At 43.8% G+C, this 142,343-nt stretch overlaps 9 protein-coding genes across 13 annotated transcripts in view; 6 read left to right on the plus strand and 3 right to left on the minus strand.

Annotated features, from left to right (window-relative positions):
• The window catches only part of arid1b (AT-rich interactive domain 1B), a gene marked incomplete at its 5' end in the record, with an annotated part of 158,745 nt that extends 109,723 nt beyond the window's left edge, over positions 1 to 49,022 (plus strand). Inside the window, 17 exons of the mRNA XM_079287339.1 lie at positions 11,794 to 11,880; positions 14,933 to 15,112; positions 22,033 to 22,345; positions 23,345 to 23,506; positions 30,054 to 30,184; positions 32,564 to 32,667; positions 34,503 to 34,697; positions 35,456 to 35,671; positions 36,845 to 37,067; positions 41,215 to 41,356; positions 42,551 to 42,720; positions 43,516 to 43,648; positions 43,822 to 43,941; positions 44,078 to 44,153; positions 44,449 to 45,193; positions 45,475 to 45,605; positions 45,875 to 49,022. Coding sequence (XP_079143465.1) covers positions 11,794 to 11,880; positions 14,933 to 15,112; positions 22,033 to 22,345; positions 23,345 to 23,506; positions 30,054 to 30,184; positions 32,564 to 32,667; positions 34,503 to 34,697; positions 35,456 to 35,671; positions 36,845 to 37,067; positions 41,215 to 41,356; positions 42,551 to 42,720; positions 43,516 to 43,648; positions 43,822 to 43,941; positions 44,078 to 44,153; positions 44,449 to 45,193; positions 45,475 to 45,605; positions 45,875 to 47,695 — 4,949 coding nt within the window. The 3' untranslated portion in view covers positions 47,696 to 49,022. The remainder of the gene's footprint in view (positions 1 to 11,793; positions 11,881 to 14,932; positions 15,113 to 22,032; positions 22,346 to 23,344; positions 23,507 to 30,053; positions 30,185 to 32,563; positions 32,668 to 34,502; positions 34,698 to 35,455; positions 35,672 to 36,844; positions 37,068 to 41,214; positions 41,357 to 42,550; positions 42,721 to 43,515; positions 43,649 to 43,821; positions 43,942 to 44,077; positions 44,154 to 44,448; positions 45,194 to 45,474; positions 45,606 to 45,874) is intronic.
• A 5,403-nt stretch (positions 49,023 to 54,425) lies between these two features.
• On the plus strand, positions 54,426 to 88,884 carry zdhhc14 (zDHHC palmitoyltransferase 14). Of its 3 annotated transcripts, none has more exons than XM_079286967.1 (10): positions 54,426 to 54,841; positions 55,472 to 55,766; positions 66,282 to 66,442; positions 73,360 to 73,512; positions 78,311 to 78,448; positions 79,797 to 79,848; positions 81,301 to 81,403; positions 81,640 to 81,749; positions 83,447 to 83,552; positions 87,043 to 88,881. In XM_079286967.1, exons 2-10 carry the CDS (start codon positions 55,525 to 55,527, stop codon positions 87,490 to 87,492), a joined length of 1,515 nt encoding a protein of 504 aa, XP_079143093.1. In that variant the 5' UTR covers positions 54,426 to 54,841; positions 55,472 to 55,524; the 3' UTR covers positions 87,493 to 88,881. The 3 variants fall into 3 exon arrangements, with proteins under 3 accessions (XP_079143093.1, XP_079143095.1, XP_079143094.1); XM_079286969.1 differs by having other exon boundaries at positions 87,088 to 88,881; XM_079286968.1 differs by lacking the exon at positions 54,426 to 54,841 and adding an exon at positions 54,936 to 55,029 and having other exon boundaries at positions 87,043 to 88,884.
• Positions 88,885 to 89,123: 239 nt separating this feature from the next.
• Positions 89,124 to 93,265, minus strand: LOC306790593 (galectin-8-like; the record flags this gene model as incomplete). The annotated part of the gene is given in 9 exon segments (XM_079286972.1): positions 89,124 to 90,180; positions 90,295 to 90,460; positions 90,552 to 90,640; positions 91,477 to 91,503; positions 91,629 to 91,748; positions 91,839 to 92,049; positions 92,697 to 92,785; positions 93,076 to 93,231; positions 93,233 to 93,265. Coding segments are annotated over 9 exon segments (1,041 nt in total). The 3' UTR covers positions 89,124 to 90,030.
• A 438-nt stretch (positions 93,266 to 93,703) lies between these two features.
• LOC306790009 (interferon alpha-inducible protein 27-like protein 2B) lies at positions 93,704 to 97,944 on the plus strand. Its single transcript, XM_079286114.1, has 10 exons — positions 93,704 to 93,768; positions 93,847 to 93,888; positions 94,034 to 94,195; positions 94,355 to 94,422; positions 95,598 to 95,611; positions 95,733 to 95,764; positions 96,372 to 96,452; positions 96,573 to 96,602; positions 96,789 to 96,950; positions 97,769 to 97,944. Exons 1-10 carry the CDS (start codon positions 93,759 to 93,761, stop codon positions 97,852 to 97,854), a joined length of 687 nt encoding a protein of 228 aa, XP_079142240.1. The 5' UTR covers positions 93,704 to 93,758; the 3' UTR covers positions 97,855 to 97,944.
• A 2,414-nt stretch (positions 97,945 to 100,358) lies between these two features.
• Positions 100,359 to 110,053, plus strand: LOC306790011 (uncharacterized protein). Its single transcript, XM_079286116.1, has 6 exons — positions 100,359 to 100,832; positions 101,006 to 101,029; positions 101,199 to 101,366; positions 109,238 to 109,267; positions 109,450 to 109,590; positions 109,827 to 110,053. The coding sequence occupies exons 1-6, from the start codon at positions 100,823 to 100,825 to the stop codon at positions 109,919 to 109,921; spliced, it is 468 nt and encodes a 155-aa protein (XP_079142242.1). The 5' UTR covers positions 100,359 to 100,822; the 3' UTR covers positions 109,922 to 110,053.
• On the plus strand, positions 104,879 to 107,195 carry ifi27.2 (interferon alpha inducible protein 27.2). Of its 2 annotated transcripts, none has more exons than XM_079286561.1 (5): positions 104,879 to 104,994; positions 105,606 to 105,686; positions 105,817 to 105,846; positions 106,033 to 106,194; positions 107,026 to 107,195. In XM_079286561.1, exons 2-5 carry the CDS (start codon positions 105,674 to 105,676, stop codon positions 107,109 to 107,111), a joined length of 291 nt encoding a protein of 96 aa, XP_079142687.1. In that variant the 5' UTR covers positions 104,879 to 104,994; positions 105,606 to 105,673; the 3' UTR covers positions 107,112 to 107,195. The 2 variants fall into 2 exon arrangements, with proteins under 2 accessions (XP_079142687.1, XP_079142688.1); XM_079286562.1 differs by lacking the exon at positions 107,026 to 107,195 and adding an exon at positions 106,354 to 106,388.
• A 3,054-nt stretch (positions 110,054 to 113,107) lies between the features above and the next one.
• On the plus strand, positions 113,108 to 114,156 carry LOC306790361 (uncharacterized protein). The gene is made up of 4 exons (XM_079286560.1): positions 113,108 to 113,222; positions 113,324 to 113,353; positions 113,536 to 113,697; positions 113,924 to 114,156. The coding sequence occupies exons 1-4, from the start codon at positions 113,213 to 113,215 to the stop codon at positions 114,016 to 114,018; spliced, it is 297 nt and encodes a 98-aa protein (XP_079142686.1). The 5' UTR covers positions 113,108 to 113,212; the 3' UTR covers positions 114,019 to 114,156.
• Positions 114,157 to 115,912: 1,756 nt separating this feature from the next.
• Positions 115,913 to 121,050, minus strand: LOC306790848 (cytosolic 5'-nucleotidase 1A-like). The gene is made up of 6 exons (XM_079287365.1): positions 120,861 to 121,050; positions 119,524 to 119,691; positions 119,183 to 119,312; positions 117,983 to 118,105; positions 117,696 to 117,880; positions 115,913 to 117,037 (listed from the first exon to the last, which is right to left on the minus strand). The coding sequence occupies exons 1-6, from the start codon at positions 120,981 to 120,983 to the stop codon at positions 116,666 to 116,668; spliced, it is 1,101 nt and encodes a 366-aa protein (XP_079143491.1). The 5' UTR covers positions 120,984 to 121,050; the 3' UTR covers positions 115,913 to 116,665.
• A 10,240-nt stretch (positions 121,051 to 131,290) lies between these two features.
• LOC306790574 (protein L-Myc-1b-like) lies at positions 131,291 to 134,694 on the minus strand. Of its 2 annotated transcripts, none has more exons than XM_079286946.1 (3): positions 134,458 to 134,694; positions 133,314 to 133,948; positions 131,291 to 132,632 (listed from the first exon to the last, which is right to left on the minus strand). In XM_079286946.1, exons 2-3 carry the CDS (start codon positions 133,858 to 133,860, stop codon positions 131,986 to 131,988), a joined length of 1,194 nt encoding a protein of 397 aa, XP_079143072.1. In that variant the 5' UTR covers positions 133,861 to 133,948; positions 134,458 to 134,694; the 3' UTR covers positions 131,291 to 131,985. The 2 variants fall into 2 exon arrangements, with proteins under 2 accessions (XP_079143072.1, XP_079143073.1); XM_079286947.1 differs by having other exon boundaries at positions 133,314 to 133,983.
• Positions 134,695 to 142,343: the final 7,649 nt, after the last annotated feature.

Genomic DNA, 142,343 nt, shown 5'->3' on the forward strand with positions numbered 1-142,343 from the left:
TTTCTATGTAAATCTATACACCGAGGGGTGAATTCAAAAAGGGATTGCGCAACTTTGGCTAAACCTGCACAAATAAGACAAAAATAAAACCGTGGAATTTTCAAAGCACCCGCGGAAGGTGAAATGCACCCTAACTGTGCTGCCAAGCACATCGAGTCTCGGTGCGCCGCTGCTATTTGCACATGTTGGATTGAAGTAATATGCATATATTTGGTGCAAAATTGGCTCCTTTCTATGCAAATTACCCTCATTTCAAAAATAGTTGAATTCACAAAGATCAGTGCAAATAGCCACACTCAGTTAGAGTGACATTATTAGCGTCTTCAGAGAGTTGGTGGTAACTGAAGCACATTTGTACTGTGGGACTGGAATGTTAAATCCCAAAATACGGTTTCTCTCGTTTAAACTATTCACATGAAGTTTTGAGGCGTCTGCAACTCGTCGGTCAGGACCTCCAGCTCACAATCTGAAAATTATATTTTTCTTTATTTATTTTGGTGCCATTGTTATGCCTCCTGTGTTCTTGGCAGAGAAGCAACATTCATACTTTGCCACATGGATATTTGAACTCAGCTGAAAAACTTCATGGTTTGCGCTGTAATATTATTGGCACAATATTTTTTGTGAATCACACCTTGAGACGCGGCAGATAGCGGTCGCAAGTGATGCACAGTTCTTGGTGGTATCAGTGGCCGTAATCCATTCTCTGTATATTCGCTGGTGAGACTTTGCTTGAGTGTTATGTGAACAGGGTTCTGGACTGCTCTTCTTAGAGCAGTCCAGATGACCCATAAAGGTGACAACATCCTGGTTTAAATAGCATGTCTTTTCTCTCAACTCCAACTCACCGTATAGAACAATTTTCATTCTGACAGTTTGGACAGAGGATGAAGCTGAGTGCACACAGAAGCAGAAGACCAAATAATATCAATCCAGCATGTCTCGACTTTGATATATCTGGTACATTTGAAATCCTAATTCAGACCGCTGAAGAATATTACAGCTTAGCGGAGAGCACTTCATGTCTCATTCATTTTCTTCTCACAGTTTTTGTCCTTGCATCGTTTTAGACTTGTTAACTCCTCAATCACGCCGTTGTACGAACACATTCCTACATGGCAGTGGAATTTTGATGAAGCCCATCTCCCCCGTGGATCGCACGAGTATTTCCAACATTCGTGTCCGGACAATATTTCCTCACACCTCTGAGTGTGAATGAATTGAGACTGACTGGTAGTGGAGGACCTCCCATCTGATTTGTTTCCTTATCTAAGATATGGAATGCCAAACAAGACACCAACAGGATTACCAGACAATGCACGGTGTGTCAGTCTGTCTCCTGAGGCCACAGCAGAGCGCATAACCATTTAGATAAACATTGAGCATTATAAACGAGTGTGGATTTGATTTGCTTCAGACAGGCGTGTGAGTGTGTGTGTGTGTATACACACACTGTTTTCGCCTGGCCTCCCCGTCATCGCACCACCTCTCTGCCCGACTGCGTGGCCAACCGGCGCATCAGCATGTCTCAGACCTGTCAGTCACTCTGACGAGGCGGGGCAAAATGTCTTGAGTGAGATCCCGACGCCAGCTCCTCCTCCTCCTCCCCTCCTCGAAGCCGCTTACCAGAGTGATTGACGCTAATGAAAAACTAGGACACTGGTTTTCCAGGCGCTCGTGCCAATAATCATGACGAGAATCCGGAATGAGGCGGCAAAGACGGGAAGCGAAACCGATCGCTGGGACATGATTAATAAGAAAATATTTAAAAATATTCCCCGTGCCAAATAAATGGTGATAAAGCGTGGAGCAGTGAGTAACATCTGGCATGTTTTAGGGGCTGTACTACAATCAGTTTGAATTAGATCAAGGAGCAGCCCGCCTAAGAGAGACACAGGAGAACTAATGTGGTTAGTGCACATCTGATTACGAACGCTCCACTTTCTAACACTTCATCACAAGTTAGGACACTTTGGTTAATGTTGTCGTTTTAGTTTGGTACAAGTCAGTGAGGAGAGGAGAGGGCAGGAGAGCGAGCGTGTGTGTGTGTGTGTGTGTGTGTGTGTGTGTGTGTGTGTGTGTGTTTGTTTGTTGTTTTCTGAGGCTTGTCTTCCACACTTCCACTTCTTTCCTTCTGCAGCCATAAAAACAACACGTTCTTTATTATTCCGGTGTAACAGTGTCCTCTGAATAAACAAAATAGCACAAAAACTTGAATACGCTCATTAATTGGTGTGAAAAATTACACCTGTTTTTATCTGTAGTAGTTTGAACTCCTGTCAAGAAAAAGTCAAAACAACACAATTTCTTGTGGCTGCATTGCATTCTGGTTCATTAAGACGACGGCCACTGGAGAAATTGTAATTGCAGTTCTTCAATAATGCATTCTGCCCCTCCACTGCCGTCAAAATCTGTTGTTTGGGATGATCTATGTTATTCATGGCTTTATTCTCTTCTCCTATTAAACTCCATTGCCACCATATGATGGTCATATTGTGAGTTTTATAGGAAAATATACACATAAATACAAAGCAAATACAAAGAAGACTTGTAGTTTCTAAATTCCTAATGCGTGTTAGTGTGAGTTTTTCCTTTAAATACAAATAAAAAATCTGTATTTGTGGTGCCAAAGCGTGTGTTCGAGTGTGTGTCCACCTGCGTATGTTTGCAGACTTTGCACGCATGTCAACCATATTTAATTATGCAAAGAGTGGTGTCGAGGTAAAGGGTAAGAAATGAACCAGTCATTTTGTATACGACTGTGCATATGTATGCGTTTGTGTGTCAGTCTGTCACTGGTCAGCCTCACTCGGTAGACGGATGCGACATGTCACGCGGCTGAGCACTCACGGGGCACGCGTTACCCTTGACAGCGGTCAGAGCAGAGCCATGTCATCATGTCATCCTTTCACCTGCCTGTCAAACACACACACACACACACCAATAAGTAACACCGGAGGCATACAGCCAGTCGGCAACCTGCGGATCTGAACATTAAAGCTGATGTGGAAGTGCCTCAAACTTACATTCTTTCTAATGGCCATCAGGGGGCGACTCCTCGGGCTGCAAAAAGAAGACAGATTGTATAGAGGTCTATGAGAAAATGACTCTACTTCTCACTTGATTTATTACCTCAGTAGACATTGTAACCATGAGTTTATGGTCTCTATCAATCAATTCTCCAATACTGCATGATGTTCATTGAGTAAATGATGGTCCCGTTTAGAGTAAAATAGACCATAAAGCGGGGTATGCTTTAGGGGGGGGGGGGGGGGCTACCTTGTCATTGACAGCTCGCTGCCACGGCTGGATGTTGTCCGTGTTTTCGTCTTAGATCTTTCAGTTCATGGAAGTTGATTAACTTAGCTCCGCCCTCTCGTGTCACTTGTGGTTCCAAAAACACAAGACGGCGACGGTCAAAAACCAAGATGGCGTCGACCAACGTGTCAAACTCGAGGCTTCAAAACCGTTGTTCACAAACTAATGGGTGACGACACGGTGACTATGTCATGTGACATGAGGACATACCTGTGAACGGTTTAGTTCATGGTTTCATGTGATACAAATATGGCATAAACATCTATATATGCTTGCTTGCTTGGATGAGTGAGTGTTGTGTGTGTGTGATTGTGTGTGTGAGAAAGAGAGAGAGAGAGAGAGAGAGAGAGAGAAGGGAGACTGACAGATTGCCAGCCTATCATAGACCCATACACTTGCACAAATCTATCTTGTCGGAGCTCCACGACACGCCTGTAATTCCCTCGTCTCTTCACTTTTCCTCTTCTTCCTCCCTTCTCTCTCTCTCTGTCTCCCTCTTTCTCTCCCTCTCTCCATGAAGCAAATCCAATACACTGTAACATTATCCGGGCCTCGTCTTGCTATTTGGATTCTCTCCCAGAGCCAAAAAGGCACACACAGGGCCAAATTGATTTTCCTGTTGCGCTAGATTTGTGACAGTCGAGCAGAAATCACATTGCTCAACCGCCAACCTCCCCCTCCTCTTCCTCCACCTCATATGCACACACACACAAACACTGTCGCACACAAACACCACCCTCCTCCCAGTGCCTCTGAAGTAATTCAGAGCGTCCTCGGAATATTTTTCTCCTTCCGTGAGACATTGGGGACGAGGCAAGCAGACATTCGTCTTTCATCGGCTGGATGTGGGGCTGAATGGGGCCACCGTCGTCAGGAAGTGCAGAACTCAAGATCCTGAAAAGTTCAGTCCCAAATATGTTGATTTGTGTGTTTTGCTTTTCAAAACTCTGCATTTCCTGGATACTTCTAGACATACTTAGTGTTTGCTTGGGCTGTGTTTATATGGGCTGATTCGACAAGTTGTCAGCAGGTCAGTGTACTTGTCAGTATGGCGAGGAGGACCCATATCCATGAACAGACTCAACCTGCTGCAAACTTAACTACACTCAGTTGAACACAAAAGTGCTCTTGGAGACTGTTGCTCCATAATCGCCTATGGATGTACAGTTGTCTTGAGATGTAACTGCAAAGGCCATTCGTTGACCCTGCGTGCTCTTTAAAGAAGCATTTGTTTGCCAAACGGGCTGCAATGTAATCGCTCGGGGCAACTCCTCACTGGCAATTAGCTTCCACCGAAAGTGCTTCTTTTTGCCGCTGACAGGCACAGATTGTTACTATAAGTGTCTGACAACATAATGGAAGAGAAATGAAAAGTTTTCTCTTCACCTTTATCTTTCTGTTGTTGTGTCATCTGACTTGTTGCCGGAAGACAACAGTGGAAACGTGAGTGAGAGTTGGAGAGAGGAGTGCCACGGGACACCTGCGTTGTCAGAGTTTTGTTGTGCAGGAGTACAGAAAGCGTAGCTTCGTGTTATCTAAAAGATGTTTAATGTCAAGGCTGTCAGACACTTCTAACAACAACCGGAGCTTGTTAGTGGTAAAAAAAAACAAGCACTTTTAGTGGACGAACACTGACTGTGTGTGCAATTGCCTCGAGTGATTACCTTCCAGCCTGCTTAGCGGCTGCCGTCTGCATTGGTCTGTGTGTTCCTGTGTTTATACATTTGTGTCATTTGTGAGGACCACACAGCACAAGGTTTCCACATCGCGCGGCTACTAATTGACACAGAAAACATCCACACTCCTCCAGCTCGCTCTGTCTGCTGCAGAAAATCACAAAAATCCCTCCCTCTTCTATTTTTCTCCCTTCTTTGTCTCTCTCCACCAAGGTCCTCCGAGGTCCAGTTAACAGCGCCTGCCTACCCTCCCTCCTTCCTCCTCTCCTCTCCGCCTCCCCCCCCCCCCCACCCCTCCAACTTTTTATTTTCTTCTGAAGAGGTGATTGGAGCTCGTGGGCGAGTGCTCGGGAGAGTTTAATCTGTGTATCTGCGCTCGCTTCAAGTGCTTCCAGGGCCGAGAAAAGGACAGAGAGGTCAGGGCGAGTGGAGGAGGCAGAGGGGAAGGAGGGATAGATAGAGGGTGGGAGACAGAGTGGGTGAGAAGGCCAGGCTTGTCCAGTTTGTTAGCTTAAGGGTCCTTCCCAATGAATCTCTTCAGTGACTCTCCTCCAAGCCGTTTACATCGGCGCTTGTCCTTTACATTGTCCCCCAGCGTAGCCTGTGGTTTCAGGCATTTAGTTTTTCATTTCAGGAAATATATTTCTGTCTCTAATTGTGGTAATAAGAACCACGGATGGAAAAAAAAACAAGTTTCCAATGGTGCTGTCCCCCCCCCCCCCCCACACTGAGATCAAAGGTCAAACACAGATGCCTGCAAGGAGCCAGAGTGATGACCTCAGAACAGAATTGCTTGCATAAATACGGCCTTTTTAAAAAAAGAAATGATGTCAGTAAACGACAGGAAAGAAAGACAAATTCACAGGCTGCAAAATATCGGACCAGAAAAGAAGCCGCAGGGGTGTTCAACTAAAACTTATATTTTCCCTCTGTTAGTGGTGGAAGTTATTATAAGAAAGTGGTGGAAGAGGGTACAGGGGGGGTTGAGTTTTTATGCAAGCGTGGAGTGTGTGTGGAGCGAGTTTTCCAGTCACACCACTCCCTAAGAGGCTGCGTGGTGGGAACACTGCCTCTGGCTGTCCCTGTCCCTCTCTTTTTCTCTCATTATTTTTTATCGCGCTGGCTTTCTCTTCTGTTCCCTCTTGTGTCTCACGTTCCCTCGTCCCCACCCTTTCCTCCCCATCTCTGTTTGTCTCTGCTGCTTTCTCCGCTCAGAGCGTTGCTGTGGTGCAGGCCTCCCACTGAGGAACAAGGCTGAATTTTCCGTCCCTCTTATTTCTCCACATCTCTCCTCCAGCTCTCTTTCCCCACTTCCTTTTTCCCCCACTTCTTTATCCCCATCCACACATCAACCCCCCTCCCCTCGTCGACTCAACTCTTTCCCACACTCCCACATGCCTCTGTTCCTCCTCCTCCTGATGGCTGCTCGTGTTTCGGAGTGAAACAGCAAAATGCCCTCCCCGCAGACATTATATTCACAAATCACACCGTCCGCCAAAACCTGGGGAGAAAAAGAAGAAGAATATGCTGCCGGCTTGCTGCGTTAGCCATTTAGAGAAATCCCATTCTAACTCCGTCTGACTGGAAAACCTTAACAGGAGCACAGTGCGCAATTATTTTCCCTCCCCAACACTTATTTTCTTGCTTTCTCTCACTCCGTCGCTCTCTCTCCCCCGCATCCCGCTCGCTGTTTTTTAGCTTAAGCTGCAAGTTTTGCTTTACATACAGTTGCTACTCAGCATTGGAAGTAATGAGGATCTTGGGAGCGCTTGTTTTGTGAGCCACCGCAGGCCTGCGCTCGTCCCCTACAGGGAAAGTTAACTGGCATTGGCCCCCGGCTTGGAGAGGCATTGACTCGCACCCATTGAGATGTAAACCACCATTATTGGAGCCTGCTGTTTATCTGCCTGTTTCCCCTAAAGACACGGCAAGAAGGGGATATTACCTTGGTGTGTGTCTATGTGTATGTGTGGTGTGTTTGTGTGTGTGTTTCAGCCTAAGGGTTGTATTAAGAGATGCTGCTGAAGCAGCCCTTTCACTCTACCCTACACCAGTCAATTAGTGCTCACCGGCGGTACTTCACTTTAGCAAAAATGGCCCCTGCTGCTCCAGGGGTCTTTATTTGTGAGAAACAGTTGGGGAGTGTGTGTGTGCGTGCAGAGGCAAGCAGAGGCATCTTGGTGTATACATCTACCTTCACACACTTGCAAGCATGTACACACATGTCTGCTAATGCACACCAGCACCCTCCTTTCATCAGCAATTAATAAAAAGCTTTTGATTGACCCTCTGGTTGACTTTTCTTCATTGCCATCGCTCATATACACACACACACACACACGCAGTAGCTCCTCAGCTTAATATTACCAGGTCCCTGAAACAAAACAGAAATGGCCACAAATACTCTCCCTCGGCTTTGAACTTCCCCGGCATTTGCGTTTGGAAAAAAAAGCTTCAAAGACCAAACTCCCTCTCTTCAAAGGAGACTCAGGGTTGCCTCGACAGTTCTCGCGGAAGAGAAATTTTAAATGTGTATTGGGTTTTTAGCAAGGAGCATTATCTCCAAAAATGCAATGAACTCCCATTACTTTTGGCCCCGCTGCCTTGTAGCATGAGCGAATAGTAGAAAATGGATCTGCTTGCTCAGTGTCTTTTTTTTTTTACAAAAAGGAAATTACAGTTGTTTGACTTTTCAGCACAATTCCAAAAGAGCATTTTCGTTCTGGATATCTTCCTGTTTGCTCTTGTCCTTTTTAATGCAGCAGGCGCCGTCTCTCTAAAACAAGATCAACACGCTCAAAACATCACATCTGTTCATCTTTGAAGCCTAGCGGTCTCTGCTAGGTCAGTGCTAATGAGTCGTGTTTGAAGACCTACCATCAGAAATCACAGATTGGAAGGATACTTAAGTTCTTTCAGGATAAAATCATCGAGTTAATATAGTTTAATTACAATTAATTAAAAGCAAAAGAACCTTGCTTCTGCACCGCTGCTCCCATTAAAACCTAATGCGAGCGGCAGGGATTTTTTTCATGTTAATTTGCATGCATTTTTTGTATGCGTGTGCTCAGCTGGGCGCTTGTGAAGGTGTAAATTGCCAGTGGTAATGACAGTGGGTGAAGATGCAGGCTGAGGGACAGCGATGTATTGCCGCGCCACTGATGGCCACATGTGTTAATTGTGTAATAGAGCACCTATGGGAACACTGGCACTATAAAGGACAAACACAAAGAGATCCAAACCCAGAAACAAAGACACATTCAAGCACATACGCATGAAAACATGATTAGTCATAGACTTAAAAGTTCAAACAATATACGAGAATGTTCAGCAATATATAAACACAGTGCCTGTTGCTCTTAAAAGCCCTCAAACCTACTTCAAATGTACAAACACTGAAACTGATCCGATCGAAACTGATCTAAAGCCTCAGAAAGAAAGAAAACATTTCAGATTTTTAATTTACTAAATGAAACATATTTACATGTAGTTTAAGGCAGACTTACCAGCCATCTTACAAAGGTGCAAAGCAAATATTAACTCGCACTCATTTGTTTTACATTTCCATTCATAGCAAGCAAAGATGGCCTTTTTTTCTTTGGACAGGGAAAGATGTACAGTCAGCTCCGGCTGACATTTAGCTCTCCTCGCTCTCTCTCTCTTCTCTCTCTCATCAGCACGTGGAGAAGAACTGCACGGCAAAGATTCAGCGTATGAATTATTAATGGTACGGCTTAAACGTGCCAGGGCTCACTGTTTGTTTTATTTGGACGTAATTATTAAATGGCACCTTGTTAAAAGTGATCGTAAGGAGAGGAGGAAGGCACGGTAGGAAAGGAAGAGGAGACAATGTGGGAAGAAGCTCTGTTTGGACGGTAATTGGTAGTGAAATAATTACGTAGTGCTCCAAGCTTCACTCGTTCACTGCAGAGACAGAGGGAAGGCGGGGTGAGGCCTTGTTACACTCAACTATACTTCCACTCCTCTCTCATCTGTTCTTCAATTCCCTCTTTTTCCACAAGGATCTCTTGTTTCTTGTCGTTCTTCTTTTCCCCTCTTCGTCTTCTCTCTCTCTTCTCTCTCTTCTCTCTCTCTTATCTCGTTCTTCGTCTTCTCTCTCTCTTCTCTCTCCCTCACACACCCACATTGCACAGAGGCAAACTCGTATGTTTTTGCATTAATCTCGTCTCTGGTGACAATTTACATGGGTTTGTGGAGAGAGTATTGGAGCATGGAGGGCACCGTTCCCTATTTGTACCTTTGATGTGGCTCGCACACACACACACACACACACACACACACACACACACACACACACACACACACACACACACACACACACACACATATACAGCCCAAGCTGCTGCCACCAGCACTCTGCCATCCAAACAAACAGAGTCTGACAGCATAGCCGGTGCCTGGCATGCATCCCTGCTCACACACAAACACACACATACACACTCACACACACAAGGGCTAGCTTTTATTGTGGGGTCGACATCCATTGTTCAAGGGTTCAGTAAACTCCTGCTCGCAGACTTTATCCTCGGTACCCATTCACCCATCTAGACTTGTGCTGCAGCTAAATCTGTCCCTCCGGCAACAAGTGGCCATGACCCTACACAAGGCTTCAGGCCCCTCCAGTCAGACACGTAATCACATAAACAGCACAACAACGTGTTCATGGACGCAGCTGCATACATATTAGTGGTGGAAAGTAACTAAGTGCCTTTAATAGAGTGCTGTGCATAGGTATAGTTTGAGGTACTTGTACAACATTTTTATTATTACAAACTACTTTATCCTTCTATTGCGCTACATTTTAGGGGGAAATGTATGTACTTCGGAATCATTGGTTCATTTTTCAGTCTAAGTACTTTGCAGACTTATTTATTTTTAAAAGATGCCAATAAAACCTACACACTGTCCCTTTAATACATGATTAATAATAATCCCAAAACACATATGTATCATAATAATCATTCTGAAATGGACCATTTTGCACAATGAGTACTTTAAAAAAAGAATGTCCTGCTTCCTTTGTGTTATTTACTTTTTAACTTGTAATGGAGTATTTACATTTGTTGTTGTATTGCTACCTTTACTTCAGTAAAGAAGCGCTTCTTTCACCACTGGTACAAGCACACAGAGAGGAACCTACAGTAGCTAGTGCTCGTGTTATCTCAGGGTTTCTTCAATGTTTGCACTCTGACGTTTCCCCTTCCCTCCACCGCATGGTGACAGACTAATCCAATATTCCCTCTTTGAAGCAGCGCAGTTGGATCTATTCATGGGTGAGGCAGGGGGTCTGTGTGTGTGTGTGTGTGTGTGTGAGAGAGAGAATATTTCAACACGTATTCATGCACCTTTGTGCTCTTACGTGTGTTTGAGTGTGTTTATTGACACTTATTTGTCCCATTACTGTTACATCTGTGTGTGTGTATGCGTGTGTTAGCGTGTAGGCAGCCTGGTGTATGTAAATGTTGTTTATGCAGTTTTATGCAAAGCAATTATGTTGACTTAATTGGGTTTGTTTATGTGGAGAGTGTGCCACCTCCAGTCATGTTTTACTGCTACTGTGGACAGACACATTACACACACACACACACACACACTCTTCTTGAAACAGCACACTTTCTACTGCGTGATTGAATAATGCGAAGTGTTTTCTTTATAATACGGGATGTCTATTCACTGTGAGTTTGAGGGACACTGTAGCAGACACATTTTAGTAATACGTCACTCGAGCAGCCCTTCATAATGTGGCATCATGAGCAAAAGATTACTTTTGGCACATAATCCGATTTCAATAGAAGTAAAATCTTTTCCCGTAATCGTACAAATATGTGGTGACAATCATCACTGAACATGTACAGCTGAATTACGTCAATGTTCTGTGTACGTTCGGGCATGCTGCATTTCACATACATGATATATAACCACTGGATTTTTCATCCACAGCAAAGCACAACCAGTGCAGTTTGACAAAACAAACCACTTTCCCCCTCGTCTTTCCCTCTGCTCATTGCCGCAGGTCTGAATCCAATGATGAAAGGTTAATTTGCCATCTCTCTCCGTCCTCTGGGCCAAATCAATCCACCATAGTCTCTGTCTGCCTTTGTCCTAATCAGACCCTCAACTCACTATTGGATTTCAATGGAACAGGCGCAGCCCAAAGACCTGCACAACCACCGAATCAATGAACCTCAAATGGCTCTGGTTTTCTATAGGGGATTGCTCTTAATGCTTACACAAGGAAGTGGCACAGGGTCCAATGACTTGATATGTCCTCTGGAAGTGCATTTGTCATTTAGCTAATAGTGAATCGCAAACAACTTCATGTATAGTGATTGCGCAGAGCGCTCGGTGTGCCGATACATTTGGCGTTGAACCTTTAACTCTATTGCTTGAAGCTAAAGACACACATCCAGGGCAGCCTCATTGTTTTTCTTTTGTCATTCAAACTGCAGAAAACCTTTTTTTATTTGAGCCAGGTTCTGTCTGTGTCATGAAAGAAATGCAGAAAGAAAGACAAAAGTGGTCCTTCAGTGCTCTATTGTTACAGCCGTTCCTGCAGTTTCCTTCCATTTTCAGATGCAAATATAGAAACATAAATCCATTTTCTATTGTCCTCGCTTTCAGCCAAAGAAGGGAATGCGATTCATGCAAAACATTTTCTTTTAACGTGACAGCTTTTGTTACAGCCCGTTGAACCTTTGTCACTTTAAAATGTGTCACGTCAGTGCAGCATCAAGTGGATATCTGAATCTTCATGTCTTGACTTCATGTTGTTCTTCAGGTTCTGCAATGGCCCCACAGAGCTCTGGGAATGGACCAGAAGGAGCCCACCCGCCAATCACCCGCTCACCTATGGCTCAGCAGAAAGGTATGTGTGTATGTGTGTTTTACCCACTGGCCAGCATTTGGCGTTTGTCTGGTCTGAAGAATAGTGACAGATCATCAGTTTTTGACAGTTTAAAGTCTCCGAGGAGTACAGAGGTTGATGTCTGTACAGTGGAATGCTGTGTGTTCGCGTTCACGTGTGTTTATGACATGGGTTTTGTTTTAGTGAAACTTCGTGGCTAGCCCAAACAGAAGACCAAATGCATACATTGAAGTCTCTGTATGTGTGCAACAGAAACCGTTTCCATAAGGAATCCAGTTCGTACATCACACTCACATTAAAAGAGTCCGTGGAAGTCAAGCTTGTGTTTTTCTTGTCTCTTGTTTTTTTTACATTCCACACTAGGGGGGCATGAAGAGTAGAGATCATAAGAAAAAACAACTGAAATGTTGATGTGAGCAAAGCTCAGAGAATAGCACCAACAAGGGTTGTAATGAAAGGTTTTCTGAGGGAGCCAAAGATGTTAGCACAACTATCTAAACCAAAAATATGGCTGGTTTGGCCCAATGCAGGGCTTTGTTCTTCTTTCGTCTGCTGTTCCAAAGTGACTTCCTTCAGCAAGCGTACCACGCATTTTGCGCCTTCCATATTTCTCTGCATTGTTGACAGCATGTGTCTGAAACTAACTTTTTACTGGATGATAGTTGTTGTAGTTGAGGCTGAGCAGGTGCTCTCACAAAAGAAACATGCACTGACACAAGGTTTTACCATCATGCATCATTTTCCAACATAGCGTGGCGTGGGGAACCGTGGTTTGGTAAATATGTAAACATAAACAACTTATCCTTGACTTGGTTCAAGTCAGAGTGTGTGTTCATTTGATAAAGCCACTTCAGTTTTGCCCACAACTTGTTGCCAGAGGCTTATAAAATGATTGCTAACCCGCAAGCCACATGTCCCTGCCAAATCGGAAATTGTTTCCAGCAATTATGGCCACTTCTCGAGTATTACTACAAACAACAGAATTGCTCATTTAAAAAAATAAAATAAAATTGCATCCATACAACATTGCAAAAAAAACAACAACCTGAAAGAGTGGGATGTAACCTTAATGGAATGACTGTGAGGCTCCCTCTCTATCACCCACCCAAGAGAAGTTAACATGGAGTGAGTGGATGGATGAAGAGAGAGAGAGAGAGAGAGAGAGAGAGAGAGAGAGAGAGTGCAGCACTATAAGAGGTTATTTCTCAACATGATGAAGTCAAGCCAGAGATTTAATGCTGTTCTCTAATGCCTGTAAACCCAGAACCCTCCCCTGCCCAGTCTAGAAAAACGCTGTGCAGGTTAACAGGGCTCCTAGTTGTTTTTGCTGTTTTTCCTAGCAAGGATTACCCACCCAGCCCCCACCAAGCAACACACGCCCCACTTTGCTCAAGTGCCGGCCTCCCTAAGAGCATCTCTCCACTCTTCATTTCCATAAATCTGCTGAATGTCCCCCCCCCCACCCCCCCCACTGTCTCCCGCGTGCTTCGCTGGCTGCCTGTTGTTGTTGTCCGGCTGAGAGCTTCATTCGCTTTGCCAGAAAGAAAGAATGGTTTGTGTGTGTGTGTGTGTGTGTGAGTGTGTGTGTAGAGAGGGAATGAAGCAGAGAGAGAAATCCTTGAATGTGTTATTTGCTTTTAGCACTGTCTGCACAATGTTCCTCTCCCCATCCATTTTCCAGGCAATTTAAAGTGCGATATTACACACTGTAATTTTTTTCTCCTCCTCTCCAGAATCCCCTTACCCTAATGGAAGCAAAACATTACAATAATGTCCTCGCTCCTTAAACCCAGCACTCGCAGCCTAAGCACTTTCAGGCCCCAATCGCTCTTTCCCTCTGTTGCTCTGTCTTTCCCTCCCACACTCACTTTCTCTCTCACTGCCTCTCTCTCTCTCTCTCACTGCCTCTCTCTCTCTCTTTCTCTCTGTCTTAGCCTCCGTCTCTTTCCTGCACACACTCACACACACAGATATAGAGCGTTTATTGCCCACACACTCAGAAACACAAATATGTGCACACATGTATGTGCACACAGGCATATAGTGAAAAACACACACAGCGTTTTTAAACCTTTATCTCTCTCCTCACAGTTTTTACTCGCTCTCTGAGCAGAAACAAGGAATTATACAAGTGTCAACTTGCACTTTCCAACTCCGTCGTTTCCCTAAACCCCAAACTCGCTAAAGAGCCGGTCTGTGCACGTCCATTCAACAGAGCGGATAGCTATCAAAGTTTACAGTCGAGCAGACCCAATCCATTTACACCTAATCATTAAAACTGAATACCCCCCCTTACACAAACACACGCCCTCATGTTTTTCCCTCAATGGCCGTCCAGCGACCTTTCCCCATTCGTTGTGGATTAGGAGACCTTTCTGTGGGTTTTTTAAAAAATGAAAGGGGCCGTCTTGAAAGAGCGAAGCCCGGGCGAGGATCGCTCCAAATGTCAATTTGAATGGTGGAGGCGAGTTTGGGCCTGAGAGGCTTTGACACATCCATTGACAGAAGGTCTTAGAATAACATAGTAGTCATGGTCAGATCACCATCTTATTCTGTGGAGATAATTGACACACATTTGGCCCTTTTTTTCTCCTTCTTTTTATTCACGCACTGACCCCTGCACAGACATGCATGGCCCCAGCTTTTGCACGTGTACAAACACCTTTAAGGTCAGGGATACACTTGACCTGTGCTTTCACCACTGATAAAGCTCACTAAACATTCTGTGTGTGTGTTTATTTCTGCTCAGGGTTCCTTTTACATGTCAGCCTGTCCTTTGTGTGCATGTTTTGTCTAATACCTGCTCCATGCTGTGTTACTTACTGATGTGTATCTACGAGTAACGGGAGCCAATGCCAAGGTAGAAGATTATAAAAGGCAAGGTCTCTTTACACAAGGAAATTGAATGGATATCCCGGTTTAGAAAAATAATCAGTCAACATTTTGATTTCACTGAGCAGGTACATTCACTGCACCAAGGACTCATTGGGTTTTTGGCATTTTATCAGCAAAGTGTTGACATTGCTTTTGTATGTTTATTCATGTGTTTCAGGGTTCATGTCCAACATGCAGAGGAACCAGGGTAGCTCTCAGTTTGCCTCTCCTCAGTCCGGACCTCCTATGTCCCCCCATCCCTCACCTGGGGGCCCGTTGTACTCTGTGGTGGGACCCTACTCCCAGAGCGGCCCTCCCGGCCCTTATGGATCTCAAGGATCACAGTATGGACAACAAGGTCGGAGCTGGTTTGCCCAAATTGCCATTACAACAAACTTGTTTTCATTGGTGCACTTTCATTTAGGAATCAAAGTTTTCCGGAAGGTCGGCCCGCTGATTGTCCATAAACGGAAACTCCTATTGAAGACCTGGCCTTTAGATCCATTGAGGTTTGGTGACATATCGACCACTTGCAGGACTAGTTAGTAAACTACTGTAGCCGACGAGCTAATCGCTAACATGGCTAACACAAACATTTTTGGACTATTCAGGTGAGAAAATTACACAATTAATCACACACGTACACACACGTTGTTAATGGGACAAAGCTCCAATAAGAAATTGAGTCCTGATTCATTGAAAGACTATTCAAAACCAAAAAAAGATCGAATTTGATTTTGCACAAGCTGTGACTCCTTTCAAACTTAACGATGAATTATTAATCATGAAAAACACGAACAGGCCCCGTGTTGACTTCCTCCGTTGACTTTTACCTGACTTCAGTTTTGCGGAACAGCTTCTGCTTTCTGACTTGTCTTATTGGAGCGATGAATACACACACATCGCTCATTCAGATGGAGTCTGGCCTCAGATGGGGAAGCCACATTTAGTCTTTTTTGATGACTCTTGACCCCCATTTCACAGTGACATTGGGCCTTGACATCAGTGTCATTGGTTTCAAAGAGAGTTTGCTAATGAGGAATACAAAAGGACTAATTTTGAAAGACATCCTCAATTTCTGTCTCTCACTCTATCTGTCTCTCTCTAACACTCCCACACACACACACACACAGATATAGTCTTCACTAGTCCTGTGTGGTGGGTCTCCCTGCGGGCATTAAAAACCCAGCTTCCTGAGGGTGTGACTCTCAGAATATTCATGAGACACTTGAACTCTGGACGGACCTCTTGGCCCTCCTCATGATAAGCTTATGAGATAGCTTGAGAATGACACGTCGTTAGGTTTATCCGCTGAATGATGATATCCAGTGGTTTACTTACTTTCGTAAAAGTACTAAATTATTACCATTTAAATATACTTAAAAGTGCCAACAGTAAAAGTACTCATTTCAGAATAACGTGAATAAATCGACAGACTCTGAGACTTTTAAAAAGAAAAGAATCTTATGCCTTTAAAAGTATACTGTTTAGCATTTCAATATATGTGGCTAACTAACACAATTGAAATGAGGTTTTAAGCCGAGCTAACTACTCTGCTAATTTGCTGCAGTTGTTCCAGATCGCGTTAACTCATTTTAAATGATTAGGTTAAAGTCCTTTACGTGATCAATGTGGGAACAACATTTTCGACTGTTCTTGAATAATCATTGTAATATACAGTTCAGTTTACTACAGTAAATACTGTAGGCCAGTTTGATAAGACATTTGGTAAATCAGGCACATCAATCCAAGCCTTTTGTGATACTTGAGAAAAAAACGAATAAAAAAATCAAAAGATTCCCTGAAATTTGGGGGGAAAACTTTGGATCGCTCTCTGTAATCGAGCATTCTCCGCTCACTTGTTTCCTCCAACGTACGACTCCTGGCAATCCAGCAAACGTTGACATCTGCTGTTGTACTTAGATTTCCGCCATTGGCGACACACCAGATGAAACATTATGGTATTTCTTTGGTAAATGTGTGTTTCAACGTGTCCCCTTGATAAATGTGCCCATCCGTGCGTGTGTTTTTCCTGAAGTTGCGTCCTCTCCCTCTCATTTGTTAATGTTGATTAATAGCCCTAATGCATTTGGTATTTGGTCTCCCTTTCTCCACCCACTCGTATCTCTTAATGTGACTTTGGCTGGGCTGACAGCCCAGTAAGCAGACAGAACTAAATAAAGAAATAAAGTAAGCAGAGAGCGACAGCGAGGCGGACTAGCCCGAAGAGGCTCTGGAGGCAGATGAGCGTGAAATCTCACTCGGATGACAGGAGAGATGTTCCCATCAGAAATGCAAAGAACAGCTCAGGCTCGCTCTCTTCTCATCACACACACACACACACACAGTATATACATACTGATGTATGTGTACTCTCATTCAAATTGAATACACTTGCAACTGACCTGCATCTGTCCTGTATTAGTACTCTTGGATATTTTCAGACAGCAGTGCAGAAAGTACCCCAAACCCGTCAGGGACCCGTTTAGGTTGGACAGGGCGGACAGCTGCTGGTCATTGTTCGTAATGACAGCTCCATCTGCTTCCCTTCCTTCTCCTAAGCACACTAGCTAATTAGCCAGCCATTAGCCAACGCAGAAACGCGCTCCAACTTTCTGAACTCTGCTCTGCTGTTTGTCTTGGCCTGCATGCCAATGCTAGGAGAACCCAACTCTTAAGTTGTGTGTGTTTGGTGTGCGACCCAAAATTTCCGGCAATCTCGCTCGCCACACACACGCAGCACTAACGGTTTGAAGCTCGCCAAAGAGCATGTCTGGTGTTATGTAAGGGAAGGCTGCAGCACTGCTCTTTTATCAGCGGCTAATGACTGCAGTAGAGCTTGTGTAATCGACTACGTTAGCCCTTCCAACATACGGTTACGGTGATGCATGAGTTTGCAGGAGGATATGGCCCTTCTACAAACAACACTAAAATATTTAGTGCTTTTTTCCAGAGAACTTTGATTCCATGAGGCTGCTTCCTAGACTGTAGCCAAAGCTTTTCTTCCAGATTTATGCGCAGTGGAACCCTGCCAAAGCTTTCCCTCCCTTTTGCTGTTTTCTAATGAGGAGCTCTTAAAGTGACTGCCCAATATTTCCCCAAAAAAATATGTATGGCTCTTTATGTTCATGGCTGTCGTTTGAAAGCCCTCTTTATCCAAAGTTAAACTGATCTCGTACTGTGTGCTGACATCGGGCTTCTCAGGACTCAAATAACTCCAACAGCTGTTTTCAAGACATGCACTTGGACATGGTACAGAGCCAGCATGTTGACAACAGTGGACACATCGACAGACGGGGGAGGAGGATCTCAGGCCATTACAGCAGAGAGATTTGGAGTCCCCCCCCCCTTGCGGGGTTAAGCACTCGCTGGTAATGACCATGCCTCAGACAGCACTTTTAAGCCTTAGTGCCTTCTTGGAGCGGCAGTGTAATTCAGCCAAAAAAGGCAGCGCCTGGGGGAGGGAGTGGAGTTTTTCGGAGGAAATTGACAGTGTGTGGAGCTCGGCGGCCCCAAGGCGCCCCCCCCCCCCCCCCCCCCCCCCATCCCTGCTTAGGGCTTAGGCTCAGACGCCCTGCCGGGGAAGGTGCTGAGGTGGCTGGGAGAGGACGTGGGAGCCTCAGGCAAGAGAAGACGCCGCAACAAAACTATCCATCCCAGCAAGTCATACATGTGTACTGCAAGAGAAACAGTTAGAATTAGGTTTTCAGCAAAGTAATGTTATTGTTACTGAACAGTACTGAATGACACTTTAATTTGCATCACAAGGGAAAAATAGAGGAGACGGTGTACCATAGCAACCACACTGACGGTTTAGAAAATGTAACTCTGAGTAAGATGGAACGAAATGAGTACCAGGGTGTCTTATTCTTGTCAACACACTGCATTTCTCTCCCCAACCAAATCCGTCTTCCTCCAACCACTACCACATCGGCAAAAAAAAAGAAGTAAAATGGAAAAAAAATGCTGTTATTTTATTTGTGTTCATCCACATGTGGACACGGACAGCCTGACCTGCTGCTGTCCTTGGCAGCTCAAGCGTGCAGCCATGTAATCTGCGTTTCACTCCTTATTGATGGAGTTCACAGATCCGGAGGGCTCGCTGGCGCACCATCATACCTTACTCCACTGTAGCTGGGAGAATGACTGCCTCGGCTGTTAGCATTGGACGGTCCAGTCTGCTGAGGAAGCAGTAGACGGTAATCTGCTTGGTCACACTCCAGCTCTCCCGCAGGACTGCAAGGATTAAACCCGGCGCAGGATATAGCGTCCACCGAAGGCGTGACTGTGCCGGGAATTTCCATGTAATTGTGAACGAAGCACCATGAGCTCTCTTTCTCCTCCCCTCCACCATGCTATAAATACCAGCAAGACTCCCCGAAGGCACCAAGTGCTCGAGAAGCAGGCAGGAAACCGAGACTGAGCCAGAAGGACGTGAGAAGGGACAAAAAAAGGAATGACGTCCTCCTTGTCCTCTTTTCCTCTTGTCCCTCCTTGATTGGTTTCCAGAGTAATATGAGTTATAAGCTAACACTGAAAATATCTTTGAGCAACAGGAAGTGGGATTTCTGAGCATTTAGATTGTGTGTTTTTCTCTTAAAGAAGCCACCAACTGCTCACAACTCGTAATACTCTATATGAAGGGTTATGACTAAAAAAAGACACACTTTTGTATTCACTTCCTGTCAGAAGTTAACTTGAAGTTCAAAGTTAGGAGAGACATTAAAAAACTGAACTACTCTGACTCTTGCCTCGCAGAAACTTGCTGACTTCTATCTGGTTCTACACAAAACTCCCATGACTTCCATATTGTCTTTTACAGCTAAAAATGCAGCTAATACATATTTTCAGTTCTATGAATTTAACACCATAGCGTGTCAATTTAGTCATGGACTAGGTTTACAATAATACTAGGGATTTTGTCAATTGATGTTATATTACATGTGTTGTGATTGTAGATAAATATATTCTGTGCTATCTGTTTTTTGGATCATTTGCCTCCGCAATGATCCAACTTTCTCATCTGATGAAATCTGAATGGCATCGCCAAAGCCTTTAGAAAGCATAAATGGCTCTTATGAAAACACTTAGAATTTCAGGGTTGAGCTCTCACTCATTTTACTCTCACAGGAAAGCTTAACATTAACCCAGTCCCACGGCCACTCTGTCTTTCCTTTGTCAGCCGAGGGAAACGTAGCCCACAACTAGAACATTTGGAACGGTAGTACGTCACGGCTGATAAGTTCTCTCGATGTAGCACACAAACCTCTTCAGTTAGATTTGGCTTGGCATCTCACACCCCTCCCTCCTGCTAAAGTCAAATACATTCTCATGGAAACTTCCAGTAACTCCCATCTTTGGGGCTTTTAGCTCGTCCGTCGAATTGGGGAAAAGAATGCAGATTGTCCAAGTGGGACTTCTTGTTCTAAACCACTCCCCGGGAGGTGTGCTGAAGCCTCAGTCTGTCACAAGGGCCAAAAAAACCACAGTGTCCGCCCAGGCTATTGAGAATGTATGGCAGACGGCCATGACACGGGGCTCAACAGCTGTCCAAAAAGGGCTGAGAGAGGTCGCTGACCTTGTTCATCTGTAGCAAACTGAGCCGAGAGGAAGGAAGCTGCAGGACACCGTTCCCAGGATTCTTTCCACAGCGTTGTAGGCGGTCGCTTGTGAGAGGAAGAAACATGGAAATGTGTCTTTCACTGGTTGCAAGGTCTCAGAAGTATTATATATGCGTTCACACACACACATACACACATGTACTGTGCACCATACGTATCCTCCTGTGTTCATTAGCAGACATCCTTTCTTCCTGAACGCTTCCCTATTATAGCCCCAAAACCCTTGACAGGTGTCAGCCGAACTCAGCTCACCGACTCACCAAAGCCTGCCCAGAAATAATCCTCTCCTTCTTTTCCCATCTCCCGCAGTAGATTTCATCACAATTTCTGGACAAATTCAACCGAAGCTGCTGACTTTTATGGGAAAGACTTTTTTTGATTCAATATAAATCCTATCTCGGGGCTTCGGGGGGAGGGGGGTGGGGGGGGGGGGGGGGTCATGAGTTCTTTCCCGCTGACTTCTGTCTGTATTGTTTCCCCCCCCCCCACCCTCTGCTGCTTCCTCTCGCTCCCTCCCACTGTTGGACTTGCAGGCTTATGTCATGTGGAAAGTGTCACTGAAGCAGCTCGAGGACACTGAGAAGCCATTTCCATTTTGGTAGACGTCCCGCCCCCCCCCCCCCCCCCCCCCTCTCTTGTGGAATATTGTCATTCAACTTTCCCTCGTCTGAGCATTGCAGAAAAGCCTTCAGGTTTTAAAGGGACTTGATCCCCTTTTCCAGACATTCACAGAGGATTAAGCAGTGAGGCCCAACTAAAGCACCCTTAATCAAATCAAAATAAATAGCCCCCTCCACAATATAGGATGCCACATTTTCCTTTCTATCTTGCGGGGGGGGGGGGGGGGGGGGGATTTGTCCCAGGGAGGGAATCTCACAGTCAAAAGGCCCGGCGCCTGCAGAGGGAATACAATGCGATGTGCTCTGTGTGTGGGGCTGCACTGCCTTTACATGTGCAGTAGGTGTGTTTTAGTGGGCCTACGTGTGTGTACATGTGGTCTTTGACAGCACGGTGATTCTCTCTCAGCTCTTACTGCAGCTGGCGTTGGAGTCGAGCTTTGCTCTTCGAGCCAGAATGGAGCGGTTTAAGTGTGCCTTAGGAAAGCTCCTGGCATCGCGGCCATGTGGCCCTCCAGGGCAGCAAGAAAGCATTTACTGCAGATTAGAGCTCCTTTCAAGTGTTTCACAAAGTCAGCCTTAAGATTGACAATTGCTCCCATGGCCATCCAGCAAACCTGCAGCTGTGGAAAATGTCGGCACACGCCACCACCATATAGTTTTTACGGCCTCCTCAGGAGGTTAAAGAGCTTATGAATCAGAATTTATTTTTGCTCTTTACATTCCACGTCTGTCACACGATTATTTTCTTGAGGGATGGAATTGTTGTGTGTATCACTGTTGCAGGTATAACGGTAACAGCTGACAAGCGCTTGATGAACTCCATTTCCCTCAAATGAAGTGATTCATAGCACCCTTCTGAGACTGCTGTATTTCACAGCAGCCATTTTGTGTCATTCTCGTAAGCAATCTATCAAATTCAAGTGAGATGTTGACAGTCTCAAGTGACAACCAGTCATCTTTTACGTTTTAAATGACAGTCTGTGTAATACCTACATTTTCAATGATTTTAGGCTCATTCCCATGTTGTCTTCTTCCAGGCAACTATCCTCGGCCCTCCAACTATGGTGGGCCCGCCAGCACCAGCTACAGCGGCCCCGGCATGACCAACAGCCAGGGGATGAACGCAAGCAGCCCCATGCACGGCCAGGGGCCCGGCCAGCCCATACCTGTAGGGCGCAGCCACGGCCCGGGCAGCCAGAACAGGGCGTACCCGCCCATGGCTCCCAGCTCCCCCAGCATGCCCCAGCCAGCTGGGCCCGGGATGGGCCCTCCTTCTTTGGGTAATTCTAACCGCAAGGCCCAGGAGGCAGCAGCTGCCATGCCGGGATCTGCCAACTCAACACACAACAGGTGAGAGAGCACAGCATGGACTCAGCTCTAATGCCTTTAGTAAATCATGTTTTTTTTTTTTTTTCTCACCTAAGTTTGTATATAGATAGCATAGATACAAACGTGTGTGTGTATTTGCATATAATTCATTGCTGCTGCTCCTGTGCCATAATTGTCCTAAAGTGATTATTGTGTAAATATTATATTACAGCGCCATTCAAACAGAAATGGCCTGAACTTCTTTGTGGGACTAAGCCTTTTTTTTTATTTCACCTGGAAATAGTGCAATGCTGGCACGCTCCTCTATCTCACATCAGGGTCATCTGTGGGGAGGTGTGCTGAAAAGCACCACAGAGAGTTTCTGCGCCACAGCAGTCTTTTCAGATGTGAAGGCAAGAGTCGTTCTCAGGGGCTCCACGCTTCTATGAGCCGTTTGCGGAGCTATCCCTATTTTCACACATCTCATAAAGTGCCTGACATGTTGATAGCTGGCACTATACACCAAGTGCCATTTGTTGCAGGAGGAGAGATATTGGTCTGTGAGCAGACTGTATGGGTTGAATACTGCACTGTCAAAACATAAAAGAGGAAAAAGCAAACCTTAGGTTTAACTGTGAAAACACCAGAGACAGAGGTGACACCAAACACCTTATCACAAATACAAAGCGCTTTGATGCTATAATGGTAGGCTATATGAGTTCAGGGATATTATTGTTCCGTCAGGGCTGGAGCTGTGAATATATCAGTGGTAGCGTCGGAGACCAGGGCTGTTGTGGGATTGTGTGGGCAGTAAACTTTTCCTGAACCCTGCCGGGGGAACTTGTTTATGCGCTTCCTCCAATCGGTGCGGGTTTCGCCTCTCCAGGCGTTCTCCGGGCCGAGGTGGCGCTTTAACGTTTGTCAATGTTCGTTCCCCATTTCTGATGGTGCATGAGGCAGACGGGAGACTGTGAGCTTGTGATGATATTTCAAGTGAAGTGTCTCTTTTTGTCGGGGGGGTCCGTTGACGCCGATCTACAGGCGGCCTCCGTATGCAAGGTCCCCAGTCCAGATGCAGCCACCCCGACCCACCTCCACCCACTGGCCCTCACCCCAACCCGCCTCTGCCCGTCCACCACCTTCCCCTCCACTCAGACCTCACCATCCACCCATCCCACCACCCTCACATTCACAGCACTATAGGTAGGTCCACCACCCTCATAACACGTGTATCTGCACGCCTTATATACCGTCTATATGTGTTTGTGTGTCGTGTGACTAAACTGAAGGGACCTCTTTCAGGCTAAACAGACCTGAAAGGGATCATGGTGATATTTCTCACGAGCTCCCTCTCGGAGCAAATCAAGAGGAGTCATCATTGTAATTGCCATCATCACCTTCAGCATCATCACTGTAGTCATCATTATCATCATCAGCACGTCTTAGTCACTCTAACAGACAGTATGATGCATGGTCACACACACAGACACACTCACTGAGCTTCAGATTGTCGTGTGCACTGCGTTGGCATTTTGCGGTGTAGCTGACAGTGTGTGTGATTAATTACGTGCATCAGGGGGGCCCAGTGCACACACACACACACACACACACAGCAATGCAAATGCTGGCCCAGCCATTAAGGGATGGCTGGGCTGTCAATAAGAAGTGGCATGACATGATCCCCACTGCTGGGACCAATCAGACTGACTGTCAGTCTCTCCTCACATTCACCGAGACACCGGAGAGCTGGCTGTGTCGCTGCTGGAGGAGAGGTCTCTCTCTCTTTTTCTCTCTCTCTCTTTCTCTCTCTCTCTTTCTCTCTCGCTCTCTTTCTTTCTCTTTCTCTCTCTTTTTCTCTTTCTCTTTCTCCTTCTCTTTCTCTTTCTCTCGCTCGCTCTCTCTTTCTCTTTCTCTTTCTCTTTCTCTCTCTCTCTATTTCTCTCTCTCTTTCTCTCTCTCTCTTTCTCTTTCTCTCTCTCTCGCTCTCTTTCTCTCTCTCTCTTTCTCTCTCGCTCTCTTTCTTTCTCTTTCTCTCTCTCTCTCTCTCTTTCTCTTTCTCTCTCTCTCTCTCTCTCTCTCTCTCTCTCTCTCTCTCTCTCTCTCTCTCTCTCTCTCTCTCTCTCTCTCTCCTGTGCTGTTTCTTTACATATCTGTCTCAAAAGAGTGTTTTGTGTCTTCATGTGTTTCTCCTCTCAGTGATCCATTTTGATTCGCTGCCGACTGTGAAAACATCCCTGGGTTTCTTGTCTTTGTTCGGTGTGCTATCTTCATCTTTGGCACGTTGTGTGTGTTTTACTGCATTGCAAAGGTCATATTTGAAGCAAAACGTCCAGCACAATGGCGGCTTTTTCTTTTGATTTTCCTTTGGAAATCTGTCTTTTCCCTCAGCTACATTGGCTGTTGCTGCAGATGCTCACGCTAACGTCCAAATGTGTTCATTCAAAACAAACATTGCTTTCATTGTAGTTAAGGAAAAAATATTCAGACGGTTGATTTTTATAACAACAAAAGACTTTCATAAACTAACTGCCAACTTGGTGAGACTATTTGTTTTCAAAGCATATCAGTGTTCACAGATCTGAATTATTTGTCATTTTGCTATACTATACGTCTTCTTTATTCGGAATACAGATTTTTCTTCTTCTTCCTACAATTAGGAATTAGTCTGGCAGACAGTTGTTTTGACTGATTTTAAACAAAAACAGAACCTAACTGGTTGTTAAGATGGACATTTTTGGAGAATACTCCCGTTTCTGTGCTGCCCTCGGAGTTGTTCCTGTCTGCTGTCGCTCATTCTACCTCTTTCATCCCTCCCCGTCTGCATCTGTTCTCTCTCCTCCCACCTGTTTCACTCTTTTTACCAACTCTCCCAACTGTATCGCCCTCTCCGTCTCCATGCAGCTCTGTTATCCTACCCAGACTGTTTTATCTCCCTCAGTCTTTCTTCCTCCCAATTTGCTTTTTGTTCTCCGCTGTCTCCAGCACAGCCTTGTTATGTTTTTCTTCCTCAGATCCCACTTTAGAACATCTGAGGGAGATCAGGAGAAAATTGGCCTCCGAAAACCTGCAGTTAAAGGCTCCAGTTCCCCGTTTGCTCTCCAGATCTCAGTGCAACATTCTGAAACATTCAGCCCTAGTTCTTCTCTGTCTGAGGAACAAGTTGTTAGTCGTAGCACGTGTCTAGTTTCACTCTTTGATGCACCAACCTGAGTGAACTGCCACAGCCGCCCGCTCCCAACCTTCCAAATCAGGGGCTAGTTAGCACCGATGTCATTGGCTGGTCTCTTCTTTTCTTCATTTTCTTGAACACGTCCCTTTATTAGGTCTCCACCAATAATCCCTCTCCATCTCCACGTCTCATCCCCAATCTCCATCCAACCCTGACTCACACACACCCTCACACGCTAGTAGACACACTCCGGCTTCATTATGCTGAGTGAAAAGAATGCCAAATGAGCAGAGGAGGGCCACTTCTGGTCTCCCACTGCTGCAGGCGTGGGTCGTGATTAAATCTTCAGAAAGTGTGGCAAAAGTGGGTTTTTTCGACTGGATTATTGGTCAATCGGTTGGATCGGTGGTTTAGGAGAAACAGTGTTGGCCTAGAGAGTTTTGGGCACCCTGTTGCTCTACTAAAAGTTAACGTGAGCTGTGAAATACGTCTTTTATTTTAACGACAAACTCAGAAAATCTTGCAGAATTTTTTTAATCTAGGTTAATTCCTAATTTCAGAAATAGATGGTGGTCTTTCTTGAAATTACATTTGAGGGAAAATGGCATCAGTTTTATGAAAAGTTGACTCTTTGGGCGTTCTAGGCTGCCAGTTGTCAGTATGATGAGCGTAAAAAGTCTGACATGTCATGTTCCAATAACACGGACGGTGTCAAGCCTGTCAGTGGAGGTACACGTTTGTTTGGAAGAAAGGTGCGGTACAGCATTTTTTTTTAAGAGGCTGTGGATTGATGTTACGGGAATTATTTTTGGAAAAGAGAAGAGAACTGAAAGTATTAAAAGGTATAAGCTTTTCTTGGCAGCAGCTTCTGAGGACAGAATTGGCTTTTCAAATGACTTTCCAGCGCTGCCGGCGACACTCCACAAAAAGTTCCTGGAGCTATAGGAACGGGCTCTGTCGACAAAATAAGCACTTAGTAGAAGAAGAGCAAAGCTCGAGAGAAAAAAAAAAAAAGAGCCGTAAATCAAAGGGAAATTGAAGGGAGAAAAATGTTGGAAGAAGGAAGAGGAGAGGAGAGTGCTCCAAGGCAAATCCTCGCCAAATCATTCATTTCTGACCTCCTTAGTAAGTAAATTTGCTAAATAAATAAGAGTAACGCTTGAATGTCAAGAACGAGTGATGCTGCCCGTGGTCCTTTGTCGCTCGCAGTCTTGGCAGTGTTGCGCAGCGCTCTGCTTTCATTAGATGGGCAAAATAAATGGCTTCTCCTCCATCCATCCTGAGCTGTTTGATGTTTGGGAAGGAGGGGAGGGAGAAGCGAAGAGTAGCTTTTCTCTGGATTAAATATGTTAAAAGCTGTCCTTTTATTTTTTTTGTGAGGGGGGGCTATTCTGCCCCCCCCCCCCTCCTGTGTACAATTTTGTATGTGTGGTGGTGAGTTGAGTCAGGAGTTTGGAGGAGCTATGAGCCCAAGCTGCCCTGAGAACAGATTGGGTCCATATATAATTCATGGCCTCCAGCCGATCCACTCCATCCTTCCATCCAGCAGCCTCTCTCTGGCTCTTTTTTCTCTCACTTTCTTCTTCACACTCTTACACACACACACACACAATGCCAAGGGATCGATAGCGAGGGACGCTCAGCCATCACACACACTCCTGCAGTCCCAGCGCTTCTGCTGTCTCGTCCAGTTAGCAGCGCTGGGAGGCGTCAGCGCGGCCTGTCACCACGAATGAAGGACAAAGGCGCTACCACTTCTAGAGAGACACACCGTCAGCTGGTTGGCTGGCACCTCGTAACCATGGCATCCCCTTGGCAACAGCGCCCACCCCGCGCATGAACACAAGGACACGCTCAAACACACACTGTCACACACGCACGCACACACACTCTGCCCACGGTGCGAAAGTGGCCTTCTCCGATGCCCTTCACACATGTGGACTCAATAGCAAAAAGAGAGAGGTGTGTGTGTGTGTGTGTGTGTGTGTGTGTGTCTTTAGAATTAGGGAAAAAAACAAGGGGGAGAGTGAAGGACAGCCAGGGTAGAGTATTTAGATAGAATGAATAGAAAAACAATGGTAGTTGTCACTTTGAAGTGATAAAAAAAAATGACAATGTCTGTTTGTATTTATGCATTTCAGCTGTGAGAGGTGGTCGCCTTTCTGCCCCAACGATGTCTGGACCGGCCGAACAAACCAGAGTCCCAAAGCAGAGTTTTCTTACATCTTCCCTGTATTGTGGTGTCTCACGCAAACTTTTCAAAAAAAAAAAAAAAAAGGCAGAAAACTCTGAGAGAGTGCTGTTTCTATCTGTCTCCCTCCTCAGGCAACTCCTAAACAACAAACAGAGTGCACTGGCCTGATGCTGTTAGTATAGATGTTTCCATGTTTCTTACTGTGTGTGTGTCTGAGTGTGTGTGTGTGTGTGCGTGTGTGTGTTCCCTCGGCTCAGTCTCATGGAACAGCGATTACCTTCAGCTCTGGGGCCCTGAGCTGAAGATACGCCCCCCCATCGGTCCACCAGGGACACATACACACACCACTCAGGCTTCCTCTTGCCTTAATTTCCCTCCCTGCTTCTCTCTTTCCCTCCACCTCCCTTCTTTCTCTCCCTCTACATCTATCCCTCCTTCACTCACTCTTTCTCTCTCTCTGCGGCAACAGGATGGGGTTGTTTTTTCCCCGGCACCAAGGTGCCTGAGAGCAAGATGAATGCCTTTTTTTTTTTTTTTTCTCCCCCCTTACGATAGCGGCACATGCATATATTACGTGTGATTAAACGCTGTGCAATGCCTCCATCAAGTGCTTTCTAATGGGCTTTTTTATGACATGAATTTGTCATAATGGGAGAGTGCCACAGTTGAAAACCTCAAACCACTGTGTTGTTGTTGTTGTTGTTTTGGGTATTTCACCATTCACACGAGAGCTTCTGCTTATATTGCTGGGTGAGGGGTGTTTTTACAGTGTGGATAAGTGAGGTTCTCTGGCATTTTCCAAACTTTTTTTGCCTTTCTGGCTGAACAGCGCTCTCTTTTGTGGGAGTTTGCGTGCGGCGTACATTTTCACTTGCGGGGAAAGTTGCAACGATCAAAAGGTACATTTATTTCTGTGTCTTGACTCACACACAGCTTTTTAGGTAACACGTACGCAGCAACCGAAGGAGTCTATATTTCCCCCATTATATGGAAATGGGGCCAGATGAGCGTGGATTTGGTGTGAGCTTGTTTCTTTGCCATGGAGCTCCCCTGTGCACCTCGGCCCCCATAGAGGGATTACATATGTATCATCAGCCGTGCTCTATGACTACTTACATCTGTGAGATGAGATTATGGGGAGGTTTACCAAGCCAATCCCTCCTCTTAGGCTATGTGTATCGGTTCCAACATGAGGTATTACACTATGTGTCTGTGTGAGTGTGTGAAAGAGAGAAAGATGCCAGTTAGGAGGGAATTGACTGGCATAAATCTGGATAGAATTTTGCTTTTCGTCCACATAAAACATTGTTGCATTTTGGGCCAAATACACCTCCTTGTGGTCTGCCGTTGCCTAACATTGTCTCTCTGATGTCTTCCTTCCTTCCTGCTTTCCTTTCATCCTGTCTCCCTTTAAATCCACCCTTGCTAGTACCATTCATCTCCTTAGATGTCTGCCCTTCCCACCTCTCCTTTTACTGTCTTCCTTTCTTTTTGTTTCATCCCGCATTCTCAGTCCGCCTTCCTTTCCTCTCTTATGTGTTCAGTCGGTTAGGCCTCTGTCTCGCTTCATCTCACATGTTTGTTTGTTTTTCTCCCAGGCTCTCTCAACCCTTTTCTCCCAGCGGCCTTTTATATGGTTGTCCAGGCGATAATCTTGAGACAGCAGGAGACAGACCAAATTGTTCCAAACACGGTGTTCCCTTTCAGCCCCCATGTCACTGGCTTTGGCCTGCCTGGCATGCAACGATAGATGTTGCCTTCAGTCAGACACACACACACACACACACACACACACACACACACACACACACACACATGGATGGATGGCCAGCATTCAGCAGGTTGCAGATAAGCCCCTCTGATGTCACTTGCAACACCATGTGATGAGCCGCCTGAGAGCGAGAGAGAGAGAAGGGAGGCTTAGGGAGGGAGATTGACTTCTGCTGGCACCATGGCAACAAATAACATGATCCTCTCCAAAAGCACACCTTAATTAGTTAAATTATGACTTGTGGGAGAGGGAGGAAGAGAGGGGAAGAGGTAGGGTAGGGGGATTTGTAGAGGAGAAGAGCAAAGAGCGGATGGGAGTTTTTCTCTTTTGATGCTGCGTGCTCATCTTCAACCTTTCAGAAGAGCGGCTTGTTTGATCAGGGATATGTTGTGTACGGTGCTTTCATTGTGACTTTCAGATATACATGCTGCTCAGTTTTTACGACAACAAATAAAGCAGTAAGGCAGTGACAGATTGACAATTTTGTGACTTCTGTTCTTCGGCAGCTTTCACTGTGACCCACTTATCTCTTCCACAGCCTGTCATTACATTGTGAATCAAAACTGGATTCATCCCTACCGCCTCTACTAACATCATTCTCCTCTTTCTGTGGTAGGCAGGGCAGCTATCAAGGCCCCGGCCTGAGCCAGGCGAGCCCCATGGCTACCACTGTCCCCAACAGCCAGCCAACGGGAAACAACAGCTCAGGCAATGCACAAGGTCCAGCCTACAACATGCCGCCTTCAGGTATACTTGCTGAATGCCGACCAGCAGAGTAATGGGTCTTTGTTGTCTCAGGGTTTGAATACTTCCACGCAGGTTCTGACATTAGCCAAACATATAACAGGATTCAAACCACCCCATGTTCACTGAGAAATCGCAAGATGAACCTAGGGACTCATTCAGAGGCAGGTGGAGAGAGGGAGGACTAAAAGGGGCAAAAGATTCTGAAAGGCGAAGAATTCAAGAGTTACTTTCTGAGCTCTTACTTTCTCTGCTCCAGTGAGGAAAGATGAATGCGGTGCATCCTAGGGCTGGGCGATAAATCGATTTAATCGATTAATTCGAATGTGTGCTTTAAGGCGATGTGTTTTATTGAAAATCGAGAAAATCGCCCCCACCCCTCCCCCCCGTTGGGTTCCCGTAGTAGAGTGCGCGCGCATTGTTTACAAACTAAAACAATGGCGGCCAGCAGCTTCACTGCTGGCCGCCGCCGCCGCCACCTCACAACAACAACCCAGCATTTTGGAGACATTCACCAACTGTACTCCGCATGAGAAGAAGAGTGCCCGGTGGAAAGCCATCACGGATGCAGTCGCGATGTATATCGCAAAAGATATGGTGCCCATATACACCGTGGAAAAGCCGGGGTTTATTCACCGTCTCAAAGCTTTGGACCCCAGGTACGTGCTACCAAGCCGTAAACATTTTTCTGACGTTGCCTTGCCTCGGCTGTACAATAGTACACGCCAAAGGATCTCTGCGGAGCTGGAGGGGATGTCATTCTACTCCGCAACAACTGACCTGTGGTCCAGCAGGTTGACCCAGACACCGATCCACTTGACTGGTGGAAGCGTCACCAACTTAACTTTCCAAGGCTAAGTACTTTAGCAAAGAAATACCTCTCTGTGCCAGCTACAAGTGCCCCCTCTGAGAGGCTTTTCAGTGTGTGGGGGGGGGGCATTGTTACATGCCACCGTGCATGCCTGAAGCCAGAGGTAGTAGACAGGCTTGTCTTCCTGGCAAAAAATATTTAGAAAAAACATGCACTACTGTTTAATACTGTTGGTTATGTTGTGAATGCACTTGATTTTGTTTACATGCACTTATTTACTGTGCAAAATATGTTATGTTGATGTTAGATCAGATGTTGCACTTTTGAAAATGTGAATGTTAAAGGGTCATATACATTTTATTTCATGCTGTGTTTGTATCAGTGTATTCAGTTAGAAAAGCTTACTGTAAAAAGTTACATTTGCACAGTTGTTTACAATGGAAGGCTACTATTTAATGCCATTTAATGTTATGTTTAATTTAATTTTATATTTAAATGATTCAGGCAAACAAAAGAGTGACCAAATACTTTTTGTATACTACAGGCACCTTTCTACAATGTTCAGGTTTTGTTTGCACTTTATTTTTATCAACCTACTTGGGAAAATCATCACAAAATAAAAGAAAAAATTGTTTTCAACAGCTTCTGTCATCTGCAAAAAATTTTGGGGGGAAAAAATCGATTTAAATCGTGAATCGGATTTTTTGTAAAAAAATCGGAGATTTTTTTTTTAGGCCATATCGCCCAGCCCTAGTGCATCCCTTTTTCTTTCAGCCCTTCACCCAGCTTCATTGTTGCTAAATGCATCTCGGCTCTGTGGCTCCCGAAGTGAAAGGCACCTTTTATTCAAACACAAACATCAGAATGCGTGACATTTGGAAAACTTCAAACGAATTAGAGCGCCATGGTTCCTCAAAACTCATCTGGTTTGCCCCTGGGCACGGTAAAAAGCCATTAGTTTTCCCACTGTGCCGCAGCACACAAGGGAAAAATAAAGAGGGGAGCCTCGTATTCAAGGAGCACTTCTTTCTGTTCATGAGAAATATGCAGCTGGCACTATGAAAATCAGTCTTTAAGGACCTCAGCTCTTCTTCAATTAGAAACTTCGTGAAGGTATTCAAATGTCTTTGAAAGCAGGAACAAGTCAGCCAACATCTCCTTCCCATTCTGTCGCCACTTTGAATACGTGAGGTATTCTAAGTGGTAAAAAATGCTTTTTAAGTTTCTTTCACAATCTTCTCTTGGAGATGAATGGCTGGACAGACTTTAGAGGCCCCTTGAGAACACAGAAAGAAGAACATAATATGTAAACCATTTTACATGTCTGACTTTGCCTGTGACATCAAACAAACAATTATCGAGCAGCTTTTAGCACAAACAAAGAGGGCACTGTTCATTTTAGGGAGTTCAATCACATTGAATTGACTCTAATACAAAAACATGGCAAGTAAACATCTTCATTACATTGTGGTCAAAGCATACCGGCTGGGAGAAAGCTTTATTATCTTATATATTCATACTATTTATGGCCAAAGGACAAGTTTTTTAATGTTTCCTCATTCTTGTTGAAGGAGCCATGGGAATGTCGGGAGACGGGATGATGAGCCCAGATGGGAAATCGAAAACGGACGTAAAAGACGACAGCGGCCCGGCCAACGAGCCTCACAAACCAAAGGTAGCTCCTTGACCTTTTTCCTCTCGCCATCCTTCTTTGCAATTCCCTCTCTTCCTCTCTTTCTTGATCTTGCTCTCCTAATGAAGCAAACCGAATCGGATCAACATAAGCTGCCTCAGCACAGTGGGCTGTTTCTCTGTTGTTTTCGCACCATATTTAATGATTTGTTTAACATTTACCATTTCTAATGTTTTCCTCGCTTTGTTTTTTGCCCCCAGCCCTCTCTTCTTGCTGATGTTTTGGCAGCCCGAGCTGCAAAAAAAAAGAGAGAGAGAGAGAGAGAGGGCTGGGCATCTGCAGTACACACACATGCGTGTACACACTTTCAAACACAACACAGAAATGCAGTGCATGTATACACACACAAACACACACAACACATGCATATTTATTCATTTATTTTATTTTACAAAAAGTCAAGAAGCCACGCACTGGCCTCTCCAGCAAGTCCACACACACACACACACACACACATAGACACATGCACCATCCTTCTCCTAAACAGTACTTCCTCAGTGCCTCACACATACACACAAACACACACACGTCCCAATACACAATGCTGACTTCTCACTTTGCCCTACAATTGCAGCTCAGCTTGGCTCAGCACAGCAACAACAGAACTCTGCTCTTTGCTCTTTTCTACCCCCTCCCCTTGTTTTTGCTTAACAGCCCCTCTCACACACACACACACACACACACACACAGGTGTGCACAAACAGACTCACACGCCTCCATCACATCCACTACACGTCTTTTCCCTCCAAATCCCTGTCTTTTCTTTTGCTGATTGCGATAGTAGGGCCTTTTGAATTATTTAAGTCAGTCAGAGCAGCCAGAAAGACCCCGAGTGCTCCCAAAAGAGATGATCTGTCTGCCAGGAGAGGGCGGGAGAGTAAGAAAGAGAGAGGGAGAGGGAGAAAGATAAGGTTTTGCTGACATGAGCATTCTGTACACAGACCAGAAGCACTTGTCAAGCTGTTGTTCTCTCTTTCGCAGTCTCTTTTACACACACACACACACACACACCCACACACACACACACACACACATGTATGCGCACCTACACAAGACTCACACACTAATGTGAGCTAACGTGGAGTGATTTACACAAAGTGAAGCGCACACACATTTATAGACACAGACTCGTCATACTGATCTGCATGCATTTTATATCTCTCGCATGTAAACGCATGCATTTATGCATGCAGACACAATAGCAGTAACACGTGCTAAATCTTTCACACACACACTTGCCGTACTTTGGCTATAGGGCTATTTTAGACAAAAAGTAACTAAGTACATGCAAGTATGCAAGTACTGCACTTAAGTATCATTTTAAGGTGCTTGTACTTTACATGAGTAATTCCATTTTATGCTACGATACATTTATAATCCACACATGCAGGAAAAAATTGACCAGCCACAAATACATGAATAATTATAACATAATAATATGCGTAAAAAGTACAATATTCCCCTTTAAAATGTAGTGAGGTACAAGTATAAATAAAAAATACTCATGTGGAATGGAAATACCTCAAAATTATACTTAAGTACTCTGTGTACTTTATGTACTTTCCACCTCTGGTTCCAAACTCATGCATATCAACACAAACACACACACACACCTCCGTATGTTGGTGCACACACACACACACATATGGACTCATTTTGGGTCATCTACTGTTGCAAACTTGAGCTATGACCACATTCGTGTTGTGTGGGCAGCAGTAGAACACACCGCTGTGCTATACTGATAGCAAGGAGGTGGGTGATGGATGCCTTTTTACAAAGAAAATGAAAGTCCTCTTCTTCTCTCCACTCCTCACCAGCTACAGGACGGCTACAGCAACAATAACAGCAGCAGTAGCTCCCAGCAGTGTGTGTCCCAGCCAGCCACGCCAGGCAGTGCCCTGCCCGTGCCCTCTCCCCTCTCACCCAGCCCAGCCAGCCTGTCCTCGTACCACGGAGACGACAGCGACAGCATCAGCAGCCCCCCCTGGCCCCTCAAGACCCCCTCCAGTCCTGTAAGCACGAGAAGCTCAAACACGATTGGATGGGTGGATGCGTGCATTTACTGAATAAGTACAGGAATTACATGAATACATATAGACACAGAAACCAAACCAAGCGACTTAACGATCAGTTAAACAATGTGAATTTCCCTTTATGGACAATATCGTCCGCTTAAGCTGTTAGTTTGATTGATTAATGTATGACTGAAGGATTATTGTGTAATTACATGATCAAAAGCTGGTTCTTAGACCACAGAAGTCTATCGGAACCTGGATTGAAGCCAGACATGACTGCGAGAGATTAAACTTTGTCCTCCAATTTGAATTTGAGGGCTACGAATGTGCTGTGAATGAACTTTGAAGTAAACACAGGCTGCACACTGAACAGAGTGCTCTAAAGAAGTGTTTGTTTTTGCTTGGTCATTCAACCAAGGGCCTACTTCAGGATGTGTAAATATGGGATGGAACTTTAATGATCCTCATGGGGAGAGTGAGTTGTTGTAGCAGAAAACAGCAAAGAAAAATAATTGTCAGAATAAACTCTGTATATCAGAATGTGTAGCATATACTGAGCAGGAATTCCTCAAATTTGCATTTTTAGAGTGAAGTAAATTATGTGTCCACAGAACATGAATGAACATTTTTGGAAAAAAACACATATAGTTTACATTTTATATATATGTGATAAAAATGTGTATAACAAGAATGTAGTGTATAAAAGGTCACTTTCTTACATTTATTTACCGTAAGTCATCTGCATCTCTCACCAGAAAGCCAACCCGAACTCCTCCTCCGTCAGTGGGGAGCGAATCACGCGGCTGTTTGAGCTGGGTGTGGAGCCGGAGAGGCGGGTTTGGGTAGAGCGATACCTGACCTTCATGGAGGAAAGGGGCTCGCCGGTCACCCAGCTTCCCGCTGTGGGCAAGAAGCCGCTGGACCTCTGGAAGCTCTACATAGCTGTTCGGGAGATTGGAGGCCTCGCCATGGTAACGTTTAAGGAAGTCAATGTCGTTGAGAAAATGTTAGATCAGATTCTACTTCACTGCCATTGGACAGGAGTACAGATACTGAGATAACAGACAAAGATGAAGAAATATTCTGTGCAGGAACCTCTACAGGAAACTTGTATGATTCTGCCCTTGTGCATCATCAACTTAATATTCTCCAGCAATGTGCAGTGAAGCAGCATGGCATATGGTGAGCTTGTAAAATGTTGAGAGACGTACTCAAGAGAATGACATACTTCTCGGGGGAACCCGTATTCCTGAAAATATCACAATACTTGTGTTCTGGGAGGACTCCACGTGTCAAACCGCGCGTGATAAAAATGTACAACGTATATAAAGCTTTACATACTAACGGTAGCAGGATTTACAGGAAACGGCAAACACTACATTACCAAAAGAATGTGGACAACATTACACCTTTTTATTCCAAAGCCGTGGGCATTTTTATGCTGCTGGAATAGCTTCCACACTTGGAACCCTTCACAGCTTTGCTCTCATTCAGCCACAATAGTGAGGCGAGTGAGGTCGATCTCTTATGTTGGGAAATAAGGCCTGACTCGCAGTCAGTGTTCCAGTTGAGCTGGATGAATGGGCTTGAGGTCAGGGCACTCTGCAGGCCAGTCTTGTTATCCACACTGACATCTGGTATGAACATTTCTTTATCGACCTTGCTTCATGCCTTAGACGTTGTCATGCTCAAACAGGAAATTAGCTTCCCCAAACTCTGCTGCAAAACTGGAAGTGTACTTCTGTCTGAAATATTTTTTTATGTTGTAGTATTGGGTTTTTCCCCCTAATTGGAACTGAGCACCGATTAGCTGTGGTCAGGGGTGTCCACATACTTGTGGCCGTATAATGTCGTACTTTTTTGCTTCTGGTATGTGCAATCCTCAAGATTGACCTACAACTCTGTGGTTGTACAGTAAGTCGAAAAATATTAAGTGCACAGCCTTGGAATTAATTCGATTAAATTCAGCAGGCTGCGGTCTACCATACTCCAGGCAAAATGACAAGTGTGTGGCTGATGCTACGGGGATCCATTACTAAATAAAGAAAGGGCATGAGCACAGTTGTGCACAATCGTTGTGATCAGTGATCCTCATTTGACTAATTCATGTCTTGTCTGCCCCCTCCCGACCCTCAACCGCTCAGGTAAACAAGAATAAGAAGTGGCGCGAGCTGTCCACCACCTTGAACGTGGGTACATCCAGCACCTCCGCCAGCTCGCTCAAGAAGCAGTACATCCAGTATCTGTTTGCCTACGAGTGTAAGATGGAGAGGGGAGAAGAGCCGCCGGCAGACAGCAGCAGCAGTGGCAGCAGCGTGGCTGGAGGGGACAGCAGGAAGCAGGTCAAGATCCAGCCCCCCTCACCTGGTAAGGCCTGATAACAGCCTCGTTCACTGGTTGTTGTTTTTAGTTTTTTTCACCACTCCGCTCTCCCATCTGTCGGCAGCCAAACAACAGGTGCTGCTGATCAAACTACAGGTGTCAGGAATCTTCAGAGGACGAGTGATCTGTTTTCATGACAATGTGGCGCACGACATCACCACAATAAAGGTTTTGCCGCTGAGTCGGAAACATCGTAGTGATGGTAGCTGCCATGCTAGTTTCTTGGAGGACTGGGAACTGGCAGACATATTAGTTGCAGGTTAGAATAGACTAGAAAAGTACTTTGTTCTTCCCCAAGGGGAAATTTGTCTGTGGCAGCAGCAAAGAGGGTTATAAAATAAAATATTGGGTATGGAAAATTCACACTATATGCAATATAATAAAATAACAGAGCAGGACCTATTCAATTTAAGAAAACAAAGTAATAAAAATAAAAATGCACAGTATATATTATATTATATATTATATAGAATTATATTAAGTTAACTAAGTAGGAAAAATAAAATTGTACGGTTGTGTCGTTTTCAAGAGTCAACTCATTCGGCCTAAACAAACAGTGCCATTTGATTTTGCAGCTCATTAGCTGTTGAATAAAAGGTCATGTTATTGTTGCGAGCTATGTTATGCTGTGCACATCAGAAGCTTTAAAATAGTGAAGTGATTTATTAGAGCCAAAAATATAAATGAGTCATGTCTATCCAACACTGCCAAAACAGTTCATAGAGGCACTGACAGTCAGAGGGTCAGTTTACCCAAAATTAGAATTTTGAAAAATGACAAACATCAACAAAATCTACGTTGCAGATACCGCCAGAGCTTCGAGAGAAAATGTCTTCTGTAATTTGACCGAATCAACCCTTTAACAACTTTCAGTTTCATGGCCAGCCAGTGTGTGCTACATTATGAAAACCAGCATACATGAACACACCTTAAAACCCAAGAGACATTTGTGGACGTTAGCACTGTTTTGATGAGACGGTTCTTAGTTTAATGAAGTTGAGCTACGATACCATCAGCACTTGCACCTCAAACCTGGGACATCGCCTTTATTTAATTACAGCGCTTGAGAGGTTAAGTAATATTGCTTTGGCACAGCACCACAACACAAAGGGTACTTTTTGTTTGCGTATACATGCCTTTTCACACCGAGTGTCTCCATACACAATTATGACGCGAGAATCAGGAGAGAAGAGGGAAAGAGTCGGAGCGATATAGAGCGGTAAGGTCATGTCTCTAATTTGCAGCGGAGATGAGAAAAGTGACCCTGGCTTTTAAATAGAACATCAGAGCATCTCACCTGCCTGAGACACTGCAGATTGCTTTTCCTGGTGGGTGAAAAAGAGCATCTGCCTTCATTTGCATGTACACACACGTGTACAGTACACATAAGCCACACACACACACACACACACATATATATAAGCAATTCATATTCCCTCTTGCTCATAACACTTTATAATTCTCAATTTAGCCCCCTCTCATCTATTCAACGGGACCTAATCACGCCAATTTCACAGAATCTCATTTTGCCCACATGAGCTGATGGGACCACGGTACACGTAATCAGAGATAGCGGCTATATTGAGAAATATGGAAAGGTCAATACTTGAGATGTTTGGACGGCCTGTTGGTTATGCCGCATTAAAGTGCAAAGTGCTTATGCTGCAACAAGTGAGATCTGCTGCATCATTTTTAAATCACCTGCTCATGTAAACAAGGGTGGTCCCCATGATATACAGCGAGTACTGCAATGCCGATGGCAGACAAGAACATTCAAAAAAGTATTCTACATATGCTAAAGTGGATTTAAAACATACTTATTTTGAAGGGTGATTCCATAGTTTTCATTCTTTCCATTAAACTCACCAAGTTAACTGCTGACATCAGGGCACACAGCAACAAGAAGTCCGGCGTGGCGAGAAACACAAGCAGTCAAGTCTGTCGTAAATCTGCGGATTAGCTAAAACTGAACTAAAAAGAGACGACATACTCGGCAAACAGTCAAATGATCACCCAAACTACCTGTTGTTAACCTCCATCACAGTTTACAGCCAGACTTCCTGGTTCACCTTAACCTGTGTACTGTAGCTGTGAATGATTAAGCCATGACCTGTGCGATGACAGATTGTCATTGTGGTTGAATCAATCAAATGATTCTGTATTGTCGGCATTGTGAATTTTTCCACCTCAAACAAACTAATATATATAATTTGATGAATATGAAAGAATTGCGTCGAAATACGAGATCAATTGTCTGCTGTGCTGTTTTTTAAATCAAACTTAATTCATGGCAAGATATCCCAGGAAACCAGGGCAAAGATGGATATATTCCTGTGTAACAGGAGAACGTTCGACCATAATCTGGTTGCTGTTGATTGTGCTTTGAACCGTACAATATTATCATGACCTACAGAAATGATGGTCAAAGCTGTTACAATACGACCGAAGTGGTAATAAACCATCATTTTCCTTTAAAGGTGTGGTCTTTCTGTTGTGAAAAGTGCTGAATACCAAGCTTGAAAACAATGTCACCCATTTCCTTTCCATGCCTCTGTTTGGATCTAGTACGCTTTCCAAACTGCCCTCCTGACACCCTGACAGCCGATATAGACTGACAGCCCAGTGATGTCACTGAGGGAGCTTGTCCGGCGGGCTGGTCGGGGTGACGGGTTGCAGAGGGTTTGTGTGTAGTTGTGATGATGGGGGGGGGGGGGGGGGGGAGTGATTAATGAGGACTGGAATGTAGAACGTAAACAAACTCGACCTCGCCGTCACCTTTCATTCACAAAATTGGCTCGGCTAACTGACTCCCCCCCCCCCAACCACCACCACCACCGCCCCTCTGGATTATGTCACCCACTGACACACACACACACACAGCCTCTCGTGAACACACATCAAACGTCAGCCCCATGGCTTTTGCACGCGCACTTTTTTTTCCCTCATCGCCTGCTCTGTCATTCGTCTCTCCCTCTCAATGTGGAGCAGAGGGCAGTTGAGTTCACGCTCTCCTCCACCTCCCCTCCATCTTCGTAACCCCACTGCTTGGTATTATGTATCTGTCTGTCTGCCCGCCTGCTCTTAAGGAATGGTAAACCTGTTAACCCTCGCTAACCCAACCATTGTTTGCACTTCTCCGTGTGTGTGCGTGTGTGCGTGTGTGTGCGTGTGTGTGCGTGCGTGCGTGCGTGCGTGCGTGCGTGCGTGTTCATCTGAAGCATATCCCAGGAAGTCAGGGGGGTATTATTGAATAATTCAGAATTAGCATGAATGTTTAAAGCTCATGTCTTTCTTTCTTTTTTTTCCCTGTGGAAACGTGCGGTGCAGGGAAAGGCCACCGAGGCTGTTCCAGAGAAAGTCTTCTTACACTAAATGCTCATTAGGATACTTTCATAGTCTCTCTTTTTAGTCTCCGTCTTTGTCATCTTTTAGCCGTAACGGTCCACATTTTTTATTAAACCTGCTTCTGGGACTTTGCATCCCTTGGTTTTATCTGGTTGGGGGTTCTTTGTGTGTTGGGCTCGTGTTTCTTGGCACTCTTAGAATTTTCTCATCATCTGAACTGAGAAATGTACAGAAATATGGTGTCATAATAAGAGAGCACGCTAACCCAGTTTTTAACCTCAGTTGGAGTCTCTCTGTGTGAGGGGATGTATTTTATTTCTAGAAGAAAGTTACAAGAATGTGCTTTCTCAAGCTCCTCACTCATATTTAGGGGATGCTTGCTGAAGTATTAGCTTGCACATAATTTGACTCCACCCAATATGTACACGATATATTCTTCAAATACACGTGTGCCACCCCCAGCATCTTTAAACTGCTTCCAATTAAAGAGCAGTGCTACTTTTCATTGGCCTCTGTTAAACAGTCTTTCGTGGAGGCTGTTTGCTTGAGCTCAGGTCTCATGAAGGGTAACACTGTCAGTGTTTTGGCCTTAAGTCCAAAGTTATCTCTCTAATACAGCACCTTGCTGCAGCGAAAAGCCCAGTTTGGCCGCTCTGACTCAAACCGGCTTCAAGATGCTATCTGAAGACATGGGAGCCCTGCGGTCTGAATGTGTTGCCGTTTTTCCTGTGGATTGTGTGAATCGTCCGGCTATGATGACAATAAAAAGGATACTTGTGTCTTCCAGCTAATTCAGGCGGCTCCCTCCAAGGTCCACAGACGCCCCAGTCCTCTGGCAGCAGCTCGACAGCAGAGGCAGGAGGCGATCTGAAACCCCCCACACCTGCCACCACCCCCCTGGGACAGGTCACACCACTGGCCCCCAACAGGTACCACACAGACATACTGCACTGTCAATAATACTACCGCAGTACTGAGATGCTGCTGCTACTATTACTACTTACATTCATGCTATTGCTGCCTCTACCACTTCTGCCACGATAGTAGTTCTTTATTTTCTGTGATCAATTTTGTAAAAACTAATTGCAGTGTGATAGTTAGCACAAAATGTTCCTTATGTATGAACAGGGATTATCTGTTGATAAATGGTATAAACCTAAATTGTGGACAACTATGGTGTAGTGAAGCAGGATTTATCAAAAAGACAAAGATCTTTATATGCACCGTTCTGTTCAGATACAACATTAACATTAGTTTGAAGTGATTTAGGTGAGATTGAAGACAACATTTACATTCTGCTGTGCTGCTCTGTATATGATATTTCAAGGCTTTCACTTTTTAATTTTGTAAAATGTTCCTCATCTGCACCCTGGGAAAGTAGACAATGTTGATTTTGTTTTTGTTTTATTTGTGATAAAGTCATATAACATAACAGTGGTGGAAGTTCTCTAAATAAATCTCAAGTACTGTTCTTAAGTTTTTGAGGTTCTTTACTTTAATATTTTTCTATTTCATGCTACTTTATACTTTTTACTCCACAACATATATTTGACAGTTACTACTTATGTTTAAGATCAAGGTTTTACAAACAAACTATAGTACAGTTCATAAAAATATGATGACTTGAGAGATTACACAAACAGTATTTAAAGTCGTTTGAATTAGCTTTACTTTAACCAACTACAACATCAATTCCTGCATACTGGGCTACAGTAATGTGTCTGTAAAAAGAATCCAATAATATATTATCATACAAGGAGTGCTTTTCGTTTTAATCGGTGCATTTTGCTGCTGATACTTCTTTACTTTAACCTGAGTTCTTTTGAATCCACCACTGACAACAAACTACGACCACAACAACTATTTTATGGAATATATGAAGTATTTTATACACAAATTAAACATCCATCATTGAAACAATTTAAAACGTTTTTTTCCCCTTCAAAATAAGAGCATAGAGCTCCTTCACACATCACATCAATGTTTTCAGTGTGTGCAATCCATGGCTGCTCCTCTCTCACACTGCTTCCATCTTCTCCCCTCTCGCTCTCTCTCTCTCTCTCTCTCTTTCTCTCTCTCTCTCTCTCTCCCTCCCTCCCTCCCTCCCTCCTCGCCTTGTCCAGGAGCAGTGTGAGCATACAGGACCCCTTCTCGGAGGTGAGTGACCCGGCCTTCCAGAAGCGTGCTGCCTCCCTGCCCCCCTCAGCTCCTTACCAGCAGGGCCTCAGCATGCCAGACATGATGATGAGGATGCAGTACGACGCCAAGGACCCCTTCGCCGGGATGAGGAAGAGTGAGTGAGGCACACGCTGAAAAGACACCCTTTTTCCCAAACAACAAGCCCCAGACCTGTTATACCCCATTTTGAGACGTATGTGAATAAACTGTTTTTCAGGCCGACAAAATCATTTTCAGAAACTATTTTGCATTGTCGACTTCATTTTAAAAACTTACATGGCTCTTTGTCAAAATTGTTCTTTTGTCTTTCTCGTCGGTCTAATTCATTGTCTAGTCAGGACAGAAGTGTGTGTGTGTGTGTGTGTGTGTGTTTTACTACTGGAATTATGAAAGGAGATGAAAAGTGTTTGTTACGCCACGCATCCCTTTACGGAAAACACACTGGCTCGTCTGATGTTCTCGTAGCTTAGCATTTGTCTCATCCTAACTTTGCTCATCCTTTTCATCCTCCCCGCATTCAACCTTTCATCCTTCCCATCCTGCTGAGAAGCACCTGTTTCGACCAACTGGTGCAGTTTAGTTTTGAGAACAAACAGTAGTTTTTAGAAAGGATGGAGGCGCCTCTGAAGGCTGGAGAGAATGGAGTCTGAATGAATAATGTGGTGGATGTTCGCTGCATAACAACAGTTGCAGCCTCAGAACAATAGATTTAATCATGTGAAGTGGTGAATATTCATGGAGGAATGCTGCCACCTGGTGGTCAGTAGGACACTATGAGTTAGACAATATTTTTTAGCTTGTTGCCTGTAAAGATCTTTTTTTTCCCTTTTTCATTTTGTCTATGTTGATTCATTAACTGTTATATAAGCTAGTCGGATGCATTTGCCTCATTTGTTTTCCTCCTACGCAGTGGCAGGAGCTGACCCCTACATACCAGGCCAGATGCCCGGTGGTGGCATGCAGGACATGTATGGTCGACCCCCGTCAGCCTTGAGCATGAGCCAACGGTCGCAGTATCCATATGGGCCGGGCTACGACAGGAGGTAGGCACACAAATCAGCAGAAGAGGGTGGTGAACCTGTCGTATCTCATTATATCTTTGGCATTTCCCCAACATGAGCCCGAGGGGCCACTGTAGTTGGGATAGTTAAAAACATATGTTTACAGCAGATATTTTGTCAGAAGCATTAAGACTTTGCTGTTGTTTGATCCTCAGACCGGACCATGTCATGGGGATGGAGGGGAACATGGGTCCCCCTGGGAGTCAGAACAACATGGGACCTTCGAACAGTGAGGGCAGCATGTACTCGCCCAGTAGATACCCTTCACAGCAGAGGTCAGCACCCATGTGTGTAGAAGAGTCGATTAGAGTACACTTGTGGTCAAAGCAGTGACTTACATGTATTCATGTTACTTTGCTGGTCATTTTTTAACCAGCGAGGGACTTATTCCTCTCCTCCGTTCTGTTTCAGACACGATGGCTACAGTCAGCAGTATCCCAGCATGCCATTTGGGATGCATCCATCTGGGATGTACCCTCAGCAACAGGTGAGAGAGAGAGATGTAAATAAAGCAGTTCTACACAGTTTACTGTGACTTCACAATATATGACAGCCGAGTAAAACTTTAAAAGACGAAACCCATTTTGAACAGGAAATGTCCGAAGATGATGACAGTTTAACCTACAAATAATGTACTGTACGAATAAATGATCATGTCAAATACTGAGTTGTATATTTCTTCCCAACGACATTTTTGCCCCATTTATGCTTTGTTGCATTTTTAACGTGGCAAAAACGTTTTTATCATTATAGAATTCTAACTATCTACACATTTGCTTCAGCAGGGCTACAAACGGCCCATGGACGGCATGGACGGCATGTACGGCGCCCCACCCAAGAGACACGAGGGCGACATGTATGCCATGCAGTACGCCAACCAGCAGCCGGACATGTACAACCACTACGGCGGTGGGTACTCAGGCCCTGAACACAGACCCATCCAGGGACAGTTCCCTTACCCCTACCCCCGCGGCGACCGCATGGCCCCCTCGGGTCAGAGCCAGCACAGTATGATGGGTGGGGGGCCCACTCCTAACCATGCCGCCGATGGCCCCAACATGTGGCCATCCAGGACAGAGCTCGGCTATCCCTACCCCAACAGACAGGGGCCGCCATCGCAAATGCCACCTTACGGCCCAATGGGCAGAGACGACATGGACGGACGGCCGGGGCAGGAGCAGTGGCACCGTCAGTCTCCCTACATGTCATCAGGAGGCATGGTTCCCCTGTCCTCACGCCAGCCATCTTCTTATTCCAACTCTCCATCCATGGCCAACCATCTGTCCAGAGCACCCAGCCCAGGAGCCTTCCAGCGCTCCATGGACTCTAGGATGTCACCCAAAGCACCGTTCATGTCGCCCATGAAGATGCCTAAGCCTGGGATGACCATGATGGGCCCACAGGGAGGTGGGCCCCTCGGTCAATTTCCTCCCAACCTCAGGCGGGACCTCAACTACCCACCAGGATCAGTGGAGGCCTCAATGCCGATTCTCAAGCCCAGACGCAAGCTCACCTCCAAGGACACTGGTGAGATGCAGTCACATTATTTCATTATTTACTTTTTTGACTAGGGCTGTGAGGTGGATGGGTTGCATAGTCAGGAAGATTCATTCCTGACTATTTTATCTCTGTCTTAGATGAACAGCTAAGCCTACTTTTCAGGTAGAACTAGCACAACATGAGGCACATTTTATGAAAGGAACTACAATGATCTACTCTGTTCAGTGTCCCATTTCATCATTTGGACAATGTCTGATCACCATTTTTTTTTCTTCCTGGTTCCAAAAATCCTGCTGTTTTGACCCCAGGAACGCCTGAGGCCTGGCGCGTAATGATGTCTCTGAAGTCCGGCCTGCTGGCAGAAAGCACATGGGCCCTAGACACCATCAATATCCTGCTGTACGATGACAGCACTGTGGGCTCCTTTACCCTCTCACAGGTAAAAACCAATTTCATGACTACACCTAACCGCTGACAGAGAACTCATTCAGCCTGCATGGAGCGCTGTAATGCTGTGAACTCGATCTTCCAGATGAACCTTTTTCTGTAGTAGTAAAGATCTGTAAAATTCAGTAAAGGGGAAATATTCAGAAGACCATTATGTCACTATGTCGTCCAAATGATCAAGATATTACAAAAAAAAAGTGATCAGAATTAGATTTCTTTCTTCTTAAGTTGCTGACATGAATTTGATCTGTGTCTGAACAGTTGCCAGGATTCCTCGAGCTGATTGTGGAGTACTTTCGCCGTTACCTGATTGAGATCTTTGGCATCCTGGAAGAGTTTGAGGTGGGGACAGTGGCTCAGAAAGGCCTTTTGAACCCTGCTGCTAAACAGAAAGAAGAAGTCATCCCTGACCAGGAAACGGACTCCAACGCCCATCCTGAACCTGAGTCAGCTGCGGCAGAAGAGGAGCAAGCAGGAGGCATCGTGGAGGAAGCTCAACCCGTCACTACTGCAGAGCCAGAGTCAGCTGAGGTGAACATGGAGAAGGAGGAGTCCGAGGTGAGCATAAAGAAGGAGGACAAAGATGAAGAGGACAGAAAGAATGAGGCAAAAGAAGAAGAGAGTGAAAAAGGAGCAGAGAGTAAAAAGGAGTGTGTTGACCAGCCTGTTACAGAGCTAAAACCTAAACTCAAGCAAGCCAGTAAATATGATAAGCTCCCCATCAAGATTGTCCACAAAGAGGACCTGATTGAAGACATGACAGAGCACTTAGGCTCCATCACTGAGTTCGCTAGCGGCTTGCTACACTGGCAGGCTGGCGGAGGTGACTCCACCGCACACATTCAAACACAATTTGAACCCCGGAGTGAACCGCCTCCCCGGGCAGATGGAAAGACAGAGAACAAAAACAAAGAGGAAAACACGGAGGACGATGGGAAGAAACAACCACTGACACATATCACTGCTACCATAGATGATGTTCTGTGTGCTCGGGTGGACGCCCTTTCTTACGCCCACCCTGCGCGCTCCTTGCCATCCTACCCCTTCAGGGTGCATCAGGATGGGGAGCAGGACCACATCACCTTGCTGGAGGATGAGCCTCGCTGCCTGGACGAGGCTCCGCTCTCCACATCCTCTGCCTGGCAGGACACACTGGCCAAGCGCTGCCTCTGCGTCTCCAACATCGTCCGGAGCCTGTCCTTTATCCCCGGGAATGACTTGGATATGTCACGCCACCCTGCTCTGGTTCTTCTTCTGGGCAGGCTGCTCCTGCTGCACCACCAGCACCCGGAGAGGAACAGGTCGCCCCCTGGCTACCAGAGAGACGAGCAGAAGGAGCAGGGGCTGTCGAGCAGCAAAGAGGAGTGGTGGTGGGAGTGTCTGAGTCTGCTCAGGGAGAATGCGATGGTCACTCTGTCCAACATCTCGGGTCACCTGGATCTCTCCACCTATCCGGACACTATCTGCCTCCCCATCTTGGACGGCCTTCTCCACTGGATGGTGTGCCCTTCAGCTGAAGCCCAGGACCCTTTCCCATCAGCAGTACCCCACTCCCAGCTCACTCCCCAGAGGCTGGTGCTGGAGTCCCTCTGCAAGCTGAGCATCCAGGGCGGCAACGTTGACCTCCTGCTAGCTACGCCACCGTTCAGCCGCCAAGAGAAGCTCTTCACCGTCTTGGTCCGCTACGTGGGTCAGAGGAAGGCCCAGGCGTACAGAGAGATGGCAGTGGCTGTGCTCTCCCACCTGGCACAAGGAGATCCCACAGCGGCACGTGCCATAGCCATGCAGAAGGGCAGCGTGGGTAATTTGGTAGGCTTCCTGGATGATGGCGTTAGCATGGCGCAGTACCAGCAGAACCCTCACAGCCTGCTGCACATGGGGCACCCCCCTATGGACCCACCGAGCATAAACATGATGTGCAGAGCAGCTAAAGGCCTGTTGGCTATGGCTAAAGTGGAGGAGAACAAGACAGAGTTTGTGTTGTACGAAAGCAGATTATTAGACATCTCCATTTCCTCTGTGCTCAACGCGGGGGTGGTGGGTATCATTTGCCAAGTTCTCTTTCACCTAGGGAAATTATGACAAGAGGAGAGGCGGGACTCATACAGCAGACGCTAAGGCAAACAAGATGCGTCTGTGGTTTCCTATTTTTATTTATCAAAATGACAGAAAATGTTTGTTTTTTTAAAGACATATCCACAGAATATCTCTATATATGTATAGCTTCTGGGTCCTGGGAAAAAAAAGTGGGTTGGCATTTGAAAGCTCATTTTAATACAAATATTTAATACCTGCTGGTGTTGGATTGCTCATTTTGTTTGGCATTTTCTTTTGTTTTGTTCACTTTTTCAGCCAAAAGCTGCCACCAGATGTCGGTGCTGAATTACGTGGTTCCTTTTGAGTCGATGAGTCGTGGAGATGTTTTTCAGTTTTATAAACGCTAATATACTCATCAACATTTTGTTAATGGAGAGTATTTATTTAAAATGTGACTCTGTACAGTAGTTTGAACTTTTTTGCCAACAGTTGTGGGGGGGGGGAGGAAAACACTGACTTTTCAAATTGAAATGTATATGTCTCCATCGCTGGAAGATAAATTGTGCAATTGGACTCTAGAGCAAGTTGTCCCTTTTTGAGAACAAGAATCTTAAAAGATACCTGCAGTGTGTGCTTTAGGCCATGAGGAGGCAGCATTGCACCAGCCAATCAACATGAGAGAAGAGCGTCAGTTAAAATAAGTGTCTAATTTATCATAGCCTCAGTGACTTTCACAGATGAACTTTGTGTTTCCGAAGCACTCGTGTTATGTCTGTATTTTTTCATCACTGTGTATATAAACCGTTGTACGATGGACGCACATGAAGGTCTCAATCAAGCATAGCAAGAGATGGGACTTTGCGACTATTATAACAAATGCTTTTATTGTTGGTAAAATTTGTTATTGTTATTATACATATTTTGTTAATGGGGTCAAATATTTGAACATGGCAGATGTAACTGGTGTTTCAATGTAAAAAAAAATCCTGTATGCATTGTATTATAGCTGAGAAAACAATCGCTTTGGTAATCAAACGTGAAAGTGCCAGGGTGAGAGGATATCTAGGCGAGGTTACGTGGGGGAAACCGAACACATTTCTGTTCGTTACTGTCCTCCATTCATGTCAATGGGCATATTTTTTAATCTAGATGATGCTCTGAAAAGAAACGTGTGAAAAGAACCTTCAGAATGTCATGAAAGCGCATTGTAAAATTTGCCTTTTTTCGTATGACTCCATGTCTCTCTTTTATTCAGCATACACATTTATACTCTGTGCTGCACATGTCACAAATAAATGTACGATGAACATCATTAAGCACCGGAGACGTTGCATTATGTCCAGACAATCTTAGGCCAATAAAACAAACATCAACTGCTTACATGGACTGCCTGTTATTGATGTCATTCAAAATACATTGTGTCAGTCACAACTGACCCCTCCAGCCTTACAATGAAATTATACAATGAAATGCTGCAAGAGTCCAGGGGGCGTGTGATAATACAATATGGCTGCTATTCAGGTATCACTTCAGAGGTCTCTGATCTATGTTCACAATGTTTCCTGTCCATGGATCTCAGTTTTTGATCTCTAATGACAACCAGGACATCAACAGGTCAGCTGTATTACTTTTTATCATTATATTCTATTTTGACGGTGTTGATGATAACTGTTGAATTACTTCTGAAATGGATGGTTTCAAACATGTGAATATCGCGATATAGTGTAATATGTTTTAAATGATCATTATCAGCATCTCTGCCTGCCTGTGAACAGTAAGAAGAAGAGGCGGTGTGAGTTTTTCCTGAAAAGGTCAGTGCTTCCTGAACAGTGAACCATGCACTGACTGTCATATGTGGCTGTTCCAGCTCACAAACCATTGAATAAAATCATCTGAAGAGGAAAGACAGTCTATCTGAAGATGAGACGCGAGCTCTTTCCCAACCGACCGCAGATCATTTTTGCAGTGTCATCCGGGACCAAGACGCTGATAAAGGTCAAGCCGCTTTGGACCAAAAAAAAGAGTGATATTGCAGCAACTCTCTAAACATGTATGCAATGTGAAACTATGAGACTGGGCATACAGCCAGAGAGGGACGCACTTTTTATGAAGGAAAATAATTTATGTTGGGGTTTACATTCATAAATAGGTCAGTAACATTTCCAGTTGAATTGTGTCCAAGACCAACTCATCTTACAGCTCCCATCGTCTGTTTTTAGTCCCTTTAACTTATACACTAAATAATGGCATTCAATGCATCTCTTCTTCTTTGTACAATGTATGGGCAGATTTCAAAAGGACTGCCATAATGAATTGGTTAACCCATTTATTGGTGACCTGATACTGCTGTACTGATGACGTGTTCATGTTTTGGTCTGTGGCCAATGGAAAAAATATATCATGAATATCATACTCATGGGACCCCACACTCAATTTGAACAGCTCCTCTAAGAGCATCAGTTTTCATAATCCCCTCGTGAAGACAGAGGTCCATGACCTTACTACAGCCATTCTCAGCCCGTACAGTGATAAGTACCCGATCCTCCTCACAACTCTTTCGGCACTTGTGTTCTTGTACCTACATTTAGCAAGGGCTCTGGTGAAAAACAGAGCGATGCTTACCAGGCCCCATTGATTACAACTGCATGTCTTGTTTTTGCACTATGCATCATACATCACAGGCCTTTTGACTTACAATAGTAGGAAAAGCACAGAGGCTACTAATAACATTATTGATGGCTCTGTTTTATTCAAGTGCCCCAGTAAACCCTGACAGTGTGACATTAATTAGCATGAACAATACCAGGACCCTAAGACGGAAGCAGCTAAATGGAATTTGGCTGTCATTAATTCTATTATCTAGACCTGTGCTTTTCCTTCTGTGACATTAAAGGGCGTATTTCTCCCCTGAGGGTCATCCCCTCCCCCCTTGCTAACCGTGTCCCAGACTGTGGTCACTTTGTCACAGAATCTAAACTCTGGTCATGACAGACGCTTGAGACCACAGCAGGGATGAAGGACACCACAGGCTCTGCACCAGGCTCTCCTCAAAGACACCCAGGGGATGTATTTATAAGTATGAGTACCATATAGCTCATCTTAGTTTTCCCTCTGCCGTCATGAGGAGAAGTTCTCAACACACATATCTGCATGTTAACTATTGTAAGTATATGACCTGCTACACTGGATTTAAGCGTCCCTGAACACAAGGACTTTCCTCTCGTGTTCATTTTTATTTTTTGTTCTTTTGATTCCTAATTGAACTGTAAAATACACGACCAGCTCGTGTGTGGCCTTCAACAGACACAACTTTATCAAAATTTCAGAAATTTTGTCTTTACGAATCCCTAATTAGAGATTTCACAATATCAAATCAAAGACAATTTTACTTTGATGAATCTGTATCATATTCACTTTGCTCTCTTTCAGTAAAGGCATGCAAGTTGTTGCAAGTGAAAACACAGACATCAGATAGGAAAGGCTTTAAAAAGCAGACGTAAACAAAAAGACCATCTCTCTGCTGCACACTGCCCTACACTCCCTGTTCGTGCTGAATAAAGACAAAACTGCCGACAACCCGTTTTATTATCTTCTAGTTTAACACACGAGGGGCTACGTTCACATTGGATGATACTGAGTCTGATAGCAACAGTTACCGGTACTCTTTTGTTGCTCATATATTTTGCCTTTGACCCCAGAAGTGTTACTTCCACTTCAGTTGGAAGTTGAAATCTTTCTCCCAACTTTCCTTTGCTAGGGGAAATGTGGGCATTATAAGTCCTATTTTAATATTCCTTTAATAATGACATTCCTATACCGTTGACAACACAGGCAATGAACAGGTTGGGTTTCAAAGAATGATTGTTAGCCGGGTTGCTTGGCTGCAGAGAGGCGCAATCACTCATCTTGATCTCATTCAAATCTTACTGACACCTTCAAAACTAATTACAGCAGCCTGAGGGGTGGTTGATTGATTTTTAACTGAAGCACCTTTCTGCGGAAAAATAAATGATTCATATGCTTTCGGATATGTCTCGGCACCTTCAGCTGCATTGTTGTTACATGTATGCACCTGCACATGGCAAACAGAGACGTAGCCCACATACCTCCGAGGGCTTTCAATTCCAGTCATTTAGAGATCGGATGGAAAGTGGGTTTGCTGTACTTTTCCGGTGATGGAGGATGTGTTTCACGTAGGCAGCCAACCGCAGGAGAAAACCTCCCACACTCCTGTGCCTCTGAGAAGCTGAGTCATCGAGCTCTGAATGGATGTGGTGGCTGAGAGGAAGCCGGGCAAGTCATTGGCTACCACTGGCCCGGGTACCATGCCCTGCTGCCTCTCACCGCTAACGTAGGTAGATGAGTGAGCATTGGGCGAACACAAAAGAGACGCCTCTGACCTTTTCCAGGGAATTGTTTTATGTGTGGGGGTGAGCTGTGTGTCTGCAGGGTTTACCAGATCAGGCCAAGTCCAATAACTGTGGCTATGGACAGTATTGGCCTCTTGATGAGGCTTTGATGTCACTTTGTGCTTTCATCCAGTCCAGCTCTCTAAAAGAAACAACACTGCCTGGATGAGGCCTTGGCAGGATGTGATCCAGGCCCATGTTGTTCTTGGATTAGAACTCAAAGGCCCTATCATGTCCACTTATTTCCCAACACAAACACAGCTTCAGCCGTATGTCATCACATTGCTTGACGAGCCCCACGGTTAAGACTGGAGGGCTTACAGATCATTAGCAGCCATTGAAAACATCCACGGCTTTCCAACAGATTAAGTGAAACATGTGCCACTTGATGGCTTCACATGCCCAGCAGCGGCAGCCAATCAAGATCTCTGCCAGTTTTCAAACGCATGACACAAGCTTCAACAGCTACAACTCACAGTACTGTACATGACCACATCCTTAGAAACGTTCTATCGTCAGCCGACTCTCTATATGAGGAAATGTAGTGTGTATGCTGATGTTTCATATCCAAACCGATAAGATCGATGTGCCTGAAAGCCAAATCCTACTTTCATACAACAAGTGCAAACATTAAAGCACAATAGGAATACATGTTTGATTGTGTCCTCCTCTCACGTTACATGACATGCAGACTCCTATCCAGTGAAAGTGGATAATTGTTCGTCTGTGGGCGGGAATGAGCCAAACCGCTGAGGTGACTTCAGAACTAAGATGAGGAGGTGTGTGTGTGTGTGTGTGTGTGCGTGCGTGCGTGCGTGTGTGTGTGTGCATGTGAGCGTGTGTGCTTGCACATGTGTGGGTGTTAAGAGGAGGACAGATGACAGAAGAACTGTGGGCTGATGATGCAATCATCAGAATTGATGCAGGCTGAACAGGAAATTGCATCATCAGAGAACTGTACCTACATACGAGCCATGTGGTGACATCATTGCATGACCATTTTCAGTAGAAACAGCTTTAATGTTACTAATCGGGCCCCCGTCAATTGAATGATTTACAGTCAATGATAATGTTTTTTCATTTAATTATCTTCCTAAATCATGTTGATTTATGCGATAATTGTGGTTCCTGTTCCAGGAAACATTACCGAAGAGCATTGCTTTGCAGGTGAGAACAGTTAGATAAAGGAGCATCATGCCTTTTCTACCTCCAACTGTACTCATGTCCAAGTGTGAAATAACACTGCATTGAACTATGTATTCTGGGGGACACCTAGAGGTGCTTGTAGCCACAAACTATTTCACTGTCCTGTCTCGTTCTTAAAGCGTAATCACGACCCATCTTTCATGTGTCCGGGGGGCCCCCTGGGATCAGGGGCAGTTCCACACTAAGAAAACGGACTAATCATAATACAAGGGATATTAATTGAGCAGTTTGAAGTGTCCTGTCAATAGTTGTACAGACCCAGTAACAATAGTAGTCCATGGGGAGAATCCTATTCTTTTCTACAAGGGATTATGTTGCAGTACCACAGTTGGCCACTGGGGGAACAATCTTTGAGTCCATCTCTAAATACTGTCTGACTTCCCCTGTCTGTGGTTCACAGCCTCCATTTCCATTCATATAATTCAGTTTGATCTAAAAAACAGGTCAATAATTTACTAAGACAGCTGGGCACTGTAGTTTTTAGCAAACGTCACTCAAACAGGCGTAACTCGGGGGGCAGACTGGTGGCCTAAGGATTGGTGCGCTGACCGCGGTGTCCTCAGTTTGTCATTCCCCATCTCGCTCTCACCTCAATTCCAGCCAACTCTTTTGTGTCGGCTATTAAAAGCATAAAACGGCCAACAATATTAATAATAATCATTTTAAGAAACAGGTGGGGAATTGTGTATTTATTGGGGATTATTTTCTGTCGCAGAATGGGTGTGCGAGTGAGTATTTTACTCGACTGGGAGTGTGTATTGGAATTGACTCAAAATAAACGCCGCTGGTGAAAAAAATTTCACCGGGTTCTATGCTTCTCAATTGTGTGTTTTTAATACTTCTTTGACAACAACGTAGCTTTACGTGTCTTACCCTTTAACCCCTGTGCTAGCAGCAAGCTGTCAGCTTGAATATAACATGTCAGCTAGCCAAGCAAATATGTAAATAGTGATTAGCAATAAAAATCAAAAGCATAAAATCAAAAGGTTCCCTTAAATTGCAGTGCCTTGACTACAATGTGCTGCTAGTAGAGACCTTCTTACGGACGCATGGAGGACCCTGGACCACGGTTTGGGAACCCCTTTAACAGCCCGTGCTCCCTTTGCCTCCTCAGTTCAGCCTCGCTTGGAGGGGGAGGAGCAGGCTGGGAGGCTCCGCTCTGCTCCCATTTTATGTTTGTTGTTTGCGACGGTGGCAGCGCCGTGTAGAGGGACACAATCTGAGGGGTTGTCGCCTCCACGCGTCTCGGGGAACGCGGCAACTTTTTTTTTTCCCGAAACCTAAACCGCGGCAGAACGGTGAAGCTCACCGGTGATTATTCTCCGTGTGTTGCTGTGACACACTTGGACATAACAGCTGTGAGGTCCTGCTCGGTTCGTCTGGATGCTGGAGCTCGTCTGAGAGCAGTCCCGTCGTGAGGTCTTATCTCTGGATTTCCCTTCTTTTTTTTTACCCTTAAACTTAAAAAAAAAAAATGGTGTTCTTCGCTTTGTCGTCGGGTCGCAACAAACCTGGGTAGCGAAAGGATCAGCTACGTGACAACACCCAGCACGACGACCAGCGCTACGTGCCTTCGGTAAGGCGGCTCTTCGGCTGTTGCTTCAGCAGGCGGAGCAGAAAACACACGACCGCGGGATGTGAAGCCGTGTCTGTGGTGTGATGTGGAGCCCATTGAAACCTGCATTTTAGCCCCTCTCGACTGGGAGAGTTTAAGTAAAGAAAGAGCCAGAGTCTAAGCTAACGTGGGTGAAGTGAGTGACCGGGGTGAGGCATCTTTTAATTGTAAAGTTGGCCAACGTGCTAACACTAACTTCACCTCATCAACTTGCTAGCCGCGTTAGCCTTAGCGGCACTTTCGATTGAGTTGCTATAAAAAGCTAACCAGGTTGCATTGCTAACAATGGCGATATTAACGTAAAGTTGGTATGTGCGAGCTGCCAGTGAAGTTACCTGCCGAGTTAGCTAACCTTAGAGTAGCTAAACGTGTAGTAATGACTGAGCTTACTTGTAGCTTTGATGAATTAACTGGAGACTAGGTTCGCCTTTAAAAAGCGACATCCTCATGTAGCGTGTGTGTTAGCTAGATGTTATTAATATCAGGAAGTGTGTCTTGTACTTTTCATAAACTTTTTTTTCCCACCCAGGTATCTGTCTGCAGAGTAGTGATCCGGGGCCTGTAAACTGATCTGGTTTGTTCTCTCCACAGAGGCACATCTGCCCCGGGATTAACTCAGCTGTGGGGATTTGAATCCGCAATTGATGCATCTCGGGGTATCTGAGTCCATGCGAGAGTGCGAGTACAGCCAGATAAGCACTCGCAGCTCCACACCGATGGAGACCCCGTACAAGCACAGGACCCCAAAGAGGAGGAAGTGGGAGTCCTTCCCTGGTCGGAATAGATTTTGCTGCAATGGGAGGATTATGATGGCCAAGCAGACGGGGGTTTTCTACCTCACCCTGGTCCTTATTCTAGTCACATGTGGACTTTTCTTCACCTTTGAGTAAGTATGGTGGAAATGTCTCTTTGCTCTTCCATCTGCTTTGTACGTGTGCACGACGACTGTGGATTTAGGGATTTCATTTCATGGGCTCAGCTGTCAGAGAAAAAAGTTTAGCTGTAGGTCAGTTATGTCACTGGCATCACTCTGGAGTGGGTGTATTTCCTATGATCTCCTCGGGGTTCGGGGAGATGTCAGAACAAACTGGTTGGGCGATTAGGCAGACATTTCTCTGTATTAACAAGTCCGATATAATCGAATAATATATAAATAAAAGCAGTGTGGTTTGCCGGGGGGCTGTTGCTGATGGAAACTACTCTGTGGTGTGGGTTTCCTGTTGAAGTTTGTTTATGGTTTATTCTTGCCTCTTAGACAGCCTTATATATTGTTTTATATTTACCGTCGTTGCTTTGGCATGCTGGCCTTGCTTGTAGGGAGCACCCCGGGTACAAGGATCAGCTTCAAACCTTAACTTCACCAATGTGTCTTTGAGCAAGATCTTGACCAGTTGCTGCTCTGAAGCAGATCCAGATGTCCGGTAATGGGCTTTAATGCATATTATGTTGTGCGGTAATTTGACCTTTTTATAGTGACATGATCATTTAGCAGCGGGTTACTTTACACTTTTTGTTTCTTATCCTCCAATCAGTCACCCGTGACTTATGGAGTAGACTACACAGCGGTCGTCTCTCTGTGTGTGCCACTTGCTCTCCCTTAATCACAGCCTCACTGTCTCCCAAAGGAGCCCTCTTTCTTTCTCCCAATGGTAGAACGACCTGTACTCAACAGACAGAACCCTTTCCACCGTCTCATCCAGCTCGTCGTCTTCTCGTCCCGGATGTCGTAGATTGGCCCGCTGTGACTGAGGTGCACGATACAGACACCGACCTGAGCCCCGGAGTGTGTACCAAGACAGTGAGAGTGCATTTCCTCTCTCCCCATGAGGCCCCGGTGATCGCTCCGTCATCTATCATCTCAGAAAGCCCATCTACACTAGATGAGGATCCTGCTCCAGCATGACATTTGCTGCTCAATCGGACAAGTCTTTATCAGGCTGAAGTGCTTCAGAGCCAGAGAAAGCTTAATAGACAAAATATGTGCTGCTGTTCAGTATCTGGACTGTAAAGACAGCCCATGCTTAACGATCTAGGAGTAAATCAAAAGACAGTGAAGAGTATACACGCAGACATTATTTAAACAACTTCACTTTATGTGATGTTTGTGTGTTCAAATGTTTTGTCCACATATCATTTACGAAGCACTTACAATTATGTCATTATATTTGCCAGAGATATATTAGGAAATGCTGAAACAATTAGTAGATTAGTCAATCTATTCACTGAGAGAAAAATCATTTTTATACTCTGCGTATTGTTTTACTTATTAGAGAAAAACAAGAAACATTCTTCAGTTTCTCTCTTTTTACTTGTATACTGAATATCTTTTGGACTGTTATTCTGACAAAACAAGACATTTAAAGATGTCACATTGGGAACTTTCTTGTATATGTTTCATCCCAAACCATCGTCACTATTCTGTTTTGTATGCCCCGTGTGTGTGTGATGTCCTTCACAGACACAGCGCTACACATCTATCAGCAGTGACCTCTGGACCACTTCATCTTTTAATGCATTGTCCCCTCAGCAGAGATACAGACACAACCCATGACCAAAGGGCAGACTGCCAGAGAGAGGGCATCTCAGGCTAGAGCTTCCAGCCCTCTTTACTGTGGAGCGGTTGATACAAATATTGAAATGGGAGGGGAGACGTACCGCAGTGTCCATTTGAACCAGGACGATCCCCAGCACCCACACGGAGGATGCCAGATGCTTCCTGCCGATACCGCTCCCCCCTTCAGATAGCTTCATTTCCTCCACCGTGGCCTGTCGATGGAGCTGGGCCCAGTGTACTGTCCTCTGTTTGTTGTGAGTACAGGGGACGCTTTCAGGAACACCACGAAGCCACTTTTCAGCTTAGTACTGTCCTCCCTGTTGGTCCGTCTATGCCCCCGGGCTGACCAGGTCCTCCTGACTTTCTTCCCCCCCCCCCCCCCCCCCTCCCACTCTACTCCCATCAGCTGAAAGGAGACATTTATCGGACAAGGCAATAGTCAGCAGACCTGCACATTGGCTTCTGTTGTCATTAAGTGTAATGCGTTTCGATTTAGATGTGTTTTTCTAACCCCACTCTCCAGTTGTCAGCATATTGGAGAACTGCTCCTCATTGTGTGTTGTCAGGGCTCCTTCTGTCTGTTTAATTGCCTCTGTATCTTAATATGGAATTTTACATTTGACTGTGGTATGATCCAATCTGGTCCATATTTGTTTAAAGATGATCTTTTGGTTTGTGGAGTCCAGAGGAGATCTTTGTACATCTCCGTGTTCCCTTGAGCTTGTTGTCTTTGTCTGCCTGAGGGTAGGGCTGGGCGATATGGCCTAAAAAAAAAATCTCCGATTTTTTTACAAAAAATCCGATTCACGATTTAAATCGATTTTTTCCCCCACAAATTTTTGCAGATGACAGAAGCTGTTGAAAACATTTTTTTATTTTATTTTGTGATGATTTTCCCTCGTAGGTTGATAAAAATAAAGTGCAAACAAAACCTGAACATTGTAGAAAGGTGCCTGTAGTATACAAAAAGTATTTGGTCACTCTTTTGTTTCCCTGAATCATTTAAATATAAAATTAAATTAAACATAACATTAAATGGCATTAAATAGTAGCCTTCCATTGTAAACAACTGTGCAAATGTAACTTTTTACACTAAGCTTTTCTAACTGAATACACTGATACAAACACAGCATGAAATAAAATGTATGTGACCCTTTAACATTCACATTTTCAAAAGTGCAACATCTGATCTAACATCAACATAACATATTTTGCACAGTAAATAAGTGCATGTAAACAAAATCAAGTGCATTCACAACATAACCAACAGTATTAAACAGTAGTGCATGTTTTTTCTAAATATTTTTTGCCAGGAAGACGGCATCGCTTGTGCTCCCGCGGTCCTGCTCCCTGCTCAGGGCGCAACGCTTCTCCCACTCGGCGGCATGCCTCTGTTTGAGGTGCTGCATTAAATTTGTTGTGCTGCTTGATTTTGTAGCAATAGCTTTTAGACAGACCTTACATCGTGGTGCTGTTTGTTCGGTGTCAGATGACATGAACCCGAACCATTTCCAGACCACCGAAGACACATTCTTCCCTCTCTTAAGAACGAGAGCTTCACTGCTGGCCGCCATTGTTTTCGTTTGTAAACAATGCGCGCGCACTCAACTACGGGAACCCAACGGGGGGGAGGAGTGGGGGCGATTTTCTCGATTTTCAATAAAACACATCGCCTTAAAGCACACATTCGAATTAATCGATTAAATCGATTTATCGCCCAGCCCTACCTGAGGGGTGCTCAGCCTTACACGGTAACCTCTGTTTGTGACCGGCAGACTCTGGTCTGTTTATTATTCTGATGCTGGCTCCCCCCAGATATCCACGTGTGCTGTTGTTGCACGTGTTGCCGTCTCTCCCTTTTACACCTCGTAAAAAAAAGTTCACTCGAGCAGATGTTTGAAGTGACATTGGTCTTAAGAACGAGAGGACAGCGAGAAGGCCTAACATTGGAAATCAGTCGAATTTGAGGTGGACCATACGATGTAATGCAGTCACTGGGACAGTGACACTAAGCAGTGAATAGTGGCTACATGTGTGTTTGATTATTGTAGGACCTTTTTCCAAGTGCTGAAATGAAAAGACTGCATTATTTTGGGCCTTCATTCACTCTAGTCCACCCATTCACACGGCGACGGCAGGGAAAGCGAGCTCGGAGCAACTGTGGTTGAATGTCTTGCCCAAGGGCACTTTGACAAGAGGAGCTGAGGATTGAACATTGGGGTTAGTGGACAACTTGCTCGACCGTCTCAGCTGCAGCAGCCTGTTGATTAGTGGGTTCATTGATAGTCCAAAGTGTTAAGCTTTGTTTATACTCGTGCTTGGCGTCGTAGCACGAGCCTCCGCATGGAGACGTTTGTCCTCCATGTACTGTGCACTTCATTATTCTCCGACAAACTAAATCTACTGTGTGGATTGAAAAACACAACAAGTGTAACTCATAGATATGTCCATAGACAGTAAGTGTAACTGGCAAAAGCCATAAACTAAGCGCCACAATGGCGAGGATTTGATTTGGCCATCAATTTGATTTGGCCATCAAAATAAAAGCTCAAATGGAAATGTGTAAGATCACCGGTTTCTATAATCTAGAATAGATATTTTATCAGTTAACTATTTGTGACAGTCAAGTGAATACGTCATTTTCTGGCGCGCGCCTCTCGCCGTCTTCATGAGGGCGAGTACAAGCTAAGCTTTAGGTGTTGCTTATTTTTGCTGACATTCAAATCTAATCTGATTTCCATCCATTTGGGACCAACTGTGCCCTGTGTGCGTTTAAATAAATAACTGGCCTGTTGACTTTTTTCCACACATAGCAAAAGGAATCTTTACTTTTCTTACAGTGTTATTTTTTTGCCAAACTGAGCTGCAAATTGTTTTGTATTTGACAGTGATGAGGTTGCACGAACAGTTAATTAGCTTGCCATGTAGAAAGGCTCACATTCTTCGATTAAATCTGAAACTAAAGTCTGTCTGCAGGAGATCAGGGCAGCGCATCTACTTGATATATGCATATGTCAGGCTTTTGACTCCCGCTTGTTTAGTCAGGTCTGATTTATCTCCTTCAGTAAAGCAGCCTGGGAATGGGTGCTGCTTGACAGGCTCAGTTCAGGAGGACATTCTTTCTGTGCACAGAGTACAACAAGGTGCTGAGGAACCAGTCCGACAGACATTTTGGCCAGAATTGCGTCAAACCAGCCTGATTCATGGATAGTTGCCTAACCTGCTTTTTGGCCGTTGGAGAGATTGCTCGGTAGATATCTTGGTTAGAATCAGAAAAGAACTGCAGACTTTGGCAGGTGGTTTGCTGCAGTGATCCTGTCATGAATGCCATCACGAGGTTTTAGTTTATGAAGAAGACCGACTGGGTCCTACTCGCAAACTTACATTCATGATGAGTAATCCACCTGACATGTAAACCGTGTGTTGGGTGTTTGGATGACTGTGTAGTTGTTTTACAGGTGAAGCCTCTTTGATGATGGGGTGTTGAAAGCTTCTTGCTTTCTGGTCACACCCATTTGGCACCTGCCGACTCGCAATCTGCACTCGCAATCTGCATCTTCACTCAGAGAATACAATAGCTTCCAATTGAACGCAATGAAATCAGTGAAATGGTGACTTCTTTCTTTGTCGTACAATGTCGGGTCTGCACAGTGCTGAAGAGTAGTGCATGCTGGGGCGAAAGAGTAAGTCAGCTTTTGGAGTGGCATAAATCAAACTGTTGTGAAAGAATCTTTGTCCACGTAACAGTCACACCCACGGTAGACTTGGTCTAAGTCAAAAGAAGCATTCCTCACGCGCCAAGCTGTCAAATAAAAGTTTAGAGTAGTGTGCCATTCACAGACTTGCACTTAATCGAGGAAAAGAAATAAACATTTTCACACACAGGCACAGCATAAGAGTATGAAATGCTAGATGGGCATGCCGTACTTGACTGTTTAATCATGCATAAATATCAGCTGTGAATGTGACTTTAATTCCTCGCAAGACTTTATTGCCGCGGTCTGTTTTGTTGTAGAATCAAGAGGCTGATCTCATTGAAACCAGGAGTCATGCCCAGCTGTTTACTTTTTTAGTTCCTCTCCCAGACTAGCTCCAAGCCTTGAATCGACCCAGCACCCTCTGTTTGTCACATGGCTTTCCCGTGCTAGCACATCCACGCCCTGTGCCAGGAGTCACTGGGTGCATGGTACGTGTTGGAAGGGTTATTAAGATGCCATGAAGCAGTCTGGGCAGAACTGTAACTATTTGCAAAAGCATGTCTTGCCTGCGGCTAAAAGGAGGTTCACGTCTTGCCCCTGCCTGCCGTTGGAAGCAATCAAAACGTAACAAAAGGCAAAGCTAACAAAGCCGTGTTTCCATTTAACCCAGATGAGTAATGAGACTTTAGAGACGTTAAGCACATTTTAAACACATTCACGTGTTCGGTACCGTATCACCGTTGAGTGATATCTCCCCGTAAACTATATTTCTTCTCGAGCAAGTACCGGAGAGAATAGCAGGCCCAGATGCTGTTAATGTTGGCAGACGGATGATCTATGCTTGACAGACTCAGGATATTGATTGCCTTTTCAAGCTGTATGGCTGAAGAAGAAAGTAAACGGGGGTGCAGTTCATCCCAGGTGACCCTGAAAGGACAGCCAGTGAGCAGTGCAGTGGGCTTCACATGGTTACATCAAGTGGAGATGAAAGTCCCCCGAGCTCAACTCCCAGGGTTGGCATCATAAGAGGATTTAGTGGGAAATGTGATAACAGTAATCTGGATTGGATTATTGTTGAGATTAATGCACCCTTTGGGAGGCAAATGACAAGCGAAAAAACCTCGGGAGACCCTGTTGATGTAGAAAGATTACCTTTTTGTATTCTGTGGAAATAATGAATGCGTCCCACACAGAGGAAGCACTTTGTAGAGGGTGACAGCACTAGCAGCTATTGTGTTCAATTCAATTTATATTCAAGCTGCTGCATAGATTAATAAATGTGACCGTGTATGTACGTCACCACTAAAAACGGAAGTTAGACTTCATATTGATCCTTTTCACCAAAGGCAGCTCAAGGGACACGACGCACTAAAAGGTCGAGGTGGTTAAAGGCAGTTATTTAAGAAGCATTTTTATTAAATGTTTGTCGAAATTCTCTCCCTGACAGCAATCAATGTGTAGCTGTTGCATGCCTGTAATAAGATAATCATGATTGGATGGCCACTAGCGCTGCATGATATACGGTATCGTTTTCAGCATCGACGTTGAAGCGCAATAGTCACATCGCAGGATGTGCAATGTCAGCAAATTCACTCCAACACGTCCTGATAGGCTGCAACTTGTCTTGCTGCTTGATGGGAAAGGAAAAGGCCCACGGTTCTCATTTCCACGCCTATTCCAGTGTTTCCTGTTAGTTACCTACAGACTAGGTAGCCCGGGGCTTTCAAACTTTTTGCGTGCTACTATTAAAGTAGGCCTATGGCTTACCATTTATTCAACAGAGATGTGCAGTTCATGAAATAGTATTCATAATTACACCATGTCTGAATGGAGACTAAATGTTGGGATTAGGCCCATCGAGTTCAATGTCCATTCTCAGCCCATTATCACGAAGAGCACGTTTCTGACCAATCGCACCTCCTTAAAAGAACGAGGTCAGCCGCACGTCCTCACTAAGGTTTCTGTCCCTTCCTCGCTCAAAGTTACTCTGAGAAGTCCTAATTCAATCATTGGGATTCTAAACTCAGTGGTGTATTACATCATCTGATCTGCTAACGTTTCTGTGCGTCAGGCTCAAGTCTGTCAGTTCAAGAGCAACGACCCTCCAACGGAATGAAGCAATAAAGCAGCGAGCCTTTCTTATTCAAATACAAAGCACACATTAGGGTTTTGCTTGTGTCGACATGACGTGCCCTGCACCTGTGTGAATACTTGTAACCGTTCTCTGATTAAAGTACATCAGTCCTTTGTGCGTACTCTTTGCTCTGCTGTGACACGCATTAACATCTCTTGCAGATGCGTTAACCATATATCATTATGGTGTTTACCCAAGGAATTAGCTATCGTAGCTGTCAATAATTCACACCGACCGTGACAGTCGTGTTGTACACTTTTGTAACTGGGTAGCTCTTTGGTGAATAATTATCAGCACTGGCTCTACAGTAGATGTTTGTACAGTTGGCTTGTTTCATCACAGTACACAGCTTCAGCTTTAATTGACCAACAACATTATTTGTGTTGGCTTGTTGCTCCAGGGGTTTCAATGGGCTGGAAAAGAAAAAAAGTTTATTTTTGCTATTTTCCATTCTGAATGTTTGGTTACGATCGCAGCAATGATGGATGATCCGCCTAGAGGTATGTGTAGCGTAATCGTTACATTGGCTGCTGAGGGTCCCATGTGTTGAGCCTAGATTTCTGTTTTTGTTACTTTTTTTAAAATTACAGACACATTTCTGGATCAAATCCAGCAATAATTCAGTCTCCCTCCCCTTCAACACGCTTCTTTGCTGAGCCATTTAGAGTGATTGTAATGAAAGCCATCACGCCGTCTCTATCTCGTTGAATGTTTTTCTTCTTCCTTTCGGAGGCTTCGGCTCACTCCTGTGGCTGTTTCCAGGGTAACCACATTCCCTTTCGAAATGGACCATGTCTGTTATTGGATACCGTTCCATCTCCATGGCAACAAAGCTCTTAAAATTCCCAGTTAAATATAAGGTTCTGAGTCAAACTAAAAGCAAAATTAAGATGTAACGTTGGACATGTCGTGTTGAGTGACAACAACTAATCCCCGAGACATCGTCTTCAGAGGGATCTTGAACCAGGCTAGAGTGGTTTTATTGAACCACGTCTATAGAAGAGGCGTCCATCCTCCCTCTCTAATGGCGTCAGTGTTTAATCTCTGTCCGTGTCCACTCAGATGGGATAATGGCATGAGTTCTAGATGGTGTGTTTGTCACAGCTTAGACATTGTTGGAAAACGGCTTAAATATTGTGTGCGTTCGATTCAGAGCTAGTCCTTTTTTTTTGAATAAAAAATAGTTAACTGGCTTATGAGCCCTTTCAAAAGTGCACTAACACATTTGTAAGCCTTTGTGTTCTTTGCATGGGTCTCAAATATTTGCAGATCGTTTTCCCATCTCCAGCAGATCAGGTGAGAGCAGAGGGTCTGTGCACTCGCTGACGGTACGCCAGACTTTCAATACGCTGCCGTAAACCCTGACCGAGTATGCCAGGCAGAGACGCAGCAAATAGCTCAGCAGCTGAACTAATCGATGCAGCGGAGACTTATTGGGGAAAGTGGCTGCATGTGTCCACGGCAATGCATGCATAGGTATCGGGGTACTTTCACGAGTAGAAGTGCAGTATCGCATCGACACCGGTGATGGTATTGGTGCTTCTCTAGCTCGAACCCCGATTGGCAAATTGAAGTAAATGCTCCAGGCCCGTATTTACAACCTCTCCATCCGCTATTGCTGAAGGAACCCAACATGGCCTAAATATAGTTTGGCTTGGTTTCTCACAATAACTGCTTTTGGCATAGATCAGCGGATGTAGCTGCCCTCCCAAGGTGTTGCCATCTGAGGGCTGGTTAGATAGGGAGGGAGAGGGGGGGGGGGGGGGGGGTAGTGAGCTTATTATACATTCTACTCGGAGAGAAAAATCAATGAATATTGCCTTGATGCATTTCAATAGGGGCAGTACAGTGTGACATTTTGAAAAAAGCTTTAGTAGTTTTAAAATAGTGTTGAACACCTTCATGGTTTCCAGACAGGGTGACCACAACTGTTCACCTCTGTCGCCTTATTATAGCCATCAGTGTCACTTTAAGCGTCCTCGGCTCATTCACGACCCGTAGTCATCGTTACTCTGCATTGATTTTTAAATGGCGGTCAGTCATGTGCTGCAGTCCGATGCACTTAGTGAATAGCCGTAATACAAATCCACCAACCAGCTCCACTTCTCTTTCTTCATCATTCGATGTAATTCAGCCTCCGTGCAAAACAAATGGTGCTTCTCCTGCAAGAGTCAGTACTGCATCACGGTTCAGTGCATACAATGACTACTCTACCCATACCTGCACTAACAGGAGGCACTTTGGAGATAGATATTCAGATTTATTTGCCCTGAAGTTTATTCTAATAAAAGTCACTTGACAAAAGTATTTGATACAGATGGATCTTCAGCAACAACAAAAAAGGAATCAAAACTTGAAGTTGTGATTTTTCCCTTTATTTCAACAGATGAGGAGATGAACAAGAGCCTTTATGTAAACACTTGTTATTGTGAACCTTGGCTCAACTCACAGTGCTTGTTTCCATTCCTCAACAGCCTTCCTGAAAACATATATGTTTACCGCATATTCGTTTAGTTTCCCTTGTGTGGAATGGCACCGCTCTACTGACCCCAAACTCAATCCAGTAGACCAGCCACAAGCAGCCTGTGCCCCACCTCTATGGGACCTAATGTGATTACAGTAATAACCACCTGCACCGTAGGACGTTTAATGGGATTATGCCAAATCGTCTCAATAGAACAGATTACACCCTTATGTGTGTCTCTCTATCCACTTACTGTCAAGTCAAACGGTATTAACACTTCCTTAACTTCACGGCTCGTCTGGAGTACAAGGAGTTCAGTGTTTTTTACGGGCTCGCTGTGTACAAACATTTATGCTTAGAAGAGCAGGTTTTATTTGGGCAGACACTTGCCCCTAGGTCCACCAGCTGATGTTTGTCCAGTAATCCTCCAAGATTCTGGCTATTTGAGCTTTGAAGGTTTTTACTACTAAGCTAAGCATTGCTGGTCAGGCAGAAGAACCCTGTCTCTTGGCTGTTTTGCTTATTCCTCTTTCTCTATCCGTCTCTTCCAGTTGTCCGTTCCTGGCCCTGGAGTTGACCCCAGTCATCCCGGTCATAGGAGGTGTGCTGTTTCTGTTTGTGTTGGGGACGCTCCTGAGAACCAGCTTCACTGACCCAGGGGTGCTGCCCAGGGCCACCCCAGACGAAGCCGCTGACCTGGAGAGGCAAATAGGTAAGACTCTAATTTAATTATTTTATATATAAAAACCTTTTCATTGAGGTTTTCCCACCCTTATTTATTCTTTTACCAACCACTATTTTCTGTTTATGTATTTTGTAGGCTCTTCCTCGCTGTCTGAGCCAGTAGCTACCTTTTATCTTAAATACTGTATTTGTCTCTGAGTTCCAAGGGAGCTAGTGTGTGTGTGTGTGTGTGTGTGTGTGGGCCTTTACAACCTCCTATAAAGAGTGCCAGATTGTCTTGCCGATGTGTTTGGAGTTTGTCTGTGTAGCCAAAGAAATGAGGATGAAGCTTCCACTGACTTCCACTGAGGTGAGGTATCGGTGCTGCTTTGACCAAGTGGCTTTTGCTCAGTGTATTCCACTCCACCTTATCCAAAGGTCCCCATCTGATTTTGACCTGACTCCTACATTTCATCTGGATAATTTCTTAATCTAATGTGTGACGTGAAAGGTAAAACTATTTGGTGCATTTGGAACCACTTGATACGGTGTAACTGAATTACCGGCATCGCAGCACTGACGGTAGCTCGCCATGAGTCAGAAACAGCCGAGACAACAGTTTGTGATGAGGATTCAGTCTTAAAATCAACGCATTAATGCATGAAAGCCATTATCTGGATGCAACCCCTGTTGAGATGTAGTTTTACCAGTAAAAGGAGACCCAAGGCTTCTTTTCTCTGCAGTTAACATTATATTTATTACGTGGACATGTGTTGCATTCAGCATCAGAGTTACCGTAATGGTGAGCTCTGGCATTAGCTTTGGTGTTTTTAGAAAGACTATATGAAAGCAGTGAAAAAACATTTTACCTGTTCAGAATTTGTATGAGGCCACTACATAAATGCAACCATCAGCCATAATAGAAGCTGCTCCAAGTGCAATACTTCAGAGTCCGAGTGTAGTCCGCTCCACGAGGCCTCTTTCAGAGGAGGTAAGGAGATACTAAAGGGCACTTTACACTGGAAACAATGCCAGCTTAGTAAGTTCCGTGACTAAATCGGCAGTCTCCAAAAGTGTCCTGCTGCCCTGTAGCTAGATGGACTATCACCACTTTACTCCCGAGGTTAGACTTTTTAAACCCTCTTTCTAAACCCCCCCCACCCTTCAAAGTTTTGCTCCTTTTTTTATTTTGAATGTGAAGCTTTTATTTGCCAGCGATGGTCCTTGCCGTGCTTCAGGCCACTGGGGCCTCGTTAAACAAACTCTCGACTGGCTTAATTAATCTCATTAGGCGACTTAAAAGCTTTTGGATGGACGGTAAAGCACAGAGAGCTCGGAGCAGTGGGCTGAAAATGCACTTGTGCAACACTCCCATGTTATATCGGCAAGCATGTTTTTGTCGGAGGATAAATAAATGAAAGGCTGAAAATATGAACAACGTTGACCTAAATACCAGACTCTGCCAGCCTCTCTGCCATCATTTTCATCCCAAAGTGTAGCAAATTGGAAATGAAATTGTTTCTAAACTGGAATCTCTTTGTCATGTTGTTGTTTGTTGCCTGTAGCTGAATTTGTGTTTTCATAGGTGGTGAAATGATAGAATAGATGAGGCTTTTCCAAAAAGAAAATCCTGTTTTGTTTTTCTTTTAACATGGTTCTTACTTTTTGTATCTTTTGCTGTCATTCCTGTCGGTTATTGTAACATCTTTCGCACCAGCTTTATTGCACAGATGTGTGTTTACGAGGACTCAACGCAGCTTTACAATGGAGCCCATGGCATCTCTAACACATGCATTCAGACAGATGTTCAAGAAACGTTGTTTTCCCCAAGTGGTAAAAAGGCAGAAACACATGTTATTCATTGAGTTGCTTATTGCACACTTGCTCTTTCTTTCAGTCGGTCTCTGGTAGTCTTTGTGATGTAGTCTCTCTACTGTAGTGTCTTTGTATTCAAACCACCTCCCTGGTTCCTTAGTCCAGACCTGATCATCCAATCCCATCCAAAGCCCCAACAGCAACCAGCCTCAGTGTCTTCTAGGAGAAAACATATCCGCCTGTCCTTTCCTCACTCCTTTTTATTTGTCAGAGCTGCCATAATGTAATGGCTCTTTACCACTTCAGGCGTTGTTTCCTATATGCTCACGTACTGCTTTTTTTTTTTTTTTCGCCATTTAAACACTGGTTTACTCGATTTACATAACTGTCACACATATATCTCAAATTAAATTTTCCATACAAAATACTCATACAAAACACACAACTCACATTTATTGAGTGTTACAAATGATAAACTACCTGTTCATTAGACTTAATTAGACGCTGTATTCGTTGAAACTAAAAGCCCTGAATACTTCAGCCTCCAGTCGTCCAAGACGTTTTGTCATTCACCAGCAGCCTCATGAATAGATGATGATGTTTTCAAGTCGAAGTGCTACAAGGCTCAGGTTGGACACCACTCCTATTGATCTGTTGACTAAACAGCGAGGGACACGATATCTGTGCACTGTGAGACATCGAGGTGGCTCATGCTCCCTGTACTTAAGGAGGGAAAGCTGATTGGCCTCCGCTGTCGTCACTGTGAGCAGATCCCTGCTGCCTGCCAAATGTCTGTGAAAAGGAGGTTAGGGTGGGTGGTGTGAAGTTTAGCCAGACAAAATCAAATTATGGCATTTTTGCTTCATATGAAAGATATTACTGTATACAGTCATCCTCATTCTCAGGGGCAAATTCACAAAAGGATTGCACAGCCGTCATTCCTGCACAAATTCATTTTTCTTTTTTTCTCAAAGGGCGAGTAGTATATTGTCACAGTGTACTCCTAATGCAGCCGACATACTGTGTGCACCTATAAAGGGCTGGAGGAAGGGTAGCACAGCATGTTTATCCCCGCTTGAGATGGAGACAAGAGTTGATTTGCCTTCAGTGTGCTGCGTTTGATGTCTCTTCATGTATGCCTGCTTGCCCAATACATCAGGACCAGACAGCCTGGCATCAGTTCAGCTTCCACTTGCCAAATCCAGAAGACTCTCTGAAGCATTAATCAGAGTGAGAGATGGTCATGGCTGCCTGTTTCCTTCCCTCCACCTGATATTGTCAAAGCTAGCTGGTGAACCTCAGGGTAGCTACGCTGTTTTTTTTTTTGTTTTTTTTCCAAAGCTGCCAGCCATGATTTAGGGCCAGCAGAGGAAACGGATTTTGGAAGGCTTAGAGCTTGTGCTGCTGGAGGAAGGATGGACACATCAGTGAGGCTACGAGAACATTTAGGCTTTCATGACTAGAGGAGCAGTCCATATGGGTGTTTGAAGGTGGGGACTGTGGTGCTTCCATTCTCTTAGGAGCGCATTGAGCTGATTTCTTCAAATTTGGCACGGCGGTGATTCTAATTCTAGTGTTTTGTGTTTTTGTATATTTATTTGTGTATCTGAATAGAAGCTCATCCGAGTAAAGCAAAGAATACGTCCATGCAGTATGTGTGGGATGAAAATCATAGTTTTTGCCATGGGGCTTGGAGTCTGCCCCGCTGCTTTGATTTTGACTTATGCTTTGTTGTTGGCACCCCACCGCCGTTGGCACTGCACCGTGACAATTTTCACTCCCAAGTGTGTATCGTCACAACAAACTGTGCTGACAAGTGTGCCGCTTGTACAAAGTGTGAGCCGAGCTAAGGGGACAAAAGCAGGACGCGCTGTTGCTGACGCGATCAGAGATATTTCACTGTCATGTGATCATTCTCTATAATTGTTCAGCATTCAAAATCGGAGGTACTATGGTGTTCCGGTAACTGGGCCATGAACTCATCTAACTGTTAAAAATTCCAAACCAAACATGAGGTTTTAACCAGGGTTGATCTCATCAATCGAGATGTTTCTCACTTTAATATGAGGACCAAAGCGATTCATTAAACCACATCATTCTCTAACTTGCAACCTATTTTAATGACATTGTGTTTATCGCTTTTATTTGTTGTTGTGCAATGTTTTGTTCGGACTGGGTTTTCTCAGTGTACTTACCAGAAAGTTCATCCAGATGCCAAAACTCCAATGCAAAGCTCCTCACCAGAGACCAGCCCGAGCTACTCTCTCAGATTAGGTCCAGCCTAATCACATTAGATCCAGCCTGCTCTCCCCGTAGCGATAAGACACTGTGAACAAGCTCGCTGGACTTACACGTCTGCCTGTGCCGCTGACTTTGCTCATGCTGAGTGAGCGAAGGCTCGTTTCATGATGAGCTTCTGTGTCTTGAAGATGACAAGATGTTAGAGGTGGCTACTTATTTCCATCTTGGCAGTTGTATCCCTTAAATACTGACCACTGCACTCATGCCATGAAACAGAAAAAAAAAACAGAAAAACTGGCACCAATATTGCATTTATCATTGTATATTGTGCCGTTCACAGGGCTGTATTGATTCTGACCTCCTCTTGGTCTCCAACTGTGGAAATTAAAATAGTGAAATATAGCAGCCACGGTGCTTCGGTGACTCCAGGATGTGGTCTCTCACAGTGACGGGGTTAATCAGACGCACAGTCTCCTGAACTCCTGTCAAAGCATCTTTTGGCCTGTGTGTCTGTTTGACAAAGAGATGTTCGTCCTCTCGCAGAATGAGTCAATACCTTGTTTTGAACGACGGCCTGTCCTCTCTTGTTATGATTATTGACAAAGGGGCATGTCGGCAGGGGAGGACGAGTTTAAAAGAGTTCAACGTGACACGGAGACAGAGGAAAAACTGCTTGGAAGAGAGGACGAGAGAGTGTAGATGGCTCAATTACAACAAGCAGAATGATTAACACTATTTTGATTGTTTTTAATTCCCCATGGGAAATTAAAAGATGCCAGTGTCTGGTATGGAGTGTGTTCATCAGAAGGAAACTGTATCGCTGATTCCCTCGCTGAGGAGAAGCTTTCTTCATTTAGCATCTGCTTGCAAAACCCCTAAACACCCAGGACCGGGTTATGTAACGTCGTCACAGGTTTATCCACACTCCCTTCAACTTAAATCTCATCGTACAATCCAGCCGGTACGATATTCTGATCGTGTGTGGTGTAAAGAGTCACTTTACACTCTGAAGTGCCTTAGGCAGAATAACCTCCTCCATTATTCTCCCTGTCTTCCTTCATTCTTGGCATGTCCCCAGGCACACAGTGGACTTGAAAAAGACATGTTTTGTTGGTCCATGCTAATGCTGCTGTTTTATGTTGTCGCCGCATCAAGAAATTATGCTCAGCAGAAAACCAAATTTAAAACCATCTTGGCACAGCAACAAAAGTCCCATAATCCTCTGAAGAAGCACTGGCACGTCTATTTACATGGCATGCAAAGCCGGTCAGCTTCCGCTGTTTTAACTGTGGGACAGGTGCTGCTTTTCTTATCGTCGGACAGCAAAGCTCTGAACACAGAACAGAAACTGATCTTACAGACTGACCATCGATGCGTGTCTCACTCCTTCTGCCTTTTTTTTCCATCGGTGAAGGTAAAGGTCCCAGTTTTCTCTCCTCCACATACACAGCGGGATGGCAATTAGTTTCCCATGATACCTCAACAGGCAACGCCTAGCACAGTTTGGCTGACATTGAATCCTCATTTAGCTTTGTGTATGAGGGTGTGAGTGGGCACTGTGTGTGTGTGTGTGTGTGTGTTACATCACTTCCTACTCTACCTAGCTTTATTTTAGCTTCAAGCTCTCAGGCCTTTGAGGGATCTCTCACTAGACACTGGTGTACTGGTGTACGGCTAAGATTTGGTTGGCAGTTACAAATTACTTTGACCAGCAGAAAGGCTACTTTGACTGTGATTTTAGTTGAAACATAAAATCTCAACCTGTGAAAGCTTAGACTGTTTATGACAGTTGATGTCTAAAAACGGCACGAGGAGGCTGACATGATGGCTTTTTGCCCACTCGGCTGCTTCTAGTTGCTGTCTGTTCGGTATGACTTCAACACATCTTGTGCGTCTTTATTTTCCTGACAGCTTCTTCTTTTTTCCAGAGATCTCAGAAGCCTCTTCAGAGAGGTTTCCTCTAATGCTTCAGAAGGAACAGACAGTGTGTTGTCACAGTGCTTTATTTCACTCGAGGTGCTAGTATAACCAGAAATGTACTATGAACACCTAAACAACGGGACTTCTCCTGGTGCTTTAACACTGTCGTAGCCGGATTGTTCCAGACTTGTTCATATTACCTGAACTAGGTTTCAAGTTAAGTCACTGTACCCGCTTGTTTCATCAGCAGCACAAACGGTTTGACACTGAGCCTGTAAAGGTTACTAAAGAGCTAAACTGGTGGCACTAATTAAATATAATGAGCTGTGTGGGTTGTCTATGTTCAAACGTTTTAAGCTACGGATATATCATGACACATACACCTTTTATCAGAGCGAGAGATAATTGCATATCGGTAAGGATTTCACTTCACCAAGGCATTGTAGAGATTCAACAGTCTCGAGACAAATTCAACCTGAACAGATTATCGACGGTAGAATCTTACAAATGGAGAAATGTCTTATCGATACTTTTATATAGCCTCGGGAGTTTTTACATAATTTCATTACGCTAAAGAAATAATGATTCAAGCATGAAATTCTTCATATATTGTGATGTTTTTAGGTTCTGAAGGCAGCATGACTTTTATTCCAGTAAGACTGCATTACACACACCTCTTTACACCTCGCATTAAAATTCAAATTTCAATCGGATAGTTCAGTCATTCATATTTTGTTATTTTCCTCTTGTAATGGAACATGGACATGATTGAATTCCTACTGTGTCCCATCCAGAAGTTTGCCAAATACACCGGTCGTGTTTGTTTTTTGCCACGGGAGTATTCACAACACACTCGCGCCATCAATGCCACATGCCACACTATAGTACTGTGTGTGGGAGTCAATTGGGGCATGAGTGAAAGCACCGTGCAGTAGTTTGATTCTTATGTTTCGCTCTCTCTTATGTTTTACTCTCTTTGATCTTACCAAGACGTGGTGAATGGCGGTACAGGCTACAGGCCTCCTCCCAGGACCAAGGAGGTGGTCATCAACGGCCAGACGATCAAGCTGAAGTATTGCTTCACCTGCAAGATCTTCAGGCCGCCGCGGGCCTCCCACTGCAGCCTCTGTGACAACTGTGTGGGTGAGTGAAAATGATAATCTCTCACTGGTTTTTATGTTTGGCTGATATTTTCTGTTAGCACAGTCATTTTTGCCACATTCATTGTGAGAAATTAGTATTATCTGATAAATCATGTTTAACCAGATTTGGCAAAAAGGAGATAGCAAGATAAATGTTAAGTTTAGGATTCATATCTACGGGGAATATACAGTACATATGCTTCGAGGCATTCACATCCACACAGAGGAGAAGGAGGGAATAGTTACCATGAGAACAGAAAGAAAACAGCAGCATAATGGTTGAGTTTTACTGCTCTTCACAGCTGCATTCTCCGTCTCTGGAGACAACGGGAAGAGCACAGCTAGACAATTACTAAAAGATGGAGACGGCGATACAGAGACCCGTGTGTCTGCATCTCTCTCATCAGGGTTTTCTTGTGATGCTCACTCATCAGAGACCGCTCCATCCTTTGAATGTCTATTTCCTTGTTAGAAGTGGCGCTGACTGAAAACCTGGGAGACAGGGATGAGGAAGCAGTAAACACAAAAAGAAGAAAGATGAGGAGGTGGTTGTCAGATGTGGCAGATGCACACTGGCAGGAAGGAAGTCCGACTGGCAGCAGAACAAGAAGATGGGAGGGGAGACATTTTCACACACCGGCTATGTTCACATTTTAAGTGGATTTTTTAATTCATAATTGAAAGTGGTGAAGCTCAGTTTTTGTTTGGAATTTAATTAAAATAGAAGAAAAAACACGATACAGTAAAATGATTGACCGACCGATTCAAACCAGCACAATCACAGGAAGTGCTTTCGATTTGTTCCAGAAGCAAACACGGACGCAGCATTGTATGATATTCTGAATCCAAATCATTGGGGATGAGCCTTAACAAATGTGATTAGATTGTCGTGGCTGTGAGCCACAGATGGGAGGGAAATAAACACACAGTGGGTCTGTACATGTGTGAATGTCACTTGTAAAACATGGCGTCTCTCTTATCAAAACTACTTTTACCTTCTGCTCTCAAAGCTCCGGGCCTCCACCCAACGTGGCTCCAGATCCCAAAGTGAATCAGTCAGTTCAGAGAGAAACTAGTGGTACAGAGAATAAGGTCGTATGTTTACTGTATGATGAGTGTCCTAAATTTACTTTAAATGCAGATTAGATATTTATTGCAGGTTATATTTAGTTAGTTTGCAAGGGTTAAGCTACAGCTCACATAAAATGTCACTACACTTGATTCGTTACTTTAATTTTCTTTTCGGGTTATACTCATTGGTTTTTAGATGCCGAGACGGCTCGGTTGGAGCTGGATATCCAAAGGTGCGATGAAAAGGTTCTTTTGGAGTTGTTAGGAGCGATGGTCCGGCCGGACCCTCGGACTCCTCCTGCTCTTTGCAGCAGAGTTCGGCCAACAGTCCACAAGGCTCTGTACAAAGTCTTTCTAGGGCGGCGGCGTTCCTCCGTTGTTCAGTTGTTAAAGTCGAGCAGTGGGGAGAGGAAAATCTCCGTCTTCCAATTCTTTGTCCACGGACAGCGGTCTTCTTTCCGTGAACCGAGACGAAGTCCTCGAATACTTCAGTTGCAATCGTCCGTATCTTCTTCTCAGAGCGTCTGGACAGCTTGTGTAGAAATCCCGTCTTGCTGTTTGCAAGTTACTTCCTTTTATAACACTTTTGGGCTGCCTCTCGCGTCTCTCCCCCCTCTTCCTCAACACGGCCTCCCTCAGCCCATGATTAACATGACATCATTGATTTGGTGCATGTGCTTCGAAAAGTACCTAACTTTTGTGCGTGTGTGCATGAGGAAATCACCCCAACTTCCCTGTCTGGGCGCTTACTTAATCAAGCTCTGCGTGTGTCTGGGTGTTCAACATCTGTTGTACTTCCCCTTTTCCTACACTTCGCACTACGCACTTCGCACTACGCATTTCTAACACAGATTAGTTATCATAATCACAGTTACAGTTGTTATAATCAGTTACAGTTGTTATAATCAGTTTACTTAGTACACATTTGCTTACAAAATGATTATTGATCTCATCCTTCATCATTATTGTGCTTTGTGTCTTTTCTTCTCAACCACCATTATTTCCCCATCCCTTGAAGCCAACACCCTGCTTACTTCCTCTTTCTCCGTACTTTCTACACAAAGACTGCACTATACTCAGATACACTTATTATTATTATTATTATTATTATCAGGTTTACATTTGTTAAATCACTCTATGTATTAAACATTCGTTATGTAACGATCATACACTTTATCTTTTGATTACACTTTAACTATTGATCTATATTCTGACTTTCCCCTGATCGTGTATGCATGTTTTCGAGGCAGCTGTCGTGAGCTCAACTCTTCTCGACTGTGTGTGTGTGTGTGTGTGTGTGTGTGTGTGTATATGTATATACGTATATATATACATGTGTGTATATATATATGTGTATATGTATATACATATGTATATATGTGTATATGTATATACATATGTGTATATATATGTGTATATGTGTATATATATGTGTATATGTGTATATATATGTGTATGTGTATATACATGTGTATATGTATATACATGTGTATATGTATATACATGTGTATATGTGTATATATATGTGTATATGTATATACATATATGTATATATGTGTATATGTATATACATATATGTATATATGTGTATATGTATATACATATATGTATATATGTGTATATGTATATACATATATGTATATATGTGTATATGTATATACATATATGTATATATGTGTATATGTATATACATATATGTATATATGTGTATATGTATATACATATATGTATATATGTGTATATGTATATACATATATGTATATATGTGTATATGTATATATGTGTATATGTATATACATATATGTATATATGTGTATATGTATATACATATATGTATATATGTGTATATGTATATACATATATGTATATATGTGTATATGTATATACATATATGTATATATGTGTATATGTATATACATATATGTATATATGTGTATATGTATATACATATATGTATGTGTGCATATATGTATGCGTATATGTATATACATATATGTATGTGTGCATATATGTATGCGTATATGTATGCGTGCGTGCGTATATGTATGCGTGCGTGCGTATATGTATGCGTGCGTGCGTATATGTGTGCGTGCGTGCATATATGCGTGCGTGCGTGCATGCGTGCGTGCATGCGTGTATGTGTGCATGCGTGTATGCATGCGTGTATGTGTGCGTGTATGGGTGCATGCATGCGTGTATGGGTGCATGCATGCCATTGCATTGCACAGATACAGTATGACATGGTGTCGCTGTTGGTGTTTTATCATCAGTTGTAATGTTAATAGGGTTGCAAAGTTCTGGGATTTCTCAAGGTGGAAACTTTCCATGTCGAATTTAGAGGGAATTTGTGGGAATTCAATGTTATTTGCTCAGGCTGTATTTACCACATCATATGCAGCTGGAAACTAACTTTTACAATTAAATCGGCCATAAGACCTAGTATTGCTTTTTTATGAAATAAGTTTGTGATTTTAATGGAGATTTTCAGACCTAATCCTGTAATCCTAAATATTGATAAGTATTGATGTGTAGACAGAGAGTTGGGATTATAAGAGCGGTTTTAGGTCTTCTGCTGCTTTCCATCCTCTGAGTTGCTTAATTAGCCAACATTAGATTGAGATTTAATGGCACTCTTGGGGAAGAGGAACGTTGCAAACAAAAAAATACATCAAAGAATATTTGCACATAAATCAGAATATATTAGATCCTCATAAAACTGTCAGAGTTGTTGTTGCGAGCTCTTGGTTTTACTTTAAAGCCACCATCGAAGGGACGATGCTACCGAGCGATCAGCTGCCACGCCTGGTCTCTATTAGCAGCTGTTTCTAACACCTCTACCTCGTTCTGATCTTTAGCTCTAAAGTTAATCTGAACCTTCGTAACAGAAATCTGTTATGTCCCGATCGCATCTTTTGCTGAATATAGGCGGATAACGGTCGCTAGATCTGAGTCGTAGTGCTTGTCCCCTTTCATCTCGTCTGGCTAGAGGCTGAGCTGAATGTCCCAGACTGCATTCAGATGCGAGCATTTCTGAATTCCAGACATTTAATTCCCTGAAACGACACCGATATTCAGACAACACTTTGTTGAGATGCATACTCTGTACCAAGGTGGCTGACAGGCAGTGTGAACAAACTGGACAACCCCAGTCGTTCCTGTCTGCGGGAGGAACCCGGCGGCCTGGACAACACTGTCCTCAAACAGCTTGACATATTCCTAAATTGTATCCTGCAAAGTGCTTCTTTCGGCATCTCAACCCTCCACAGACCCAGTGTCAGGGGAACTGTTTCAGCCATACACAGCCATGTTGGGCCTGTAACTTGTATTTACTGTTTTTTTTATAAATAGCCAGCTATGTGAAAAATGTGTATATTGTTATGCCAAGACCCAGAGGGACACTTCCCCTTTCCCCTAATGTCCTAGGGCTCCGAACTCCTACTTTGTATTGGCATGCACTGAAGTAACCTGATTTATTTTTTTGTTTTTTTAAAAGTCTTGTAAATGAAAAACCTGGTTTCATTAATTGAGTGTTGACAAGTCATAGATGTCTTCTGGAGAAGCCATGTGTGCATAACCAGGTTTCTGGCAGGGTGAACATGACTTCAGACGTCAGACCGGAGGAATATCACTGCAGCAGCAGCGTGGTGGGGATAAAAGGATAGACTTCTGTGACTTCTTGTATCTAAAATACTTTCCCTCCATCTGTGTGTCTCTCTCTGTCCATGCAGAGCGCTTTGACCACCACTGTCCCTGGGTGGGGAACTGCGTGGGAAGGAGGAACTACCGTTTCTTCTACATGTTCATCCTCTCGCTCTCCTTCCTCACCATCTTCATCTTCTCCTTTGTCATCACACACATCATTTTACGTAAGTAGCTGAGGGAGGGGGGAAAAGACATGTGCTCAGGCATGGTACACACACACACACACACACACACACACACACACACTCCTCCTGGCTGTGCTCTTGGTGTGTCTCGAGCCAGCAGGTTGTAAGTGGGCGTTGTGAAAACCTGCAGCATTCTGGCTTGTTACCATCTTTCCAGCTGGGAGCAGGCAGTGGACCATGGCCTCCCCATCAGTGTGTGTGTGTGCATAAATGAGCGTATACGACTTAATACCCTGTTCATGTTGTAAGCGTGCAGAAGACATACAGAGCTAAGTGCTAAGACCTGCTTGTCGGTGCTTCAAACCAACGGCAGTTGCAGTCCTCCAGCGCTAACGTACGAGCTGATCGGCCATGACCAGTGACCTGCTGATCTTATATTTCATGATGCACGAGTATGTTGATGTTGCACAAGCACCATGGAAATCAAACACAGCGGCGGCCACACACACGCCGTCGGTGTGGAAGTTCTTCAGCGGGAGTGAAGAGGACAAAAAGCTTACAATTTGTAACGCATGGAAGTCCAAAATAAGCCTTGACAGAACAACCTTAAAAACATTTGGAACAACTAACTGAATCAGACACTTAATCTATTTATATTGTCATTCACTTCCATGCATGCCGCTCAGACTAATTGGCTCTTCTGCCAACAACAGTGCCGGGTCTCTCCCTCGCCTCCTGCACCATGTGCAGTCAGTAGGCAGGAGATAATATAATATAATAAGCACACCTAGACATTCTTGTAAAGAGATACAAATTCATAAATAGTTTTGTGTAAATAAATAGTAGATGATGGACAGTTGACTCTATAACAGGCAGTACACAGTATAGAATAATACATTCTGTGATTGTTCTCTAGGTATGAACATCTCATCTTCACTCCACTTAACTACATGTGGCCCAAATAATTCACGATGATATTGTAATATTTATAGGAAATCAATTAATTTTATTTCTAACTTTGTTCATCGTTTTTGGGTCTCTTTATTAACACTCAACATACAAGTGTAGGGAGGTGAAGTCAGTCTGTAACCATAACTCTATAAAAAGCAAGACTGGAAAGCCACAGAAATAATTAAAGAGATGTAAGATTATGTACAAGATATCGTATGTGTATTAATTACATGATATATATATATATATATATAAATAAATAAATAAAATTATTTTGTTATTAAAGTTATCGTCAAGTGTGTAGCAGTACCCAATATCTGATACAAGTTCCCACATTCAATGGGTGTTGTTTAATGCTGATATGCACCATTGTGTGTGTAATGGTGAACACAATTGTATAATGTTCTAATGGAAACTGGTCTTTCTCTGTTCACAGGCTCCCATCAACCAAGCGGGTTCCTCAACGCACTTAAAGACAGTCCTGCCAGATATCCTTTCACTGAAATCAACCTTTTGGCATTTATTGTGCAATAGGTGTCCATTACGTGTGATTGTCTTTCTTTATATACTTCTCCGTCCATAGTGGCAAGACTAACTAGCCCAGCGAGGGCCCATAAGGTCATTCTGTGGTTCAGAATTACACACATAACATGCCCTTTCAATGCATTCACATCAATCACTCCTTAGAGTTCCTACTAACTGGAGTACGTCTGATTGGTGTCGTTCCATCAGTGTAACGCATCAGGCACGGCAGCTCCTCTCCTCTCTCTGTCGATTGATTCAGTCAGTGTTTGAGCTCCTCTGCTCCAGCTTCACTCCACAGAGATGTCGTGTGAGTGGGATTTGATGCGAGCGCTGCCATGTCTGTCTGCGTGCTAGATGCCGAGTGTGTGAGACGTCTTAAGCTACAGCTGTTACAAGTACCCTGACAGTCAGCTTATTGTCTCGGCACAACATCCGTGATAATCACGAGGACTGTGGTGAGTCAAACGTTGTTTTGACATTGCTGTAAAGTTGAAGTTTCACACCATTTGACCTCGGTGTGTAACTGTAAATCCAGGCAGTAACGGTTGGAAGCAGTCACCCAACGCCACCTCCCCAACACAATATCTCTGAGTAGAGAGGGACAGTTACTTTGCTTTCAATTCAATACGATAATCTGAACACGGATCTTCTAATAAACAAAATCAATAGGCCTGTTTGGAGAATCTGAATTGCTCTCTCCCTCCCCTCCTCCCCCCTATGTTCTGAGTGAGATAACTGTTTCTCTGGCTGATGAATGTGTGCCAAGCCGAGCTGATAATGGTCTGTGTCCTACAGGACTTTAAAGAAAGGGGAGCTGCTGCCGATAGTATCGCAGCAGTCCTTTGTACTTGGTGAATGATGACATGTTTTGTCCTCTCTAAGGAGGAAGAGAGAAAAAGACGAGGGGGATTAAGAAAGAGAAAAGGGTAGATTGTGGGTATTTAGTTGATTTTTACAGACAGACTCGTGGTCTTTGAGTATGTAATGTTCTACTGACCTACCAATATGCCTACAGGGACTTAGTGTCTGGGGCTTATCTCATGAATAAGATATTCTTTTAGAGGCAGTATCCGAAGATATAGTCAAGGGCCGCTGTGTTGTTTCCCCCCCTGTAAAGGCAGGCTTCATCAGTGTCTGTTTTATGTGGAGCAGAGAAAATTAGCAGCGTCCTGCAGTCCCAGCCAGATGAACTGGTAACTAGGAACCATTGGCAAGAGGGGACAGCCCTGAGGCTGTGGGTCAGTAGCCTGGCTGTTAGAACTGGTGGATATGTGGTCCATGCTGTCTCCATATGGGTCCATCATGTGTCTGTCTTTGTGTGTCTGGGCTTTCACACTATTGTCTTTCTGCCACAGCTTTTATTCATTCATTCTCACGTCTATTGAAACAATTATTCCTTGACGCAATTGTGTCACTGTGCTGGAGGTGGTGGTGTGTTTCTTTTCGGTCTGGTCCATAGTGGGCCTCTCGGGCTTCCATACCTACCTGATCAGCTCCAACCAGACCACCAATGAAGATGTGAGTATGAAATAGACATTCACACGTCACGACACGCGTGCTGAAAAGAAACCGAACCCAACATTTAACATCCATATAAACAGAAAAATGGGTCTGTTATTGTGTCATGAGTTCGATCCCCGTTCGTGCCATAAACATATTTAGTCTTAGACAAGTCACAACACTCAAACATTACCTCTGTGTTGCACCGAGTGGTGACACTTCAGGTAATTTATCTGTTGCATGGTCTCTTCCAGATAAAAGGTTCATGGTCTTCTAAAAGAGGGAAGGACAACTATAACCCCTACAGCCATGGCAACATATTCACCAACTGCTGTGCAGCACTGTGTGGACCCCTGCCACCAAGGTATGACAGTTTTACGTGGTGTTTTATTAATTCTTAGATGCCCACATGATGACATGTAAGCCCTATCATTCACTGCTCTGAGAAAACCCAGTAAAAAGTCACAGCACCTGTTATTACCCCCCCCCCCCCCCCATTGTAATTTTGAGTTTTGTCCAAAGGCTAAACTCGAGCAGTTAGTCGACTCCTTTTGATGTGAAGAGCTGCTTTGAAAGCAGTCCGCCCGCAGACGTTTCTCTATACATAGCTCCTGAGATACAGCACTCGTGGAAAGGATTTCAAGCCTGTTTTAACCAAATCCAAGATCAAAGTTTGCTTAATATATTCGATTTCACACTTTTGCTGCTCATGTGATTTAACAAGAATACAGGCCAACTGTCACAGCTACGTTCTCATGTCCATGTGACTGTAGATGTCAGTGCACATATCCCAGCTTCTTTCACTTCTGCTTTTTGCCCAACAATTCTCATTACTCATCCGTGAAGCTGCAGTTCTTGATTCCTGCGACAGAAACTGCTCTTTCCTTCTGTCATCACGGTTCATAATGTGTTCGTGCTCACCCCCTCGACAGAGACGCATCCTATCTGCTCTTATCTTTACTGGCCACCGTACCCACTTTGTAGATACAACACTCAAAATGATGCCGTCAAGAGGTCACAATCATCTATTTGCCTTTGCACTCATTTAAGAGCACACAGTCTGTAGTTCAGCACATGCATACAGTATCTTCTCAATGTACTAAATACATACAGAGAGGCACATACACTCACACAGAGTATAAGAAGAGCAGCGATGGAGGCTTTTGGTATCATTCTGTCGGTGTGTCTGGCTGTGCTGTGTTCTGGGCATCAGCGTCGGACTATGCAAGCAACGCTGCTCCTCTCTCTCTCTCACAGAGACAAAAGCTTCCTGTATTTGATTACCTGCTGAGACCTTGACTCGCACCTTCTTATGCATCAGCCTACACACGTTCCGCTATTCATTAGGTTGCTGTAGGTTCCCGGAGTCTGTCTCTGTGATTCTAGCAAACTATTTCCACCTGAATCCAGCTCAGTCCCACTGGAACACGCTGTCAACTCACTTTGTCAAATGATTACCCTGCTCGCACTGTTTAACACCTCAACAGGCTGTGTGTCAGTTCAACCTGTATCTGGCTGATAAACAGCCATTATCACATACATCTGGCCCGTGACCACACACGTGGATATATACGCATGCCAAAGGTTCAGCAGGTCATGGTCTAACCAGCTGTGTCAGTGCTGCATTAACGATGGGGCAGAAACTATGATTCACTGCAGGACCTCTATGATTTATTACCAAGTTGTGATTGTATACATGTGTGAGTGGAAGATTAGAGTTTTCAAACTCAAATGTTGAGGCTTGTACACAATCATATCACACATCCACTGACACGCTGTTGTCTCTCTGAACAGTGTAGTACCGCTGACACATGAGGTCCGTTGCACTCTGCTACGCTGAGTCAACCTGGCTGTAGATACAGTATCAGCCGGCTGTAGCACTCAGTGACGACAGTCAGACCATTTCATTTGTACATCTGTGCTTTAAGGCTTTCAGTGCTCCAAAGAATCGAACGGTTGCTCTGCTGTGTGAAATCTGGGTAATGCCATTTGCTTTGTTCATATTTGTGAATGACTGCTCAAAACAATGCTTTTCTTCCCTCTACGTTTCTCTCCGACTAGCCTCATTGACAGAAGAGGCTTTATCCAATCGGACGCACCACAGCTGGCACCGCCGACCAATGGCATCACTATGTACGGTGCCACCCAGCCTCAGCTGAGCCACATGGTAAGACTCTCATGACAGCTACCGGTACTCTGTCAGATGCAGCAGAAGTTCTGTTTACAAGTGCAGCCAAACACACTGTTGTAATGAAGAGGCCAGTCAGTAACTGGACTAACAACACTAACAATGAAAGCTGCTAAATAGAGAAATAGTTACAGGCGGTAGGTATTGTTTGGCCCACCTTTTTCTCATCCAACCAGATTGAAACGGATGAAGTCGCTCAGAATTTCAAAGAGCGAGTCAGTGATGTTTTCAATGTTGCATGTGTGGCTCCACGTCGTCTGTAAATGAGGTCAGCGACAGCGAGGAGGGGTCCTCTGAATGTGGCCGTCGGTGCTGAGGTTGCATCGCACTTTCCCTGATTTCTATGATTCTGCTGTCTCACAGTTTATCAGTCAGAATACTGTGACTCGTACTGATAATCCAAGTCTTGCAGTTGGCCCGAAAAAAGACAACGAGCGGGAATCAGAGAGAGATGATATAAAATGCAATCTATACAGCACAGTCGGTAAACCGATGACATGTCTCTTAAAGGCTTGGAGAGAATAGCTGGTGCGGTGAAGCGGACATTGTTCTAACCTCACTGACCGGTGTCTCTCTGGTGCCTGACTAGAAGCAACAAGTCCGCTGTTGTTCACTTTAGCCGTTAACCTCGCACATGACATGCTCGATTTAAGGCCTATTCACACACTGCTAATAAAACGTCTCTCACTGGTGCCTTCCCTCTGCGACACAGTCGCCTCGTTGTTCTCGTCCACGCTCGACCTCATCCTGTCAGTTCTCGTTGAGACGTGGAACATGAACGTCATCTGTCTCCAGGTCCTAAATGTGTGGACTAGTCATTTTCCCTTACGTTAGTACGTTTAGAAATATCTGTTTTCTGTAGCGGCCCTGATTAGCAGAGTTGTCCTATTGTGCCGGCTGCTGGCCATTTATGTGCACACTGAAACAGAGTCAGCTGTGTGCTTACGCTCCATCTGTTAGACTCGGTTACATGCCGCATCGGTAACACAGGAGGGACTATTTTTGAGTATTCTCATCATCTCCCTGACGCCTACCGATGCAACTCACGGCATCGCTATAAAAATCTTTTTCCTTTAAAAATGCGAGCTGGACCACACTGTCCACATTGTGCTGTAACATCAAGTAGGTTTTTAGAGAGGCTGCTGCTTAATTTAGTTAAAGCATCCGGTCACTTTCATTTGATTACTACAGAGGAGGTGGGTGCTATTTGGACAAAGTCTGTAAATGTACATGAAGTGTTGTGTGAGTGGAAGAGATATAAAGGGGCAGCAGATAAGTGACTGTGTTGTATTAGCTTTCAATGTTAGGTTTCACTCATCGGTACTGTCGGTCGGCCACGTGACGTCTTGGAATGTCTTGATGTCGTAGAACAAGTTGTGCACGGATCAACACTTCTGTGCTTAAAGATGACGGAGAAGGAATATAGTAGACTTTTGGTATTTCTCTCTTTTGTGATATAGAAATTAATAAGCACTGACTTAACAGCCCCCGAGGCCCAGCAGACATTTGTATCTCCACTTATATTGTTGGCTTGTGCCCGTCACACACTCACTGTTTCTACAGTATGTAGCCGGTTACTGCATCGGCGTTTGGGCAGTGACGGCCCTGTTTCTCTGTGAGGTAGTTTAGTCTGTGATGCAGCCTGGGATGAAGAAGCCTGGCAAGCGGTTGCCATGGTAACAGTGTAACCTTGATAACATAAAACCTCCGTCTGGGTTTGGGGGGGCGGGGGGGGGAGCTTGATTGACAGCAGTCATCTCAGCCTCCAGTTAAAGGGTCAGTTCACCCGAATTACAAAGATCAAGAAAAATTCTGAAGTGAGAGATGATGTTTTGTTAGAAGCTTTGTTTTTGCTTTGGCCTTGTCTTCCTCCTTTTCCTTTTGTGAGCTATTTTAGTACAACACACACACACACACACACACACACAGAGTGCAACTTGCTCATCCACCGTTTCCTTGTTCGTGGTCCCACATTGAGTGATGAGTCACTGTCAGTTTATTAAAGGTAAATGATGAGCAGAGGTAGTTTCCTGTTCTTCTTAATCGGGCCAGTTCAACCAAATGTAGTGCGAGTTATTATCAATCACAGCAGACAGCGGTGCGTCTTTTAACCATCTCACCTCAAAACCTGTGTTAAGATGGAAAATAGATGGTGCCAGCTTTGGGACATTTTTATTTTATTTTATATGAACACGGTATGACTGCAGCTCATCATTATTTTGATTGTCAATTAATAATTTGGCCTGTAACATGTGAGAAACATTAAAATGACTCCACCACTTGAATGACATAATCCTGCGGTGGCATGTTGACTACTGTAAACAGTTTAGTGATGAAATCGAGGAATAAAATACAAATATAGGATTAAAAAAAGCTCTCTCATCCTTGTCATCACTGCTATGTGTGAAAGCCAACCAAAACATTGCCCGTGCTGCTTCACATGCTGTCTGCTATCCAAGGTTAGTCCATCAGCAGGCTACGTACATAGTGTTCCTTGTAGTTCTGTGTGTGTGTGTCTGCCGTGTGGGATGGACAGCGCTGATTCAGACTAGATGACTGTTTTATAAAACATGAGTGGGCCTGAAAGTAGAGAGAACAGGGACAGAGCGCTGGATCCCTTTTTTACTTCGTGTCCAACACACCGCTGATGACGTAGCTCTGTGAGCGAGGCTTCCATGTCATTTCAGTCCAATGACCCTCGCTCTAATTAGTCTTCTCAACCAACTGGAGTGAGGCCAAACTGATAAAGGTGATGAGATTGATAATTCTTAGAATCGTCTCTTCTCCTGTAGCTCAACATCTGTAATCTGCTCTTTTTAGTTCAGTGACATTGAGACAGAAAGGTGAGAAGTTCGGGACGATTTTTTTAGTTTTCTTTGAGAGTGGTGTGTGCGATGGAAGGAGTCATCAGAGTACTTATTTATTTGGCTTTTTAACTCCTGCACAACCTTCCTCTGTAACTGGCCTCTACTATTCATGGTGATAAGGGGCCAATAGGATTAAAGCTAATCTCCCTGTAGCTAATGTGTGCTATCGATGACAAACCCTGACCCAGTTACTCTGCTCTGGTTTTAGACGTGTGATTTCAAATCTAATGCAAGACAATAGAGATCAACAGGTCACGAGGCTGTGACTTAATGGTGGCTTTTCAATTCTTGTCTTCTGACCTCAGCGCTGTTTTTATCCACCGGGGCTGATGCACAAACTGGTGCAGGTTCTAACGCGGGTACTAACGTCTCGTTCTCTTTCTCTCCCTTATCCAATCACCGACCCCCTCCTCTGTTGTCTTTCCACATGCTCTGTTCCTTGATCCCATGTGTCGTTTCTTCTCTCCTCGTCCATCTTCATTTTTAACACTGCCTCTCTGTTCTTTGTTTTCTGTTTCTGTCCTTCATCTTATCTATCTCCCTGACTTTCACATCCCCGTCCTGTATCCTTCTTTCTCCTGCTTCCCTCTGCATTCCCTCAGTGTGACCAAGACCAGTGCATTCAGAGCACCAAATTCGTTTTGCAGGCCGCCACCACACCTCTCCTCCAGCAGCAGAGCAGCGAGCCAGTCGTCCTGACGGCCTCCTCTGAAAACGGATGCTCTGTACCCGGACGCACCTCCCTCACCCTCGGCCAGCCCACCCCTCCGACGTCCACCCCCAGCCTCAGCTGCCACGAGGCCACAGAAATGCTGCCAATCCACGGACAATGCCACACACACAACCACAGCCACAGCCACCCCCTCAAAGAGCCGATGGCCCACCACCACTTTCTCACCCCAGAGGAAATGCCCTCGCCACCGGGTATGCTTCCCTGCGGCAGTCCGCTGGGTCACAGCCACACTATACAGGCCGGCTTCTACAACCCAGCTAGCCAGGACTCACTGCACGAGGACTCTGTCAGAGGATTGGTAAAGCTCAGCTCTGTCTGACAATGGGATACATCCCCCCCCCCCCCCCCCCGAAACATGTCTAGCCCATGGAACCGCCACGTTTGGACCGGCTCGCTCTCCCCCTGGATCAGCTTTCCTTTCCCTCCTCAGCAGGACTTGAATCAGCTGCTAGAAACTGAATGGAATTGAACTGAACCGAAGTCAACACCAGTTGTCCTCAGCCAATGTCTTGCCAGACCTCTCCGTTGGAGCAGGGAGAGATGTTTTCTAGGCTGGTGGTCTGTGTGACAGCTCCGACATATGCTTCTCTTTTCTTTTCTTTTTTTTACTGAAAGGGAAGCATATTTCATTACCTCCTGCAAACTGGACACGGAGGAGTTTCTTTCTCAAAGTGGCATATGTCTGTGAGCCGTGTCAGGCTACAACGAACTGTTTTGACAGTACGTGACATTTTTGGTCAAAATGCTGTATTTCTGTCGCTGGATCGCAGGTCTGAGAGGTTATTTTGTAAAACAAACTTTAGCCGTTTTGCCTGTTGCTGATTGGACGGTATCTTTTGCCTTTTTTTCTGAGACATTCTCAGCAGTGCAATGGTTGATCATGTTGCATATCATCCTGCTTTTTCTATGTAAAAAAAAACAGAACAAAAACCAAGAGACTGTTGTACTGTACCACGATTATTACAAATTATTATATTGTGGATATTAATAAAACATCAACTTTTATCAGATAAGATTGCATTAATAAGGTGTAATGTGTGCTAATGTGATTCATGTGGCGATAACGCTTCCTTTAAAGTTCACCCTGTGACGAATGCCTGTGGCCATCAGGAGTCAGAGACGGAATTAAACAAACGAGCACGTCCAATGAAAGTTGCTGAATATTTATGGCTGTTCAAACTAAGCTGAGACTTCCCATTCATCCTGACACAATTCCTGGAAAGAGAGATGTACCGACTAAAACAACTCTCAGTTCACAGTAATATTTATTGAAGGTTATTGAGGTGCCTCAAAGAAAAAAGATTAGTGGTGCCGGTGTCTGGCTAGTAAAAGGCAGTAAATTAATTTAATTAGCTTCTACCATCTTGTGGTGTAGGAGTACTGCAGAGGAAAGTGTAGTTCTGATCATTAAAACATCAGGCATTAGTCGTCAAGTGCAGACACCTACACCGATCCTTTATTAAGCAGATGACTACATGTAATGTCAATGGGTTGTTATAGTGAGGAACCTCTGTGTTCGCCTTCGCTCTCCACAGCACTGTTTTGGATTTTTCACAGCCTGTGACTTTAGTTTTTGGTGAATCCTGTCTGCTCTTACCAACCTTGTTTTCAGTCCGAAAAATGGTAAACAAAAACATGTTTTGCCGCCCGGCACCAGATGGTTTTTAAAGTTAGCTTGGGCAGAAAGTGAAGCATTTAGCTTAAGGAGAGTGAATATCAGGCGTACGTTCATCTGGTAGACACTGAATGCTCGTGTTGCTTTGTGTCTGTTATGTACAAAAAACACTTTTTGCTCGCAGGTTCACTCCCATCACGGTCAATGTGGAAATATCTTAGTGTCGTGTTTACGGCCTGTTTTGTGGTCGATAATATAAATGAATGCAGGTTTAACTCAAACCATCTACACGTGTAAAACAGTGGAATGATAACACATTTATTTGTTATTAAATCATTTATGATACAGTTTTTTTTTCATACATATTTTACGACAGACTATGCAAAAGAAATATCCCAGATGTTCTTTTCCTTAAGACGAGATATGGTCACAGATGCAGATTCTACTATGTTCTACAGCTTGCATACAGATTGCAACATGTCATTCACTAGGTTATTGAAATAATTACATTTGAAACTGACCCTGTATTGCACTGTGCTTGAGTTCAGCTGCACCATTAAATGTTAAATTGATTTAAATGTCAAGTGCACGGGACGCTTTCATATGTTAAGGAATCCTGAGGATCCTGACCTTTGAAAGCAGATTAAATAATAAAACTAAGACATGTGGGCAGGTCCTATAAGATTAAAATAATTAGAAATGTTTTAATATATAATTAAGTCTACATTGGGCCTTGCTCCAAAACCATGGAGCCCTTCAATTGAAGTCTGTCTTGACATTTGAACAAAGCCAAGTGCTTATTAACATTTGCAATATTTCCAGTTGAATTATACAGCGCGTTAAGGGCGTATCACAGCAGAAATACACTAGAGACAGTACAAGAAATTCAACCAAGGCAAACTTGTAGCTGTAAACAATCATGGTGCCTCACAAGCCTGATGCTCCAGCACAGCTAACTTTCATGCATCAGTCGTCCAGCCAGGGCTGGAAACATGGACCATAACACTCCATGGAAGGGCCTGGCCATGGTCCTTGGCCACCAAAATGCTAGACTAGCTTAACTCAGTGACCTGTGGTTGCTGCAAGGCTAACCTGACCTGAGGTCAGTACGGGATTTGCCGGTTTTTTTCAGCATCCATTTTCCGGGTCATTGTGGCTAAGCTAATTTAGCATCGATAACCAGAACACAACAGTATCTGGAACGCTGGCTTCCGTGCAAGTCTCGAGTCCCCCCCCCCCACGTCACCAAAGTTTCACATCACTGAGCTCCAGGTCCCCCATGATCTCCAGCTGGTCAATGCTGCTCAGGTCCTGCACCCGATGTCTGAACTCAAACAGGTGTGAGCCATTCACTGCCAGCTTGAACTGATGAGGCTGACAGAGGATGAGAATCTGAGAAAGCAAAACACTGCGGGATAGTTAAATCATTACGACGTACTGAGAATGAACGAGCGATCAGCTTGTGGTTGCAGTGGCAGCAGACGGCAGGTTGTAGGCGGTTCATACCTCAAAGTACTCCCCTGACGAGAAGGGAAAGGAGGTCAGCTCCCGCTCCTCCTGTCCCCAGGATTCACTCAGGTACGAGTTCCTGATGAACACAGAAGACTTCATGCGAGGGTTCAGATGCAGAGCGATGTTCTCCGTACCGCTGTTGCGGAGGTTCACTGTGAAACTGGAAGAAACGAGGATTAAAAAGGTAAAAAAGACATTTTTTAATAAAAGTTCAGTCACCAGAGGGAACTTATGTCGAGTCATGACTTTACCTGTGAGGGTACATGCTGACCTGTCCTTTGATTGTGATGTGCTGTCCGGGGCTCAGTCCTTTGAGTACACTGCCTTTATAAGGGATGCTCTGGAATGAGAGTATCACGGTTGATATATTTTATACGACCGATTACATGCAGAGTATTTTCTCAGCAATTTTCATGACAAAAATAGTGAATAATGCCAGATATAACAGTCCAAGGTAATGTCTTCAGATACCTTATTTGTCCAGGCAACAATCCAAAACCCAAAGACATTCAGTTGCCCATCATATAGCAGCAGTATATAAAGTAGTGGACCAGCACATTTGGAAAGCGTGAACCAGCAAATGTCATTTTTAACAGTTAATTGATTTCCAAAAGAGTTGCCAGTTAATTTTCTACCGATCAATGAGTCGAATAATCAACTAATCCGTGCTGCTCTGACTCTGAAACCTCGTAATACTTTTGTATCTTGATTTCGGCATCATTTTACATGTATAATTGTATTAATGTTCATTTAGATAACAGGGGCCACACAGACGAACATAATTACACATATAGTGCCATCTAAGATCTGGGAATGTAGAATCATCGCTAAAAAGAGTGCAACATTTCGGGGACTTTCGCTTTGGGGTTTTACCTCCAAATAAAGTGGTTTAGATCATCGTAATGTTCTTGTTTACAACCTGCCTGACTGTCTGAGGACTAACTGTCTTTGCCCCACAGGACTTTGTTGTTACGATGTTTCTGTTTCCCCCAGAGTGCAAAAATAAAGAAACCAGAATTTCCTTTCAACCGTTCAAGAGCTGCATGCTGAGTTGAGGCGGTCTCCAGTGCACAAAGGACTCATTTAGGAAAAGTGATCCGGTTTTGATGGCATCACAAGACACTGGGCACATTTTAGGAACAAAGACTTTATGTAGATGAAAAGAAAAAAACTCACCAAATCACCTGATTCTGAATATATTGCCTGACAGAGAAAATAGATATCATTAGAACACATTAAGAAATGATTTATCAGAGGTCTGTAAAAGAGACTCATCTGACCCGCTTGTGAGGACTTCTAGAAGCAAACAACGATGACCGTGTTCTTACGGAGTTTGGGATGTAGCCAATAGCGTGCACCTTGACTTTCCCAGAAATAGAAAATGTGTCCACCCTGTTGAGTGGGATTTTGTGCTTGTATTCCAGCAGGTGAGTGCCATTTACTGCCACCTATGGGTGAAGACAAGCATTTTAGTATGAATCTAATTTAACTTAGGTTTTTTTGATGCCTTCATCCTAAAACAGCATGCGTTCACTGGCCTTGAAGACGTCTTCGTGCACCAGGATGATGGTCTCGAAGGGGGCTCCGCGCTTGTAGGGCAGCTGGTGGAGCGTTTGCTCTTTGCCCCAGCGCTCCTGCAGCAGGGAGTTGCACACCACACAGGGCGAGCCTTTGAAGCGAGGGCTGAAGTGGAGGGCCACGTCGGAGCGCGGCTTGGTGCTGCAGCCGCTCGACAGGTCGACCTGGAACCTGCAGCGCGGTAGCACAAGGAGGCTGGACTATTACAAGGGGGGAGTGCTGCTGATGAGAGATACAGCGTCTAGAGCATATTTGAACATCTTACTTACATTTATTTTGACCAAACCAAAGATGCTGATGATTGGAACAGTGGAAAGACCAACTAAGACTTGTTTGGAGAGTTTCATTTTGTTTCCGTCCAGTTTGAATGAGGTGTGTTTTATGATGAGTTAAGCCCGTCTCAGTTCTGTGTAGAAGTTTGAATTCAGAAGGTGTATGGTTGTGTTTCTCGGTTTAGGTGTAAGAATATTTCCTTCATTGTTTATTTAACAGATGCTGTTAAATTTATCTTGGTACATGTAGGCTCAGCTCAGCAGCAGGAGAGATCAGCTTTCTTGGTCAATATAGTGTGCGCTGGGAAATCTATTTCTTCAGTGAACTACATTTACCATCAGCACTGACTAGACATCCACATAAAAGGTGGCATATTTTCCTCAAAAAAACTATGGAGTGCAATGGTTTCAAAAAAATTTGACAATGTTTACACCTTTTCCCAGATTAAAGAACCACATGTTTGGAGTTTACCAAACAAATATTTGACCTAGCCATAAAGGTGGCTCTTCCATCTGTATATTGCTCTTATTCAATCATCATCTTACCTGTCGGCATCTGGGGGCACAGTGCCCTGGATGATGATGATCTCCCCAGGGTGCATCCCTCCAGGTATGGGCCCTGTGTATGGGACCACCTGAGGTGGAGAGTGGGCGTTAAAGCACTGGATAACTGTGCACTGACAGCAACTGACGACATGCTACCTGAAGCAGGGAGCTACATTGAAACGCCTCTCGCTGGAATAAAGGCCTGCATTGACCGTCGGATATATCGGATTAGTTCACGTGCAGTGTGCAGGCCGTTTGTAGACAGCTGCTGCTGCACATAACCTAACGTGTAGCTGTATTGTAAGCTACATCATGGTCTGTTGATCATTCCATGATGGCATCAGAGGGATGATGATGATAATAATAATAAGCCTCTTACCGGATTCAGGACAGTGTGTTTCGCATTTGCCACAGACATCGGCCTCCTGGTGTCACACGCCAACATGCAGCTCTGCTGGAAGACAACAGTGTCTGCGCTAAATACGACCGGGTCGTGTGTTTCTCCTGCACTACACGGGGATGGTGGCGGTGGGCATCTTCACTCCATCAGCCCGCAACACCGTGCGCATGCGCTGATCCTACCACGTGATCAGGTCCGCTGAACAACAACGGAGGCCCACATTTGACTTCACGTTGACTGTTGAATATTGGGAAAACTTTATATTATTATTAGCGCTTGCTGATTTGTGAACAAAATTATATTAATTATTACATCCACCGTCTTCTCAAAGACACGTATGCTGTTCACAAATGCGAAAACTGTTCAAATTGCATGTTTTTTTCATCTAAAACCGTTAGTATTTGTAAGGAAGTGCAGTTATTTTCAACTTTTATTACACTTCATGAATTGTTAATTAAATGAGTTTCACTTCCGGTTATTCGATGACGCCGTAGTGGTAATTTGAGTGCTGATGCATGAGTAGTGTCTGGTGCTCTGCTGCAGCTCTCTATTTATACATCCGTGTTAACGGGGGCGCCATCTGGTGTTCAGATTTATATAGAGTTTCGTTTCTCAGAAAACAGAAACTGCACACCTACAGGCTCGTCAGGCCACAGAAATACATGGACTCGAGTGAGTATATCACTGTTGTACTTATACGTTGTCCCAAATAAAAATATCTGTGATTAATATTTTCATTTTGTGTTTCAGAGACAGCAATCGCCGTTGGAATAGGAGCCGGAGCAGGAGCATGTAAGACTTTATATCGCCTGTGTTTACTTGTTCAACTCTTTGATGCATGTTAACGTAATGTCATGCATCATCCATTTTCAAGTGGCCTGACAAAGTAGCACGCCATAATTAACAACAAAGGTCCCTCTGCTGTGTTCATGTGCAGTGATTGCTGCGGTCGGGGCTCCTGTTGTTCTGGGAGCCATAGGGTTCACCTCCGCTGGGATCGCAGCAGGATCCTATGCTGCGAGTATGATGTCGGCTGCTGCAGTTGCTAACGGAGGAGGAGTGGTAGCAGGAGGTCTGGTTGCTAGTTTGCAGGCCGCAGGTAAACACAATTACTTGATTTATTAAACAAATGGCTTGTGAGATGATCAAAGCTGGAACGATAAACAATGGTAACCATGTGCTGTGTTGACGCCAATGTTTCATGTGGTGTTCTAGCAGAGAAGACTGTCTCAGCTTAACCTGCGTACTCTTCCTCCAGGTGCAGCTGGTCTGTCAGGAGCCGCCACTGCAGCTGTGTCAGGTGTGGGTGCAGCGGTGGGATGGCTGGTCAGCTTAATCCGCAGAAAAGAAAAAAGTTAAATTTACGATATTTATTATTTTGCCAAATAAAAGAGCCAAAATGGCACTTTTGTGATCTCTGACAACTGACTTGTTTTCTGTTCTTCCTACACCATAAGTCCTATCTAGCTCTTCACTATATTAATGGACATTAACATCAACCCCTGCGTATGCTGTTGGATCTTGAGCTTCCTGTGGGAAAGGAGATACTGAGTTAAGGCCCAGGGCCGTGTCTTATAACGCTGACTCTTCCCCTAATACACCAACGGTTTCACAGCCTCTTCATTTCTAATCCTTGCATCTTGCATTATAATATATTCAACTCGTGTCATATGTCTGTCTGGTCCATAGTCGTGAATGCGATACCTAAGGACCGCCTGGAGGGGTTTTCTTAATATTTGGCGTAAACATCCACCTGTGTTCAAAGATCCACTGATTAGAATTTGGTAGTCAAATGTCACTGTGACCTGCATGTAAACTGCAAATTGATTATAGTTTTTCATGCTGTACTGAAAACAACTTCCACTGACTTGTGTTAAAGTGAAGAGAAATGTCATCCTCATAGTGGCGCTAGAGGAAAAGTCAGGAAAACATCATCTTCCATGGACCATGAATATTTGTACAACAATTAAAGGAAATTCATCCAACAGTAGAGATATTTCAGTCTTGATATACAGACTTGATATAAGTGCAGTTATTAGTAATTGGTCACTGCAGCCATGTTTATATGATGTTCATCGGACAAGTTAAACAGATTCAGATATTGAGGGTCTTAACCTTTTGTAGAGAGAAGACGAGCTCCGTTTTCACCGAAGCACAATAACGAAGGGACTTTGAACTGAGGAAGCTTTGGTGCCACTGATAACTTTCATATAGCAGGTCAGTGCCGCCTTCCACCAATAAGGGTTCAGTATTACATCAAGTATTCCACAGAGGTTAGAGTTGTTCATCATAGGAATGAGAGGATGGAGAACATTGAAGTTTATATTCAATGCTCCACTTTTATTGCAATCAGCTGTTGGTATACATGAACATAAAGACATGTTCTCCTCAAAGTAGCCTCATGTCTGCGGTAAGTTTTGTTTTAATAATGAATAATAGAACAGTTCAAATGACAGACATGCCTTGTGTAAATAACCTCCCACGCTGGCCGTCATACTAAGATACAATACATGACGTTGGTTTTCATGCCAGCTCATGTTTTCTTTATACATTTTAAAAAGATGTGCTTTTATTTTGAAAGGTAGGGGAAATAGATGAAGAAATACAAAACGGCAGCTGTGTTGACCAAACGACAGTGGATTTCGTGACTTGCTGATAAGGGCACAAGGTTTGTTTGTGTTTCATTTTCCAGTTGTTATTGATGGTTTTTGTGTTGTTCTCTTCAGTTGCGTGAATATCTCTTTAAGCCACAAATGATGCTATGTTGGTTGGTTGACTGTAACGTCATTTCACCGCGTCATGCTTGCAAACTGATATTAGGCTCGTTCGACTTAAACCACGCGACGCGCTTCATGTCAAACGAGCCTGTTTGATCAAGTCTCTGTTGCATCTAACGATGAAATGTTGCGTCAACAAAATGAGATTGTAGTTAAAAAGACGAATCATTTAATTTTAAGTAATTTCCCTGCAGCACCCTATCAGAGCTGATCGTTTAGTTAAGTTAGAATAAATAGTACGTTCATATTTTGTATTGTTCTGTTCTTCGCTCTCACTGTTTAAGGCTGTGGTTTGGGGAGCAAACATTAACGTATTAGCAATAAAGCTTTTGTGAACCATCAGTTGGAGAATTAGAGGATCATTCAACGACGTTTTCTGCACAATCCTTGAATATTGTTCACTTCCTGTTCTTAGATTATGTTTACGATTTAATACAAAGTATTCCTTTGTGTCATAGAGGAAGTGGAAGTGACTGTCTGGCGCCCTCTTTTGTTGAGATTCTAGCAGTGCTTCGTTTCTCAGGAGAATAAAGGTCAGGGCAGTTCGCCAGACCAGTGGAGAAGACATGGGTCCTATTAGTAAGTATCTAATCTAATAATATGGATATATTATACAGTTAAAGTACTGATTCTATGGTTTCCTAATAAACATATAATGATGATAACAACCATGGCAAATGTCTGTCTCTTGTGTTTCAGTGACGGCTGCTACCATTGGAGCAGGAGCAGGTAAGACCGTACAGCCTTTATGGATCACCTGCGTTTACTTTTTCAACTGCTCTTAACACCCCTCAATGTAGAAAATCCATCCACATGCTGTACTTGTATCATGCATGATCCATCTAAAAGTGGCCAAACAAATCACACTGTCATTAGCAGCAACCTTCTCTCTGTTGTGTTGTTGTCCACGTGCAGTGGTTGCTGTGGTCGCGGCTCCTGTTGTTCTGGGAGCAGCAGGTTTCACCTCCGCCGGGATCGCAGCAGGATCCATTGGTGCGAAAATGATGTCGGCTGCTGCAGTTGCTAACGGAGGAGGAGTGGCAGCAGGAGGTGTGGTGGCTGGTTTGCAGGCAGCAGGTAAACATCTGGACTAGATGTGTTTATGGTAGTGTTACGACAACATATAGGAGGGACACAACACCAAGTTCGGTTAAAAACAACCACAGCTGCCAGTTTATGTACAGGACACAAGTAAACTGTAGTGTGCAAATCCCACTGCAGACCAGGGTCTGGTGCCAGGCAGATGAGAGAGAGCGAGGGCGGAGCTTATATAGGTAAACCACATCCTCACCCAGCTGCCCTCGATCACTCGTTAGGGAGCTGCACCTAGAAGTCAAACGACACAGAATACACACACACACACACACCCAAGCACAAACATTCAAAGCAGGACATTGAACCATACGTAACAGTAGTTTTAACTGATGTATCGGAATGGTGAGATGATCATTGCTGGAACAATAAAAGGAGAATCACGTGCTGCGTTACTTCGAATATCTTTTCAAAGTGCAAACAAATAAAATCCCAGAAGTGTCGGGCAAACCTGGACCTGAAACAACAGTAATGTAGCTTTGTCACAGTATAGATGTATGTGTATGTAGATAGTTAGTGTGGGTAATCAACAAAATAAAATGTTTTGGTTCTATTGAATGCTACTGTGTACACTGTGATGACAGTAGTTCCACTGTTTCCTTGAGTCTTGTAGCTTGAGAACAACACTCTGCTAGTGTGTGTATCTTAATGGTGGGAGGATCATTGCTGGAATGATAACCACAGGGGCATTATGTGCCCTATTAAATCTTTCTGAATTATCACAAAATCCTACACGGGTGTCTTTCTCAGTTTCTCCGTAGCTCCACTTTCTGACAAATAAAACCTGTTAAATCGTGCTGTAGGTGCAGCTGGTCTGTCAGGAGCTGCCACTGCAGTTGTGGCAGGCACCGGAGCAGCAGTGGGATGGCTGACCAGCTTCTTCCGCTGAAGAGAATCACTTCAGTGTCCCTACTAAACAGCCCTTCTGTGAGTTCAGATGACTGAAATGTTTTGTTCAATAAATCTGTGCATCCTCTGAGAGATTCTGGTCCATGTGTGTCGTCTGTAAACATTTCCATTCCTCATCATGTCCACCAGAAAGGACTGAGTTAGTGATTGGAAAGTGTTCACTTCATGAACTTTTTGAAATTAAAGCAGCATTTTGTTTCTGGCGACAGTTGAATTGTGGGCCGTAAAACCCGAACACCACTCTGAAAGATATGAAGCTCGTACAGCTGAGGATAACTGCATCGTCGGGACATTATCAGCTGTGGCTTCCTGTGATTATGACAATCTGTGTCTTATCACGTTGGCTCCTCTCCTTATACACCAACAATTTCACAGCCCAAGACAATTCAGTCACTTAAGTATGCTGATGATTTTGTCCACGTGCGTAAATATATATATATATATTTTGCTGGCGGAAAAAGTAAAACAAACAAAACAAAATATTTCTTCTTTTTTTTGCTTGCGTAAATGGGCTTCCATAATGACGCCCAGTGTTGCCAACTTGGCGACCTTCTCACTAAATCTGGCGACTTTCCAAATCCTCTTGGGGATTTATTTGCAGTTACTGTCCTCAACGAGCAGTGGGTGCTGCCGTGAGCCCCTCCGCCGTCCCTAAGCATTCGCAGGCGGGCAGTCTCACAGCAGTGTCTCACAGCAGTGTCTCACAGTAGTGTCTCACAGCAGTCTCACAGTAGTGTCTCACAGTAGTGTCTCACAGCAGTCTCACAGCAGTCTCACAGTAGTGTCTCACAGTAGTGTCTCACAGCAGTCTCACAGTAGTGTCTCACAGTAGTGTCTCACAGCAGTCTCACAGTAGTGTCTCACAGTAGTCTCACAGTAGTGTCTCACAGCAGTCTCACAGTAGTGTCTCACAGTAGTGTCTCACAGCAGTCTCACAGCAGTCTCACAGTAGTGTCTCACAGCAGTCTCACAGTAGTGTCTCACAGTAGTCTCACAGTAGTGTCTCACAGCAGTCTCACAGTAGTGTCTCACAGCAGTCTCACAGCAGTGTCTCACAGCAGTCTCACAGTAGTGTCTCACAGCAGTCTCACAGCAGTGTCTCACAGTAGTGTCTCACAGCAGTATCTCACAGTAGTGTCTCACAGTAGTGTCTCACAGTAGTGTCTCACAGTAGTGTCTCACAGCAGTGTCTCACAGTAGTGTCTCACAGTAGTGTCTCACAGCAGTCTCACAGCAGTGTCTCACAGTAGTGTCTCACAGTAGTGTCTCACAGTAGTGTCTCACAGCAGTGTCTCACAGTAGTGTCTCACAGTAGTGTCTCACAGCAGTGTCTCACAGTAGTGTCTCACAGTAGTGTCTCACAGTAGTCTCACAGTAGTGTCTCACAGTAGTCTCACAGTAGTGTCTCACAGCAGTCTCACAGTAGTGTCTCACAGCAGTCTCACAGTAGTGTCTCACAGTAGTGTCTCACAGCAGTCTCACAGTAGTGTCTCACAGCAGTGTCTCACAGTAGTGTCTCACAGTAGTGTCTCACAGTAGTGTCTCACAGCAGTGTCTCACAGTAGTGTCTCACAGTAGTGTCTCACAGCAGTGTCTCACAGTAGTCTCACAGTAGTGTCTCACAGTAGTGTCTCACAGTAGTCTCACAGTAGTGTCTCACAGTAGTGTCTCACAGTAGTGTCTCACAGCAGTGTCTCACAGTAGTGTCTCACAGCAGTGTCTCACTGTAGTGTCTCACAGTAGTGTCTCACAGCAGTCTCACAGTAGTGTCTCACAGTAGTGTCTCACAGCAGTCTCACAGCAGTCTCACAGTAGTGTCTCACAGTAGTGTCTCACAGCAGTGTCTCACTGTAGTGTCTCACAGTAGTGTCTCACAGCAGTGTCTCACTGTAGTGTCTCACAGTAGTGTCTCACAGCAGTCTCACAGTAGTGTCTCACAGTAGTGTCTCACAGCAGTCTCACAGCAGTCTCACAGCAGTGTCTCACAGTAGTGTCTCACAGCAGTGTCTCACTGTAGTGTCTCACAGTAGTGTCTCACAGCAGTCTCACAGTAGTGTCTCACAGTAGTGTCTCACAGCAGTCTCACAGCAGTCTCACAGTAGTGTCTCACAGCAGTCTCACAGCAGTCTCACAGTAGTGTCTCACAGCAGTCTCACAGCAGTCTCACAGTAGTGTCTCACAGTAGTGTCTCACAGCAGTCTCACAGTAGTGTCTCACAGCAGTCTCACAGTAGTGTCTCACAGCAGTCTCACAGTAGTGTCTCACAGCAGTCTCACAGTAGTGTCTCACAGCAGTCTCACAGTAGTGTCTCACAGCAGTCTCACAGTAGTGTCTCACAGCAGTCTCACAGTAGTGTCTCACAGCAGTCTCACAGTAGTGTCTCACAGCAGTCTCACAGTAGTGTCTCACAGCAGTCTCACAGTATCTCACGCAGTAGTTTCAGCGACAGCCAGAGAGAAGAGGAGACGCACTCTCCGCGTCCAAACTGAAAATGAATCGCGCATGCGCTAAGCGGCCGCTGATGCTGCCCAGGCTTGCAGAGCGGTTTGTAAATATAAATGTCTTATTAATCAGATGGTCAATGGTTATACGGACTGACAATGCCTCGGTTATGACAGGGATTAACAATGTGGTCCATAATAACTGATGGCCTATTTCAATGGCAAAATAAAAAACAACCAACAGAAGAAAGTTCATTTGTAGTTCTAAACATATTATTAAGGGTGTTTTTTTACTCACTTTTAAAAATTATGCAAATTATGTAATGACGTCATTTAGCAACTTTTAGGACATCCAACAGCTGCTTTCCTTACTGAGGAGGTGGCAACACAGGTGACGCCCTCTTTTGTTCAGATTTTAAGTTTCGTTTTTGAATAAATGTTACGTAACTAACCTTCAGTAGATAACACACAGCATCAAGACTCACCAGAACCAGAGCAGGTACAGACATGGACCTTGGTGAGTATCACTGTTCTTTGATAATACTGATATATTTCTTTGAAAGTACTGATAGTTTTTTGATACCGCCTTTTCTTATTGAAAAATAAGTATTGATAGTAACCACAGCAAATATCTTTGAATAAACCAGATGAACTGTGAATGTTGATTTCGATGTTTATCCTGCATTTCAGGGACTGCTGCGTATATAGTTGGAGGTAAGACTTTGTACAGCCTTCATGGATCACCTGTGTTTACTTCTTCAACTGATTTAAACAGACGTTATTGTAAAGTGTCATTTACTAAATTGATATCATTCATGATCCATGTTAAAGTGGCCTGACATATTAGACCATTAACCACCGTTCTCTCTGCTGTGTTGTCCAGGTGCAGTAGTTTGTGTGGTCGGGGCTCCTCTTGTTCTGGGAGCAGCAGGTTTCACCTCCGCTGGGATCGCAGCAGGCTCCGTTGCTGCGAGTATGATGTCGACTACTGCAGTTGTTAACGGAGGAGGAGTGGTAGCAGGAGGTCTGGTGGCTGGTTTGCAGGCAGCAGGTAAACAAACATTCATAAATCTTTATGATATTTGTAATCTTGTGGGTTTTTCGTTTTTTTTCTTGGTGATGATTTGATCATTGCTGTAATGATAATCACAGGGGCATTATGTTCCCTTTTATATCTTTCTGAAGTATCACAAAATGCTAAACAGGTGTTTGCAAACCTGGAACTGAAAGGAACAATAATTTCAGAAAGATATTAGCTTTTGGTTTAAAACAGTGTTTTTAAACCTGTTTTTACGACTGTGTGTAATAATGCTACTGTTTTATTTCGTCCTTTAGTTTGAGAACAAGACTTTGTCAGCTTCTCTGTAGCTCCATATTCTGATATACATTGTGTTCTCTTGCTGTAGGTGCAGCTGGTCTGTCAGGAGCTGCCACTGCAGCTGTGGCAGCCACCGGAGCAGGCATCGGAGCAACAGTGGGATGGCTGACCGGCGGAGAATCATGAAGGAACAAGATGCATTTAAAATACTTTTACGTTTGCCAACTTAAGGAGGCAATAGCAAATTGCATCAGTATATTACCTAAAGAGCACTTTTGTCATCTCAGATAACTGATATGTTTTGTTCAATAAATCATTGTAACCTGTGAAACATACTGGTTCAGTCTTTCATTTCTAAATATTTCAATTCCTCATAATCTCCAGAAGCAGGTTTCCTGCTTCTCTCTTATAGATTTCCCACCGTATCAAACAGCTGTTTGTATTTTATACCTTGCAAACAATTTAACAAAACCTAAAACAATAAAAGCTCAATTGACATGAGAACGTGCCAACAATAATATCAACAACTGTTACTATGAGAACAGGATTCTGAACTAAATAACATTGAAAGTCATGTTGAGCTCCGGGATGTCTTGATGTGCTCCAACACTAAACCATCCAGCATGCTCCACATGCACAGGCTTTCACCTGGAGCTAAACATGGATCAACTATGGTGGTGTCTGTCTGTGACGGTGATGTGAGAAGCAACACAAGAATGAGGCTGGAGAGTCATTTTCAGGCCTTTTCTCAGTGCACATTTTCAGTCAACACTTGTTTTGTCTCCTCACTGGAATGTGAGTCATCACATGTCAATAATGCCAACATGCTGATGTTTAGCAGGTATAATGTTAACCATGTTCACCATTGTAGTTAAGCGTGATAAAACACACTAAACACAAACAGCTGAGGCTGATGGGAAAGTCATTAGTTTAGCAGATATTTAGTCATGAACCAAAATATTGAGCAATTAAATCAAATATTAACTCAGACCACACCAACAAAACACCAGCAGAGACTTTTCCCCCGTGAAACACAGAATCCTCCTACAGTTTTATACAGAAACGTATTGCCACGATATCTGTAACAGCTTGATGCTCATCACTGGATATGTTTCTGTCAAACAAAAATGAGCTTTTCATTTTCACCCAAACACGACATGAAGGGACCTGAGGAAGCTTTGCTGCAGGTGATAGCGTTCACATAGGAGGGAAATACCACCCTGCACTGATAAAGGTTCAGTATTACATCAAGCTGTTTTCACACAGTTAAGAGTCATCCATCATGTATTTAAGATATGCCTTCACTCAAACAGCAGATACCATTGAAATATCACTTTTTTATTGCAATTAACTGTTGGTATACATGAATATAAATGAATACATGTTAACCCTTAAAGCAGACTTTACATGCTGGAATAACACTATTCTGATCTCTTAGTATAAATACTTCACATTGTACTTTATTTACTTTGATCTTGATAAAAGCCACCACGACCTCCAGATCCAAAACATTATGTTCTATCGTGACTTAACGATGAAAGTTTGTCCTGAATGCAGGTTTGAAGGAGCAGACAACTCAACTGGTTGAGCAACTCTTCAGTGCACATTTTCATTCAACACTTGTTTTGTCTCCTCACTGGAATGTGAGTCATCACATGGGTGAGGCATGGAACTAACAGAAGTGTTAGGAAAACATTTCGAAAAATATGTAATACTTTGTTATTCACTCATCAGATGAGTATCACAAAGAATTTTTCATTCTTCAGTGATTTCCTGATTTCAAAATGATTGTAAGAACAATATATGTAAAGATGTATGATGGTTTGTAAACTATTCCAGCATTACTCATTTATTTATTACACTTTTCATCAAATGATGAAAGGCTTTGCTCTGACATGAGTCTACTGTCATGCTGCTGTACCTACTAAACAGCCCTTCTGTGAGTTCAGACGACTGAAATGTTTTGTTCAATAAATCTGTGCATCCTCTGAGAGATTCTGGTCCATGTGTGTCGTCTGTAAACATTTCCATTTCCAAAAAAGTTAAATTTACGATATTTATTATTTTGCCAAATAAAAGAGCCAAAATGGCACTTTTGTGATCTCTGACAACTGACTTGTTTTCTGTTCTTCCTACACCATAAGTCCTATCTAGCTCTTCACTATATTAATGGACATTAACATCAACCCCTGCGTATGCTATTGCATCTTGAGCTTCCTGTGGGAAAGGAGATACTGAGTTAAGGCCCAGGGCCGTGTCTTATAACGCTGACTCTTCCCCTAATACACCAACGGTTTCACAGCCTCTTCATTTCTAATCCTTGCATCTTGCATTGTAATATATTCAACTCGTGTCATATGTCTGTCTGGTCCATAGTCGTGAATGCGATACCTAAGGACCGCCTGGAGGGGTTTTCTTAATATTTGGCGTAAACATCCACCTGTGTTCAAAGATCCACTGATTAGAATTTGGTAGTCAAAGGTCAATGTCACTGTGACCTGCATGTAAACTGCAAATTGATTATAGTTGTTCATGCTGTACTGAAAACAACTTCCACTGACTTGTGTTAAAGTGAAGAGAAATGTCATCCTCGTAGTGGCGCTAGAGGAAAAGTCAGGAGAACATCATCCTCCATGGACCATGAATATTTGTACAACAATTAAAGGAAATCCATCCAACAGTAGAGATATTTCAGTCTTGATATACAGACTTGATATAAGTGCAGTTATTAGTAATTGGTCACTGCAGCCATGTTTATATGATGTTCATCGGACAAGTTAAACAGATTCAGATATTGAGGGTCTTAACCTTTTGTAGAGAGAAGACGAGCTCCGTTTTCACCGAAGCACAATAACGAAGGGACTTTGAACTGAGGAAGCTTTGGTGCCACTGATAACTTTCATATAGCAGGTCAGTGCCGCCTTCCACCAATAAGGGTTCAGTATTACATCAAGTATTCCACAGAGGTTAGAGTCGTTCATCATAGGAATGAGAGGATGGAGAACATTGAAGTTTATATTCAATGCTCCACTTTTATTGCAATCAGCTGTTGGTATACATGAACATAAAGACATGTTCTCCTCAAAGTAGCCTCATGTCTGCGGTACGTTTTGTTTTAATAATGAATAATAGAACAGTTCAAATGACAGACATGCCTTGTGTAAATAACCTCCCACGCTGGCCGTCATACTAAGATACAATACATGACGTTGGTTTTCATGCCAGCTCATGTTTTCTTTATACGTTTTAAAAAGATGTGCTTTTATTTTGAAAGGTAGGGGAAATAGATGAAGAAATACAAAACGGCAGCTGTGTTGACCAAACGACAGTGGATTTCGTGACTTGCTGATAAGGGCACAAGGTTTGTTTGTGTTTCATTTTATTGTTGTTATTGATGGTATTTGTGTTGTTCTCTTCAGTTGGGTGAATGTCTCTTTAAGCCACAAATGATGCTATGTTGGTTGGTTGACTGTAACGTCATTTCACCGCGTCATGCTTGCAAACTGATATTAGGCTCGTTCGACTTAAACCAGGCGACGCGCTTCATGTCAAACGAGCCTGTTTGATCAAGTCCCTGTTGCATCTAACGATGAAATGTTGCGTCAACAAAATGAGATTGTAGTTAAAAAGACGAATCATTTAATTTTAAGTAATTTCCCTGCAGCACCCTATCAGAGCTGATCGTTTAGTTAAGTTAGAATAAATAAATAGTACGTTCATATTTAGTATTGTTCTGTTCTTCGCTCTCACTGTTTAAGGCTGTGGTTTGGGGAGCAAACATTAACGTATTAACAATAAAGCTTTTGTGAACCATCAGTTGGAGAATTAGAGGATCATTCAACGACGTTTTCTGCACAATCCTTGAATGTTGTTCACTTCCTGTTCTTCGATTATGTTTACGGTTTAATACAAAGTATTCCTTTGTGTCATAGAGGAAGTGGAAGTGACTGTCTGGCGCCCTCTTTTGTTCAGGTTCTAGCAGTGCTTCGTTTCTCAGGAGAATAAAGGTCAGGGCAGTTCGCCAGACCAGTGGAGAAGACATGGGTCCTATTAGTAAGTATCTAATCTAATAATATGGATATATTATACAGTTAAAGTACTGATTCTTTAACTTGGTATGGTTTCCTAATAAACATATAATGATGATAACAACCATGGCAAATGTCTGTCTCTTGTGTTTCAGTGACGGCTGCTGCCATTGGAGCAGGAGCAGGTAAGACCGTACAGCCTTTATGGATCACCTGCGTTTACTTTTTCAACTGCTCTTAACACCCCTTAATGTAGAAAATCCATCCACATGCTGTACTTGTATCATGCATGATCCATCTAAAAGTGGCCAAACAAATCACACTGTCATTAGCAGCAACCTTCTCTCTGTTGTGTTGTTGTCCACGTGCAGTGGTTGCTGTGGTCGCGGCTCCTGTTGTTCTGGGAGCAGCAGGTTTCACCTCCGCCGGGATCGCAGCAGGATCCATTGGTGCGAAAATGATGTCGGCTGCTGCAGTTGCTAACGGAGGAGGAGTGGCAGCAGGAGGTGTGGTGGCTGGTTTGCAGGCAGCAGGTAAACATCTTGACGAGATGTGTTTATGGTAGTGTTACGACCGGCTCGGGAGTCGCAACATATAGGAGGGACACAACACCAAGTTCGGTTAAAAACAACCACAGCTGCCAGTTTATGTACAGGACACAAGTAAACTGTAGTGTGCAAATCCCACTGCAGACCAGGGTCTGGTGCCAGGCAGATGAGAGAGAGCGAGGGCGGAGTTTATATAGGTAAACCACATCCTCACCCAGCTGCCCTCGATCACTCGTTAGGGAGCTGCACCTAGAAGTCAAACGACACAGAATACACACACACACACACCCAAGCACAAACATTCAAAGCAGGACATTGAACCATACGTAACAGTAGTTTTAACTGATGTATCAGAATGGTGAGATGATCATTGCTGGAACAATAAAAGGAGAATCACGTGCTGCGTTACTTCGAATATCTTTTCAAAGTGCAAACAAATAAAATCTCAGAAGTGTCGGGCAAACCTGGACCTGAAACAACAGTAATGTAGCTTTGTCACAGTATAGATGTATGTGTATGTAGATAGTTAGTGTGGGGAATCAACAAAATAAAATGTTTTGGTTCTATTGAATGCTACTGTGTACACTGTGATGACAGTAGTTCCACTGTTTCCTTTAGTCTTGTAGCTTGAGAACAACACTCTGCTAGTGTGTGTATCTTAATGGTGGGAGGATCATTGCTGGAATGATAACCACAGGGGCATTATGTGCCCTATTAAATCTTTCTGAATTATCACAAAATCCTACACGGGTGTCTTTCTCAGTTTCTCCGTAGCTCCACTTTCTGACAAATAAAACCTGTTAAATCGTGCTGTAGGTGCAGCTGGTCTGTCAGGAGCTGCCACTGCAGTTGTGGCAGCCACCGGAGCAGCAGTGGGATGGCTGACCAGCTTCTTCCGCTGAAGAGAATCACTTCAGTGTCCCTACTAAACAGCCCTTCTGTGAGTTCAGACGACTGAAATGTTTTGTTCAATAAATCTGTGCATCCTCTGAGAGATTCTGGTCCATGTGTGTCGTCTGTAAACATTTCCATTCCTCATCATGTCCACCAGAAAGGACTGAGTTAGTGATTGGAAAGTGTTCACTTCATCAACTGTTTGAAATGAAAGCAGCATTTTGTTTCTGGCGACAGTTGAATTGTGGGCCGTAAAACCCAAACACCACTCTGAAAGATATGAAGCTCGTACAGCTGAGGATAACTGCATCGTCGGGACATTATCAGCTGTGGCTTCCTGTAATTATGACAATCTGTGTCTTATCACGTTGGCTCCTCTCCTTACAGATGAAAGTTTGTCCTGAATGCAGGTTTGAAGGAGCAGTCACAACTCAACTGGTTGAGCAACTCTTCAGTGTTTTTGTCTTTTGTCTTTGTTCTTATGTTCTATATATAGTGACGACCTACCACCTCAGGAATTGAATTACTTGAGTTTATGTGGGTGGAATGGACTTTGTGACGCTCTCTTTTGTTCAGATTTTAAGTTTTATTTTTGAATAAATGTTACCTAACTAACCTTCAGTAGATAACAAACAGCACACTTCAAGACTCATCAGAACCAGAGCAGGTACAGACATGGACACTGGTGAGTATCACTGTTCTTTGGAAGTACTCCCTTTTTTCATCTCAGACAACTGATTTGTTTTGTTCAATAAATCATTGTAACCTGTGAAACATACTGGTTCAGTCTTTCATTTCTAAATGTTTCAATTCCTCATAATCTCCAGAAGCAGGTTTCCTACTTCTCTCTTATAGATTTCCCACCGTATCAAACAGCTGTTTGTATTTTATACCTTGCAAACAATTTAACAAAACCTAAAACAATAAAAGCTCAATTGACATGAGAACGTGCCAACAATAATATCAACAACTGTTACTATGAGAACAGGATTCTGAACTAAATAACATTGAAAGTCATGTTGAGCTCCGGGATGTCTTGATGTGCTCCAACACTAAACCATCCAGCATGCTCCACATGCACAGGCTTTCACCTGGAGCTAAACATGGATCAACTATGGTGGTGTCTGTCTGTGACGGTGATGTGAGAAGCAACACAAGAATGAGGCTGGAGAGTCATTTTCAGGCCTTTTCTCAGTGCACATTTTCAGTCAACACTTGTTTTGTCTCCTCACTGGAATGTGAGTCATCACATGGTTGAAGCATGAGACTATAGAAGTGTTAGGAAAACATTTCGAAAAATATGTAACACTTTTTAAGTGAATCAAGTTTTTGAGACCAACATGTTGCTATGAAGCTTTGCATTCATCACTCACATTGGGCCTCAGTCATTAAATGATCACACAGATGAGATCTTAACTTAAAATTGAGAATTTTTCATTCTTCAGTGATTTCCTGATTTCAAAATGATTGTAAGAACAATATATGTAAAGATGTATGATGGTTTGTAAACTATTCCAGCATTACTCATTTATTTATTACACTTTTCAAACATCACTTGAGTGATTACACAAAAAAAACCTTACTCCAGCGTAATCTTTGAAAGCCCGGGTAGGCCTTTGTCTTTATATGACCCCGTCAGCATTTCCAGCGACTTCACTGTCAAGGGTAAGTTTACTTATATGTACCCCGAGGCTTAACTAATGACCTTAACGCCCTACCAGCTTCCTAGAACTGCTGACTCGGTCTTTTTGACTTTGTCTGGAAGTTCCCTTCTTACTCCTCTAGACTAATGATTAACTATTTTCATGGCCCAAACTGCCTCCAGGCCTCCCGGATGACTCGTGAGTGCAATCGGTCTTCAGTATATAAAACCCAGCACAGTTCTACTCATCAGAATCTCTGTGGCGCACCCTTTTGTTCAGATTCGCCCATTTTTATGTCATGAGAAATGAAACTCACCCTCAGTAGGCTATATAAAACCCTGCCCATCGTCCAGGCTCATCAGTAGCTACTACAGCAAGAGATGGGCCTGTGTGAGTATCACTGTTCCTTTCACAATACTGATTTACTTTCACTAATATGCTTTTATTACAGAACCACCAATGTTGATTTCGGTTTTCATCTTATCTTTCAGTGACGTTTGTTGCACTCGGAGGAGGAGCAGGTATGACTTTGTACACTTTCTGGATCAACCGTTTTTACTTTCCCCACTGATTCAACAAAAAAAGAAGGGAAAAAAACATTTACATGCAAAAATGACATCATGCATCATCCATTTTAAAGTTGCCTGAGAACGTAGCACACGATAATTAACAACAAAGGTCCCTCTGCTGTGTCCATGTGCAGTGGTTGGTGCGGTCGGGGCTCCTTTTGTCCTGGGAGCCATAGGTTTCACCACAGCTGCTGCCGGCATGATGTCAGCTGCTGCAGTGGCTAACGGAGGAGCAGTGACAGCAGGAAGCATAGTGGCTGTTTTGCAGGCATTTGGTAAACATCATTACTTGATTTTAAAAATGTAATGTATTGAATCGAGTGGTTTTAACTGTTGTGTCTGAATGGTCATTTCGCATTGTTGTTTTTTTAGCTTTGGCCTTACAGTGTTAGGCAGAATATAATGATAGGGCTGTGTAGTCTATAATACGGTTGGTGTTTTTAGCTTGAGGACAAGCCTCAGCTTCTCTGTAGCTCTATGTCCTGATGTAAAACGTATACTCGTGCTGTAGGTGCAGCTGGTCTGTCAGGAGCTGCCACTGCAGCCGCAGCCAGCGCTGGAGCAGGCGTGGGAGGAACTCTGCTAGGACTGGCTGCACTTATCTGAAAATCAACATTTATTGTTACAACTTTTGCCAATTAGGAATGCAATTGTAAATTACACCAGTTCATTTCCTAATCAGCACTTTTGTCATCTCAGAAAACTGAAATGTTGTAATAAATCTGGCTGTTAAAGATACTGGTTCAGTGTGTCTTCTGTAAATATTTGAGTAAATTATTAACTTGTGGGCCGTAAAACCAAAACACTGAGCTGAAAGATGCTATAAATCTCGTACAGCTGTGAGGAAGGAGATTATCAGCTGTTGTATTATAACTGTGATTGACACCTTTTCCTTCACACACAGTCACCTCACCCATTGTTCTAGTAATATTATTGAATGCTGCTTTGCGGTAACAGGCTTTTCAAATTGAAGCTAAAAATGAATGCAACGATGGTGGTGTCTTTCTATGATGGTGATGGGTAAAACATTCCTTAGTTTTTGTTTTTTTCCAAACAGTATTGTATGTCATTGAAAATGTAATACAATAGTATTTCTTCAAAGAAGTGTCATAATCTCATAGTATCGTATGTCATAAAAAGTCATAATATGCCATCAAAAAATCACAACATAGAAAGCTATAAAATGGCATTGAAATAAAGTATAGCATGCCATAACACGTGATGAAAACAGTCATAATATAGCATGTGGTAAAAATAGAAAAATGTCAAAGTAACGTATGTCATAAAACAATACTATTAGGGTACCACAACCTCCCAGCACAAACCTGCACAACTTAACATCAGTGTCATTGTGCATTCAACATGTAGAGAACAAAATAAAAAGGGAAACTGAACTTCTACTTCTTCTTCTTCTTCTGTGGTGTTTAACGGCAGCTTGCATCCTTTTTGTTGCATTACTGCCATCTTCCGGTTTCAGTCAGTTCCTTTGTTCCCAACTACTAAACTTTCCCCATCAGACCCGTTGCTGTGCCCTATTCTTACACTGGGGACACTGAACTCCTGAGGCTTCCTTCTTTTATATTGGCTTTCTTTCTCATTGGCTCGCTCGAAATCTGTGGAACCCATGGAGCAGCATGACTGGCCTGCACAGGTTGAAACTAATCACCTGATTGGCACCTGAAGAGGAAACAAGGGAGGGAGGGGAAAAGAAAGGCAGGAGGAGGGAAAGCACTTCACACATAGCAGCGTGTCAAAAAAAAGCCATTAAAAAAAAATCATAGTACAGTGTGTTACAGTGTGTCTACACCGTCTTAAGCCCTCACAGCCTCTCACACTCAACCACTTACCAGGTGACGTCAGTAAGTCCTTGAGGGTTCAGGGTTTGAGGGTTTAGGGGGGACATTGGGATTTGGCCTAACAGTTGTAATACTGCAGTTTCAGGAAGTAAAGTGTTCCGTTCAAAATCAGATCTGTCTTGGTCGTCAATAGAAGCTCCACTTCACAACAATTATGTATTTAAGATATGCCGTCACTCAAGGAGCAGATTTCATTGAATTATCCCTTTTTAATGCAATTAACTGTTGGTACATATGAATATAAATGAATACATTTTAACCCTTAAAGTAGACTTTACATGCTGGAATAACACTATTATGATCTCTTAAGTATTAATACTTCACATTGTACTTTATTTACTTTGATCTTGATAAAAGCCACCACGACCTCCAGATACAAAACATTATGTTCTATCGTGACTTAAAGATGAAAGTTTGTCCTGAATGCAGGTTTGAAGGAGCAGACAACTCAACTGGTTGAGCAACTCTTCAGTGTTTTTGTCTTTTGTCTTTGTTCTTATGTTCTATATGTAGTGACGACCTACCACCTCAGGAATTTAATTACTTGAGTTTATGTGGGTGGAATGGACTTTGTGACGCTCTCTTTTGTTCAGATTTTAAGTTTTATTTTTGAATAAATGTTACCTAACTAACCTTCAGTAGATAACAAACAGCACACTTCAAGACTCATCAGAACCAGAGCAGGTACAGACATGGACACTGGTGAGTATCACTGTTCTTTGGAAGTACTCCCTTTTGTCATCTCAGGCAACTGATATGTTTTGTTCAATAAATCATTGTAACCTGTGAAACATACTGGTTCAGTCTTTCATTTCTAAATGTTTCAATTCCTCATAATCTCCAGAAGCAGGTTTCCTGCTTCTCTCTTATAGATTTCCCACCGTATCAAACAGCTGTTAGTATTTTATACCTTGCAAACAATTTAACAAAACCTAAAACAATAAAAGCTCAATTGACATGAGAACGTGCCAACAATAATATCAACAACTGTTACTATGAGAACAGGATTCTGAACTAAATAACATTGAAAGTCATGTTGAGCTCCGGGATGTCTTGATGTGCTCCAACACTAAACCATCCAGCATGCTCCACATGCACAGGCTTTCACTGGAGCTAAACATGGATCAACTATGGTGGTGTCTGTCTGTGACGGTGATGTGAGAAGCAACACAAGAATGAGGCTGGAGAGTCATTTTCAGGCCTTTTCTCAGTGCACATTTTCAGTCAACACTTGTTTTGTCTCCTCACTGGAATGTGAGTCATCACATGGTTGAAGCATGAGACTATAGAAGTGTTAGGAAAACATTTCGAAAAATATGTAACACTTTTTAAGTGAATCAAGTTGTTGATTCAACAACATGTTGCTATGAAGCTTTGCATTCATCACTCACATTGGGCCTCAGTCATTAAATGATCACACAGATGAGATCTTAACTTAAAATTGAGAATTTTTCATTCTTCAGTGATTTCCTGATTTCAAAATGATTGTAAGAACAATATATGTAAAGATGTATGATGGTTTGTAAACTATTCCAGCATTACTCATTTATTTATTACACTTTTCAAACATCACTTGAGTGATTACACAAAAAAAACCTTACTCCAGCGTAATCTTTGAAAGCCCGGGTAGGCCTTTGTCTTTATATGACCCCGTCAGCATTTCCAGCGACTTCACTGTCAAGAGTAAGTTTATTTATATGTACCCCGAGGCTTAACTAATGACCTTAACGCCCTACCAGCTTCCTAGAACTGCTGACTCGGTCTTTTTGACTTTGTCTGGAAGTTCCCTTCTTACTCCTCTAGACTAATGATTAACTATTTTCATGGCCCAAACTGCCTCCAGGCCTCCCGGATGACTCGTGAGTGCAATCGGTCTTCAGTATATAAAACCCAGCACAGTTCTACTCATCAGAATCTCTGTGGCGCACCCTTTTGTTCAGATTCGCCCATTTTTATGTCATGAGAAATGAAACTCACCCTCAGTAGGCTATATAAAACCCTGCCCATCGTCCAGGCTCATCAGTAGCTACTACAGCAAGAGATGGGCCTGTGTGAGTATCACTGTTCCTTTCACAATACTGATTTACTTTCACTAATATGCTTTTATTACAGAACCACCAATGTTGATTTCGGTTTTCATCTTATCTTTCAGTGACGTTTGTTGCACTCGGAGGAGGAGCAGGTATGACTTTGTACACTTTCTGGATCAACCGTTTTTACTTTCCCCACTGATTCAACAAAAAAAGAAGGGAAAAAAACGTTTACATGCAAAAATGACATCATGCATCATCCATTTTAAAGTTGCCTGAGAACGTAGCACACGATAATTAACAACAAAGGTCCCTCTGCTGTGTCCATGTGCAGTGGTTGGTGTGGTCGGGGCTCCTTTTGTCCTGGGAGCCATAGGGTTCACCACAGCTGGGATCGCAGTTGGATCCTATGCTGCCGCCATGATGTCAGCTGCTGCAGTGGCTAACGGAGGAGCAGTGGCAGCAGGAAGCACAGTGGCTGTTTTGCAGGCCATTGGTAAACATCGTTACTTGATTTTAAAAATGTAATGTATTGAATCGAGTGGTTTTAACTGTTGTGTCTTAATGGTCATTTCGCATTGTTGTTTTTTTTAGCTTTGGCCTTACAGTGTTAGGCAGAATATAATGATAGGGCTGTGTAGTCTATAATAAGGTTGGTGTTTTTAAGCCTCAGCTTCTCTGTAGCTCTATGTCCTGATGTAAAACGTATACTCGTGCTGTAGGTGCAGCTGGTCTGTCAGGAGCTGCCACTGCAGCCGCAGCCAGCGCTGGAGCAGGCGTGGGAGGAACTCTGCTAGGACTGGCTGCACTTATCTGAAAATCAACATTTATTGTTACAACTTTTGCCAATTAGGAATGCAATTCTACCAGTTCATTACACCAGTTCATTTCCTAATCAGCACTTTTGTCATCTCAGAAAACTGAAATGTTGTAATAAATCTGGCTGTTAAAGATACTGGTTCAGTGTGTCTTCTGTAAATATTTGAGTAAATTATTAACTTGTGGGCCGTAAAACCAAAACACTGAGCTGAAAGATGCTATAAATCTCGTACAGCTGTGAGGAAGGAGATTATCAGCTGTTGTATCATAACTGTGATTGACACCTTTTCCTTCACCCATTGTTCTAGTAATATTATTGAATGCTGCTTTGCGGTAACAGGCTTTTCAAATTGAAGCTAAAAATGAATGCAACGATGGTGGTGTCTTTCTATGATGGTGATGGGTAAAACATTCCTTAGTTTTTGTTTTTTTCCAAACAGTATTGTATGTCATTGAAAATGTAATACAATAGTATTTCTTCAAAGAAGTGTCATAATCTCATAGTATCGTATGTCATAAAAAGTCATAATATGCCATCAAAAAATCACAATATAGAAAGCTATAAAATGGCATTGAAATAAAGTATAGCATGCCATAACACGTGATGAAAACAGTCATAATATAGCATGTGGTAAAAATAGAAAAATGTCAAAGTAACGTATGTCATAAAACAATACTATTAGGGTACCACAACCTCCCAGCACAAACCTTCACAACTTAACATCAGTGGCATTGTGCATTCAACATGTAGAGAACAAAATAAACCAAAACTGAACGTCTTCTTCTTCTGTGGTGTTTAACGGCAGCTTGCATCCTTTTTGGTGCATTACTGCCATCTTCCGGTTTCAGTCAGTTCCTATGTTCCCAACTACTAAACTTTCCCCATCAGACCCGTTGCTCGCAAAACGTTTGTAAAGCACCTTCTTCCCACTCTGTTATATTATTCAACCCTCTTCCTCTCATCCCTAGTCTTTGCATTTCTCTCCCAGCATGCCCCTGCTTTCTGAGCTGTGTCTAATACAGGAGGTGATAACATGTTGTCCAGTGTTGTACAGCTTCCCTATCATGTGTAGTGTGCTGCGTAGATTGCTGTGCCCTATTCTTAATCTTGTAACGTCTTCTCTCCTGTTTCCTCCCCTGTATCTTACACTGGGGACACTGAACTCCTGAGGCTTCCTTCTTTTATATTGGCTTTCTTTCTCATTGGCTCGCTCGAAATCTGTGGAACCCATGGAGCAGCATGACTGGCCTGCACAGGTTGAAACTAATCACCTGATTGGCACCTGAAGAGGAAACAAGGGAGGGAGGGGAAAAGAAAGGCAGGAGGAGGGAAAGCACTTCACACATAGCAGCGTGTCAAAAACAAAGTCATAAAAAAGTCATAGTATAGCATGTCGAAAAAAGCCATTAAAAAAAGTCATAGTATAGTGTGTTGAATAAAGTCATAGTATAGTAAGTCGAAAAGGAAAGTCATAAAAAAGTCATAGTGTAGAACAGGAGTCACTAACAGGCTAATGGTCTTCATTAGACTGTTAGCTGTTTGGTGTCTGTCTTCCCCTGCTGTCAGGAATAATTGTTTGAGCCACCGTCAACTCTTCACTCTTGATTTTTCTTCAAATTCTTGACTGTGTGAGTAAGAGATTGAAACTTATTTCACCTCTGCAACAAAATGAAAAATAAACACTTGTTAGTGTTGAAAATGACAGGAAAGAGAGCCTTTTGAATGTAGTCACCTTTACTTCACATCTTGTAACAGAAAAACTTGATTGCATAACAGTCCACAACACTCATTTAACCCAGACTTTCCCAGATTCCACATCTGAGCATGTGAGGTCTGACAGTACCAATAACAACAACACACCTAAATGACAAGATAAGACAGACAGGCAGGCAACAACCAGCTAGACACTGAACCTCCGGCACTTTAGGGACAAGTAGCAGAAATGCAAATTGCACATGATGCATGTTAACAAATTACATATATATATATATATTATATTTATATATACGTATAAATATACATGTTCAAACATTAGTGTCTTCAAGAAGAAATATCAAATAAATAGGAAGTAAATATTCAAATACCAAGTTGTAATGTTAAAATACATTCATATACATTGATCAAACAACCACATGTACAATTATACCAACAACATACAGGACTGATGGAAAACATCCGGCACTAGTGAGGAAGAAGGCACCGGTTTTAAAAACTCTTAAACACACAGACAAGCAGCAAAGTGATACAAATATGAATCCAAATCAAGTTGCTGCACAAAATGATTGAGCATCTTCAAACTGGCACATTAAGGATTTTGGTGTAGATCCTTTGCATGATCATATGATCCAATCAGTGAAATACATTTTTCACAAAATAGCAACCCAAACATTGTTGTTATGAAGCCATTAGATACAACTTATAAACATGGTTTATTATAACCCTTACTAGAAAGTTCAACTGGTAATGTAACAAACAACCCCCAGAAATTGCTTCGTCCCATGATTAATATACAAGTCATAATGCATCAGCTGGGTTTTACTACATTCCCTATCCATTTCCAGGACCGTTTCTCATGGTTTTAAACACAGTTATAACATCCTTAGTTGCTAAGGGCCTCCTGTGCCTTTGAACATTGATGTTCAGGCTACTTGGGTGCTGAAGAAGTCTCTTTGTCATTCATTTCTCTCTTGGTAACTCTCTGACCTATCCCATAGGGCACGTGGCACGCTACTGTCCCCATTTCTGCTGCCCCCTCAACGTGAAACATCTGGTCGTCAAAGAAGATGTGCGGCCTGATCTTCTCAAGCATGGGGCCCTTTGGTGCCCCTGCCAGAAAGAGAGCCTCGTCGATCTCCAGACCCCATGAGTGCAGAGTTTTTAGGGCTCTGGTACCAGCGCTGGCTGCGCTGCGAGCTGTCACCAAGTAGGTCCGGATGGGGCAGTCCATGCGCTGGCCTTTGGCATAAAATTTCTTCTGTAGCTTTCCTAAAGCCTCCAGGAAACCTTTCAACGGTCCCTGCAGAAAGAAGAAGGTATATAGAGTAAGCACACCGCCTCCATTTGGTAGTTTCTACATTTATATGTGGCTCATTACGCAGTCAAATCTACGCAATTGTTAGATTCCGGGCCAAAAGGCAAAGTTCATAACACACTGTGCTCTGTATGCAGAGTTTGACAGCTGCTTTCTAGTAACTTGGGACTTACTTTCATTGTATTGGCTGTCATTCATATTGGTATAATAACATGGTTATTACCAAGTTGGTTCCAGGGATCTGGAAATGTGGTGACATCATTAACAGAAGTCAGACGGGGCAAGAAATAAGCTGTCGGGCCTGTTTAAAACAAAATATGTTTGAAGAAGAAAAAGCAAATGATAAAATTAGGAACCAAATTTAAAGACCAAATGCCTTGTTTATCTCGACCTCGTGTACTTTTCAGGTGCGCTCACTTTGAGTTTTACTTCTAGTTGAGGTTCTTTTGATAATCATCACTTTGAGTTGTACTTCTAGTTGAGGTTCTTTTGATAATCATCTGACTGCTTTGTTTCTTGCTCTGTTGGATTTTTGTCCTGTTTGTCGTTCCCTGTCTATTCAAGGGTGCATGCATTACATGCACTACATGTTCAATAGAAGTGTGACACGGATCATTCATTTGTCACTATGTGTATACTGTACATGGTCCAGAAGCTTGTTCTCGTGTGCCTTCTCGTGCTCAAAGAACTTGTCCAGTCCATGGGCCTTGTAAATGCGCTCAGACTCATCAGAAAAGAGGACGGCATCGCCATCAAAGGCGACACGCAGCTGAGTTTCCGACACTTCCGCCATCTTCTCTGGGGTGAACATAGTGGCTGCTGCTATCCCTAAATGTTTGGTGGAGAAAAACGTGTGTATAAATTCATTTTAGCATGTAGCAGAGACACTAACGTTTGCCTCTTTAATGTCACAGCTTCTAAGTAATATACCTTCTTCCAGAGCTTCCCGAACCTTGACTGGATCAGCTGACAGGTAAAGGTTAGTGTGGTAGGCCTTCAAGTAGCCTATGGGACTGTTCCCCCCTGTCATACAGAAGCGCTCAATGAACAACTCTGCAGAGAGGAAGAATTAAGAGATCAGTGAACAGCCGATGGGCATACAATTGAAGATAGGCAAGAGTCGACTGATCACAATGGTGCGAAAGAATCGGGTCCATGACGAACTATTTTTACATTTATAGCTGATTATTGTCGACGTCAAATACTGATTGCTGGTGGTGAGCTGTGCGATAAAGAAACCCGTCGTGAGGCTCTGTCCCACATCAAAAAACAGGTTCCTCTAACATGCAGCTGCGAGTCCTGAGCTCCTCTGCAGCAGAATGTGTGGCAGCAAACCTACACATTCACCAGACATTAACTTTATTTTAACTATAAATGTCCATCTCATACATTCCTCAATGTTCATACTCACTCAGAAACTCTTTAGCAAAAGTGTTTTCGCACTCACTCAGCACCACGGACAGCAGCCTGAGCCTCAAATGCATCAACGCTAATTTAACAGCTTGTCCTGGACAAAGCGACACAATGTTATCACAGACACAGATTACACGAGGTGCACATTTACCAACATACGAATGGTAACAATTACATTGCTGTAGCTTTAAATCCATGATCCCACTGCAGAAACAAAGAGAAATCTGTACCACCCATTAGAAGTGTATGGGTGTTTCTTCTTCCGACTATAGAAAGTCCAAAGAATGCTCCTAAAATCTGAATATTATCAGAGGTAAAGATTATAAAACCTAATTCAGAATATATTTGGACAGAGCCAAGCTGGTTTATCTCTGTGCTAAGATAACCGTATGCTGGCTCCAGGTTCATATTTAATGTACAGACATGAGTGGTATCAATTTTCTCATCTTACGCATGGAAAGAAAAGCAAATAAGTGTTTCAAAATATTGAACTCCTGCCTTAAATCTGTCATTTCATGGATGTCCTGTGAAAACCACAGATATGTCAGCCCTGTATTCAGTTTCACGACAAGGCATTTTTCAGATAATCTTTAGCTTGAAAAGTACAAAGAATCCATATAAGACCTTTTGATCCTTTAGTTTATTTGAGTAATTAAAAATACCCAAATATTGATGACACAAGTGCATTTTTATCGTCCATGTGCATGAGTAACTCACGGTGATGGTTGATGGTGTTGATGAGTCTCAGGCCGACGTATGCGTGGTTGTTGGTCATGAGCACAACATCAAAGAGCTCCTCGCTCTCGGGGTAAAGCTCCCTCAGTCGCGTGTTCACAGCCTCCAGAGCCTGGCAACACAACAAAACACAAAAACCAGCTGTAAAAGAAAAAAGATCATGCTATATCACGGCAGCGGGGATGGATTTGAGTGTGAGTGGGTTGGTGTTTCATGCTTATTACTCATTCACCGCCTCCAGAGACACGACCTAACACATAACACTGAAGGAATCCCTCTGCACTGGGTTCGATAGAGAGTGTTTATGTGTTTGTTTCTCTGACCTTCACGAAGGAGAAGGCAGGTCCGGGGCTGAAGGGCTGCGTTTCATGCTCCACCTGATACTTGATGTAGTCCTCCAAGCCTTGCTGCTCGTAGATGTGCTGCTCCTTCTCCATGTTGAAGAGGACGCGTGCAGACACGCCGATGGTGATGGCATTCTCCGGCTTGGGCTGGAGGATGAGAGTTAAAGAACATTTCATTTATACCCTGATTTGACTTGTTCTTCACAAACACATGTTGCTTTATTTGAAAAACAGTGTTTGTTATCCAATCAGGTTCAGAGTTGTAACTTCTCTGCCTGTTACTCCTCTGCCTTCATAGTCTGAGCAGTAACATAAGAATATTGGAAACGGTTCTCGGCATTAAGGGATTATTTAATAAAGTCCTTGTTGCCAACAGTGGGTAAACTGAGTGAGCTGATGTGACAGAATAGAGGCGACAGTGTGATATGAAATACTTTCCACTGGACGACTCTGATAGTGGAGGCCCACATACCAGGCTGGCTGACACATGTTAACTCTTTGGAGGCTGGGACGACAACACAAAATATAGCACACTGTGTATATATGCTGGAACTGTTTGGTCATATTTTGACATGATAGCCACGGCAAATTTTGAGATTTTTCTCGTTTTACATTCTAATTGGTTATGAGTGGGCTGAACATGAAATAGATCTTACGGTAGTTACAGATATAAAGACAAGACAAATCTATGAAAACTAAGATATGTCAGCCTGAAATGTGGGGGGGGAAATATGTGTGGGATGAAAACTTACTTCTACTGCTTGAAGAGTATTAAACCAAAAGTTAATGTCACATCCTGCAAGTTCCTGGAAGCTGTAGTAGTTGTGTCTGTTTCTGTATTTTGGTGTATTTTCTCTGGGGAAGAAATCCAAATGAGTCGATGGCCTTCACGGAGAACCGTGCACCTGATCTGAAACGAGAGCCCCGTGTGCTGTATCCACTGTATCCTGTTTCACCCAACTACATTTACACCTAACTTTCTTTCACTGAGGCTTCAAATGCAGCACTTGCTAGCCAACCATGGCATTAACCCTCCTGCTGTTACCAAGGCTAGACTTTGCTAAAGTTGAGAGGCCAGATCAGTCATGGCCTCTGTGAAATAGGCAGCCTCGAAGTAGTGAAGTGTGGCAGTAAGAGCAACATAATTCTGCTCCAAAAGCGATGACAACAAGTTGAATTTGACTTCACAGTTCACATCTGATATGTGCAACGAGCGTCCTCTTTGCTGTCACCAACTCTGATACCTCACATAGGAATGGAAACTCATAGGAACTGCTCCTGTGAGTGGATGCTGCATTCGGAAAGGCTGTACTCACTGGTTTAGGTTTTCTGGAGGGGGTGGAGGGCTTCAACGCCATCCTTGCGTCTTCCCCTTGGGCTCGGTTGCCGCTGCTGGTCAAGTCCTGTCCACTGCCGGTCAGAGAGTTGTTTAGACTCATCTTACCGCTTGGGCTCAACACTCTCCCGTCTCCCTCAGGTCCACACTGAGTTACAGCTCTGACAGCTCTCTTATCTAGTCTCTCTCTCTCTCTCTCTCTCTCTCTCTTTGGCAGGAGTTCCCATCAAAGTCCTTGCTCACTCTTGCATATTCACAATTTGAATTCCGTCCTGGTGCACTCAGCAGATGAGATCACTCCGACTGCAGCCGCAGAGGCTTGGCCAAATGCTCTTGAAGAAGGGAGGAAGAGAAAGAGTGAGCTGTCGCAGAATAACAGAGCGGTGGGCAGAGATTAATGTTCCCTCTTTTCTCTAGCATCATGCTAGATATTCCTTGTTCAGCCCTTCTGTGCTTGGCTTTTTCTGCCTTCTCCCGGTACTCACAGACACACTGATGACTTCAAGCCACAATGCATCCTCCCCCCTTTTTAACGCATTCAGGGTCTAACCTCCTGGAGCAGCAGCAGAGCATGTGATTTAGTGTATGTGACAACCCTATTGGAAAAATCAGACCGGCATGTCAGAACGCTGCTGTGTCATGATGCTTGTAATGCATTCATGCTTCAGTTCTCCTGCGAGAGAGTTGGAGTTGGGTATCCTAGAAGATAGAAGCAAAGCTGTTTTCTCATACAATGCATCAATATATCATTTAAAGTGAAGGTGTTTTTTTTATTATTTTATAATGTTGCATTGTATCCCATGTGCTCTGAGCTTCCAATAGCACACTACTGTTTCATATTCCTGCTCAGCAGTGTGGGAAATGGAGTTCATCCTGGGTCATTTCCTTCCCCCTGTGCATCAAATGATTTATTTATTCTCGCCCCTTCCATATAAAACACTGCAGGATCTTTCCATCGATCGAATGACGGAGCAGCAGTCCCAGTTGCCAGGCAACGGCCAGGGAGTCAGACCGGCTGGGATGTCCACATCTTGGATCTGATTGGCTGCGGGGACACCGGACTGTATATATAGCCCTCCAGACATGGCAGTAATCAGAAACAGACCGGTGATGCAGGGAACAAAGATGAAAGGTTTGTCTTTGAAGAGCATAGACGTCGAATGAATGATGTTAGGTTGTACGAGAACAAAAAGGTAATTTACCGACTACAGACGATACTGAACAGACATTCGTAAAGGCTGACTGTTGACATCAAGGCTATGCTTTGCTGACACCAGTGACCAACAGTCATTTTCAAAAAGGTCTTTCATTTCTTTCACTATTTTCAGTGTAGATATATTGCTTCCACTTTACTTTCCAGGTACTCATCAAGAATGAATCAAATTAAAACTGATCCAATACTTCTAGAGGCAGCACGCATGAAACTGACTGCAATTGCAATTGTGCCCATGTTGCCATCGGGATAATGTGTTTGGGACCGCACACTCTCCTCCGGGCTCTCCAGAGACCAGACTCAAAGAGCTTTTATCGATTGACAGAGGACAGCTCAGGGATCGTGTGTCTTTTATTGTGTGGAACCTGAAGATCTACAATCTGTTTGCTCTATTGAGTATTTGCATTATAATCATATATGTTTGACAGAATTAGGAATTAACAATGCACGCTGTCTCAACACTTGTTTGTGTAACAAAGAGCACAGAACAACCCTGTGATGATCTATAGATGGAACAATATATCCCAGTCGAGTCTCTCAGCAGTGTGACGGTACTAACAGCTAAAGCAGTCATCTCTTGCATTACATGATCGCAGCCACTAGAGGGCAGTAGAGGATACACCTCTCAGCCCTGCAGTGGCCCTGAGTACTTCACCGCTTCATTCATTGCACTGGGCGTTGCAGACAAAGAGGACGTGAAAGAGATACTCTGCGAGTACAAGAGAGGAAGTTGATCTGAAAACAGGAGTTTTTGTGGCTTGAAACGCTTTCAATTTGGGATCGTAGCTGGGTAGTGACTATACTCCTCTCTAGAGTGTGTATGTGGTTGTTAATATTCATTATTATGGGCTAAAACACATTGTTTTACTTGAATAAACCTTGTATTTTCAAAGAAAGACTAACATTCCGTTTTATTAACGGAAGTTTGGTAAAGTTTGACAAAATAAAGCTTCAATAGTCTATACATTTGCCTATAAAGAGCCTCTGAAACAGCAAAAGAAAACTGCACGAATAACATGGTTTTAATCTGTTTCATCGAGGAATAAAAACACCACATTCTGCTGCATATGTGGTACATCAATTATATATTTACTCTTGCTGTGGCAAAACTGTGAGCCCCAGTTACTCTCTGCCTTTGTGTCTCTGCTTTCTCGTCTGGGGCCGTGAGGGGGTTAACAGGACATGGAGACAGTTGGGCCGCACCCACTGAGCTAATTTAAATAAAGCCGGCATTTTGGCGCGAGGCTCAGTGGAGCCAGCCTATCTACACCACCCCCATGCACCCTGGAGTGGCGGGAAATGCTGGAGAGAAAGAGACACAGAGGTAGTAGAGAGAGAGAGAGAGAGGGAGGGAGGGAGAGAGGGGGACGGGTACTGCACTGGCCGGTTTTGCACACCTTCCCTGGTCTGCATTCGTTGGGTTACCCTGGATGCATGTCAGACACAAACAAAATGTACTTTGAGGGGGAAAAAAAGGACAGTGAGAAATAAAAGAGGAAGAAAAAGCAACACGCCTCCTCTGTTTTGGCGCGAGACAGATACTGCTCTCGCTCTCTCAGTGGTAGGCTGTGGGTGGAGACAAAAGCAGGCATGATTGGAGTGGGCCAGAACAAAGAGGGCAACCGCCCCCCCCCCCCCCCCACACACACACACACACACCACTTCTTATCAGCCCCCACCCCTAACACACAGCCCGAGGGCTTGAGGCAAGGCAGATGACTATTATAACCTTAATCAGTCCTTCAAAGCAACCACTCAGGCATGTTTGCCACCACCAGCTTCTTTGTTCTAACTGGGGTTCTACTTAGTTTTGGCTTGAACCCTTTCCATGTATAAAACTCACAGCCACACACGGATGATTTTCACCAGACACAAGTAGAGGCCCCTTTCTTGCCGAGTTAAGATCTGGCGATCATCCACCACCACGGCAGAGGACCCATGTGAAGGTCATTTGTTGAAGCCGCATCCCAGGGCCTTTAACAGCAGCCACACCGCACTTTAAGTGACATCATTGGATTTGTTCTTATTGGCTTTCAGTGAGGCAACCGTCTAGATTCACCCCGACCCCCCTAGATCTGTAGTGTATGTAAGTAAGTGGGTGGCAGCTGACTAAGGACCAGCATATTTTTGTCTGGCAAAATCCACCCATCAGAGAGCAAAAAGAGCAGAGCAGCAGTTCTTCTCACTTCCTGCCTCCAATGGGCACGACACAAAAACAGGAAGTCTGTGCTGCCTGTGTGTTTCCTAGGCATTATAACAGAGCCTCTCTCTCTTTCTCACGCACACACACAGGCCTATAGTGGGGAAGAGGAAAGCAGGCCACTGATCATTACATAAGCTCCACAGTGGTGGTCACTCAGGCCCTGACTACTACAGCAGTCACATTCAGACGCAGTCTGAAAAGAAGGAATTGTAACCATGCAAGACGGACAGAGGCGTCTATGCACTATACATTCACCATCAGATAAGAGACAATGTGATAACACACTGCATGTGTATGTGGGGGGGGGGGGGGGATCTGCATTTTAGCATTGAAATGTATATTCATTTAAATACACTATCGTCTTACACTGCAGCAATCGGTCAATAAATTGACTTCTGATGGGGGTGGGAGGAGGATGCCTCACTGAGGGGGAGACAAAGAGCACTAGCACTAAAGTGAAGATCTAGAGGGGGGTTGCAGTCACAGTGGGGCCACTGTGAGGTCTGCAGGGGGTTAAAGGGGACTTGGGGGAGGGGTTAAGCCCCTCTCTGAGTAGCTTGGGGGGGCAGAAGGAGGTGGGGGTTGGTGGTGATGGCACTCAATGGAGCTAAATTCAAAAGATGCAGTAAGTGTCTCAACTTCAACTGAAGCAACCTTATACCGCAGAGCTAAACAATGGAACATCTGCTGGCTGACCAGGCTGTGAGAGCAGCAGTGGCTCTGATTTAAACTGCTACTCTGTGGATGAACCCCCCCGACAGTCGCAACAGGTTTCAACATATTTCTGAGATCATAGATACTTGGTATCAGCTCAATGTTTTTGGCAGTCTGACTAGATTGCTCCACTTTATTTTGAAAGCATAAAATAGTTTTTAAATGTGGGAAGGTGACTGTATTCAAAAGCAGTTTGGGGAACATGTCAGATTCGACATCAAATAGTGCATCTACTTGTATCCCAGTTTTACAGGTTATGTGTTGGCACATTTACACATCCTATCTTGGTTTCAGGGACCCGGATCGGCCCTTCTCACACTTACAAGCTGGGGTACCAAGATGCAGTGGCACATAAACATCTCATCCATGTAATCGCTGTCTGCCATGCGTGCTGGGGCATCTATGACCTGCAGTTGCAGAGAGAAAACAAAACAATTTGACCATGAACAATGCAATGAGGATCTACATGCTGAAACAAACGTGCCACCGTAAACAGAACATTGACATGGTATCATTATCGTTATAAAGTTAATGAAGCCTGATTAATGTTTACTCATTCAGGTATAAATGGTGCGAATATACTCATTCAAACACTACAACCGTCAAACATACACCCAAAGGACCATAATGGAAATAAGCTCTTGGGCTTTATTGTGTTTTATCCTTTAGAAAAAAATCTATTCAATATGGCCAATGTGTAAGCTAACCCTTTTTTTAAATTTACACAACAAACAGACATGGAGAAACATAATGAACAATGTAAGTCAAATATTTATTCTCATTTTAGCTCTCTTTTGGTATTCGCCAACTCCTGAGTGAAATACCTGGCGATTTAACTGTGCAATGCTCCACTGTGTTCACCAGCTAGTTGATACCTTTGTCTGATTGGAAATGATGCTGATGAGAGCGGGTAGAGTGAACCAAAACAATGAGCTAAAAGATGTTAACATACTCTGCAGAGTGGAGGAGAAGTGCAGAGTTGGTTGCTCGTTGATTATTCTCTGGAGGGTTTGTCACTGAAAATGACCCTTTTCACATAACACACAGTCATCTGATCGATTATTTAGCTAAAAATATGGTTGAGAGCAGCTTTGAGAATACTTTTTTTCTTGTTTTCATTGCCGGTGACATAATGAAGAAGCCAAACTCAACGGAGAGCTGGAGCAAGTCCAGAAAACCTAAAACACTATAGGAGCTTTAAATGACAAACAACGGCACAATAACATGTCAGCACAGAGTCGGGCCATCAGATCAGAAATATGGACAATGAATCATGCATTTAGGCTTGTAAATGGTTTCACATCATATCCCCAATATGAAAAATAATAATGATAATATTGATCAGAGCCAACACCAAGATACTCATCGGGAACATAATGCCAGCTCTAGTGACTCACTCACTCGCCATGTCACCCTCACCCATTCAGTGTTTGTGTATGTGTTGGAAGGGGGGGGTGATGAGTGAGGTTGCCTGGGTGAGGGCAGCACAGCTGTCACTGTTGAGCCCCCCCCCCCCCCTCTCTCTGCTTGTGCTTACCCATTAACCAGCGCTATGGTTACATCGCCACAGCTAATGCTCCCTCTTATGTCTCCAGTGGCCGACCCTATCGAAACAGATTACTCGTGTTTGTGTCTCTTACACATAACTTGTGAGGCTTTTTTTCTCAAGTCTCTCATCCTAATTGCCTACTTTAGTAACATTGACCCATTTGCAGTGTTGGCTATGCGTTTGTTTGTTTACCCGTCAACTGTTGGACTGTCCATCCTCAGCGTGACTGTGTCATAAGTCCAGCCACTGACAGCTCACACAGTGTGATGGGTTGAAGACCTTTTGATGGGTTCATTATGATCAGAGCTGTGTCTGGGCCCAGATGGTAGCAGTGTTCACACTAACGGGATTAGGATTAGCTCCAGATTAGACAGGCGGGTTGAAAGGCCTGCTCCGCTGACACAATATGGCCGCCTAGCCCCACACTAACTCTGCTGAATTTGTCTCAGATGCTACTAACCCACAACAGACAAGACAGCTGTCTGCTGAGGGGGGTAAGGAAGGTATAGGAACTACTAGGAAAAAAACAAAACATGTGGCCACACAACAGCTGCTGCAGGAGCTCCCAACACTTTGTGATTATTTGGCTTTAAGGGGGTTTAATTGTCATATACAGCACGTTCCAACTGAATCATCACTGTTATGTAACATAGGCCTGAGCAACAGAGAGAGAGAGAGAGAGAGAGAGAGAGAGAGAGAGAGAGAGAGAGAGAGAGAGAGAGAGAGAGAGAGAGAGAGAGAGGAACTGAGCACAGACAACTGACCTAGATCAGTAAATAGTGGAGATAAGTACCTGTGTTGGGGGGCAAGAACCAGCAGACTGGGTCTGAGGGGGATTGTCAGGGAACAAGGGGTGTAGCGAGAAAGATAGGGATGCAAGAAGACAGCAGGAAAGGGAGATAAACAGGAAAGCAGGGAGTCAAAGAATGTGATTTCTTGCAGCACAATCATTTTTCCGGTGGTCGGCTCATAGCCTCATTGGGATCAGACGGACAGAAGCCGCCACAGCCTCGGCTGAGTCCCCGTGACACAACCAGGCTGGAATGTAGGTCAGTAGGCTGGAGGACAAAGACCAGGGAAAGTTTCCTGCAATGTGTGTGTGTGTGTGTGTGTGTGTGTGTGTGTGTGCCCTCACAAGCATGGTGCATCTGTTTGTGCCTCTTCCTGCTTGTGTTTCCCCCATCTTCCTTGACCGTCAACCACTTGAAAAATAGAATAAGGGGAAGGATGTGTGTTGAGTAAGAAAAAGGGATCACAATGAGTCCGGTTCCCCTCTCTCCAGCCGAGTACGATTCCCACGGAGCATTCAACCATCCCAAATCTCTGAACAAAGCCTCCTATTGGAAGTTGATCCAATTCAACTGCAGATCACTCTCACACAGAAGACCATGAGGTTATCCTGACATAAACCTATATCTCCTCCTCTCTATTGTACGTCCTATATTCAGCCACATGTACCGTAGGTCAGAGATAAGCAGCCAGTTCAACCATGCTGTTAGAATCACAAACCAGTGCAGTTTGCCCATGGTCCGTTTCCTCCTCTGCCCCACTGTGTAAACACGCAGTGTATACATGCTATACAAACCCAGGCCAGTCAGAACACAACCAGTGTACATGGTGGAAATGTTGCTCAATGTGTCTGTGTGTTTTTGCAGAGGTAAGAGATTCATCAGAATGACAGCGATGGTGTTTTAAAAGTTGCGAAAGTTCATCCTCCCACTTTCCAGGAACACAGATGCACTTCATATGTTGCTCAATTAGAAGCTATTATGGTTATATGTAGTTATCGCACTCCTTTTTCAGATTGAAACTCGCTTGACCTCGATGGTGGTTGAGGAGCAAGACATGCTGGTGCGACGAGTATAACCAGTTGTGTTTCTTCTCAGGGAGACCTGCTAAAGATAAGACATGCTTTTGTGCTTTTGTGCCAATGTTTACAAAGTTGAGCCACTGAGGTGATGCAGTTATATGCCAAAGGTTACACATGCAAAGAACATACTAAATACACTCACTCTCTGGACATAGGAATAGGGTGAAATGTGTTGGTAACCACACACATGCTCAAAAAGAAAATGAAAGATAAATGAGATTGCTTTTTACATAAGACAAACGTGTGTGTGTGTGTGTGTGTGTGTGTGTGTGTGTGTGCGTGCGCGTGAGGAGGCTGTATAAATCGGAGAGAGGCTCCATCCAGCCAAATACAGTCCCACCCTGATCGCACACATCACACACTTTACTGGTCTGACTCCAGTGAAGCTGTCACGTTCTGTCTTGTACCCTGGGAATATGTAGACCTCTATGACGCAGCCATGAACGGATCTCCTCTTACATCCGCCTGGTATTGAATGAAGGGGAGGGCAACAGGTTGCAGCTGTTTGGGACTAAAAGGCTTCTTTTACTGCGGCAAACAAATGTAGCCGGCAGATGTGAGAGAATAAAACACATGTGGTCAAAGAGGACACAGTCACAGTTTGAGCATGTGTGTGAAAGTGATCACATGTGCACTTCAGAAGTCACGGCTCAGTGTGGGCGTCGCATGGATTTGAGAGCAGAAAGTCTGGTCTGGCAACTTAACCGTCAAAGCGGAGTAGGTCAGAGATGAGCATCCCACTGGAAGAAGAGATCCTCTTACCTCATTATTTCCTTCAGGGAAAACACACTTTTTTTCAAACATATTAGCGTCATAATCACTGAGTGCTTATGCTGTCAATTTAGCACACAATGCAGCTGCTGTTTCGGAGCTCCTATCAATGTGGGGGCTTTCCTCTTTAAACTGGATGAACTGTCGAATGTTGGGTTTTTTGAAAATATATACTTTGCATGTTGGTGTTGGATAGCTGCATTGCCCAGAAATGAACCATTAACTGCGCTAACAGCACATTCTCTTGGAGAAGTGCTTTGAACCTTGACTGTTATTAAATTAATAATTGATTTTCCATTCTTGTGTTGCATCACTTCAGATGAAGTCCGTGCTCAGAAGGTAACAGGAAACGAATCAAACGGGTCGCTCGGATCTGGTCCAAGACCTGATATCTGATTTCTGCTTTCACTTCCTGGTGCAGTATATACCATTTGCTGTGACTAGACCTCATCACCCTTTCACTCAGTTTGCATTACCTTATATGTTGGTTGAGTAGGAGTATTACATAGGAGTACTTCAAGGCACTAAGTTTTGCACAAGTATTCGTTATTTGTTAATTAAATGTCAAAGCAAAGTCAAGCAAAGAGTTTCAATTATCTATTAGACGGGGTCATTTATCTCCCTCTACTGAGCCTCAACGCTGATTTTGTAAAGGAAATACTGAACTGTGCCAGGAAATAGTGCCCTCAGGGCTGAAAATGTGACCCAGAGAGCGATCCCAGGGAGGTGGAACACCACGCTATCCCTGCCGTAACAAAGGCCAGTGAGGTGTGGAGACGGTTGGAGTTCAGGGTGTGCCTGGCTCGTCTGTCAGGCTGTACTTGAATGAAATGGTTGCTTTGAATCCAATAAACAGATGACTGGCAGTCACCCAGTCTTGCAGAGACTCGTCTGAGAGGTCATCGACGGGGCAGCAGCATCTCACAGGAACATTGGTCATTGCATCAAACGTTGCCTTTTTTCAGTCCAATAACGTTTTGTTAAACTTGTGGGTATGCTCTCCATTTTGAACTCCATTGATTACCCGCACCCCTCATAACTGTATGGCAGGAGGTACTCACAACTACCAATCAGGATCTTAGCCACCGCGGGGTTACGACTCCTACAGGGACTATGAACTGAAAATCTGTCGTCAGATTAGTCTCAGGTTACTGTTTAACACTGAACTAAGCATCTGCTGCTAAACACAACTGTTCATCTATCAGAAATCAAGAAAAAACCCACCACCATGGACCACTAAGAAATAGAGTAAGGCCAAAGCGTAGTAAAAGGCTTGTCACACAACAGATGCAAGCCTTATGACAGTGGACAAGAGCATAGAAAGATTTTCACTTTTTCCATTTTACAGCCACTCACGATGAGGCGGCGCTGCATACCTGTGTGAGTAACTGCACCAGAGCCAGGTGACAGTCAACTCAAACCCCCGTCTCCATCCAAACCACGGGGACCGTTCTAAAGATACCCGATTGTACCCGTGTGTTAACCTAGTTCAGTGCACATCAGTTGCCCCGGCGTGCAGCAGCCACTGCAGAGGAGAGGATCCACAACAGTGTATCTCTCACTCACACACACACACACACACACACACACACACACACACACACACACACACACACACACACACACACACACACACACACACACACACACACACACACACACACACACACACACACACACACACACCAAGGGCCGGGTTTCACCTCCTGTGGACCAGCAGCTGGTGCACAAGACGCGTTCACACAACAGATACGGCAAAGTGACACAGCGGGGAGGAAATCCTGCAGGTTACGTCTTGTATGTTGTGCCCTCATTTACAGCTGATTTGTAGATCGTTTCTCTGGAGAGGCTTCACCACAGCAGCATGTGGTGATCTTACCTCCGATCAGTGCGAGGCCTGATGAATCTACCGTTTGTTACTTCCGCCTCAAACAGAAACTAACAGAGCAAATTTTGACGGCACGGTCAAGATGTTATTTTGATATTAATATTACAGAGGAATATACGGCAACTTGTGTCTTTGTGCATGTCATTGCGTAATATTGTAATAAAAACAAGACTACAGGTTTGTATGCAAATATGGTATAAAAATTTAATGGCGCTGTCAATGTTAGCATGCGTTCAAAAAACAAAAAACAATTTTTTTTTTTAAAATCAAACAAATTCAGGAGGAGCATTGAAATCACAAAGTGACATGTGAATATAAAGTACAGCAGTGCTACTTATTTTTTCACCCAGTTTTCCTACTTCTTAACAAAATAGATGCTCCTCGATGCCTGGCGGCACGTCATAAAGAGGAGCAAAGCTCGATGACAACTCTTCGTCTCGTCTCCTTCCCCAGGAGTGACAAGCTATTATTTACAGAACAATTTGTACATCAAACCACACTGACTCATTCACTCCTATGTACACAGTAAGGCATTCACACGTCACTCCATCACAACCTGAAGGCTACATAGTCACACTTATAAAATATGAACGTTCTTATTTCCCCATCACAGCATACCAAGGTATATCTTAGTCATAACTAGAAAATCAATTCCATTACCCCTGTTCAAAACTAAAATACTGTCCAAAGAAAAACAGAAAACACAGCACACTAGGTGCTCCTCCGTCCCATATCAGGTCCATTAGTCAGCACAGTCAATTCAGAGGAAGCCCACAGCAATATGAATGTATTCCAATGAAGTCCCGGCTATTTACATGAGGCTGTTATATTTAAAAAAATGTAGTTTTCCAAAAGTTCCTGAATGTGAATAACGAGGCAGTTTATTTCAAAAGCGTCTCAAGAGCGCTTCAGCTCGGCTAATCTGCGGAGGAGCTGCTGCTGTCGGGTTTTGAGGCATTTCTTCCTTTGGAGCTGCCGTTTCTCCCTGGTGTGAAGTTTCGACAGGTACTTGGTCGCGTGGGTCAGGATGGCCACCTTCGGAGTCTTGGCCGACTCCAGGCCAGGGACCTCGTCACGGAGGGCGAGGAAACGGGACCGGAGATCGTTCCTCCTCTTCCGTTCAAGCAAGTTGTGGTTGCGCCTGCGGTGAGTGTCCTCTGCATCTGAGTTTAGGGGGCTCTCAGTGGGAGAGCCAGGCTGGGAGACGCTAGCCGAAGAGCCCGGCCACTGACTGGACGATGTGCAGGTACGCTTGTGTGGAGGCTCTTCTGCATACTCCTCTTCCTCGTCGTCATCGTCCTCCTCCTCCTCCTCCTCGTCGTCATCGTCTTCATCATCGTCATCATCGTCGTCATCATCATCATCAGGTTCACTGTCTGGGGAGCGGGCGGCGTAGTTGTGCTGCTGCCGATGGACGGACATGTGGAAGCGTTGGGGGCAGGGGTCAGCCCGGACCGTGACGGTCACCGGTTTTCTGGCGTTCACCAGCCGCATCCGGTTCTGCTTGCTCTCCACGGTGACAACATCGATTTCCTCTTCATCATCTGTGATCACATATGAACAACCCATCAACACACATAGAAAAACGGTTTTAACAGCAGAATGTTTCTATGCCACCCATCACTAAATATGTCAAGAGAAGAACCAAAATGTAACCAAATTAACTTTAACGGAACAGCAAAGCAGTCAAATCCCTACTCCTCCATCTGAGGAGGGCAGAGGAGGAGCTGCTGTGTTAACAGCAGTGGTCATCCGTGCCAAAGCTCGCAGGGAATTCAGGCTTTTGTCTTTGAACACTGAGCATTCATCAACAATTGAAATGAGGAGCTCTGCTGGCAGGGGGCACTCCCTAATTTGGTTAGTGTGAATGAGTTACTCTCACGGTCTGTAGCTGTGAGAGTGTAATAGCAATAAATCATCTGGTCTAGGTCACCCCGCCCCTCTACCGCACTCTGGTTGTAATGCAGAGCCAGAGGAAGATATTGAGAGGGGGCAAATTCAAGGCAAAGTGACGGGGGCGCGGTTTTTAAAATATTGCGTGGGCAATCTGCGCAAAACATGTGGCGCATTATCAAAGTGAGAGTAAAAAAAAATGCAGCTTTAAAGTGACTGGTCTGCACTACAGACCAGTTATTCAACAGCAGCCCAGCATTCCAAATTACGCATTGTTAGAGGGCAATATAATCCTGAGGTAGGAGCAATTTAGAGCATGACTGCTTCCTTACCAGAGGAATCAGAGCGGGACTCGGAGCCAGACGACGCCGGCTTCCTGCAGCCGCTTGTCGGGAAGGTGAAAACAGCCGCGGGGTCGACGCAGTCTGTCGCCAGGGTGGCGAGCGGGCCGCCGGGAGAGACGCACTGCGCTTTGCTGCTCGGTCTCACGGAGAGCTGGGCCACCGGGGGGACGACGGCCTGTGCCGCAGCACACACTCTCGCGTTGACCTTCTCCAGCTGCTTACTGGCAGAGAAACTACTCCACATGCAGTCCTGGATGATGATGGAGCTGAGGTTGCCGAACAGCTTCCCTGTATCGGGGATGAACTGGCCCTCGCACTCCTCGTCCTGCCCCAGGACTTTGGACAGCCAGTTGAGCTTGTCTCCCGGCGAGAAGAGGAGCGCACCGGCGCTCAGAGTCCGAGTGGGAGACATGGGAGGGGTGGGCAGCAACTCGAACTTTTTCCATATGTCCTCGCTCGGTGCGGTCGACTTGTAAAAATCCTCCTCTCCGTCGAAGTCGTTGAAAAAATAATGCTGGTAGCAGTCGAACTCCATGTTCAAACAGTTAATCAAATCCTCTCGAGTTGATTCCCAGAAATGATCAAATGACACCAGCTGCCTCTGAGAAACGTCCTGCACAACCCTGAGGGGGGGGACATCACAGTGATCAGCAATGATCTGTTTAAAGTAGTTCACAGTATGATCACATTTCAAGTATCCATCTAATGGGCCATTAGGATATCACATCCATTTAAAAGCATGCCTTCAAACGGGACCACGTAAATAATTGATTGCATCTTGCGGATGCTCTCTTCAAAAAGGGGTGGACTCAAACTGTCCAGGACCACAAGGTTATATTATCTACATAATAATATAAGCCTCAACTATGATTCAGTGCAAGCATTTTTGTTTTAAGTAGGCTACACGATAGATTTTAAGTCTACCGGCTTGCAGGACTATCCTGCGTAAAAGTAACGCGCGTGGCTGCATTTCCTGAAATGCAGGCAGCGCTTTGTTCCACCGAACATGTGAACCAGCGAAGAGGAAAAGTAGACCGCTTCACAGTCACAGTGTGGGTTACCTCTCACAGGCGGCCATTCTCTTTACTCACTGGAAACTTTCAAAGGCACACGCTAGAATAAAACTACTCACCGGCTTTCTGCAACAACAACAAAAAAAAATCCCACGCTAAAGATTCAGGGCATTGGAAATCCCTCGGCAGCCAAAGAGCAACGAGCTCACGTGGATCAGAGGGATAAAAGATGACCCGGGTTGTCGTTGGATACAGCGGCGCGCTGTTTGGACGCAGTCTTTACTTTTATAGCAGTTTAAAGGGGGGAAACCGGGGGCTCAAACAACAGGCTCAGGGTCCGCCCCACAATGTGTTACAGAAAGCCACACAGTGCGTGTTTCGCGCCAGTGAGGTATCCTGTTATAAGGAGCTAAAAGAGTGCAGGGAGGAGCCTCGGAAATATCTGCAGCGGTAGATCCGGGTAAACCCCACATATACATGAGGGCTCAGCCCCGCCCCGTCTACAACACCAATTATGGTCACAATAACTGACTTATTTCATCATCGATATTTGTTGCTCCTTGTAGTAGTAGAAGGAGAAAATATGGTTAATTTGTCAGTAATTTCCTTTCATCTGATACATTTCTATTCCCTTGTAGCCTCCTTTACGTGACACGTCTGCATTTAAAAGCACGATATTGTACTTTTCACTCCACTATATTTACTTTGACAGCTTTAATTGCTAATCACTTTGTATATTCTACATACAAAGTTTGTATTCAAGGATCAACTTAATGTCGATTTAAAAATAGTGTAAAGCTATGTCATAGATTAAATGACTTATCTGCATTAAAGTAGCATTCAGTTCCACGTTCAGCTGCTACAGAAGTATGATCGATAAAGCTGAAGCATCGTAGTTGATTCATTGTCTTTGTCTTATGTAACAGTGAGCTGAATATTTTTGATTACACAAGACAAGACATTTAAAGATTTCATAGATCAAACAAGTAATTGATTGAGAACTATTAATCACCAGGTTAGGCAAATAAAACGTCCCGATGGTATGAAATAATAATTAACAAATCCCAGGGGACTATTTTCTGCATTAGTACCTCTACTTAAATGCTGACTTTATTTGGAGTATTTTTACATCGATGTAGTTCTGCTTTTACTCATGTAAAGGATCCATCTTCCACCACTCCATCCCCTAGCATAATAAACACTAAATCAATGTTTCACCATAACCACAAAATGCATTTGAGGTGCACAAAGTAGTGATGTTCAGCCTTTGACACGGCGGTGATGTCCAGTCTAGCGTCTTCATTGCTGTCTTTGCATTGCAAGATGAGCCGTGGCCCTCATCCTCAGGTAAAGCTGACATGGCTGAACCTTCGAGGCCAAACATTGGCTTAAAGATGATCCTCTTCTGTTAAAATCAGCAGATCTCCAAAGTCTGAAAAATTCCCAATCCTCTTTTTCCAACAGCACTTTTTTAATACAACAATTATAACTGATAAACCATCTGCAGGCGTGTGTTCTATTCCAAGCCAATAAACAGTTCCACAGTGAAGGGTGGAGTGCATCTTTGAATGACCTGCATTCAACACAAAAGAGCACACCGAGTACACAAACAGCCGAGATCCTGTCTGCAGGTGGTGGTGAAGTGAGTAATCTTCTTTGCAGTGAGAGACCGCCTCTTCAGCAGCAAACAAGTTAATGTCTTAAACAAGCACTGTTATATTGGGTCTTAAATTCCCTGTTTACAGGACACAATGACAGCTCTGCCAGACAAAGAGAAGACCTCCCTCGTAAAACCCTCGTGCACCTATCGACCTGAAACATTGTATTATTTTAACCACGATACGACCATATTGAACAAGGCAATGATTAAGTGGACACATGATTTGTCTCTATATTCTCTGGCGTCAACAAATGCAGCCTCACTTTCGAGCAAAAGGTCATAGTTCACCAACGTCTCATGACCAGACACCACCAGGTCAAAATCATTCACCAGCCGAGGCCTCAACATCACCCGTACAAACATATTGATGAGTTTGGTCCACGCCATGCACGTCTCCTCCTTGATGAAGCATCTCGACTGACGAGATAACCCCCCCCCCCCCCCCCCAATATCTCTGGTCACACGGCCAAGTTGATGACACTGATTAGTGATGGGCAGCTGTTGTCAGCAACAGGCCTGAGGTCATTCCCCTGATTGTGTGGCGTCCGTGAGTGTTGTGAGTGGTTGAAGTTGATGTGCCAATCAATACATACAGTAGCTGTTTGGGAGCTTTTGATTGTATCGCAGGATCTCTCTTTTAGCAGATGGAATCTGCCCAGCTGCCATGAAATGACAAAAAATATGACGTCTTTTTTTTTCAACACAAAACGTTGAGAGATGGACTTCATTGCGACTTACCAGTCTTGACTGAAGACTTCATTTCATAGCAAACGCTTTAGACTTACTTGTGACCTGCAAGTGATTTTTTCATTTGAAAAAAAAAGAGATTTAAATTTCCGTAAGGCTTTTACGAAGTTAAATAAAGGAAACATGAAGAATGATAATGTATGCACATCAGTGGATTTTAATTCAATTGCATTCTGATTTCAAAACAAGTTCAAAAAGAGCCGTATTCTTGCCAACTTGAAGAGTTATTTCACCCACAGAGCAATGATCACAGCCTGTAGATCCTGTAACTTCACATCCCATAATTACACAGTGGACCAACCCTCACTCTGCTGTGTTGGGAGAATTTCATCCTTGCTAAAGAGAAGAAAGAAACATCTTTGGTCCCATAACATTTAGATGAGGCCCTCTTCCTCCTCCTCCTCCTCCTCCTCCTCCTCCCCCTCCCCCTCTCTTGTGTTCCTTCATCAAAACGTGGGGATCCTTTCCTCAGCAAGGACATTGTTGGTTTGTTAACGATGCTTAACACCAACAATAGCCTGCTCCCCAAGTCATCTCCCAGTTTAACTTCAAGTGCCTGCAATTGTCCTTCATTGCTATAGTTCCATATTATGTGTGAGGATCGTAAAAAGAGGGTGTGGGGGGTCGGGATCCACCTCAGCAGAGTCCTCATGTCTGCAACACCCACTCACCCGCCTGAAGAATATTGGTCACAATGCAGTGCAGGAATTTGAATGGCTTTTTATTTTATTTCGGGGACTGTGTGGAATTGTCTCCGTGTGGGGGCGTCCTCCTCTTCCCCACGACCTCGGTGACACGGGAACCCCCAACCCTGACCTCTCACCTCCTCCAACCATCTAAAAAGATACAATCTGTAGCCATGCAGCCGAGAAAGACAACGTAAATAATTCACAAGTGTTATTGCTCCCCGGGGATGTAACACACCGTAGTCTGACACCCTCCTTCCTAAAGTACCACAAGAGTGTGATCAGCAGGGTGCCAGCTTTACCCGCTAACAGCTTTCACACACCAAAGATGAATATCTAGCAATGCATGCCTTACATCAAGCCTTTACTGATGTTATCACTTGTCTTTTTCATTTCCTCCTCAGCTGAGTTACAGGACATATCATCAGATATGATTACAGCCTAGGATCCTGGGCTTTCTTCAGCATTAAATGATAAACTCTGAGTTAACGATTACCACAGGAAGTGCTCATGTCATAAATACACAAATTTCTTACACTTGTGCAATGTTTACCGATGAAAGCATCACGTCTATGCCCACACGGCTGTACAAACTGAGATCAACTCGTTGGGCACATTCTTTATACATGTTAAAAAGGAGTGAGTAGATTATGTGAAATTCTCACATGAGTGTAGCAGTTGGAGAGCCACATCCCTGAACGCAACCAGGGCCTCACTGCAGCACACGTGGAGTAAGTTAGGCTGCCACCTGGTGCTTGCTATATGTAATTAACTGCTCTCTGTACTCGCGTATTACTGTGGAATGGACGAGTGGCGGTGGTGTTCATAAGCTTTATTTAAGACAGAGTAGAATTACAACAAAGTACGCCATGACATGGAAAAGTCTTACATTCAAAACAGGCAACAACACAGAAGTATACAATAGGTGTTATTTTATTATCACAGGTCTGCAGTATTTTTGTGTAAATAGCATTTTCATGTTGTAGCTGTTCAGGGAGGGGCAGATGTTTCCATACTTATTCTGTTGAGTGGTAATCTATCGCAATGCATCCTATTTTATACGATGATCTTGAGTTTCTTTATGTGAAATCTTAGTCAGCAAGGTTACAATCTATGCTGTCAAACACTTGGAGTGGAGCAAAAACGTACAGACATGAGGGGAAACAGAAGTAGAAACTAGAATATGATGGGAATACACAAAGTAAATATTCTAAGTGCAGGTATCCTAGATTTATCTTAAAGTGCAGTGTGTGAGTAAATGTACATCCAGCCACTGGAATGGCCTGACTCCCATCACCAGTATAACAATCACTGTAACTAAAAACACTGCGATCAAGATCAGCGTTCTGTATCGTTCCTACGGTTTGTGGTGTTCCCCAAGGTTCAATACTGGGGCCTCTTCTGTTCAACATCTACATGCTTCCACTAGCTCAGATTATGGAAAACAACAAAGTGTGTTATCATAATTATGCAGACAACACACAAATCTACATAACTATGTCACCAGGGGACTATAATCCCATACAAGGGCTGGGTAACTGCATTGAACAAATCAACAACTGGATGTGCCAGAATTTTCTTCAATTAAACAAAGATAAAACAGAAGTAATTGTTTTTGGTACCAAGGATGAACAATTCAAAATCACCGCTCAGCTTCAATCACTGATGTTAAAACCCACAAACCAAGCCAGAAATCTAGGTGTAGTTATGGATTCAGACCTCAACCTGAACAGCCATATCAAGACAATTACAAAATCAGCCTACTATCACCTGAAGAATATATCAAGGATTAGAGGACTTATGTCTCAACAGGATTTGGAAAAACTTGTCCACGCATTTATCTTCAGCAGACTGGACTACTGTAACGGTGTGTTTACATGTCTCTGTAAAATGTCCGTCAGAAAGCTGCAGCTGATTCAGAACGCTGCAGCTCGAGTCCTCACTAAGACCAGGAGGGTGGATCATATCACCCCAGTTCTGATGTCTTTGCACTGGCTTCCTGTCCAATAAAGAATTGACTTTAAAATCCTACTGTTGGTTTACAAAGCACTGAATGGTTTAGGGCCAAAATACATCTCTGATCTGCTGCTACCTTATGAACCATCCCGACCCCTCAGGTCGTCTGGGACCGGTCTACTTTCTGTTCCCAGAGTCAGAACTAAACATGGAGAAGCAGCGTTCAGTTTTTCTGCTCCACATATCTGGAACAAAGTCCCAGAAAGCTGCAGGTCTGCTGAGACCCTCAACTCATTTAAATCAAGATTCAAGACTTTTCTGTTTGCTGCTGCCTTTAATTGAAACACGTTCAATTAATATATTAATCAATTTCCTGCATTTCTGCATTTTACTACTGCATTTTATTTCTTACACTGTTTCTTTAATTGTTTTTAAATCTCCTTTTCTTTTGCCTTATGTTTTGATGCTTTTAATGGTTTTATGTGAAGCACTTTGAATTACCTTGTTGTTGAAATGTGCTATACAAATAAACTTGCCTTGCCTTGCCTTACGGTTTGATATGTTTGCTGTTAATACATGTGGAATATACGATGTGTATCTTATCAGGTGTTGCAGCACAAATTTGCTCCGGAACAGTACTTTTTAATGTTACCTTGAGGTCCAGTAGATGGCGCCATGGTGGCATGCTGAACTTAAGTTACATTTTGTGGTACTTGACTTGAGTATTTCCATTTTATAATACATTAGAACTCTTCATTACTTTTCATAATGTTTAATTGTAATCTGGCGGCTAAAGCGACTACTTACTTTGCAGATTAAGAGATGAATCATATGATGATATTATCAAACTTCACCTCAGCCATCAACATCTGCATGAGCTCAGGATCCTGTGCCCTGTTTGGAAAAGCAGGCGTTGGACTCCTGTTCAGAGATGCATAGTTTTCACTGGACATGAAGGAATGAACAATTTATATCATTTAATATTTAAAGCTGTCAGACAAATAGAGTTTTTAAAAAAACGTACAATATTTTTCTGTGAGATGTGGAGAATTCTAAAGTTGGATAAGATGGAAATACTCAAGTAAAGTACAGTTACATGCAGTATATATGACCCTAAAGTTTGCTAACATTAGCCACCATAAGCTAGTCATATCATAGCAGCAACACCTCTGAGTGTGCTGAGTTGAGCAACGGTGTGTGTTTTATTGATTGTGAACTCCTGTGTTGATCAAAATTGTATTTTCTTTATCACATTATCACCATGTGGGTGTTTTTGTGTGTGATGTGATTCAACTGTAACAAGTCTTCAAACTAGATTTCAACTGGGAAATAAATGAAGTAAATCTGTGCAGTCATTTTACAAGATAGGCGATTGCACTTTGATCAAAATGAAAGATTTGGTTCAAGGATAAGTAAAAGTATTGACCCTAAGTACTCATAGTTACTCATTTACAAAAAGTGTAAAGGTCGGCTATACTTCCTCTCTTGCTGGAAACAAATCAGGATGAAGATGTTTTCAGTTGTATGTCATAAGACTGAGTCATTTCCCCTCACCTCCGTTAAGCCAACCATGTAGGCTTCGTTTCACTGGAGCTGGGTCAATAAACAACAAGGGGAAACCCAGAGAGTGTTCAAGAAAACTTCCAAAGCAGCCACACACTGATACAGATAGAGAAATATTCTCTTTATAGAATGATGTCTGTCTGGCATCGCTCATGTCTCACAGTGACTGAGATGGTCAACAGAGGACAAACCTTTTTATAGCTGTTTTCATATAACTACTTCACCCTTCTTCTGGATTCCCCCTTAACTTTGCTTTGAACAGAGGATTTGGATTAGTCTTCTTGACTACAACACACAGGTCTTTAAAGCTTGAATGGAAACAGTATGTGGCGCCATGTGTCGGGTTTGTGTGTTTATGTGTCTTGTTTGAAGAAGAAGCAGCGACGTGGCTCAGCCAAGAGGTGGCATCGTATTTTAGCTTTTGATTTGTGGTGCTGTTGAAGGATAGAGAGGTCAATAAGAGACAGCAGATTAAATATTATAGGGAAGGAGAGAGAGCACATTTCAGTTGCTTTTACTTCTCTGTTCTGATGAGTGTGTGCAAATAGACAGAAGGGCGTGTGTTTAATGTATATTTACATTGGAGAAGCTAGAATCCTATTTACAAAGGAGGCAATAGGAAATAAAATGCTGCACTAAAAAGCCAGAGGACACACTGACGACTTCCTTCTTTTCCAGTATTTCCAGCCCGTTTAACAATTTAACATGTATATGTATATGTATATGTATATACATGTGTATATATATATGTGTATGTATATGTATATGTATATGTATATATATATGTGTATGTATATGTGTATATATATGTGTATATGTATATGTATATATGTATATGTATATGTGTATATATATGTGTATATGTATATGTATATATGTATGTATATATATATATATATGTATGAATATATATATATATATGTATATATATATATATATATGTATATATATATGTATATGTATATATATATACATACAGCATATATACATACAGCATATTCATCTAGCAAACTATACCTACCTTGGAGTGTTACAATAGCGAGTATTATTTTATTCAATGTGTCCATCCAGGCAAATTGGTGGATCCAAATGTTTAAAAAAAAAACCCCATATGATATAATTTCTTTGTAATCATCCAAAATAATGTTAAGTGTATGGGTATTTTTCCAAGTAGGCCACTGACTGGTCGATACGTGCGATGCATTGAGTGGGCAACGCGCCGTGTATTGAGTGGGCCGGTCTGACAGTAAACTCCCGGGCCACTTTTTCCCCCCCAGTCCGCCCCTGCCTGAGGTAAAGAAAGTGGGTGCTATGCTTCTGCAATGGCTCTGTTGGTTAGGAATGTTATCAGCTGTAACTGCCATGTGAGCACCTTATTGCACCTGTAAAAAAA

The sequence above is a fragment of the Melanostigma gelatinosum genome (genome assembly GCF_949748355.1).
Source record: "Melanostigma gelatinosum genome assembly, chromosome: 16".
NCBI lineage: Eukaryota > Metazoa > Chordata > Actinopteri > Perciformes > Zoarcidae > Melanostigma > Melanostigma gelatinosum.

Excerpts from the sequence above, each read along its gene's own strand:
- LOC306790009 (XM_079286114.1), top strand. Across the intron at positions 93,889-94,033 it reads AGGAGCCGGAGCAGGAGCAT|TGATTGCTGCGGTCGGGGCT; the intron begins GTAAGACTTTAT and ends GTTCATGTGCAG. Across the intron at positions 96,453-96,572 it reads AGAAGACATGGGTCCTATTA|TGACGGCTGCTACCATTGGA; the intron begins GTAAGTATCTAA and ends CTTGTGTTTCAG.
- ifi27.2 (XM_079286561.1), top strand. Across the intron at positions 105,847-106,032 it reads TGCCATTGGAGCAGGAGCAG|TGGTTGCTGTGGTCGCGGCT; the intron begins GTAAGACCGTAC and ends GTCCACGTGCAG. Across the intron at positions 106,195-107,025 it reads GGCTGGTTTGCAGGCAGCAG|GTGCAGCTGGTCTGTCAGGA; the intron begins GTAAACATCTTG and ends ATCGTGCTGTAG.
- LOC306790011 (XM_079286116.1), top strand. Across the intron at positions 101,367-109,237 it reads GGCTGGTTTGCAGGCAGCAG|TGACGTTTGTTGCACTCGGA; the intron begins GTAAACAAACAT and ends CTTATCTTTCAG. Across the intron at positions 109,591-109,826 it reads GGCTGTTTTGCAGGCATTTG|GTGCAGCTGGTCTGTCAGGA; the intron begins GTAAACATCATT and ends CTCGTGCTGTAG.
- LOC306790574 (XM_079286946.1), bottom strand. The coding sequence starts at position 133,860 with ATGGAGTTCGACTGCTACCAGCATTATTTTTTCAACGACTTCGACGGA. Across the intron at positions 132,633-133,313 it reads GTCCCGCTCTGATTCCTCTG|ATGATGAAGAGGAAATCGAT; the intron begins GTAAGGAAGCAG and ends ATGTGATCACAG.
- zdhhc14 (XM_079286967.1), top strand. The coding sequence starts at position 55,525 with ATGCATCTCGGGGTATCTGAGTCCATGCGAGAGTGCGAGTACAGCCAG. Across the intron at positions 55,767-66,281 it reads GGACTTTTCTTCACCTTTGA|TTGTCCGTTCCTGGCCCTGG; the intron begins GTAAGTATGGTG and ends CGTCTCTTCCAG. Across the intron at positions 79,849-81,300 it reads CTTAAAGACAGTCCTGCCAG|TGTGCTGGAGGTGGTGGTGT; the intron begins ATATCCTTTCAC and ends CAATTGTGTCAC.
- LOC306790848 (XM_079287365.1), bottom strand. The coding sequence starts at position 120,983 with ATGAGTCTAAACAACTCTCTGACCGGCAGTGGACAGGACTTGACCAGC. Across the intron at positions 119,313-119,523 it reads CTGCCTTCTCCTTCGTGAAG|GCTCTGGAGGCTGTGAACAC; the intron begins GTCAGAGAAACA and ends TTGTGTTGCCAG. Across the intron at positions 118,106-119,182 it reads CAACACCATCAACCATCACC|AGTTGTTCATTGAGCGCTTC; the intron begins GTGAGTTACTCA and ends TCCTCTCTGCAG.
- LOC306790361 (XM_079286560.1), top strand. Across the intron at positions 113,354-113,535 it reads TGCACTCGGAGGAGGAGCAG|TGGTTGGTGTGGTCGGGGCT; the intron begins GTATGACTTTGT and ends GTCCATGTGCAG. Across the intron at positions 113,698-113,923 it reads GGCTGTTTTGCAGGCCATTG|GTGCAGCTGGTCTGTCAGGA; the intron begins GTAAACATCGTT and ends CTCGTGCTGTAG.